This window comes from Trachypithecus francoisi, unplaced genomic scaffold, assembly GCF_009764315.1.
Source record: "Trachypithecus francoisi isolate TF-2019V2 unplaced genomic scaffold, Tfra_2.0 Lachesis_group1, whole genome shotgun sequence".
Lineage (NCBI taxonomy): Eukaryota > Metazoa > Chordata > Mammalia > Primates > Cercopithecidae > Trachypithecus > Trachypithecus francoisi.
Genome location: NW_022681454.1, coordinates 151,685,276 through 151,829,454, shown reverse-complemented (window position 1 = coordinate 151,829,454; position 144,179 = coordinate 151,685,276). Strand labels below are relative to the sequence as shown.

Genomic DNA, 144,179 nt, shown 5'->3' with positions numbered 1-144,179 from the left:
AATATATATCCATATATACTTACACTATTTATGCTAAAGTACTTTAAAATAAGCTGCAGACAGTATGAGTCAAGAATCATTAAGCCTTGTATTCTAAGTGTGTTATACACTTAGATTAGAAATTTCTTTCTATCAAAAAGCTACATGCCAGTTCTCGATCTGGGAGTCAACACATGTAACCTTAACTTAGGCCCACAGGTAAGTGCTCCTCACTGTGACAGAAACAAGGCTGCCAGAGGTACTTGGCCATGCCAGGTGCAGGTGCTGCTTGGGTTGGGTCTCCTGCATTGGCCCTTCCCCTGTGTCTTCCTCCATCCCACAAGTGGGCTAACCCAAGCTTTATAGAACCTGGTTGTCAAATTAGCCTTTGAGATGAAGGTACGGCAAGGGGCATGACCCCTGGACAGATTCAGGAGGAAACTGGACAAAGTTGAAGCCAAGCAAGCCACAGCAAGGGTAGGGAGCAGTGTAAGAATTAGGGCCAACTAAGCCCCCAGTCAGCAGGTAGTCCAGGTCAGGTACCCAGATACTTAAAACGAGGAGAGCAAGATGATTGATCATAGAAACAGGGAGCTTTTACCTGCTTCTCACCACAGTTCCCTAAGATCATTGGTCAGAAAACAACCTGATGAGGTCTGATGAGGTTCTGATGAGGTTTACTTCTACAGAAAGAGACTGTCACATAATGGACTTTTGGGTCAGAGAGAACTGAATTCCAGTCTACCATTGTCATTTACCAATTGAGTAGCCAGGAGGTTTACTTTATATATCAGTGCCTCGGTTTCGTCACAGAAATGGTAATACAATACAACTTTGCAAAGTTATTGTACAGATAAATAAAATAGGCATGTAAATTGCTACAAGGTAGTAAGCATTCAGTAGGTATTAGTTGTCCTTGTTAATGTAGTTGCTCTCTCCTCCCTAATTGTTTTCATTCTCATCCTCTCCTTAACACTCTATAAGATAAAAAGAACCCTCACGTGTTTTGTCAATTAAACTTTACTTTCTTCATGCCCCTAGAGCACTCAATCCCAGCTTTGAATGGGACATTTGTGACTTAAAGACATACTGAGGAATGCTTGAGGGTTAACTGAGGATAGATCAGTTAAACTTAAAAATAAAGACCAGGCACGGTTGGCTCACTCCTGTAATCCTAGCACTTTGGGAGGCTGAGGCAGGAGAATGGCTTGAGCCCAGGAGTTCAAGACCAGACTAGGCAACATGTCAAAACTCTGCCTCTACGAAAAATTTAAAAATTAGCCAGGCACAGCGTCACACACTTGTAGACCTACCTACTCAAGAGGCTGAAGTGGGAAGATCACTTGAGCCCTGGGAGGTCAAGGCTGCACTAAGCCATGATTGCACCACTACCCTCCAGCCTGGACAGTAGAGTGAGACCCTGTCTCAAAAAATATCTTTTTAACAAAATATTTTTTTAACTTTAATCACCTGTGATTTTCATACACTGTTGTTCGCAAATTTGCAGACTCCAATGACAAATTTACCAATGGATCTCAGGCAAAAAACATTATATTATTCATAAAAACTTTAACATACAGAAAAGTATATCAATCAATGCATTTTTTCAAAATAAAATTCTGCTGCTTTTTGTGTCAAGTAAGTCAGGGATGATTAAGTCATTCAGGTTTTCTAGTTGGCACACCAAGGGCCTTTAGAAATTAGCAAGTACGTAAAATAATGGGCCTTAACTTTCTCAGTGATAAACATTTAAGTGCAAAGATTTCATTCTTTCAAATTAGAACATGCTTACATTTTATGAATAATGCATCCTGAGTAATCAATCCAAATCCGAACTAGGTATATAAACTCCCTCACGAAGGGAGATTTATTGACTTAAAGATGCAAATACTTGAAGCAAAAATATGGAAAGTGACCATCAGATAACTAGAGCACCCAACTCTGTTCACTTCTGGCAGCTGTCTGTCAGGTTTACATTCAGAATTAGAATGGAACATAACAGGAGTAAAAGAAAAAGGGCTACAGGGAAAATTTACTACAAACAACAACACCAAAATATTGTGATAGGTGTCCTGAGTAGAACTCATGGAGAGACTACTAATGGTTGAAGATGCAATATCTGGAGGACTTGGACATCCTGGCTTCGTGAGGAAATCCTGGGCTCATGCAACATGAATAAGCATTAAAATACGTAAGATGCAACAAGACATAATGACAACATAGTGGGCTGCTTATCCCGAGATTACTAAACTCAAAAGGCAACTAGAACTGAGTTTTTATAGCAGAAGAACCTGAACAATCTGTTTTAATCACTTCAGCAAAATGGATTAAAACAATAAGAGGACGAGGAGTTCTGCAATCAGTCTTTCATTCAATCACCCTTTCAATAAATCTGCATTTTAAGAGCACATACAATGTTTAGAGCATGCAAATACTGTCTAATGTTCACTTGACCTTTTTGTCATTAGTTTTATCACCCACATCCCATTTTCAGAAAGCAATTCAGTTCCATTTTGGTAAATTACCTCTCCTATCCAAAGCCTAAGCAGCACAATAAATCTCATATCATGACTCTTTCTCTGGAAAGAAAAGTTTTATATGTAAAGAGATACATATAAGAAAAATGGATTGCAGCCTAAACAAGGCAAAAGCTAAAACAAACAAACAAAGTCATCAATAGGAGAATGAATGAGTAGGTTATGGCATATCTATGTCATAAAGTGGTATGCAGCCTTTGAAAAGAATCAGTTCAATCCATACCAACTAATTTGAAAGAATTCCCACAACATATTGTTGACTTACGAAAGCAATGTACAGAGATATGTATATAATGAATTCTACTTTTGTAAACAATGAGTTTTTAAATGCCCTAAAATGTGTATTTATATGTAATTATATACATTGAGAAAGATATAGAGATATGCACACCTGGAAGGTAATAATGGTAGGGCAAAGAGGACCTAAAAACAAAGATCTCAGATGTCATGCAAAAAAAAAAAAAAAAAAAGGTGTTATTTAATATACTATTTAAGTAAAATTTATGGCATGAGGTATGTAGTCATAAAATATTGATAGTTATCTCAGGTGGTAGAAATTTAAATGGCTTTCATTTATTTCCTTATATATTAAATATTTTTAATTTTTTGCAATCTTTTTAAAGTTTTAATATTACAAAATTGTTAATGCTGCAATATTTTAAAGGTTTTTACACTAAAGAGTCAGCAGGCCACAAATAATGCTTGCCTCGCTTACATTAAGGTCATAAGAAAAAAGTCCTAAATATGTGAGTGCTTTCCATATTTCCTTCCCATGAGAAGATGTGGGCTGATGATACTAATGCTGATGCTGCTTTATTTCATTGTTTATTTTTCATACAGTCTTGCTTTGTTTCCCAGGCTGGAGTGCAGTGGCTTGATCATAGCTCACTGCAACCTCAAACTACTGGACTCAAGGGATCCTCCTGCCTCAGACTCCCGAATAGCTGGGACTACAGGTGCCTATCACCACACCCAGCTAATTTTTTTTTTTTTAATTTTTTTTAGAGATGGGGGGGTCTCGCTTTGTTGCTCAGGCTGGTCTTGAACTCCTGGCATCAAGTAATCCTCCCATCTCGGCCCTCACTCACTGCTGTGCCCAGCCCGACGCTGCTTTTGATGTTGGATTTATGACTGCAATATTACACTACCTTCTACATACTCTATTCAAGCTTCACCGCATCCTTTGTTTGGACTTGATTTCACTATAGAAGCCAACATATTCATTAGATTTTATATGACTATTATTCACAAATATGAGAAATTATCATGCATAGGGACACTGTTTCCCCAGACCTTGCAGCCCCAAAGCAATAATTCTAGCAAGAAAGGCAGGATATCCAACTCCCCCGGCCTGCACCCAGAACATAATAGGACAATGTGCAAGGGAGAAAACCAACCTAATGATTTATCTTTTATTGTTGTATAGCTCCTGGAGTCCTCATCGATATATGCCCTCTCCAGCAGGGCCTGATAAACTTAGCAGAGCAAGATAGCAGAAAACTTCCATTTATTTTTGTTCTAGCAGAAAGGGTTAAACATAATAGTAACAAATCTTTTTGTAAATGTTCAGAAGGAATTTTAGCTTTTCATAAACATTATATAGGGTAGAGTCAAGAGTTTTAAAATTCACTCAGACCCTTTATACACAGCAAGTCAAATCAATGCCCAGTGAGCAAGCTGCAGGTGATAGGCTTCCAGGAACTTGCAATGACTGGTGAATCCCCAGCAGGGGAACTAGAAATAAAGAGGAGTTTATCAGTCAGACACAATTAACCTCCTCCAGCCATTGCCAAGTGCAGACAGTCTAGAAGTCATAGGCCAAATGACCCTCTAAGGTGGCCCAACCCATAGTAAGTAATAAATTAAATTACTGATGCTGCTTTATAGTTTTCAGGTCACCATTGCATACGTTAGCCTCTGACTTTAACACATTTGTTGAGTATTTAACTGTGCTCTAATTTTTTATCTTCACAACAATCCTATTTCACAGATGAGGAAACAGAGGCAGTTTTAAAAACTTACCTAAGTAAAACAGCTGATATGGTAAATCAGAATTTGTTGTCTGTGTCACCTTTGCAGAAGATCCAGAATGCAAGTTCAATGAACATTTTTGTTATGTTCAGCTTGTATCTCCAGTGTCTAGGACAGTCACTAGCACATGAAATGAATTCAGTAAATATATTTTGGGTACATAAGTGACTGCATCTAGATAGATCTAGATAATCTCTTTCAAATTCTATTCATAAATTGAAGAAAGCTTATCATTATGTCTAGAGCCTGCAAGGGAAAAAAAATGCAACATTGCTTAAACTAATTGTTTTTTATTCTAAGTGCTTTAAGTGCAAACACTTCCCACAAGTAAAAAGACAGCATTACAAAAACTATGTATGTAGTTACACATTCATTTTAAAGAGGCCTTTTATCTGTTCTTCTTGCTCACATATCTTTATAAGAATTCTCATAATGGAAAACCACAGAAGTCCCATGGCAACAGGGCCTATGCTTTGTCAAGATGAGACACGCAGGTCTCATCATTTTGTGATTTGATTTACCCAGGAAGCAAGGAAGAGGAACTGAAGGAAGAGGTAAAAAATAAAACAAAGGAAAACAAGGACAATCATTATCTCAGTGAATCATCAATATTTTCTAGGTGGATGCATCCATGGAGTTAATAAGTTGGTAGGCAGTCTAATATATCTCCTATTCTCCCACTGCCTACCGTGGTTAATTTACTGTCCTCCTTAGTATTTCCACAAACACACCTAGATAGATACTGCCTTCATCCCTGACAACTTCCAATGCCACCCACAAAGAGTGCCAGGATTTACGCCATTTAACACATGAATGAACACCCACAGTGTCCTATGACTTCTCTCTCTGAGCTCCCCTTACTCCCTTCCGGTCTCTGATCACTCCTCCATTCCCCCTAAATGCCTCCATCCTCCAAGGTTCCATCTCAGTTCTCTGCATCTGGGCACTCAGCACCTGCCCAGTGATATTATGCCTTGTCACAGCATCCGTACTCTCCCGTTGCAAATCTTGATCTCCAGGACTAGCTCTATTAAGGGCCATAACATCTTCCAAAAGGAACAGTAGATGAGAGCTCAAATGCCACAGAAAGTGGGACGGGGAAGAACTGAGATAAGGCCACTTGCTGTGGGATTTAGGAGGTCATAGTTGATGTGCAGAAGAGCAGGTTTATGAGATGTCATGATAAGCCATATTAGGAAGCCATGCATTGTCTATCCAGCCAAAAAAGAAAATAAAAACTGGTCTACTCTCTAATCTTTCCCCATTTTGACACTACCCTTCTTAGCCAACATTTCTTCTTCAACTACTTATCAACACAGGATCTCAGTCAATCTCATACTTTGTTTCTTACCTTCCCTACTACTGTTAAGTACATTTCATCCGTTCCCTGAGGCTTAGGTCACATTTCACTATCTCTGCTGGCAATCCTTTGGATCCCTCTGAATTACTGAATTCAGTGGATCATACTGAACTACTCCTCCTTAGTATATCCTAGGCTATTTCCCTTTTGTTGTGAACTGAACCTAATTCAATTTGAACATACACTATTCTTAAAATAGGTAATTTTTATAGGTAACCCTAATCTCTAAAAATGTGATGTGTGTGAGAGTTACCTTCTCCCCTACAATCTCTCTACTGGACTATAATAAAAGCAAGTCTCTGACCAAATTCTGTTACATGCTTTTTTTTTTTTTTTTTTTTTTTGAGATGGAGTCTCCCTCTGCCTCCCAGGCTGGAGTGAGGTAATGAAATCTCGGCTCACTGCAACCTCCACCTGCCAGGCTCAAGCAATTCTCATGCCTCAGCCTCCCGAGTAGCTCGGACTAGAGGAGTGCACTACCATGCCCAGCTGATTTTTGTATTTTTAGTAGAGAGGTATTTTAGTTGTCCAGGCTAGTCTTGAGCTCCTGAGCACAGGTGATCCACTTGCTGAGGCCTCCAAAAGTGCTATAATTACAGGCGTGAGCCACTGCACCAACCACGGATATGCTTACTAAACAAGTATTTATTAGTAAGCAGGCATACAAGTGTTCATACAGTCTGCTTGCAAACTCCATGAACTCCCATCCACTGTGCTTTTAGTGTTCTAATTACCACCATACATAAAATGTTTAATTGAGAAAAAATGAGAGTATTCTAGAGGATGGATTCTGTTTCCTTCAATTCACACCAGGAACCAGAATCTTCTGACCCAATTGCTGGACCCAGGGGAGGATTAAATCTTGGATGCCATCCCTACTGGCCTCATCAGATTCTTAAATTTTGTTGATGTAAAGGTAGAAGAGTGAGGAGTATTGCAAAGTTATGTTAACCAATTCATACATTTGAATACCTTGAATTTCACCAGTAAGAACTCATTTCTTATATTTGGTGTGTTTTTAAGCAAAGTATCACATGTAAATTGACACTGTTTGCTTAACAAACACTTGTATAACATCTACTATGTTGTAGATACTAATCTAAACACTGCGCATATATTAATACATTTAAACCTCATAGAAGCCTATAAAGTACGCACTAATATTATCCCCACTCTACAGATTCAGGAACTGGCATGCAGATAAGTTAAGTTACTGAGATGTTTTAACTAGTAAATAGCCTAGCCAGAATTTGAACTGAGGCAGTCTGATTCCAGGGTTCATGGTCTTCACAAGTTCCCTGATCACAGAAGTGTCTATAAAAGTTGCCTCTACAATATAGGCTTCCTTATTAGAATGCTAGCTGGCCCAATTGGAAAACTAGGACCATCTGGATTGTGGCTTAACCTGACTAATAAAGATAGCCATAATTTGCCACTCTTTATATTAAAGTATTTAAAGTGGATAACCAATACAACACTAATTAGCTCTGTCCTTTGTTAGTATTTCAGCAGAGAAGGCTAATTTTTACAACAGCATACTCATTAACTATTTAGACTTGTAGATCTTTAATTTTAACTTTTTTAATTTTTATTTTTCTCAAAACAGATTATTGTTCTGTTGCCAAGGCTAGAGTACAGTAGTGTGATCATAGCTCACTGTGGCCTCAAAGTCTTGGGCTCACGTGATCCTCCCACCTCAGTCTCCGGAGTAGCTGGGACCACAGGCATGCACCACTGCACTCAACTAGGCTTGTAGATCTTGAGTCTTGAGCCCTTCTGAACTTTTCAATTTTCCATTTACATCACCACTGTCAGATGATTATGTAGCTTTTGCTTAAACGTACCCATTTGAGGGTACTCACTCTCTTGGGGCTGCCATCATGTTGGTACTCGTTTCTGACTGTTGGAAAGTTCCTTCTTGCATGAAGCAAGAATTTTTTTTTTATAAGCATCCACTGTATTGATCATACTTCCATATGACCAGTAAGAGGTCAGCCCACTGTCACACCCACATAAGGGCCACTTGAGGGCTCCTTGGTCAAGTGGTAATGCCAGTGTCTGGGAAGATACCTATTCCTTAGCAGACCACGAAAGGGAGTCTCCTTTCCCTGGAGGAGTCAGGGAACACTCTGCTCCACCAGCTTCTTGTGGAAGGCTGGATATTATCCAGGCCTGTCTGCAGTCATCTGGAGGCCTAAACCCCTCCTTGTGGTGCAGTGCTTCAATGGTCACACTCCTTGTCCGCTTTCATGTTCCTCCCGTACCCCTGGTTCCTCTTTGAATTTCGTAGTAGATAGTGGTAGAAGAAATAGTGAAAACCTTGAAGTCTTTGATCTTTCTTATAAGTGCATAGAAGGAAACGCTGACGTATGCTGCCTTCTCTCTCTGCTTCAGCTACTTAAAAGGGAAGGGCCCCCTCTCTCCACGTCTTGATGGTAGTGGTCCCCTGGGCCCAGCTGCTTTCTCCTTATCTCTTTGTCTTATGTCTTTATTTATTACAATCTCTTGTCTCCGCACATGGGGAGAACACCCGCTAAGCCCCGTAGGGCTGGACCCTACAATCCTCTCTCTGCATTAAATATTATCTTTTCCATTTTACAGATAGGGAAATCAAATCTTAGGAAGTCTAAGAGACATGCCTAAGATCTCAGCTAGTACAGAGGCAGGAAGAAAACTCAGGTCTATATGACTCCAAGCCCTTGCTCCTAATTACACAGTTTACTCTTTTGGAATTTGAACCCTAGCCCTACCATGTATCCATTGTGCAACTTTGGGTTAAATAACATCTCTGGGTCTCAGTTTCCTCTTTTATAAAATAGGAATAATATTACCCAACCATGTGAGAGCCTGGCACTTGAGTGATTGAAAAGGGCCCCTAGCATGTGTATTATTGCTGATCATGCTATTTGTTTACATTCTATGCCAGCCCTGGCAATGCAAAAGGAGACCGGCAAGAAAGGTAGCTAGGTATTCAACCAGGAAAGGTTTGATAAAGAAATGGTATCCAGTAAATGATATTTTAGTCATTCCTGACTTGTTGACCTAATCAGATATTTTTCCTCAGCCTCTTTGCTCATAGGAAACAACACACTTGAGTAATTTTCACATATTGTGAGACCTACCTTTGTGTCTATTATAAAACTTACCTTGATTTGATACAGAAGAACTAAACTTCATGGCAATAATTTTCAAGCAAATGGATCTCACTCATAAGAAAATGAAAGGACATATGTCCATTTTAGAACCAACTTTTGGTTACAGTGAGAGCCATTTGTACCAAAAATGACTAGTACCATTAAAAAGCAATCCGCTCCTAGGTATATACTCAAAATAATTGAAAAAATACATCAACACAAAAACTTGGACATAAGTATTTGTAGCAGTGTTATTATAATAGTCAAAAGGTAGAAGCAACCCAAATGTCCACTAACTGATGAATGAATGGATAAACAAAATGTGACATATCCATTATTCAGCTATTAAAAGTTTAGAACGAAGTTCTGATACATGCTGCAACACGGATGAACCTTGAAAACGCTAAGCCAGAAACAAAAGAGCATTACTACTTGATTCCAGTTATATGAAATGTTCAGAATAGGCAAATATATGAAGACAGAAAGTGGATTTGTGGTTACCAGGGGCTGGAGAGAGGAAGGAATTGGGAGTGACTGGTAATGAACATGAGATTTGTTTATGGAGTGATGAAAGTGTTGTGAAATTAGATGATGATGATGAATGCATAACTCTGTGAATACTCTGAAAACCCTGAATTGCACACCTAAAAGCAGGAATTTTTACTATAATACACCTATTACTTTTTTTGAGACAGGTTCTCACTCTGTTACCCAGGCTGGAGTGCAGTGGCATGGTCACAGCTCACTGCAGCCTCAAATTCCCAGACTCAAGCAATTTTCCGGCTTCAGTCTCCCTAGCAGCACAGCCTACAGGCACACACCACCACACTTGGCTAATTTTTTTTTAATTGTTTTAGAGATGGAGTTCCACTATGTTGCCCAGGTTGGTCTCCAGCTCCCGGGTTCAAGTGATCCCCTCCCCTCAGTCTCCCAAAGTGCTGGAATTATAGGCATGAGCCACAGCACCCAGACTAAACCTGTCACTTTGTAAAACATTATTGTCTATTGTACTTGCCCTCTTTAAGGATGGTATGCATTTGAAAATATTTAAATATAGAAATGATTTGGGAAGGATAAAAAAGACTCAGAACATGAATCACTCACCTAAACTCCAACAAAATATTTCTAAGGCTCTTAATAAATACAACGAGGAAATGATATGGAGATGTTAAGATATCCGTTTTGTTTAATGCTGTCTTCTTAAAGGGGACCAAAAGTTGAATAATACTCAAAGATTTCAGGGTCATACTGACATGAATTCAATTTTTTAAAAAACGCAAAATTCAATCTTGAGTCACTGAAGACAAAATAGCAGATTTGCCATAGAAAATGTTGCTTACAGGGCTAAAGAGCCCTAAGGCTCTTGAGCCACTTTCACCAGCAGTCAGGAAGGAGGTGGAAAAGTTATCCACCACTCCAAGGGCTATGACTGTGGCTCATGCTTCCTAGCAGAAGTAAACAGCACTGGGCACTTTAATAGAAAGCTTGTCCTTTCCAAAAGTTTGATGCACTTTCTCAAATCGAACTATCAAACTACTTTTTAAAAAACCCTCAATTTGAACTGAAATACCCAGTCTTCGGAGAATTTCCCATTTTCCTCAGTTCTGGCCAGAACAATGAAGGAGCCTGCAGAAACAGCAACCCATATCTGATCAAGTACATGAGGTGTCAGTCCATCTTTAGAAGCAAAAGGAATATATATCTTCTTAAGGCTCTTTTCACTGTTACTGCTTGGAAAATCCCATTTTACTCTGAAATAACAAAATCCATAAGCTTTTGCTAAAACCTTGGGGCCTTCGTTTCTCTCCCTGATAGAGATAATTCTGTAAATGGCTTATACGACTGCCCACCTATGCCGAATTTTTACATTGGTTTTCATTTTAATAATATAATTAATGCCTTAAAACTAAGTGTAAGTGTTTTGCATATGATTTCCTAATTCATGAGTATATACCCACTTTTTTTTTTGTTACAAAATAACAGAAAGCCCAGTGTAACTGGTACCACTGTCCTGAGAGAAACCTACTCAGTATTGTAGTCCTGTGTATGCATTGACTAGCTCTGTGACCTTAAGCAAGTTATTTACCCTCTCTAGGTCTCAGTTCATTTTGGCATAAAATAATGGGCATTAGCAAGATGCTGTCTAGGTCCCTTTGATGTTCTTGATACTATGATTTTAATTCTGTATTTTGTCTCTTTGTGTGCACTTATTGGTTCAAGTCAAGTGGTCTGTTTGCTGCAAAAAAAGATGTGCTTTTGTGCTCGTTCCAGGTGTTTGTGCTTTTGCTTTGCTCTGACCCCTTCAGAGAGTGTTGCAATGATGGCAGTCAGAAGAAGTAGCACATCGAAATGAAAAAGTTTTGCATGTCTACTCATTTGAAGAGCTTTCTCTTTCATTGATTACTTAGCAGCTTAGAGCCTTGTATGCACTTCAAAATGAAGGCCTCAGAATTGGCCTTTACAAGGAGCAAAAGAGGATGGATATGCGATGGGCTTCCATCGAAGGAGGTGAGTAGAATTTCAATGGAGCAACTTGGAAAATTGTTATGAGTGAATCTGAAACCCTAGCAACCCATATCTGACATCTCAATTACTCTGAAATCACCCCTAAGTCTCTCTTTCCATGTGAATTTTTCTTAATTTTGTTCTGTTATTTATTTATTTATTTATTTATTTTTGAAACAAGGCCTCACTCTGTCACCTAGGCTGGAGTTCAGTGACATGATCACAGGTCACTGCAGCCTCAAATTCCCAGGCTTTAAGCTATTCTTCCACCTCAGCTTCTTGAGTAGCTGGGACGACAGGTACAAGCCACCATGCTCAACTAACTTTTTTTTTTATTTTGTATAGAGATGAGTTCTCTCTATGTTGCCAAGGCTGGTGTTGAACTCCTGGACTCAAGTGATCCTCCCACCTCAGCCACCCAAAGTGCTGGGTGTCACGCATCCAGGCTTAAGCCACCATACCCAGCCTCAGGACTTGGTGCCCTTTTAGGTGAATGAGAATCAAGCAGATTCTCCTGGAGCACATTCACAAGCTGAAGGCAGAGAAGGCCTGCAAGAAGCCGTTGGCTGACCAGATAGGGCCCCAGGGTTAAGACCAAGGAAGTACAGGAGTGCCCTAAGGAGCCGCTGCAGGCCAAGAAGGAAGTAACCAAGGCTTTGTCCATGCAAGAGATCAAGACATACAGGTCCCCATCTCTTATGTACGCATGGTGCTTGATATGGTTTGGCTCTGTCTCTACACCCAAATCTCGTTTCTAATCGTAATACCCATGTGGCAAGGGAGAGACCTGGTGGGAGGTAATTGGATCATGGAGGTGGTTCCCCCATGCTGTTCTTGTGATAGTGAGGGAGTTATCATGGGACCTGATGATTCTCCCTCACAGGTTCCCCTGCACTCTCTGTCTTTCCTGCGACCTTGTGACAAAGGTACTTGCTTCTCCTTCACCTTCCGCCGTGATTGTAAGTTTTCTTAGGCCTCCTCAGCCATGCAGAACTGTGAATCAATTAAACCTCTTTCCTTTATAAATTATCCAGCCTCTGGTATTTCTTTATAGCAGTGTTAAAACAGACTAACACAGGTATGTACTGTTTACCTTAAATTATGGTCATCGTTCATATTTTGTCCTCAAGGAAAGATGACAGCTAATTTGGGTTGTTTGTTTGTTTTTCTCCCCAGTGCCTCTCAACTTCCTTATGGAAAAAATCACTGCCATAAAAGAACTCAACATCACAAAGACAGGAATAATTGGAGTCCTGATTTTCTTTGGTATATCACCTGAATCCCAAATATGAGGTCATTTAATAGTATTACACATTTATAAAATCATGACGTGTGGAGCAAAATATCACTTGCTAAAATTAAAGACTTGCCAGTTCTTAAAATTGTTGATAGATGTCTAACCACTGAATTATATACCTTCTTTGATGTTGAGATGGTCTATTTGGTAAACATAACACTGGTCTACATAATCTACAGCACAACTGAATATCAAAGGTTTATTTGATATTTGTGCTTCCTTCCACCTCCTTCAATAAACCAGAATATTCTTTGGTTTTTTTTTTTTTTTTTTTGAAACGGAGTCTTGCTCTGTCGCCCGGGCTGGAGTGCAGTGGCCAGACCTCAGCTCACTGCAAGCTCCGCCTCCCGGGTTTACGCCATTCTTCTGCCTCAGCCTCCCGAGTAGCTGGGACTACAGGCGCCCGCCACCTCGCCCGGCTAGTTTTTTTGTATTTCTTTAGTAGAGACGGGGTTTCACCGGGTTAGCCAGGATGGTCTTGATCTCCTGACTTCGTGATCCGCCCGTCTCGGCCTCCCAAAGTGCTGGGATTACAGGCTTGAGCCACCGTGCCTGGCCCAGAATATTCTTAATATTCAATCAATGCTTCCAATATTATTAGATTTCTTTAGGAGTTTTGATTTGATGATTTATAGCCCTCTGAAGAAACAGAAAGGTATATAATAATGGATCAGTAAATTACTGCTTTGCCAGAAAAAAATCCATGGGGTATTTTTCTACATTAATCACCTATTTTATAGATGAGTGATCCAGAAAATGATTAAGTTTAAATTTAATTATTAAAAATGTAGAAAGGGAAAATATGCATTAAAAATTTTTTTCTTTATACATTTTCTCTCATCATACTTTTAAAAGTATTTCTCATGTATGCTAAGGCTATGTAAAAGTAAAATTAAACTACATAATTTGGTTTACTATTACAATTCAATAATAGGGAAGCCCTTTTTTTAATGCATGATTTTTTTATACATGATTTTATGCATTACCCCAAAACCAATACATTTTTTGTCTTATTAATATGCTGAGATTCAGTCAGTAAATATGTATTGAGAACCCACTTCATACCCTTTTTAGGATATGGTAGAGAACAACACAGAGAAAATCACAACTCTGATGAAGCCCACATTCTATTTGCAGAAGACAGAAAATAAACAAGCAAATGAATGGAAAGAATAATTTCAAAGAGGGACAAACACTAAAGGGAAAATTGAGAGGGGTGATGGGAAGGGAAGTGACTGGCTGATCGCTATTACAGAGAGGGCAACTGAGGAGAAAGTCAGTCTAAATGACAAGAAGAGCCAGCCAGTAAAGATCTGGGAGGAGGGCATTCCAGGCTAGGAGAAAAGCAAATACAGCAGCCTTTGATCCAGAATAAGCTTGGAGGCCAATGTAGCTGGTGCAGACTGGGTGAGAGGGAGAATCATAAGGAGTGGAGTGTGAGGGGTGAGGAGTAATGAGGTTATGCACTGCCCCATGATGGCCGTGGGAATAAATTTCCATTGTACAGCATTTTAATTATAACCAGAAATCACTAAAAGTTTTAAATAGAGTGTATATAATCTATATACTGTTTTAAAGGAGAACTTTGAATATTGTATGGAAAGAGAATAGAGTGAAGGAAAAACAGGAATAGAAGTAATTAGGAGGTTGTATTTCAGCAAGATGTGATGGTGACTTGGATATGGGTAGAAGCAATGGACATGGTGAGGAGTGATCAGATCTGGGAGATTGCTAATCATGTGTAAGGGATAGATGTAAGGGGCCCTGGCCTAACAACTGGGTAAATGGTGATGTCATTCACTGAGAAGAAGACTATGAAAGGAGCATATTTGGAGAGGGAGGAGATCAAGAATTCCACTTTTAGCGTTCTAAGTGTTAGTGAGCTATTAAACAGGTAAAGATATGGAGTAAACAGTTAGACAAATGAGTGTAGCACCCTGAAGCATATATGATTTGCAGTTCATTTCCAAAAATGTACACTACTTCTACAGATATTTGGCAAATACTCTGATTGTTTTCTGTTAATCTTCTCCCCAAACCCATTAATGAAATTTCTTTAGAAATGATGCACAATTGATGTTTCCCTTGTACTCACTTGCCCACGTAGATGTCCTTGGATATGAGAAGAAGAATGCAAATTGTGTTGGATGCCTGAAACTAAAGGGTCTCTTAATTTTCACTGGTGCATTAGTATTAGTACCTTCTTGAGTCTATTAATTTGCCTGAATTTACTGCTTCTTTTTTTTATAGTACTTCTCCTTTTTCCCAGAAAAGTGTAAAAAAAGTCTTAATATAACTTACATACTAAGAATCAGAATAAAGTTAGTCTTGTATCACCAACACTTACTATAGAACTTAGATTAGATCAAGATAAAAGAAATGTTGGTTGAATTAATGCATCAATTACAATAACTATATTTAATATGTATTTTTAATTTTATTATCATCAAATTTAATAATTTATCAAGAATTTTGAGGCTTTCCAAATATTATGTGAAGCCAATCTACAACAAGCTACACAAATGAGATTACATAATTTGGTCAATACAGACAGAGATGGTGAGTTAATTATCCCAAGGTCACTGGGTAAAATCCTACTTCCCATGACGTACATAGTCTATAGCTTAAGTGAATAAACACTGTTTTCCTCCACAAATGTGGTACAGTAGGCAGTTCAAAGTAGGAAATTAAACCTAACTGAAAGGTCAAGGATGGAGCGAGAGACTTGGAGATGACTGGAGACTGATGGAACAACAGCTCTGGGCCTCTGTTGCACTTCCTTTGTGATGCACTTGCCTGATGTTGTAGACAAACGTGATCAAATTTCACCCACTTCATAGTGATGAAAAGAAAAAGCAGTGCTAGTCAGTGCAACACTGGTGGCCAACAGGATTCACGTAGAGTTTTTCCAAATAACAGAGCAAGTGAAAATTCATCTTCCCATCTCCATGCAATGAGTGAGAGAAAACATGAGAAAATAACTAAAGTTTCTATAAGGTTCATTTGTGAGGAGAGAACACAGATTATCCCTGGAGATCAATTGATGAGAAGAATGGCAGTGACTCACTTAGATGGAGACATGAAATAGAAAGGTCAGGGCCAGTGTATTTTCTTGGCAAATGGAGGTTTTTCATTCTTTTGGGGTGTATTTTCAGTTTGGATAAGTTGTATTTTTCCAACTTAGAGCTCCAAAGTGATAAGGCAACAGCCTTTGAACTTACTGAAACAAACATTTCATTATTAAAGAAAGACTATTAGCCCCTTTAAGTAAAAGTTTTGCATAAAATAAGATCCATTTTATGACACCATATACTATAGAATAAGTATATATGTGTGTGTGTGTGTACATATACATATATATATATATATATATATATATATATTTTTTTTTTTTTTTTTTGAGACAGAGTCTCACTCTGTCACCCAGGCTGGAGTGCAGTGGCATGATCTCGGCTCACTGCAAGCTCTGCCTCCCAGGTTCATGCCATTCTCCTGCCTCAGGCCTCCCGCGTAGCTGGGACTACAGGCACCTGCCACCACGCCCGGCTAATCTGTATGTGTGTGTGTGTATTTTTAGTAGAGACAGGGTTTCACCGTGTTAGCCAGGATGGTCTCAATCTGCTGATCTTGTGATCTGCCTGCCTTGGTCTCCCAAAGTGCTGGGATTACAGGGGTGAGCCACTGCGCTTGGCCCAGAATAAGTATACTTTTATGGTAATAGGAATGTAAGAAATCACTCATATTTTCCACATCCGTCTAACAAGATAATGGCTATCTGTTGTTTTGCTTTCTAAAGAACCAGTGTCAAGAATGTTCACATTCCCTTCAAGCTTTCCGATTAACTTGCTCATTAAGACTAGCCTCAATTACATTTTATAGCCAAAACTGAAGTAAAAAATATAGGACTTAAAATGCTGTTTTCCCATATTTAATTAAAATGCAGATACTGGGACCGCAAACAAGGAGACTGAATCATTAAATCCAGGATGAGATCTAGGAAGGAATCTCATCTGCATTTTTAACAAGTTCTCCAGATAATTCTAATGAAGCTGACTTTCCTCTACACCATACTTTAGGAAACATTTGTTTTGACTCATGAACTTGAAGTTTTAAGGACCCTGGAGATCATCCTGTAAAATCAAACTGGCGTGTTCTACAAATGATGAAAGCAAAGTCGAGAGAATTTGGTGCTTGCCAGTTTGGTTGGTGATTACTAGCAAAGGTCTCCTAACTCCAAGGCCAGAGTTCCCACAGGAGGTCATTCCTACCCAAAGCCTGGAACACACAGTGTGAACATGAAATAGGAACCAGTGTTTGATCAATAGAGCCTCCCAGGCTGCAGGGTAGTATGTGGATGTGCTCTGAGAATTTCATCATTATCCACAGATAGCAGCAACTTAAGCCATACCCCACAACAATCTATTCAGTCTTTTAAAAATTATAAAAAATAAACCGTAACTTTTATATAGAACTTTGTATTTCACTAAAGACGTTCACATTTTTTCTTATCTGAGTCTCCCAAAACCTTACCCACGAGATGAATACAAATTATTATTTTCGTTATTCAGACAAGGAAAATGGAACTCAGATAAATTGAGTATGGCTAAATTACAGCCTAGACATATGCTGAAGTTCAACAGGTAAAATTTAGCCAAATGAGAAAGAGAATAATCTTCTGAAATAGCATGGGCTGCTAGCTTGCCAATACACTCAATGAGCATGTGCACCAGCATGAACAGGAAATGGAGTCCTCGATCTGCCCTCACTGTCTCAGGCCCCCATCTCTCTTGTGGAATAAGAAATAAGCAGCTCCTCTCACTTGTAAATGAAGCTAAAGTCTAAATGTGTGTATGTTTTTACCCCATTTTCACTACACACAAGCACAATTACTGTCTTTGGTGTCTTTCCTATGAAGCAACAATCTGGTCCAAGAGGAACCTGAGTGTGTTGGACTCACTGAGAGATGGTGAGTTGATGCCCAATTAGGTAGATGGAGCCCAGAGAGGAGGCCTTCTGGTGGAGTTACACATGCACTGCCCCTGTCACCTGCTCACCCAACCACTCCTCATCATGGCATAGAACATGGCCACATTCAACCTAGCATCAAGATCTGAAAGAGGATTTTCCTTTTTTTTTTAATTAAACTTTAAGTTCTGTGATACATGTACAGAACTTGCAGGTTTGTTACATAGATATACATGTGTCATGGTATTTTGCTGCACCCATCAACCTGTCATCTAGGTTTTAAGCCCTCATGCAATAGGTATTTGTCCTAATGCTCTCTCTCCCCTTCCCCCCTATTCCCCCACAGGCCCCAGTATGTGATGTTCCCATCCCTGTGTCCACGTGTTCTCATTATTCAACCCCCACTTATGAGTGAGAATATGCAGTGTTTGGTTTTCTGTTCCCATGTTAGTTTGCTGAGAATGATGCTTTCCAGCTTCATCCATGTCCTTGCAAAGGACACAAACTCATTCTTTTTTATGGTTGCATAGTATGCCATGGTACATATGTGCCAGATTTTCTTTATCCAGTCTATAATTGATGGGCATTTGGGTTGGTTCCAAGTCTTTGCTATTGTGAATAGTGCTGCAATAAACATATGTGTTCATGTGTCTTTATAGTAGAATGATTTATAATCCTTGGGGTATATATCCAGTAATGGGATTGCTGGGTCAAATAGTATTTCTGGTTCTAAATCCTTGAGTAATTGCCACACTGTCTTCCACTATGGTTGAACTAATTTACACTCCCACCAACAGTGTAAAAGTGTTCCTATTTCTCTACATTCTTGCCAGCATCTGTTGCTTCCTGACTTTTTAATGGTCACCATTCTAACTGGTGTGAGATGGTATCTCATTGTGGTTTTGATTTGCATTTCTCTAACGACCAGAGATGATGAGCTTTTTTTCATATGTCTGTTGGCCACATAGATGTCTTCTTTTGAGAAATGTCTGTTCATATCCTTCACCCACACTATGATAGGGTTATTTGTTTTTGTTTTTTTTTTCTTGTAAATTTGTTTAGTTCCTTGTAGATTCTGGATATTAGACCTTTGTCAGACAGATAGATTGCAAATATTTTCTCCCGTTCTATAGGTTGCCTGTTCGCTTTGATGATAGTTTCTTTTGCTATGCAGAAGCTCTTCAGTTTAATTAGATCTCATTTGTCAATTTTGGCTTTTGCTGCAATTGCTTTTGCTGTTTTAATCATGAAGTCTTGCCCATGCCTATGTCCTGAATGGTATTGCCTATGTTTTCTTCTAGGGTTTTTATGGTCTTAGGTTTTGCATTTAAGTCTTTAATCCATCTTGAGTTAATTTTTGTATAAGGTGTAAGGAAGGGGTCCAGTTTCAGTTTCTTGCATATGGCTAGCCAGTTTTCCCAGCACCATTTATTAAATAGGGAATCCTTTCCCCACTGCTTGTTTTTGCCAGGTTTGTCAAAGATCAGATTATTGTAGATGTGTGGTGTTATTTCTGCAGCCTCTATTTTGTTCCATTGCTCTATATATCTGTTTTGGTACCAGTATCATGCTGTTTTGTTTACTGTAGCCTTGTAGTATAGTTTGAAGTCAGGTAGTGTAATGCCTCTAGCTTTGTTCTTTTTGCTTAGGATTGTCTTGCCTATACGGGCTCTTTTTGGGTTCCACATGAAATTTAAAGTAGTTTTTTCTAGTTCTGTGAAGAAAGTCAATGGTAGCTGGATGGGAATAGCATTGAATCTATAAATTACTTTAGGCAGTATGGCCATTTGCACAATATTGATTCTTCCCATCCATGAGCATGGAATGTTTTTCCGTTTGTTTGTGTGTCCTGTCTTATTTCCTTAAGCAGTGGTTTGTAGTTCCTCTTGAAGACATCCTTCACATCCCTTGTAATTTGTAGTCCTAGGTATTTTATTCTCTATGTAGCAATTGTGAATGCAAGCTCACTCATAATTTGGCTCTCTGTTTGTCCATTCGTGTATAGGAATGCTTGTGATTTTTGCACATTGATTTTGTATCCTAGGACTTTGCTGAAGTTTCTGATCAGCTTAAGGAGTTTTTGGGCTGAGATGATGGGGTTTTCTAAATATACACTCATGTCATCAGCAAACAGAGACAATTTGACTCCTCTTTTCCTAATTGAATATCCTTTACTTCTTTCTCTTGCCTGATTGCCCTGGCCAGAACTTTCAATACTATGTTGAGTAGGAGTGATAAAAGAGGGCATCCTTGTCTTGTGCTGGTTTTCTAAGGGAATGCTTCTAGCTCTTGCCCATTCAGTATGATATTGGCTATGGCTTTGACATAAATAGCTCACATTACTTTGAGATATGTTCCATCAGTACCTAGTTTATTGAGTGTTTTTACCACAAAGGGGTGTTGAATTTTATCAAAGGCCTTTTCTGCATCTATTGAGATAGTCATGTGTTTTTTGTCATTGGTTCTGTTTATGTGATGGATTATGTTTCTTGATTGGCATATATTGAACCAGCCTTGCATCCCAGGGATGAAGCTGGCTTGATGGTGATGGATAAGCTTTTTGATGTGCTGCTGGATTCAGTTTGCAATATTTTATTGAGGATTTTCACATCCATGTTCATCAGGGATATTGGCCTGAATTTTTTTTTTTTTCTGTATCTCTGTCAGGTTTTGGTGTCAGGATAATTCTGGCCTCATAAAATGAGTTAGGGAGGATTCCTTCTCTTTCTATTGTTTGGAATAGTTTCAGAAGGAATGGTACCAGCTACTCTTTGTACCTTTGGTAGAATTCGGTTGTGAATCCATTTGGTCCTGTGCTTTGTTTTGGTTGGTAGGCTATTAATTACTGCCTCAATTTCAGAACTTGTTATTGGTTTATTCAGGGATTCAACTTCTTCCTGGTTTAGTCTTGGGAGGGTGTATGTGTTCAGGAATTTATCCATTTCTTCTAGATTTTCTAGTTTATTTGAGTAGAGGTGTTTATAGTATTCTGTGATGGTAGTTTGTATTTCTGTGGGATCGGTGGTGATATCCCCTTTATCATTTCTTATTGTGTCTATTTGAATCTTCTCTCTTTTCTTCTTTATTAGTCTGGCTAGCAGTTTATCTATTTTGTTAATCTTTTCAAAAAAATAGCTCCTGGATTCATTGATTCTTTGAAGGATTTTTCATTTCTCTATCTCCTTCAATTCTGCTCTGATCTTAATTATTTTTTGTCTTCTGCTAGCTTTTGAATATGTTTGCTCTTGCTTCTCTAGTTCTTTCAACTGTTATGTTAGGGTGCCAATTTTAGGTCTTTCCCACTTTGTGATGTGGGCATTTAGTGCTATAAATTTCCCTCTACACACTGCTTTAGCTGTGTCCCAGAGATTCTGGTACATTGTGTCTTTGTTCTCATTGTTTTCAAAGAACTTCTTGATTTCTGCCTCAATTTCATTATTTACCCAGAAGTCATTCAGGAGGAGGTTGTTCAGTTTCTGTGCAGTTGTGGAGTTTTGAGTGAGCTTCTTAATCCTGAGTTGTAATTTGACTGCAATGTGGTCTGAGATACTGTTTGTTTTGATTTCCATTCTTTTGCATTTGCTGAAGAGTGTTTTACTTCCAACTATATGGTCGATTTTAGAGTAAGTGCTATGTGGTACTGAGAAGAATGTATATTGGGTTGATTTGGGGTGGAGAGTCCTATAGACATCTATGAGGTCCACTTGGTTCAGAACTGAGTTCAAGTCCTGAATGTCCTTGTTAATTTTCTGTCTCATTGTTCTGTCTAATATTGACAGTGGGGTGTTAAAGTCTCCCACTATTATTGTGTGAGAGTCCAAGTCTCTCTTTTTTTTTTTTTTTTTTTTGAGGCGGAGTCTCGCTCTGTCGCCTGGACTGGAGTGCAGTGGCCAGATCTCAGCTCACTGCAAGCTCCGCCTCCCGGGTTTACGCCATTCTTCTGCCTCAGCCTCCAGAGTAGCTGGGACTACAGGCGCCCGCCACCTCGCCCGGCTCGTTTTTGTATTTTTAGTAGAGATGGGGTTTCACCGTGTTAGCCAGGATGGTCTCGATCTCCTGACCTCGTGATCCGCCCATCTCGGCCTCCCAAAGTGCTGGGATTACAGGCTTGAGCCACCGCGCCTGGCTTGAGTCCAAGTCTCTTTGTTGGTCTCTAAGAATTTGCTTTATGAATGTGTGCTCCTGTATTGGGTGCATATATATTTAGGATAGTTAGCTCTTCGTGTTGCATTGATCCCTTTACCATTATGTAATGCCCTTCTTTGTCTTTTTTGATCTTTGTTGGTTTAAAGTCTGTTTTATCAGAGACTAGCATTGCAACCCCTGCTTTTTTTTTTCTTTCCATTTGCTTGGAAAATATTCCTCCATCCCTTTATTTTGAAACTATGTGTGTCTTTGCACATGATATGGGTCTCCTGAATACAGCACACTGATGGGTCTTGACTCTTTAACCAATTTGCCAGTCTGTGTCTTTTAATTGGGGCATTTAGCCCATTTACATTTAAGGTTAATATTGTTATGTGTGAATTTGATTCTGTCATAATAATGCTAGCTGGTTATTTTGCACATCAGTTGATGCAGTTTCCTCACAGTGTCATTGGTCTTCATATTTTGGTATGTTTTTGCAGTGGCTGGTACCAGTTTTTCCTTTCCATATTTAGTGGTTCCTTCAGGAGCTCTTGTAAGGCAGGCCTGGTGGTGACAAAATATCTCAGCATTTGCTTGTCTGTAAATGATTTTATTTCTCCTTCACTTTATGAAGCTTAGTTTGGCTGGATATGAAATTCTGGGTTGAAAATTCTTTTCTTTAAGAATATTGCAAATCGGCCCCCACTCTCTACTGGCTTGTGGGGTTTCTGTCAAGTAATCTGCTGTGAGTCTGATGCCTTTGTAGGCAACCTGACCTTTTTCTCTGGCTGCCCTTAACATTTTGACCTTTGTTTCAACCTTAGAGAATCTGAAGATTATGTGTCTTGGGATTGCTCTTCTTGAGGAGTATCTTAGTGGTGTTCTCTGTATTTCCTGAATTTGAATGTTCGCCTGTCTTGCTGGGTTAGGGAAGTTCTCCTTGATAATATCCTGGAGTGTGTTTTCCAACTTGGTTCCATTCTCCCTGTCACTTTCACGTACACCAATCAAAGGTAGGTTTGGTCTATTTAAATATTCCCATATTTCTTGGAGGCTTTGTTCATTCCTTTTCATTATTTTTTTTTCTCTAATCTTGTCTTCATGCTTTATTTCATTAAATTGATCTTCAATCTCTGATATCCTTTCTTGCACTTGTTGATTTGACTATTGATAGTTGCGTATGCTTCATGAAGTTCTCATCCTGTGTTTTTCAGCTCCATCAGGTCATTTGTATTTTTCTCTAAACTGGTTATTCTAGTTAGCAATTCCTGTAACCTTTTATCAAGGTTCTTAGCTTCCTTGCATTGAGTTGGAACATGCTCCTTTAGCTCAGAGGAGTTTGTTATTACCTACCTTCTGAAGCCTACTTCTGTCAATTTGTCAAACTCATTCTCTGTCCATTTTTGTGCCCTCGCTGGAGAGGAGCTGCAATCATTTGGAGGAGAAGAGGTATTCTGGCTTTTGGAATTTTCAGCATTTTTGCACTGGTTTTTCCTCATCTTCATGGAATTATCTACCCTTGATCTTTGATTCTGATGACCTTTGGATGGGGTTTTTCTGTGGGAGTCCTTTTTGTTGATGTTGATGTTATTGCTTTCTGTTTGTTAGTTTTACTTCTAACAGTCAGGCCCCTCTTCTGCAGATCTACTGGAGTTTGCTGGAGGTCCACTCCAGACCCTGTTTTCCTGGGTATCACCAGCGGAGGCTGCAGAACAGCAAAGATTGCTGCCTGTTCCTTCCTCTGGAAGCTTCGTCCCAGAGGGGCACCCGCCTAATGCCAGTCAGAACTCTCCTATATGAGGTGTCTATTGACCCCTGCAGGGAGCTGTCTCCTAATCAGGAGGCATGGGGATCAGGGACACACTTGGGGAGGCAGTCTGTTCCTTAGCAGAGCTCAAGCCCTGTGCAGGAGATCCACGGGAGGCAGGAAAGTTTAAGTCTGCTGAAGCTGTTCCCACAGCCACCCCTTCCCCCAGATGCTCTGTCCCAGGGAGGTGGGAGTTTTATCTATAAGCCCCTGACTGGGGCTGCTGCCTTTCTTCCAGAGATGCCCTGCCCAGAGAGGAGGAATCTAGAGAGGCAGTCTGGCCCCAGGTGCCTTGCTGCACTGTAGTGAGATCTGCACAGTCAGAGTTAACACCGTGAGGGGAAAGCCGCCTACTCAAGCCTCAGTAATGGTGGATGCCTCTCCCCTAACAAGCTCAAGCATCCCAGGTCAACTTCAAACTGCTGTGCTGGCAGCAGCGAGAATTTCAAGCCAGTTGTTCTTTGCTTGCCGGGCTCCATGGTAGTCGGACCCACTGAGCAAGACCACTTGGCTCCCTCACTTCAGCCCCCTTACCAGGGGAGTGAACTTCAGCTCCCTTACCAAGGGGTGCTGTCTAACTGGGGTTCCAGGTGCCACTGAGGTATCAAAAACAAAACAAAACTCCTGCAGTTAGCTCAATGTCTGCCCAAACAGCTGCCCAGTTTTGTGCTTGAAACAAAGGGCCCTGGTAGTGAGGCACTCAAGGGAATCTCCTAGTCTGTGAGTTGCAAAAACCATGAGAAAAGTGTAATACCTGGGCCAGATAGCACAATCCCTCATGGCACAGTCCCTCACAGCTTCACTTGGCTAGGAGACAGAATACCCTAGTCCCTTGCATTCCCCAGGTGAGGCAACACCCCACCCTGCTTCTGCTTGCCCAACATGGGCTGCACCCGCTGTCTAACCAGTCTCAATGAGATGAACTGGGTACCTCAGTTGGGAATGCAGAACTCACCTGCCTTCTGCACTGGTCTCACTAGGGGCTACAGATCAGAGCTATTCTTATTCCGCCATCTTGCCAGCTCTCCAAGAGGATTTTTCTTAAGCTGAAAAACATAGAACTGAAATCCTGAAGTAATTCTTAAGGATAATTTTGACTATGTGGAGTTTTACTTTGTACAGTGATTTTAGAACTACTCTAGTGACACCTAAATGGAAACTGATAGGGCTGCCTAGATGTCAGAGCAATCAAATAAAAAATACCAATGTTAGGCTGGGCATGGTGGCTCACACCTGTAATCCCAGCACTTTGGGAGGCCAGGGTGGGTGGATCCCTTGAGCCTGGGAGTTCAAGACCAGCCTGGACAACATAGTGAAACCCCATTTCTTCCAAAAATGTAAAAATTAGCAGGGTGTGGTGGTGCAAACTGTAGTCCCGGGGGGCTGAGGCAAGAGGATCACCTGATTCTGGGAGGCAGAGGTTGCAGTCAGCTGAGATCACACCACTGCACTCTAGCCTGGGCAACAAAGCAAGATCCTGTCTCAAAAAATTAATTAATTAATTAATTTAAAAATATATGAATGTTAAGGAAAATAAGCTATAATTGCAAGGGCCTGCTTAAATACCATCTTAGTTTGGATTTCCCTAGAAGAGAAAGTAGTTTATATGAGGGTGATCTCATGAACCATTAGGAGGTGAGATCAAGAAAGGTAGAAGCCAATACAAGAAGCATTCTTGAACAGGTTACTGCTGTGAGACCTCTGAGAAAATGTTTAGAACCTACCTCAGGGTTGTTGCACCAGAGGGTCAGGGAAGCTGGAGTACTTATCTGTCAAATTCTATTTGGTCACTCATTGAAATTTGTTCCCAAGGCTTTACTTTTCCTGCCTGTCCTGAAGGGCTAAGCACACACCTGTCAACAGAGAAAGCAGGAAGTAGGAGTTTCTTGCAGAAAAGGGCCATTGGCCTATATGGAACAGTGGATGAAATAGAATGCAGCTACTAAAAGTGATTTATAGTAGACAGTTGATATAAAAGATAACAATAAGGTATACAATGGAAAAAATAGGTTACTGAAACATATGACATTTTTGTTAAAAAAAAAAAAATAGAAAGAAAGGAGTATATTACATGCACCTGTATGCTTAGAGAAAATTTTGAAAAAATATACAACAAAATAGTAGTAATTGTTATGTCTGGGAGGCAGGACTACCATTCATTTTTATTGCCTCCTTTGTGCATATTAGTACTTTCTTAGTTTTCCATAGTGATTTTGCATTATATTTGTTAACAGAGAAACACTTTTAAAAATAAAAGAAATGAAAGCATGCCTGCAGTGTGAGGGCTGTCTAATCACAAAGGATTCTGTGGATCCTAATAGCAGCACAGTCACTATAGTATCAAAGATTGGGATGGAAATGAAACCGGGAGAGCAGGATGCTATGAGTGCACATTTAATTTGGGATGTCCTTGCTTGCTCTTCTAGATAAACATAATCGGCATTCACTCACATAATGGTACACAGGAAAAAGTAGATTAGTCAATAGTTGTTCCAATTAACAAAGCAAATGAAAATTTATGTGCCTGACTCCCTGATTTTTGCTCAAATGGGTGGAAGTGAAAGATAAAGAAAAATATTTATGAGACTGATATGTGGTAAAGAAAAAAAAAAAAAGTTTTTCTGGCCAATGGAGAGATACTATACCCCAAGGCATGTTGGGGAAGTGTGAGAACCTAAACTGGCCAAATGCATCCAGAGAGCAACTAGCAAGGAGAAAGGCTGAGTGACTCAGGTCCAGTAAGAGATAAGGACTGCGAAAGAGTCCGTACCAACCCCTGAGGCCACCTAAAGTTAGATCTTCTCTCTCTGCTATGTCTTTTAATCTCTATTTCATGTTTTCACTCTACCTTTTCCCTTCTACTGTTCTCTGAAAGTATATTTGCTGGGTCTAATTTGCTATTAAGTTTATCCATTGAGTTCTTCATTTTGATTATATTGTTGTTCTTTCTAGAATTTCTATTTGTTTCTTTTTCACATTCGCTTGTCATTTGGGTCATCTCTTGCTCCTTGTTCATATAGTGGACCCTTGAACAATACAGATTTGAACTACATGGGTCTACTTATACGCAGATTTTCTTCTGTTTCTGCCACCCCTGAGACAGCAAGACAAACCCCTCATCTTGTTCCTCCTTTTCAACTTTCTCAACGTGAAGATAAGGATGAAGACCTTTATGATTCACTTCCACTTAATGAATAGTAAATATATTTTCTCCTCCTTATGGTTTTCTTAATAACATTTCCCTTTCTCTAGCATACTTTACTGTAAGAATACAGTATATAATACATATAACATACAAAATATGTGTTAACCAACTGTTTATTGGTAAGACTTCCAGTCAACAGGAGGCTATTAGTAGCTACATATTGGAGAGTCAAAAGTTATACGCAGATTTTTGGCTGTGTGAGAGTTGGTACTCCAAACTCCCACATTGTTCAAGGGTCAACTATGTTTTCAATCCTTTCTTTCATTTCTCTGAATATATTAATCATACTTTTATTCTAGGTTTAAGTGTACTTTTTGAAGGTTTTTTGTGATTCTGTTTTACTACCTAATTTTTTTCCTGGATGTCACTAATGTTGCCATACTTTGGGGGGAATTCTGTGTTTGGTTTTCTTTATTTCTTTAAGAGGATGACATGGGTTCACGCTTCTTGTAACTTTATCTATAGGATTTTTTTGCAGCCAGTACTATAGATAATTTCTTTATCTATAGAATTTTTTTAGGGCCAGTATTTCAGAGAGGATTTGTGTTTTCTTCTCCTATGTACCTAGAGCCATGGCAACCTAGGACCATTTTAATATCTATCTTGAAGATTTTGTACTACCGAGATAGTATAAATTTGGATTGTAAATCCATGGAAAAGCCAATGTGTGTTTACAAAATCTCATGGAATATTGTTTTACTTCCATCCAGCACCCATGTTTGAGACATGCAAGTCTTTCCCAACTTCACATGGAGAGGGTTGAACACGCAAATTTATTTCTACTTCATCTTTGCACTTATGGGCTGCTTTTCAACATTCTGGCTTTATGTATGAGGTCTCTGTGATAAAAGAAAGAAAAAGACCAACACAGCTACCCACAAAATGAGTTCTGAGTTTATTATACCACACAAGTAGACAATGACAAGAGAAAACCTTCAGTGAATGGCTCCATAAAAGATGAAAGTCTGAAGTTTTTATATTCTAGAAGGTCAATTGTACTTATGCCAATTGTGGGTGAAGTTGTGTCCTAGATTAGGCAGGATGAGTCCATAAATTATAGCCAGTTGATTTCCTGTGTGCATTCAGGAATGAGTTTTTACTTTGGCTTATTGGGGTTGCTAATATTCCCAAGCATTTGTTAGCTTTGGCGGGTGGGTTGCTCTAAGTGTTATCAGCATCAACTGCTTAAAACTATTGTGGTAAAAACAAACAAAGATATATATATATATATATATCAGCGTTCAGTTTTGATTTCTCCTGGGTAGGGGTTTTGCAAATAGAAACTTCTTAAACATTGTACTCAATTCTCACTTTAAGCAAACGTTGAGCCCTTCAGGAAAAGTAAAACAAATTTTAAGTTAATGGGGTTTCAATGCTTACTTCTCTACACTCCTAACCAGCTAACCAGCTGGTTGATGTACTTGAAAAGATTACTTTAAATTATTTAATCCAGCATTTTAGTCCTTGTCAGTGGAGCAGACAATTGGGATGTCCTGTCTGATGAAACTGAAAGTCACATAAATTGTAGATTCCTTCTGCTTTGTAGTGGAATTCAAATGTGTACCTCACTGGGATAATTCCAGTCTGGATTTACCCAAATCAATCATCCTACATAAGTAGTGAGTGTTGTTTGCCCAGTGGCAAACCAGTGGGCTTGAGTCCTTTAATTCCACAGTAAAAGACTCCTTTTATAAAACAAAATGGTTAACAGTTAAATTAACTTTGAAATACAGGAACTAATTATGAAACATTTCAAGAGCAAGGGACTCTGTCTTATTCATCTCTTATATTCCCAGTTCTGAATGAAGAGATCAATAAATGAATGCATGATTTACACTGACATTAGATACCTATGTGTTAAGATATGAAAATCATTCTAAAAAATATAGAAATGAGAGAAAATATGATTTTTTGTTTGTTTTTGCCATTTAAACTACAGCATACATTGAGTGACTGAAACTTGCTTAAAATGGAAATGTCTTCATCTGGCAGATACAGTAAAAAAATTACTTAGAAAAGGCCTCATATGAATCACTTTTCATCAGTTTTCAGACTATTCACCTAAATTACTGCAGCAAAGTAAAGACCTGTAAATAGTATGGCCAAGCAGATACATACTGTTACTGGAATTGAACAACCTTCTATTTCTGGAATTGTCAAAACTTGATGGGGTATTAGATTAAAACAATGGCAACGTAAAGAATTCCATCACTGAAGAAAAAAATAAGAATTTATATAAAACTCAATATCAGAACTAGAAAAAGCCAGGCACATCACCTTTCTTTAACGTGGCTTTTCAAAAACTAGCAAAAGAAGGCAATAGTTACTACCCACAAGTTCACTGAAAACCTCTATGCCTGAAGTTTCTATAGTCTTGCCTGTTCATTTTCATTCAATAAATATTTATTTAGCACTTACTATTTGCCACACACTATGGAAGAAGACTTTGAGCATATCAGAAAACTCACAGACAAATAAGGCAAACAGATACATAAATATAATACAATGCAAAATAAATACATGCATTGTTCTTTCTCCCCATCACCTAAACTTTAATATTGTATTCAATTAAATACTAGTTAATTATGACCAATGTTCATAAACATAGATTTTATTTCCCAGCTGGCAACTAATGCTTCATTCAAAATTGTCTACTATGAAATTCAGAGTGAAAATTTGGACCTTGAGGATTCCTGCCTTCACAGGATGTATTGGTCAATTTGAATGACTACAAGTTGCTTTTGGACACTTGCAACATAAAAAGAACATTACACATTCCATTATGCTGCCAATCTGAGGCCTGAGGAGGAAAGAAAGAAGAGAAAAATAAGACTAGGCATTGTAAGTGAAATGAAAGCACAGAGTCCCATTTTCAGAAGCTAATGGTCCTTATCAAAGCAGAAAAATGCCAAATCAAATTTCAATGAGCTTGAAAATCCCTTGCCTCAAAAACATGACATTATTGAAAGAGTAAACAGTAAAAGTAAACAAAACTGGGGAGATAAAGAGAATGAAGATAAATTTACGCATTTAGATCAAACGTAATTCAAATGTTACCTTGAGTCCTTTGCAGAATGATTGCTAATCCTTGGTACTGCAAAATAAATGCATTCATTAGAAGTAATGGAAGGATCAAGGAAACCAGACAAATGATTGTTGGAATGTGGTTTAAATGTCTCCAAGGGGAAGGAAGAAATCCCCAGGGAGTCTTGCTTCCCCACCCTATCAAGCCCCCTCTCTCCCTCATAATTTAAACAAGTCTTAAATTTACAGCACACACAAAGCCAGTAAGTACATGTGGATCAATACAGAGAAACAAAAACATGGTAATAGGAAGTTAAATGCAGGAACAAGATTTCCAGTCATAAAAATTAGGCAGAAAAATGGGGAAAAGGAGACAGTGCAACAATAGAGAGAGCCATCTGATATGGTTTGGCTGTGTTCCCACCCAAATTTTATCTTGAATTCCCACATGTTCTGGGAGGGACCCAGTGGGAGGTAATTGAATCATGGGGGCAAGCCTTTCCTATGCTGTTCTCATGGTAGTGAATAAGTCTCATGAGATCTGATGGTTTTAAAAAGAGAAGTTCCCCTGCAAAGTTCTCTTCTCTTGTCTGCTGCCACGTGAGACTTGCCTTTCACCTTCTGCCATGATTGTGAGTGGAAATGTAAGTCCAATAAAACTCTTTCTTTTGTAAATTGCCCAATCTCAAGTACGTCTTTATCAGCAGCATGAAAATGAACTAATACAGTAAACTGGTACCTGTAGAATGCGGGTGTTGTTGAAAAGATACTCAAAAATGTGGAAGTGACTTTGGAACTGGGTAACAGGCAGGTTGGAACAGTTTGGAGGGCTCAGAAGAAGAAAGAAAAATGTTGGAAAATTTGGAACTTCCTAGAGACTTGTTGAGTAGCTTTACCCAAAATGGGTAATGAAATCCAGGCTGAGGTGGTCTGAGATGGAGACGAAGAACTTGTTGGGAACTGGAGTAAAGATGACTCTTGTTATGTTTTAGCAAAGAGACTGGCAGCATTTTGCCCCTGCCCTAGAGATTTGTGGAACTTTGAACTTGAGAGAGATGATTTAGGGTATCTGGCAGAAGAAATTTCTGAGCAGCAAAGCATTTAAGAGGTGACTTGGGTGCTGTTAAAGGCACTCAGTTTTTTTTTCTTTTTTTTACATATCATATAATATTTTATTTTATATAAATATGCATTACTAATTATGTATTTATAAAGACATTTATAGCTCAATAATTGTAAACATAGTATCATATATTATAATGTTTTCATCAATGAGTACTTATATCTCATCAAAGCATAAAAGTTTAGAAAACTTACAGCCTATGTGATAGAAAAGAAAAACTCATTTTCTGAGGAGAAATTCAAGTTGGCTGCATAAATTTGCATACGTAATGAGGAGCCAAATGATGCTAATCCCTAAGACAATGGGGAAAATGTCTTCAGGGCATGTCAGAGGTCTTCACAGCAGTGGACACCTAAGACAAAAAAGTGGTTTCATGGGCTGGGCCCAGGATCCCCATGCTGTGTGCAGCCTAAGGACTTGGTGACCTGTGTCCCAGCCACTCCAGTTGTGGCTGAAAAGGGTCAACGTAGAGCTCAGGCCATGGCTTCAGAGGGTGCAAGACTCAAGCCTGGGCAGCTTGCATTTGGTGTTGAGCCTGCCTGTACACAAAAGTCAAGAACTGGGGTTTAGGAACCTCTGCCTAGATTTTAGAAAACGTATGGAAACACCTAAAATGTATAGGGAGATGTTTGCTGCAGAGGCAAGACTTGCGTGGAGAGCCTCTGCTAGGGCAATGCAGAAGGGAAATGTGGGGTTGGAGCCCCCATACAAAGTCCCTACTGGGGCACTGCTTAGTGGAGCTGTGAGAAGAGGACCACTGTCCTTCAGACCCCAGAATGGTACATCCACTGACAGCTTACACCATGCACCTGGAAAAGCCACAGACAAGCAAAGCCAATCCATGAAAGCAACAGGGAGGGAGGCTGTACCTTGCAAAGCCACAGGGGCTGAGCTGTCCAAGACCATGGGAAACTACCTCTGGCATCAGCATGACCTGGATGTAAGACATGGAGTCAAAGGAGATCATTTTGGAGCTTTAAGATTTGACTGCCCTGCTGGATTTTGGACTTGCATGAGGCCTGTATCCCCTTTGTTTTGACCGATTTTTCCCATTTGGAACAGCTTTATTTACCCAATGTCTGTATCCCCATTTTATTTAGGAAGTAACTAACCTGGTTTTTATTTTATAGGCTCATAGATAGAAGAGGCTTGCCTTGTCTTGGATGAGACTTTGGAACTCTGGAGTTTTGAGTTAATACTGAAATGAGTTGAGACTTTGGGGGACTGTTGGGAAGGCATAATTGGTTCTGAAATGTGAGTACATGAGATTTAGGATAGGCCAGGGGCAGAATGATAAGGTTTGGATGTGTCCCTACCCAAATCTCATTTTGAATTCCCATGTGTTGTGGGAGGGACCCAGTGGGAGGTAATTGAATCATGGGGGCAAGTCTTTCCCATGCTGTTCTCGTGATAGTGAATAAGACTGATGAGATGTATGAGATATGATGGTTTCAAAAGAGGAGTTTCCCTGCAAAAGTTCTCTTCTTTTTTCTGCTGCCACGTGAGACATTCCTTTCACCTTCCACCATGATTATGAGCCTCCCAACCAGATGGAACTGTAAGTCGAATAAATCTCTTTCTTTTGTAAATTGACAAGCAAACCAAGGGCCTAGTGGAGAATGAATATAATTTTTGTTGTTGTTGTTCACCCTTTTTTACTATAAATGTTTTCCCAAAACCATATAAATTTTTTCAACTTTATTGGGACATAGTTCATATATTGTACAATTTACCCATTTAAAATTGCAATCCAGTAGCTTGTAGTACATTCACAGAACTGTACAACCATCACCACAATCAAGTTTAGAAACATTTTTGTCATCCAATAAAGAAACTTCATAATCATTACTAGTTATTTCTCATTTTCTCCCTCTCACTCTCACCATTCTATCCCTCCATCTTCCAGCCCTAAGTAATCACTTGTATAGTTTGTTTCTATGTATTTGCCTATTCTGAACAATTTTTTAAAGTTTTTGATCCTAGAAACATTTCTAACCAAAAAATAGGAATATACTTGCTGGCACATACACACACACACACACACACACACACACACACATACATATACACTTTTTTGAGATAGGGTCTCATTCTGTCACCCAGGCTGGAGTATTGTGACATAATCTTGGCTCACTGCAACCTCTGCCTCCTAGGCTCAAGCAGTTCTCTCATGTCAGCCTCTAAGATAGCTGGAATTACAAGTGCACACCACCATGCACAGCTAATTTTTGTATTTTTTTTGTAGAGATAGGGTTTCACCTTGTTGCCCAGGCTGCTCTTAAACTGCTGGGCTCAAGTGATCACCTGCCTAAGCCTCACTATCTTCTTAAATAGAGACTGGAATTTGCCTTTGGAGCATACTCTCCTTTTGTTTGGAGAAGCACTACAACAGTAGGCTCTTTTCATTATGCAAAATAAAAATTAAGTAACCACTCAATTAAGTTCTGGGGGATAATTCATATGGCAGCACTTTCAGGTTGGATGTTGTTGTTAAGTGAATATCAAAGTTGATACACCCGAGTACCTATTTGCATATGCTAATTGACAGAGGGTCTATGAAACAGGGAGTTATGAGAAAGAGAAAGGCTAAAGGAGGGGATTTTAAACTTCATTTGGTTTTGTTTTTGCAGATATTTTTCTTGGTTATAGAATTCTAAGTTGACAGATGTTTTCTTTCAGTATTATAAAGATACTTCTTCAATGTCATTATATACATTAGGACAATTGAATTTTTCCAATGCTTGGTTCTTTTTCTTTTTTTTTATTCTTTTCTTCTCTGTGTACTTTTGAATAATCTCTCGTGCTGTGTTTTCTAGTTTACTAATCTTTTCACATGCCTTATGACACCATAGAACATTAGAACTGATTGAGGAACATATACAAGACCAGATTTTAGGCTCACAAGAAGTCTATTTTCATACTCATGCCCCCAAGAAATTGATAAGATTGGCTATCTATCAGAGACATCTAAAAGCAGTTTAACATGATAATGTCTGCTTTGAAATTCTGATAACACTGAGAAAAAGTTAGATGTATCTCCATTTTTATGCTTTATAAAGAACCCTATACAAAATGGGATAACCTAATAAAACTCTGCTGCAACCTGGGTACTAGCCAATCACAGACCTGACATGTGATGATGGGAAAACTTGCCTCCTTCCCTGTCTCCTTAAAGTTAATGGACTTGTCCAGTAAGAAAGGAAGGAAGAGAATGGCATTGGCAGTATTGGTAATAGGATTATGATATAAGATACAGGTCGTGATATTTTTAATTTTTAGCCAAAGAAGTTATGAGAGGCAGTACCAGCTTTTTGAAATGTTTGCCCAAGTGGTGTATGGAGAGGATGGTCTCACCCTGTAACTGGTCTACTGATAGATTTGTGACAGTAAAAACCTTAAAAAACTGGGCCCCCTGAATTAGGACCTAGCCTACAGTACCATTCAATGCCTCTAAACCCCCAAGGGGATTCCATGCTAGGAAGTTTTGGAGGATAAAATACAAAGTGATAACTCAGAAGAATTTCTTAAAAGCTATTTGTTCTACTTCTCCAATTTGTCCAGGGCTTAATGAAATGGCTATGGAGTTATCAGATATCACTCTATATGACCGACTAGTGTAATCACAGAGTTAGGGTTCTCTACTTACAATGCCATTGTGGCCACCACTGACACCACCAAGATTTTTACCAGGCATGCCTTTGGGTTTCTATGCTGCTTGTTACAAAGGTAGATTTCATGCCATAGCATTTCAATTTCAGACAATTGGGGGAAACACAATTATTTTCATTTCCAACTTAGCTGGTGAGGAGCTGTATTCCAATATGGCATCAAATTTAACTTCTCCACTGAAGAGCTAGAATATAACCAACACAGTCCTGTGTACCTTATTTTAGGAAAGCTTCAGAGATGCTCTATATAATTATTAACTATTTACATTCTTCCCATTCCACCTCTTGCAAAACATGCAGTGCTGCTCCATGAATATATATTTTAAGTTTTCATAAATACTCTTAAGGTACAGGTTGTATCCTGATTCTTACATAATTTTTCAAATAATTCTGTTATTACCATCAATTCATGTTGCTATATGAAAACCTAGCTTCAAACTGTAGCACAGTAGTTCCTAGTGGGAAGCTCCCAGCTTTTGATTACTCATCTACCCACTCCATCCCCTGAATGGATACTAGATTACCTTCAGCTCCCTGTTATCATAAATGCTCCTATGGTGACCATCTGTAAACATGTTCCTTTGTGGATCTGTGTGAGAATTTCTCTTTTGGGTTTCATCTTCTCTTAAGTGCCCATTAACATTCTTTTTTTTTTCTCTCCTTCTCAGTAATTTGGAAGTATTCCTTGTTTATTATAAATATTATTCCATCACTCATTTTAGATTTTTCAAGTAACTTCACCCAAGTTGTCATTTCTCTGTTACTCTGATCATGGTGTCAAGATTCAGAACCAAATGCAGGATGTAAGGAAAATCTAGGAAACCTTGCACAGCTTATCTGTAGGACTTCAAAGGAATTGTGATCATCTGTCCTAAACTCTTTCCCAGGAAGTCTAGTTCCATCAAAGTATTGGGTTGAATGACTTCAACTGGTTCTACAAATACAACCTGAAATGAACAAAGGAGACTTAACAATGTTCACAGAAATTTAAATGCCTGGGCTTCGCAAGGGTGCCTTCACTATAAATGCATCTTGGTTTCAGTGTCCTTTCAAAAGTCATCCAAATATCACCCCCTTGATAATACGCTTATTTAGGCCTATCACCAAACTATGTGTAATGAGTCATTAAACATCAGAAGGAGGCCAAAGTGAAGAAGCAAGAAACCTAGAGAGACTTAGTACATTGATTAGGGTGGGTGTTCAGGGAATCATTAAAGTGAGTATCTAGGGAGAAAATACACAGCTCTTGCTTTCAAAACTGAAAAAGAAATGCTTCAAGATATTTAAAAAATTAAAAAAATTAGTGACCTTCCTAATGGTAAATGAATCCTAAATCCTTTGAATATTTATTTGAGTTCAACTTAGCAGAAAATTTTCACATGGAAATGTTGAAAAATAGATTTGTGCCAGATATTTCTTTTGTTTTAAACTAAAGTAGTCCATTTAAATCTCCTTTTCAAGTGGGCATATTCCTAATGCAACGAAAACAACTGAATTGATCATGACCTTGGTCTTTGCCTGTATGTCTTTGATGAAATTAAATTTTAGTGATGTGGTCATTTCTCTTGTTTTGTTTTATTTCTCACCAAAAAATACATATCATTCTGAAAAGGTTAATGTTAGCTCATTTTTGTTTTAAATACAATTCTCTGCTAACATTTCCCTTTTCTGAAAGTTGCGAGGTCACATCTCTTATATTAATGCCACAGATACATGTGAGATCTATAATAGGAAGATCTACATGTAAAGATAGAGATGAAGATGGAGATGGAGATAGATATGTATCTAACTGCAAAGATTAAAAGGCATTTTGAAAATTTGTATCTAATCTTTACATTAAGACTCAATCATGTGAAAACCTATTGATCCCATGAACAGACATTCTATCATTTTGTAAGATTGAAATCTAGCATTGTGAAACTAAATTGGTTAAATTTGGTTATCATAATAAATAGCTATCAGATAGCTATCAAAGTTAGGCTATTACTGTTTTTTAAAAAAAAAAAACAGACAATTATATGTGAAATTATTGATAGTTCATTGTTCCCCTATCATGACTTCTAAAGGTGCTGATTCACTGAAGTATTAAGACTATTCTTACAACGTGGGATTTATTTTAAGCATATCTTCAGACCAGAAGTTAGAGATACTAGTACATTTACTTCAATGACCAACCATTTTTCAAAGGACATTAGGATTAAAAAGCAATAGTTGATATGCAAAACACTGGAAAATATTTTTTAATCATGGACTTAGAAAACTAGAATTTAAAATTATGAGAAAGTCTATTAATATCTACAACTTAATGCCTATTGATCCCCCTACAATGTGCTCTGCTATTAAGAAGTTTCACATACAATGTTTGTTATCTCACATGATTTTTCACTCCTAATCCTCACAGAGACCTACATCTCATTTTCCCCCCATTTTTACAGAAATAGATAATTCAAGATAGGCCTGATTGACCCCAAGCCACTGCATGCTAATTTTCTCTTCAACAGTGGGTGTTACACTTGAAATAATAGAGTTGAAATCTTCAGAAGTTCTCTCTCTCTCTCTTTCTCTCTCTCTCTCTCTCGCTGCTCTTTCTGCCATCACTCTCTCCTGCTCTCCTTCTCTTTCCAATAGACAGTAGATGTTACAGTCATTCTTCCTCTGACCTTGGAACAATAAAAAAGCAGACAAAGGCCGGGCGCGGTGGCTCAAGCCTGTAATCCCAGCACTTTGGGAGGCCGAGGCGGGCGGATCACAAGGTCAGGAGATGGAGACCATCCTGGCTAACACGGTGAAACCCCGTCTCTACTAAAAAAATACAAAAAACTAGCCAGGCGAGGTGGGGGGCGCCTGTAGTCCCAGCTACTTGGGAGGCTGAGGCAGGAGAATGGCGTGAACCCGGGAGGCAGAGCTTGCAGTGAGCTGAGATCTGGCCACTGCACTCCAGCTTGGGCAACAGAGTGAGACTCCGCCTCAAAAAAAAAAAAAAAAGCAGATAAAGTTCTAAAAATCTGGACATAGAGGAACAAGTTATACTACTCATATTTTGAAACATATAAAGTGAAGCTCCAGATTTAAATACACAGTCTTCTAAATCCAGACTTAGTCAAAGTAATTTATAAGCCTCAAATAAGATAAAACAAGAAATAATGGTAGTTAGTAAGAAATATATCTACAAAATATTTTTTGGCTCATAGCAACCCGTTATTTGCTTAGAAAAAGAAGCAAGGAAAGATTCATCTGTTCGAATTTGAATGAGTTAGAAAAACATTAAAGGATGATAAGTAGGATGAAATTTACCTTTCTGCAAATGTGAAAGCGGAGAGGCTCCAAATTCAGTAAGGAAGTATTCACTAGAAATTGTGCAGGCAATTCTGTCTCCTCAAGAATCTGTTTTTCTCTGTGAATCCTTTTCTCCCTCCAAATTTCAATCCCCTGTCCCCACCAATAATTCCTTCTTCCTGATAAATAAACATGCCCAAGTATTCTCTGCTGTAACAAACAAGAAAAAACAAACAAATCCTTGGCAGTCGTTTTTCCTCAAGGTGCTGCTCCCTATGTATCATTTCTTCCATTGCCAAGCTTCTCAGAGCAAGGGCTTCACCCACAGATTCATTTCTCTGCAAATTCATCCTCATCCTCCTGGGAACTGACGTATTATTCACCTCTCACCTGAATCTCTTTCCCTCCTTGTCTCCTAAAGTGCTTTAATTGGTTAGGCTTTTTTCTCATCTCTCTGATTCTCCTCAGTCTCTCTGGTTGGGTCTCCCTACTTTTCTAACTCCTTAAAAGTAGACATTCTTTAAGTTTGTGTCCTTCTCATTTTGTTCTCGCTGGAGATCCTGATCTGAATTCCCAGCTGACATTAAAAATATTGAACCAATATACTTCTCCCCCCCAAAAAAATTTGTCCCTTTTCCCCCTGTGTTATCTGGTGACATTCCTATTTTATCAGGATTATGCCAACTGCTGTAATAAATGACCACTGAAAATCTTAGTGGCTTGACCCAACGAAAGTTATTGCTTGCACATGTACAGTCCAAAATAATGGTCCTAATCCATGGACTGCTCTCTGCCAGTAGTGACTCAGAGACTCAAGTACCTTTTGTATTATGACTTTGCCATCTTTAACACTTGGCCTTTAAGGTAATTGGGTATGTCTTCATGGAACCATTAGAAGAAAAAGAGCATGGAAAATAAGACAAAATTTTAATTTTGATTTATTTTTGATTCTTTGGTTCAATGCTGAAAATGATGCACAGGACTTCTGTTCATAGACCATTAACTAGAACTCATTCATACGACCACATCTAAGGAAGGTGTGTGTTAGGTTCCAGCCCCAACTGAGGCCTGACAGGAGTGGGTGGATGAGTGGTAAATAGCTGAAAGAACACTTGGGGGGCCGTAGGCAGGTGAAATATGTTTTTATTCAGCAGCTGTCTCTTCAGCAGCTCTCTCACATTATCCACCTTTATCTCAACTGTCTGTTCCAGCTCTGTGGCTCCTCTCAGCAGCTGGCTCTGCAGTCCCTGCTGCTCCCATGCACAGCTGCGTCGTCAGCTCTCCCTTCAGATTCCATGGCTTCACTGTCTCTAGCCACAGCCCCGCTCAGCAGCTTAGCTTTTTCCCTCTGGGTGCACTTGCTGGTTTCTGTCTCCTGCCCACCATGTCCATCTGCAAGATGAATAGCTCTGCCTCAAAGGGGTCAGCAGCTTCACACTGTCTCTCTGGGCACCAGCAGCACCTGTACAGCATCAGCAAGGCAATTATATGTTTTACGGACAATAGTGGCATAGAGCCAAGTATGAGCTTACACAAAGAGGTTATACAGCAAGTGGAGGTATGTGCCTGTGCTCCAATCCTGCTGAGTCATGCAGGCCTGGATATCTGCCTCAGCCTAATTCTTCACCAAAGCACATCCTTGTACCTTACAGTTTGTTAGTCAGCTTGGGCTTCCATAACAAAATACTATAGTCTGGGTGGCTAAAACAACAGAAGTTTATTTATCAGAGTTCTGGTGCTAGAAAGTCCAAGGTCAAAGTGCCAGTAAATTTGGTTCCAGGTGAGGGCTCTTTTCTTGGCTTGAAGATGACCTCCTTTTCAGTATGTCCTCACATGAGAAAGAAAAAAAGAGGAGCAAGATCTCTCTCTCTTCCTCTCCTTGCAAGACCACAGCCTTATCAGATTAGGGCCCCACCTTATATCCTCATTTAACATTAATTGTCTCTTGAAGAACCTATCTCCAGATGCAGTCACATTGGGGGTTTCAACTTCAATACAGGAATTTGGAGGGAATATAATTCAGTCCATAGCAGAAGACCAGGAAATATAATCTATCTGTAGTCTCAGGAGAAAAAGAGGAAATGGGTGTAGTAAATGGCTACTCAGGCTCTAGCACAGCCCAACCTTCTGCTCATTAAATATCCATTCCCACTCTTCTTTCCACACAAGAAATGCAGCCCCTCCTAGAGGGATAGAAGCCAAAGTCCCATTCAGTTACTACATCTAGCTCCAAGACCAGGGTCTTTTGGTGATGCATGTTCCCCTCCATCATGTATAGGGATGTCTTCTTATGGTCCAGTAACTTATAACCTAAAAATATAGGTTGTCTGTCCCCCTCAACACACAGTAACTACAATATAGATTTCCATTTAAAAAATGATAAATAGTCACTGGTCCATAACAATGTTGCAATTCTTCGAGACAGGAATTGTGAGGAAGCTCTATCCTGGAAGCTGGGGGATTTCCTCAATCAGGTACTGATTCTTCTCTCTGGAGGAAGTTCCGTTGCCCATTGTTCTCTATATCCCTGGCTTGACCTTGTAAACCAAAAAGTATTCGAGACAGGTCTCAATCAATTGAGAGGTTTATTTAGCCAAGGTTAACAACATGCTTAGAAAAAAGGAACACAAAACCACAGGAACAATCTGTGTGGTCCATGTCTTTTTCCAAAGACTATTTTGAGAACTGTAATATTTAAAGAGGAAAAGCAGGCTGAAGAAGAAAGAGGGAAGGTATGCTCACGTTACTGAATTCACATGTTGCAAGAGAACAGGAGCAGGTAGAACAATAGTACAATTATGTATGTGTCTTGTACTCAGTAAATCAGCACTTTGCATAAGATAATGTGAACATAAGTACTACCTGTGGAGATTTTTTAACCTTTTATCTGTAGCTATCTGCTTAGGAATGAAAGGAAAGGCAGTTTCTTACATAAGTCAGCTTTCAGTTTAATTTTTTCCTTTTAGGAGCATGAATTGTGGTCCTAAGATTTTATTTTTCTTTCACAACATTTTGGATGATTCTCCTCTGTACATTGTCCTCAATGGCCACATCTGAAGCAGGTGTCGAGAAGTATGTCTTCTTTGGGGTCATACGGCTTTTGTGACTGCTTCCTACTCATTTAAGTTTGGGAGACTGAGAGTTGTTAAAAGGCTCCTGACATTTGCAATATCATTTCTTCCAATGCCTTCTGGACTACTTATTTCCAGTCATATCCATGTGCCAAAAACCACACTCAATGATCTTTCTTAGACAGAATTCTCAGAGTGTGTTGTATTTTCTTACTTTCTCTTGCCAACAAGACTCTCTTTTTCAATTTAATGTAGGCTAACATGAGGCTCGCTGCTCCTAATCTCATCTTTGCCACAACGCTGAGTCTCAACAGACTCTTTTAGTATTATCTTTTACACTTTTCATTCTAGAAGTTGTTGGCTTCATCATCTTTATAATCCTGGAGTATGTGAGACATTTCAAGGAGTACTGGAACTGGCTTGATACCATGAGATCAGTGTCAGGGTGTTTTATTTCTTTATGTAGCTTTTTTCCTAATACATACTGCCTTAAGACACGCCTGAATTTCAGACCTAATTCTGATTTTTCTCTCCCATCACCATTCCTTTCTTCAGAATATCTCTTCCACCCCCAAAAGAAGGGGAAACACACACACATACACACACACACATTTCTCTATTCATCAGAATTTGTAATGGTACCCAGCCTTGGGGTGTGAAAAACCTTTGCATACCAAACAAAGGGACAGTTAGAAATATCAGTTCTCAGTTGAGAAAGTGAATGGTTCTACCGACTGCATTACAAATCTTTTTTGTTGTTGTATTTAGATAACTATGTTTTTCACTTTCAATAGAATTAAAGGAGGATCAAATGTCAACTGACAGATCATAAAAATACATTTGTGATATTAGAGCAATAATCCAAAAGGATTTCAAAAAACATGAGACACTATTGAAACAAAACTTCTTTCATTCCCTTTTACTTATTTAGGTAAAAAAGTTTCTCAGCATCTAAATCTTGTTGTGGAAGTCAGGGATCCCAAATGGAGGGACCAGCTGAAGCCATGGCAGAAGAATATAAATTGTGAAGATTTCATGGACATTTATTAGTTCCCCAAATTAATACTTTTATAATTTCTTATGCCTATCTTTACTGCAGTCTCTGAACATAAATTGTGAAGAGTTCATGGACATTTATCACTTCACCAAATAATACTCTTATAATTTCCTATGCCTGACTTTAATCTATTAATCCCATCATCTTCGTAAGCTAAGGATGTATGTCGTCTCAGGATACTGTGATGATTGTGTTATCTGCACAAATTGTTTGTAGAGCATGTGTGTTTGAACAATATGAAATCTGGGCATCCAAAAGGAACAGGACGGCTGCAATTTTCAGGGAACAAGGGAGATATCCATTGGGTCTGACTGCCTGTGGGGCTGGACAGAAGAGAGTCCTATTTCTCTTTTTACAAAAACGAATAGGAGAAATATCACTGAATTATTTTTCTCAGCAAGAACAGCCCAGAGAAAGAGAATGCATTCCCAGGGGGAGGTCTCTAAAATGGCCACTCTGGGAGTGTCTGTTTTATACAGTTGTAAATAAGGGATGAAATAAGCCCTGTCCCCTGCAGCATCCCCAGGCTTATTAGGATTAGGAAATTCCTGCCTAGTAAATTTTAATCAGACCAGTTGTCTGCTCTCAAACCCTGTCTTCTAATAAGATGTTATCAATGACAATGCATGCCCAGTGGGACATGAAACTTCATCAGCAATTCTAATTTTGCCCTGGTCCTGTGATCTCACTCTGCCCCTATTTGCCTTCTGATATTTTATTGCCCTTGAAGCATGTGATCTCTGTGACCCACACCCTTTTCGTACACCCCTCCCCTTTTGAAATCCATAATAAAAATTTGCTGCTTTTGCAGCTTAGGGGGCACCATGGAACCTGCCAACATGTGATTTCACCCCTGGACACCCAGCTTTAAAATTTCTCTCTTTTGTACTCTTTCCCTTTATTTATCAGACTGGCTGACACTTAGGGAAAATAGAGAAGAACTTACATTGAAATATTGGGGGCTGGTTCCCCTGACAAAATCTGTAAGAGTGAATAATATAAATAGAATTGTTGACGAGCTCTGTCTCATTCTGGCTATAAGTAATATTCACACGCAGATACATCAATCAGCACCTCAGCTTGTTATCCTTGCTGACTCCCCTCATGATCACAGGATGGTTGATATTCCAGGAACCACATATGGATAACAACCTCAAAACATAAAGGAGGCACTTCCTCAAATGAATCTTTTTCTCTGGGCTAGGAAACAATTTCCAGGAGTCCTACCCAGCAAACCTCTCCTATGCCTCCTTGGCCATAAGTAGGTTGTAGGACTATTCCCTAAACCAATCACAAGCCAACATTTCCTTATTCACCTCAGACTACCAACTATCTGAACAAACTCAGAGTCCTATTAGCAAAAACAAAGTGTGGGTAGGCAACTAACAATGTCTACCCACTGAGACAACTAGGATGGGTTCTAACTGCTCCTCTTTCCCCCAGCCTCTCATATCCTCTTGGCACAGAGATTTGCTTTGCTCCTTAAGCACAAAATGGACTGTATTATTTTCCTGCTCACAGATAACTTTTAAAGGTTTTTTATTGCAAATTACTAGGAGTTGTGGAGGATAATTCTGAAAGATGTATGTGATTCTGTTCTTATTTTCAAGGAATGTAGGAGGCATTGGAAAATGTAGGAGTAGAAGAGAATGGGAAGGTATTTTGGAATCAGGCAAGGGTGGTTTTGCATGCAATGCTAATTCATTAACATAGAATGAGGTCTCCCACCATATGCAATATATTATAGTCTTTGAAAAAAGAATTGAATCACATTCATCTTTGAGAGTTATTATTCTCTACAACTCCTAGCACAACCTTTATATGTAATTTAATACTCACTGAGATTTATTGAGTGTTTGCCATTGACAAGAACTGTTACAAATGCTTCTCATATAACAAATGATTTAATCCTCGCTGCAAGGGAGGACTTTTCATCTTCAGTTTTCAAGCCATAAAACTAAGGTACATGAAGTTTAAGTAGTAGTCACAGGTGTTATGAAGTACAAGTGATTGAATTTGCTCTCCTCATCTTATAGTGCTGCCTCTAATTAGCACTCAGTAATTGGTTATCTGATACAACTTATGGAAAGCTCTCTGAATTAATTATTTCAGCTTATTTCCCAGCAATCTAGTGTTGTTGATAACTAGTTATATGCCAGTGCTGAGTGCTTTCACATGCATTAACTTATGGAATACTAGTTTTCCCATTTTACCAAGGTGGAAAGTTAAATCAGAGAAATTAAGTAATTTAGCTTACATCACCCTGCTGGTAAGCACAAACCAAAAATAAAATTTGAAGCTCACTCCTCCCCCAACCATTTGAATAGACTCCCTCTTCTGGGCTGGAGCACTCCAAAGTTAACCTGAAAGGCTAGTTCAGGCCATGACTGGAAGGGAGAGTGTTGTACATATTTCATTATGCCCTCCTCCCTTTTGGAATTCAGGAAAATCTGACCAGCATTTAACATCAACACAGATCCTAAGTCTGATAAGAAATATTTACAATCTGTTCTCTCTGAAGCCTACCAGCTGGAAGCATCATCTACATCACAAAAACTTGGTCTTCACAACCTCTTAAAACCCAGACATTCCTTTCTATTGGTAATAACTCTTTCAACCAATTGCCATCAGAAAATTTTTAAATCTACTTATAATCTGAAAGCCCATTTGCTTCAAATTGTCCCATTTTTCTGGACCAAACCAACATATATCTTAAATGTATTTGATTGATGTCTCATGTCTCCCTATAATGTATAAAACAAAAAACAAACAAACAAAAACGAGCTGCATGCCAACCACCTTGGGCACATGTTCTCAGGGTCTTCTGAGGGCTGTGTCCTGGACCATGGTCACTCATATTTGGCTCAGAATAAATCTCTTCAAATATTTTACAGAGTTTGACTGTTTTTGTTGACATAAGAATTAGAGCTATGCTTTCTTTTCCCATTACATCAAGCTACAAGTAAGAACAATATGATTATTTATAAAATCAGGTAAAAAAAGTCAAATTAGCTTTTTCCAATAAAGTGGTTGAGCCCAGAGTAACTCTGACATCTAGGAAAGCCTTCCCTTCATTTGTGTTTTTTAGAAATTCTATTATCTGAATCCCTTGTTTGACCTGGGTCTGTCTTATAGGAAGTTTTCTATGCATTATCAAGTTCTGTATGTCCACATGAGTTGCTGTGAAGTCCGTTACTATGAATTCTTGGGTCTACAAAATGTTTAGAAGAACAATTACAAAGTCGATTTCCTCTGCCAGTGAATTTACTTAAAATGCTAATCCAAGGAAGCTAAGAATCACAATAAAACAATACAGAAGCTGACAGACAAAATAGCCAGGATAGAAAAGAACATAACCGACCTGATAGAGCTGAAAAACATACAACAATAATTTTATAATGCCAACATAAGTATTAATAGCAGAATAGACCAAGCTGAGAAAAGAATCTCAGAGCTTTTTAACTAAAGCCCATTAAAACTGGACTTTAATCAATCAACACTTGATATTGGATCTCTTCCCCCTCCTTTGTCCTCCTGCCTCCTCTTATCGTGTGCCTAGGATTGTGTTAAGCATTAGGAAAATCCAAATAAGTATTCAACAGGTTACCGTCCTTTGAGGACTTTTAAATCCCACTGAGTAAATAATATTTCAACCATTAAACAATTACATACTTTATCACAGTGGTGTGTGGCATACGCTCTTATAATTACACACATAAGGTCCTAAGAAACCTTAAGATATCAAAACAATGTGTAAAAACTATTAATCTAAAGAGAAGCAGGTTCAGCTAGACAACTTCAGACTCACTATGCAAAATCATTAACCCTGCAGGAATTTCACTAAAAAACATCATTTTTAAAGCAAAATATCCTATAAGTACGTGCTGTTATTGCAAGTTAAAAACAATAAGTTAGTGGATTAAAATTGATAAAAGAAGCTGTAAAGTCTCCCTCTTTTGATCGCTAATCCACATATTCAATAACTGTTTTTCCTTTCTCTGTCACCCGTGACCTTTATTTTTGCAATTTTGCTTCCAGCAAAGTTCAAAAGTTACATAAGAAAACAAAGGAATGCAATGATAAACAAAGCACCACAGAATGAAAAATCAGGAATGCTAGAGAGCAAAAAGCAACACTGCTCTCCCATTTGCAAAGGAATAGTTCCCAGTTGTGACCAGCATTATAATCAACTGGGATCCAGTTAATGCAAATCTTGTTAAGTTGTGTCTAAATCACATAATGAAAACTGTCAAGGAAATGCATGCATAACCAAAGCTTTTGTTTTTGTTTTTGTTTTTGAGATGGACTCTTGCTCTGTCACCCAGGCTGGAGTGCAGTGGCGCAATCTCAGCTCACTGCAACCTCTGCCTCCTGGGTTTAAGTGATTCTTGTGTCTCAGCCTCCCGAGTCACTGGGAATACAGGGGTGTGTCACCATGTCCAGCTAATTTTTGTATTTTTAGCAAAGATGGAGTTTCACCATATTGACCAGGCCAGTCTTGAACTCCTGGCCTCAAGTGATCTGCCCACCTTGACATCCCAAAGTGCTGGGATCACAGGTGTGAACCACTGTGCCACCAAAAGTTTTTTCAATGCATGCCATACACAAGTACCTTAAGAGTTCATAACAATAATCAAAAAATACTGGAAGAGTCAGCAAAGGTTTTATGAGGTGTGGAATTTTAAGCTGTGCAATGAAATGATATGTGAGATGTATATAGATGAAATGAACAGTATCTCAGCAGGAAAAATACCAACGAGAGAGTTTAAAGAAGACAAATGAACTTGGAATGGGCGTGGTAGCAAACTGATTAAGCCAGCCTGGTCATTTGCAATTATCGAAAGTTTAGAATAGATATCAGTAGCCACCCATAGGTAACAGCTATCAGGTATAACAGCTCTGTGGAGCCTCCCCACCATCTCACTGCCAATTTCCAATGAAAATAACTCTTAAACTAAATGTTTTTATACCTATAAACATTTATTAGCAAGGAGACAAATAAACAAACAGAAACCTGTTTCATGAAGTCAAGTCCCAGCTCTTTGTCTTTTTAGTTGTCCTGACCATAACTGGCAAGACAGGGTCAATAGAGATAAAAGTGATCATATTCCAGAGGCAGGGTCAACTGACCTTGTGTTCAGCATTAGGCAAAAAGACATTTCTGAACATGAGGCGGCCCATAGGCAACATTCTGGAATCAAGCCAGGGGCACCATTCCAAAGGGCACAGACTCTTGGGCCTGCTAGATTCTTATGTGCTGTCCAGATTTCTGGCCAATCCACGTATCTTGAACACAATTCATTTCACTAATAAAAATTTAATTTCTAACATTCCTTTTGCTAATTAACAAAGCATCTAGTGTTGATTACAGCTGACGAGAGTTGAAGAGTTCATAGGTGCTCTCTCCTCTGAGAGAGCTTTGATTAGACGCCACATCACCACCCCCAAACTGTGTATTCCCTCTTCAGGCAACTAAACATTGCCCAGGTGGATTAAAACTGATGAACACGTCCCTATATCACACCATTTCTGATGAAGGATTTTAAAAAGTAAATCACCACTGACAAATAGTTAAGAACCAGCAATGAGTCTTCTAGTGAACCAGTCTGAAGCAGGGTGAATGTTGGCAGATATGAGGAGGGGAAAGTTGCTACTAGATTATGGAAAGAGCTCACTGCAGGGAAAGAGATGAACAGGCATCAGGGAGCCGCCTTGCGGGGAATGGAGCAGCATTCTTATCACAGGGCAGGCTGCAGGAGCTCAGCTCTAGAGGAGGGAGGGCCGCTGGGTGTGAACATTAACTCTACCAGTTACTAGCTGTGTGGACTTGGGCAAATTACCTGTATGCCTCAGTATCTTAATTCACAAAATGGAGATAATTAAAACACCTCATTCATATAGTTGGGAAGAGTTAATTATAAAATAATGTAAAGCTCTTATACCAGTATCAAAATTGATGATATAGCTGCAGACGGAATCTGAAGGCCTGAGAACCAGGAGAGCTGATGGTGTAAGTTCCGGTTCCAGTCTGAGTCAAAAACAGAATACTGATGTCCTAGCACAAAGACAGCCAGGCAAAGAGAGCAAATTCTCATTTACTCAGCCTTTTGTTCTATTCAGGGTTTCAGCAGATTAGCTGAGGAGGCCCACCCACGGTGGGGAGGGCAGTCTGCTTCACTCTGTCCACCAGTTCAAATGTTAATCTCATCCAAAGACATCCACACAGACACCCCAGAATAATGTCTAACCAACTATCTGAGTGCCTGTAATTCAGTTAAGTTTACACATAAATATACTCTTCACTGTGAATAGCTTTGAATAATCGCAGATTAAGCTTGTAACTTCTCTGTCTTTATAATTCCTTCAAAAGCTTGATAGGCTTCTCATCTGATTGCCTCCAACCAGTTTTATGTACCAGGAAACTTCAGTCACATTCTTTTTCTGGACATAGATCTTCAGTGTTCTTTGTGTACTGCTATACTGCTAGGTTCATAGTTTTTTCCCTTATTTAATGGATGCCACATGAGGCACCTGAAACAAACTTGTGTGAGAAGGAAATGCTCTTATTCTGACCTTTGATGACAGGGCTCTGTTCCTTTGTTTGGCTGAGAAGTCTTAATGGGAGGTCCCAGGGAAAGGCTCATTGTGAAGTCTTACACCTGCTATTTGAGGTACAGAAGACATTAGCTTTTCTAACCTGTAAAGCCCAAAATTTCTGAATTTTTAATCTCTTCCTCTGGATGAAAGCCACTAATTCTAACCTGATCATATCTTTCTTACAATAGCTTGCTAACAGCATCAGAGGGGCATAGGAATGCACATTTCAGATTAGCTTTTTCACTTCTAGGTGCCCAGGTCTAGCCTAGGTCATTGGTGGAAGCTTTCTGAGAATCACTCTGTCTCTGATGCTGCAGACTGAGAGAGTTGTCAGTAGCTTCCTGAAGGTTTCTAAAGCTTCTAGCAACTTACAGATGAGCTCTCAAGCACTTCTTGGTAAGATCAGCAGTGACAAATCCCTTACTCTTCACTCCCTTTGTCCTTGCATTGACTGTGGGAGCCTATATAGATTGACTTTTATTTTCCTGACCAAACTCAAACTTTGGCACCATATTTCATAAAACTTAAGTCATCTCAAATGTAACACCCACCATTATTTTATTTGAAACAAGAAAAGAAGAAATGTTTGCTAAGTAAACTATGACATGTTGTACACTGTAAAAAATCCTGATTTCAGAGATATGTGACTGTTTCAAACGTGCTTGTATATGGTATGAAGTAGAGTCAAGTTTTATTTTTTTCCCCACAGGGATATCCAATTGTTTTGGCTCTGTTGATTAAAAACGATATCCCTTCTCCATGGACCTGCAGTCCAGCTCTTCATATATCCAGTATCTTTAGTGTGTGGTCTGATTCTGGACTCTCTAGCTCGTTCCGCTGGTTTGTCTATCCCCACACCAATACCATGCTACCTTAGTTACTATATTGTAAAAAAAAAAAATTGATAGCTAGTAAGAAAATCTTCCTAACTTGCTCTTCTTCATGGCAATCCTGACCTTTTGTATTTCTATATAAATTTAGAATTAGCTTACCAAGGTACACACAGAACACTGTGGGGATTTTGGTTAAGATGGTGTTGACTCTAAATGCAACTAGGGAGAAACAACATATATAGTATTTAGTCTTTTCTTTTTTTCATTAACATATATATCCATTTTATAATATTTTTCCATAGTCTTTTAATATAATCTGAATAAGTCTGGTCCATATTTTGTTGGATTCATTCCAAAATGCTTCATATTTTTCAGCTTTTGTGAATGGTGTCTTTATACAATGCAATTTATGCTTGCATATCGTTTTTGTAAACTCTTGTATAACTCTCTGTGAATAATGACAGGTATGTTCCCTCCTTCTAATCTTTGCACCTTTTATTTCTTTTTCTAGCTTTGTTGGTCTCACTAGAACCTCGAGTAAAGTGTTGCATGGACATAGTGATGGAAGATGTACTTGTCCGATTCCTAATCTCAAAGAGGAAAGAATTCAGCATTTCACCATTAATTGTGATGCTTGCTATAGTTGTTTTGGATAATAAGAAAGTTCTCTTTTCTTTCCAGTTTGCTAAAAGATTTTATCAGGATAATGTTTTCCAAATGTCTTATTATATGGTGATAAATGGACATCAGCATCCTAGACTGCAGTGTCTGGTTTTTTGTTTGTTTGTTTGTTATTTTGTTCACCTACCTTTTGATCGCTAATATGTAACATATCATAATGTGTTGTTTTGATGAAACACCACACCCAGATACCTATTTCTGAATTTGTAGGGTAAAAGTTAAACTGTTCTAACAAAAAAAATTCTCACCACACAGCATTTTATGTCTTATTTTATGTCTTCTTCTTCTTCTTTTTTTTTTTTTTTTTAGATACAGGTCTCACTCTGTCACCCATGCTAGAATGTAGTGGTTTGAAGAAGTCTGGCCCACCAGCATAGCTCACCAGCAGTTTAAATGAAATGCTTTGTTTCCCACACAGCAGTCTGACTGTCCTGTCAGCAGTGCTTTATTTCATGTTGCCATCCACTTGAGATTCTTTAGAATACACCAAAGACTTTACTACCTAAAGAAAGGAAAATGTGTACTACTGCTTTGATGTATTTCAATACAAAAATCATGGATGCTGCTTAAAATGATCATATCAAATATGGCAGATTGCAAATTGAACCCACCAAGTCTGTCCTTCCCTCTTCCCATGCACATGGCTGCCCAGTTAGGGGGTACAATTCCAAGCCCTTCCTTGCAGCCAGTTGTGGCCATGTGACTTAGTTTGAGAAGATGGGAAGTGAAAGAAAGGAAAGGTCACAACTTCCAGATCATCTCTGTTTCATAGACAAGCTTCCTTTCCAGGAGTCTGGCTCTTTTCTCTTTCATGAAACTGAAAGACAGACCTGCCAGCAACCCAGTTGTGAGTATGCAGATGAAGATCATGACCTAGGAGGTGGCAGAGCAGCTGTCAGACATTTTCTCTTTTTTTTTTTTTTTTTTGAGAGAGAGGGCCACACTCTGTCACCCATATGAAATCATAGTTCACTGCAGCCTCAAATTCTTGGGTTCAAGTGATCCTCCCACCTTGGCCTGCCAAAGTGGTGATATTACAGGCATGAGCCACCACAGTCAGACTACTTTACATATTTTTAATTTGCTTCCTCCGTTCCATTAGCATAGTCACATTTTAGGAAATATGTTTTACCATCAGTCAACAAATTAAGAGTTAAGGAATTAATTGTAAAATTTCTTATTGCAATATTTCCATTAAAAGCTATTAACATATTCGATTCTCTAGGGAAAGAATACTGGAAGTAGGTTTTAGTAAATCTAACTGATTGTTCCAACATTTTCTAGTTTTACATTTCCACTAAATTCAATCCTAACAGCAGTTTTCAAGTGCCTGTATTTTGTAGTAGACATTGATGAGATTGTGGAAAATAATCAGGAATAAGACAGACACTGACTCCATGCACATACCCACTGCTTTTTCTCTGTATCTCTCTTTACTTTTTCCCTAGTCTCTGAAATTTGGCTTACAGATACAGGTGTGATGGTTAATACTGAGTGTCAACTTGATTGGATTGAAGGATGCAAAGTATTGATCCTGGATGTGTCTGTGAGGGTGTTGTCAAAGGGGATTAACATTTATTCAGTGGGCTGGGAAAGGCAAACTCATCCTTAATCTGGGTAGGCATAACCTAATCACCTGCCACCACAGCTAGGATATAAAGCAGGCAGAAGAATGTGAAAAAACAAGACTGGCTTAGCCTCCCAGCCTACATCTTTCCCCTGTGCTAGGTGCTTCCTGCCCTCAAACATTGGACTTCAATTTCTTCAGCTTTGGGACTCAGATTGGCTTCCTTCCTCCTCAGCTTGCAGATGGCCTATTGTGGGTCCATGTGACTGTGTGAGTTTAATACTCCTTAATAAACCCCCCTTTATATATGTATCTATCCTATTAGTTCTGTCTCTCTAGAGAACCCTGACTAATATAGCAGGTAACCACCAAAGAGTATACTTGAAATTGTTTGGTGGCTATTGGACAGATCCCACCTTCGAACTAAATCAAATCTTCAAACTCATTTCAAACAGACCTCAAGTAATTGTTGTTGCAGCACAAAGAAAAATTATCACTGTTTTTGGTTTCCCTGGTTATACCATTTTGAAGAAACTCAAATGTTAGAGCAGGGTACAATCTAACCTGTAAAAAATGCATTATCTGCTGGTCATTACTTAAAGGAATAACTAATAAAAAACTATAATAATACTTGAAGCTCACAAACTAAGTAATATATTACCTCAAATTTATGTAGTGTTAATTATGTGCTAAGTCGCTTCCATGTATTAAGTCATTTAATCCTCACACAAAATCTCTATGAGGCAGATATTATTTGATATGGTTTGGATATTTGTCCCCCAAAATGTCACACTGAAATGTAACCCTCAGTGTTAGAGATGGGGTCTGATGGGAGGTGGTTAGATCCTGGGGGTGGATTTCTCATGAATGGTTTAGCACCATTCTCTTGGTGTTGTCCTCATGAGAGTGAATGATTTCTTTTGATGTCTAGTTGTTTAAAAGCCTGTGGTAGCCTGCCCTTCCCCCTCACCTCCCTAACCACTTGCTCTCACCATGTGATGCACCTACTTCCCCTTCACCTTTTGCCATGATTCTCAGTTTCCTAGGTCCCCACTAGAAGCTGAGCAGATGCTGGTGCCGTGTTCATACAGCCTGCAGAAACATGAACCAATTAAACATCTTTTCTTTTTAGATTACCAAATCTCAGGTATTTCTTAATGCAAGAATGTCCTAACTCAGAAAATTGGTACCAAGAAGTGGGACATTGCTTTGAAAATACCTGAGAATGTGGAAATGACTTTGAAACTGGGTAACGGGCAGAGGTTGGAAGGGAAGGGCTCATAAGATGATAGAAAGATGAGGAAAAGTTTCGAATGAGTCTCTGAGAGACTGGTTAAATGGTTGTGATCAAAATGCTGATAGTGATACTGTCAGTGAAGTTCAGGCTGACAAGGCCTCAGATGTAAATGAAGAACATATTGGGAACAGGAGCAAATGTCACTCATGTGATGCCTTAGCAAAGAGCTTGGCGGCATTCTATTAATGCCCTAGGGAACTTAAGTTCAAACTGTGAAAGTCTGAACTTAAGAATGATGACTTAAGGTATCTGGTGGAAGAAATTTCTAAGCAGCAATGTGATCAAGATGTGGCCTGGCTGCTTCTAGCAAGCTATGCTCAAGTGCGGAAGCAAAAACATGACTTAAAGTTGTAAGTTATATTTAAAAGGGAAGAAGAATGTAAAAGTTTGAAAATTTTGCACCCTAGCCATGTAGCAAAGAAAGAAAAGGCTCTTTTGGGAGAGAAATCCAAGCAGTCTGCAGAGCAACCATTGCTAGATAGAATTGGATGACTACAAGAGAGCCAACTGCTAATAGCCAAGACAATGGGAAAAGGGGCCTTGAAGGCATTTCAGAGATTGAGGCAGCCCTGTACATCACAGGCCCAGAGGCCTAGGAGGAAAGAATGATTTCATGGGCCAGGCTCAGAGTGCCAAAGCCGTGCACCACCTTGGGAGGCTGGTCCCAGCATCCCCACCGCTGCAGCTCCAGTTGTGACTCAAAGGGTCACTGGTACAGCTTGGACTACTGCTTCACAGGGTGCAAGCTGTAAGCCTTGGAGACTTCCACATGCTGTTGAGCCTGCAGGTGTGCAGAGTGCAAGAGTAAAGGAGACTTGGCAATGTCACCTAGATTTCACAGAATGTATGAAAAAGGCTGGTATTCAGGCAGAAATCTGCTGAAGGGGTTGAGCCCTCACAAAGAGCCTCTAATAGGGCAGTGCAAGGGAAATAGAGGGTTGGAGACCCCACACAGAATGTGCACTGTCTAGTGAAGCTGTGGAAGGAGGTCACTGTCCTCCAGAACCCCAGAATGGTGGTAGATCCACTGGCAGCTTGCACCCTTCACATGGAAAGACACAGGTGCTGAACTCCAACTTGTGAGAGCAGCCACAGAGGCTGAACCCTGCAAAGCCACAGGGGTGGAACTGCCCAAGGTGTTGGGAGTCCATCCCTTGCATCAGTGTGTCTTGAATGTGGAAGTCAGAAAAGATTATTTTGGAACTTTAAAATGTAATGACTACCCTGCTGGATTTCTAAGTTTTGTGGGGCTTGTACCCAATTCTGTTGGCCAATTCCTTCCTTTTGGAATGAGAATGTCTACCTAATGTCTATACCCCATTGTGTCTTAAAAGTAAATAACTTGTTTTTTATTTTACAGGGTAATAGGTGGGAGGAACTCATCTCCAGATGAGACTTTGGACTTGATACTTTTGATTTAATGCTGGAATTAATTAAGAGTTTGGGGAACTATCGGGAAGTTGGGAAGGCATTATTGTATTTTTCAATGTGAGAAGAACATGAGGTCTGAGGAGCCAGGGAGGAATGATACAGTTTGTATATTTGTCCCCCCAGATTTCACACTGAAATGTAACCCTTAGTGTTGAAGGTGGGGCCTGGTAGGAGGTCATTGGATTATGAGGGCAGATTTCTCATTAATAGTTTAGCACCATCCCCTTGGTACTGTCCTCGTGATAGTGAACGATTTCTCTTGAGATCTGGTTGTTTAAAAGTGTGTGCAATAAAGAGAGACTTTGTCTCAAATAAAAATATGTGTGGCACCTCCCCACCCACTTGTTCTTGCTCTTGACATGTGACACACTTACTTCCCCTTCTCCATGGTTGTAAGGTTACTAAGGCTCCCACCAAGAGCTGAGCAGATATTGGTGCCATGCTTGTACAGCCTGCAGAATCATGAGCCAATTAAATCTCTTTTCTTTATAAATTACCCAGTCTCAGGTATTTCTTTATAGCAATGCAAGAACAGCCTAACACATTACTAATGTTCATATTTTACAGATAAGAAAACAGGCTCTAAACAGTTAAGTAATTTGCTCAACTAATATAATAGTCAAGTGTACTCGGCTTAGTTCATTCGTATAATATCCTTGTCTGAAGTCACTGCCTTGCTCTCATATTGCTTCCATACGGCCTTATTTTTCCTCTGCCTCATTGTATCATCTGCTTAAAATGTATGTCACAGAACTGCATTGTATATATCAATAGGTCTATGTTAAACTTTTTTAGAAAGAAGCAAAACGTAAAAAAGTCAATCTCTTAAATTTTATATCTCTTTATGTGATGTAAAGTCTTTAATGTTTAATTTATGCATAATTTTCAGAATAGTTTTACTTAAATGGTTTTAATTACTATAAAAATATTGTAATAATTCTTAACTTTTTGGAGGACACTGATCAAGCCCAAATGGAAATTTTCTCCTGTTAGGAATTTATTTTGTAATCTAATATACACAATTATCGACGAGCCATAAATATTTCCTTTATATTAAGAATCATGCAACATAGAATTTGCCAAAAGGGCACAAATTTGTAGCAGCCTACAAACCACAAATCCAATTATGTATGAAGTCACATATTTTATGCATCTCAACTACCAATAATGAAAACTATAAAAGCCAAGCTAAAAGAAAGACTAAATTATCTTTCTGACTTTGCCATAAAAATTATATTAATTATTGTCATATGAATAGTCAATAAAAAATTATGTTGCCAAAGATATAGGGAAACTGTCCTACAAATATGTGTCAGGTGGCTCACACTTATAATCCCAGTATTTTGGGAAGTTGAGGCAGAAGGAACACTTGAAGCCCGGGGTTTGAGAGCCGCTTGGCATGCAAGACCCCATCTCTACAGAAAATGTAAAAATTAGCTGGGTGTGGTGGTGTGCACCTGTAGTCCCACTCAGGAGGCTAAGGTGGGAAGATTGCTTGAGCCTAGATTTCAAGGCTGATATGAACTGTGATAGCACCACTGAACTCCGTCCCAGGCAGCTGAGCAAGACCCTGTCTCTAAAAATATATACACATATTTATAAATATTTATGTATATATGTATTAAGTATACATATATGTTATTTTTCTGGATTTTTGTAATGATTATGGTATTATCATTTCAAATTTTAAATTTGTTGTGATTTCTTTTCTCATTCTAAATAAATATATTTTCTTACTTAATTTTATATTATTTTTCTTCTAGAGCACCTCCAAAGTTAAACTTTAGCCTCCACTATAAAACCTCCTTTGCCTGTACTTTATACTCATATTATGTGATTGTTATGAGGGCAAATTTTAAAATGCATTTTAAACAACTTGAAAAAGTAAAAAGAAATACAGGACTGAAAAGTGTTGGTATTATATATTACTTTTACTATGACTCATTTTTACCTAAAACTTCCACACATGGTACAGACTTCCATCAATAAGTTTCCATTTCCATCTCAAAGTTGTGGGTCATAACTGCTGAGTGATCTGACATCTCAGGAATTGAAGTAGGAGATATGTCCTCTGCACTGAAAAGGTTTAGGAATTCCTGAGGAATTTCCTTAGTTGCACAGGTATTCACTTGTTGAGCATCTACCATGAGCCAGACAATATGTTATGTGATAAAATGATTCAAAAACAGATCCTGTATTCAAGGTAGTCTTAGTGAGAGCATTCATTCACTAAGAATAGATTGATTTTTGAAAAATCCAAAAGTCATTTGGAAGTAATGGGGTAAATGAGTTGAATAAACTTTAATAATCTTGTTTGAGGCTTTAAGAAGATACTAAGATAATGAGATTAATTTTTCTTATATGGCCCATATAGTAGATCTGAATACAGATTTGAAATATTTATTTATACTATTCATTCATGACTTTATAGTCATATTTTGTATACATTGTGGTTTGGAGATCTTCTTATACACTCTTTACTGCCTTCAATAAAGAGAAAACCAATGCATCTATATTTTTACACATTACATTTTTCAGTGAGAAATTCACCAACACGGATTTTACTTTAAAAAACATAAAATTTATTTTTGAAATTACGTATGCACAGACATGAGTGAAAAAGAGCACTATTTTCACTGAAGCAGAGCATCTGCTTGTGGTGACATAATTACTAATTATCGTTAGATAATTAAATCTTCACTCACATCTACGAAAAATGGCTATTGGTTTGCAATTAGCCCAACTTTCAGGATTTCTCCTTTCTTGATGAAAATACTCTATTTATGAAGATGTAAGAAGAAACTCATAATAAGCAAATATCAAATGAGTGAAATTTTTTGTTTACTATCTACTGCAGCCCAATAATATCACTAAATTAAAATGCAAACTTGAACCTCTTTAAATGTCTATCACTTTTGCTTATATTGACTTTGGTTTTACTTATTATGGAAATCTGTGTGGTTTAATTCTTTCACTGCACATTCTGTCCCATTCATGAACTTCTTTCCCATCCATAGCTCTAACAAAAATAAAACTAAGGATGATATGTTAGGAAATTTATCCAATATAGAGGAGTTGAATCCTTCAACCCCCTGTGCGACCTCTAGGTCATTACACCTGTTACTGCTTTTGTTTTGTTAGCAAAAAATGTAGGCGGTATGCTCAGCTTTAGCACTGGCCTCACTGGAGCCAGGAAGCATCCTAACGTGGAAGGCAGGGACCTGCTCTGCTATTGACATCCCCATCTTCAATGCCTTAACATATGTTTTATATTTAAAAGGGACTTAATAAATATTATTTATTTTCACTTATAAAATAAAATTTATGATTATTAAACATGCATTTTTAATTTCATAAATATTTTACTTTTATAAATATTGTATGTATGTTTATTTCAATAAATATTTAAAGTTACCAAGTAAAATGTACTCAGTAAAATCCCCCCCTTTCAAAGTTATTCTTCAGACTAGAAAAAGGTGTAACTTGACGATGATGCAGCTCCGAATAAAGCCCTCCTTTTGCTCATCACTACCCTAGGTTATGACTTTTTGGCCTGATTTATAAAACCTAGCATTATCTGCCTCTGCTTAGCTCTCCTGCTTCATACCTTGCCTTTACAATCATCGCACGCTATGCTCCAGCCACAGAGCTCTTCGAGCTGTATCTTTTATTTCTAGGCCCCCTTTTTTATTTCAAAGACTATTCATATTGAAATCTCCAATCAAATGAATATCTAGCCTAAAACCTTCTGTTCTCTCACATATAATATATTTAAGGAGATATGGTAAGAGATTAAGTTTTAGAATATTCATTTGAAGGTGAGCGGATAGAGGACAATGAGGCAATAGACCACGATTTTTAAGATAAGCTTTGGATGCTCAGGTCTGAATTGCTACCAGGACATCTGCCGCTTAGAGAAAACCACTGGGGTATTCTTAAGTTTCTTATTTAGAAACAAACTTAAAGCAGATTTATATTTACTTCCACCACATGCATATAAGGCAAGGATGAGATTTTCTGGAGGTAGAAAGTTCTTAGAAGCTTAAATGCTGTGCCTTGGGGAGCAGGAGTTTGAGAAGTGGACTCTTTGAAGAGCACAGGACCATCTGTAACAGTGACTGAGCAGCATCAACAGCAGTGAGCCCTGGCCAACAACCCAGGAGGAGCCTCCTAACACTGCCCTGTCCCAATGCCAGCCACCCACAACCTCCCTTGACTTGGCTACTTGCCACTGCTTTTTCACATTTCAGCTTGTGCATCACCACCCTGGCATCCATCCTGGTAGCAACCATCCTGGTAATGAGTTCACACCATCTTCTGGGATCCTTTCTGGTTTAGCAAATCTTGTATCGTAGAAGAATGCTCACAAATCAATAAATTCTACATTCATCAATTTTATATGCTAGCCTCCTTGACTGACCAAGCACCCTTAGAATACTTTCCCATTTATAGGATCTTGTCTTTTGCTGGTACCAGTGACTCAGTCTTGCAACGCCTTTGAGGTATATTCCCTTTCCTCCCTCATCAGGCCCAGACCTTCCCAGCTGGGTTCTGCTGAGACTTAACTCTAGGTCTGTCTAGGCCTCAAGGCCAGGAGGAGACATAGGGGGAGATCCTGGGTGGGTCGAGGGGTGGGGGTAGGGAACACACTGACTTTGAGGAGAGGGGCCTTTGCATTATCTCCAGGCATGGAGAGGGGTTAATTCAGGGGAATCTGGGTGTTCAAGATTTGGAGATGGAGGGAATCCCCTGAGATGTCACCAGTCTATATGTCAGGGTTCCATTCTGTCTCAACCAGGGGGCTCTTAACTTTGTATAGCCCACCTGCCTAGGTTAGAAGTTTAACCCTTTCTGGAGCTGAGCTACTCTGACAATTAAGTCCTGGGCGGGTCCACAGCTTTATCTGATCTCCCTCTCCAAAAGATGAGAGCCCCTTTGTAAGACATTTAGGCCCTCTGGCTTTCACATTTGATTTTCAATTGCCTGTTAAATGCTTTCAGCTTTTCATAATTTTTAGAGCATCCATCAAATTCACCTGCAGCCATCAAATTCCATTGTTCTTAAAGTTTACATTTCCCCCCTACTTTCAAATAGTTGATACATTGCACCAGTGACCATATTCCATTTCACCAGCATACCATCCCAATTCACCTACAGTGTTAGTTTTTAACAGTTGCAGCATATGCTGGTACCAGGAGCTATTCACACCCTACCTACCAGAGATGGAGCCTTTGTTGCCAGCTCAGCAGGGAGTAGTCTAACTCCAGAACTCAATCTTATCACTTACTTTCTCTGCAGACTCTTGGTACTAACCAAGAGTAGGTAGTAGGCTCTAGAAAGCAGACTCTGGGGTAGAGGTTAGTGCTTAGAATGTTCAGTAAGGAGTGACGTTGGGATCAATACCTATGCAAGGAAGGGAAGTGGGGAAAGGAATGGAGGGAGATGTCTGTGCAAGCCTGACATCTTATGCCAACACTACAGGAAGCTCTGGCACTGAATGGCACCTCATTATTATCTTTCACTGGGCTAAAATGGTTGTGCCTTTAGACTCCCACCTTGATCCGTCACTGGAGCTCAGTACTTCCTTATTCAATTATCTTCCCAAATGTCACCCTTCCTCCTATATAAGATGACTCTTCACTCACTTTTCCTTATCCCTGTTTTCTTCAAAGCACCTACCTGACAGTATATTTCTATGGTTATTAATTAGGTTTCTCTCCAACTAGATCATAAGCTCCATGAGGGCAGGGATTTGTGCTGTTTACCTATCTCTAGAACAGTGTAGAACAGTACCCAGCACATAGTATTACTCTATAAGAATTTATTGAATTAGTGAATGAATGAAAGCCAGTCCACAGAAAAGGTGAAGAAAGAAGCAGACACCAAAAGAAAAGAACAGATAAGAGACTAGGTGAAGGAGAGATGGAACCTTGACTTTGAATGAGTTCTTTACAGCTGCTTATAATCCCTCACGAGACTAGCCTGCATTATATGCTCTTACATACCATGTTCTGTGAGATACATACATCTGCAACTTTCCAAAATAGATGCCTGTTTTTATTTAAACTAGTTTTCATTAATTTAAGTGTCTTATAAACAAAGATCCCTGTCAAAAACAACTGGAAAAATAGGTATAGGGCAGACAGTGACAATGGAGTTGAGACCTGGGTGGGCTGTGGAAGCTTTGGGGCAAGGTTGATATAATCAGAACTAGGCTTTGGGAAGATTTTTTTTTTTTTAAGACAGTGTCTCACTCTGTCACCCAAGCTGGAGTATAGTGGTGCAATTTTGGCTCACTGCAGCCACAACCACCCAAGCTCAGGTGATCCTACCACCTCAGACTCCCAGGTAGCTGAGACCACAGGCATGTGTCACCATGCTCAGCTAATTTTGTTTGTTTGTTTGTTTGTTTGTTTGTAGAGATGGAGTTTTGCCATTTTGCCCAGGCTGGTCTCAAACTCCTGAGCATAAACAATCCACCTGCCTCAGCCTCCCAAAGTGTTGGAATTACAGGCATGAGCCACTGCTCCCATCCAGGAAGATTACAGCAGCATTCATCAGTCCAACTTTCATTCAACTAACAGTTATTGAGAAACTTTTATGTATTATCCTAAGTGCTGTATATACACGGGGCCTTCCTTGCCTTCAAGGAAATAGGCAATAAAAAATACACTCACCAACAATATGTATAAGTTTTGTTTATTAAAGAAAAAAAGACTTTAATATCAAGCTCAATTTGAAAGCTACTACAATTGTCCAGGCAAGAACTAACCTGAACCATTGTTTCAGGTTCTGGAGAGTGTCAGCAGAAGGTAAACTAAATGGAAATAAAGTAAAATACATTTGGAAGTGAAAAGGGAAGATTTTGTGACTGATGAAAGTAAGGGGATCGGGATTTTAAACCTCAGAGACCTGAAGAATGAAGGTACTTTAGTGCTTATACACATTTGGAAAAAGAATAATTGACTTAAGAGATAAGAGTCATGCTTAGTCAAGTTATAGATATGTTGAGTTTTAGATAACCATCAGATAGTTAGAGGTCCCATGAAGATCTATATAGTAATAATAATATCTTTGGTAACATGCTTAGGTGTGGGAGAAGTGATACTTGTCATTTCATATAATTTCACTGTAACTCAGCTTCACTGAACTGTTAACATCAGAGAACTTGAAAGAAGGATTAAAAAATAGCACTTGTGTAACCACTTTGCAAATTGCATACAAGTAAAGCCTTCTAAGAAATGGCACTAAATGATGCAGAAAAGTTAAAGAAAGTGAAGATCTGGCAAAGGCCTCTGGGTACTGCCATTAAGTGGTTGAGGACCAGGTAAAATACCATAAAGAAAGTAAAAGTGACCTCTCCTTTCTAGGCTCAAAGGCAAAGTCAGATGACAACAATATGACCCATTTACTTTTCTGAAAAATAAAATTGTAAAAATCAAATTGAATAGAAATGTTTACAATGCTTATTGACAAACATTAATTTTTTTCACTTTGAGTTCAAAGTCAAAAACATTATTCACTTTCATATCTCTAGCACGTAGCACAGTGTCTTACACATGAGACGCAGTCAATAAATTTGAGTAAATGCATGAAGGAAGAGCAATTCTTACCCTATTCCTTTCTGAATATCTCACTCATTCCTTTAGCCTTTACCTGTGATTCTAGTCGCTCTTTCTAGCTCTGCAATTATAATAACAAATTATAGTAGGTGGCCAGTGATGCTCACAGATGATGCAGGCCATCCAAGAACTGTGCATGCGATAAATATTACACAAGAGTCAACTAGGAGTTATCTAAGATAACACATATCCTTTTAAAGTTCCTCCTTTTTGTTTAAAAAAAAGGCACAGAATTATCCTTCACTAAATAAAAATAGTATAGGAATCAAGCACATGCAACTTTTATTTTTGAAAAGCACATACAATCTTTCCTAAGCCAGATTGCTGATGCTGTAGGGTTTGATATATATTTTATTCCTCATAAACTGGAGGATGTTTCCCCCTGCAGGAAAACTCAGGTAACTTCATAACCTTTAACAGCTTCTGGAACATTCATTATTCTTGCCAGGGGAAGGAAAAAGCATTGATCCCATCTCTTTTCAGGGCTTCTGAGAGAAGGCAGCTTGGAAAAAGTAGCCACTGAGGTGCATTCTTTTGCATAAATTTTGGCAAATCTAGGTGCAGAGGACATACCCGTTGTTTTCTCTTCCCCATAAACCTCAAATAAAAAGAAGCCTGATGCACGAAATCTCCTCCTTCTGGTCTGCCCTTAGAATAGCTATGGGTTCTGTGATTATATAGAGTTATAGGGCAGGAATATCTAAGGAGGTGGTTGAGAAGGTAGGCTGGCTTGTGACTGTTTCCTAAAATGGATTGACAATTTGAGATTCATTTTATGTCTGGGATTATTCTCTTATTGTGGAGTGCACATGATTATGTGTTTAATTTTTAACATTTTATTTGTTCATCCACCAGGGTTTTTGTTTTGGTGGATCATACATAATATGGTTTGTCTGTGTCCCCACCCAAATCTCATCTTGAATTGTAGCTCCTGTAATTTCCAAGTGTCATGGGAGAAACTTGGTGGGAGGTAATTGAATCATGGGGGCAGGTCTTTCCTGTACTGTTCTTATGACAGTGAGTAAGTCTCACAAGATCTGATGTTTTTGTAAAGGGAAGATCCCTTGCACACACACTCTTGCCTGCTGCAATGTAAGACATGTCTTTGCTTTTCCTTCATCTTCCACCACCATTGTGAGCGTCCCCCGCCCCCTGCCCCAGCCACATGGAACTGTGAGTCAATTAAACTCCTTTCCTTTATAAATTATCCAGTCTCGGACATGTCTTTATTAGCAGCATGAGAACAGACTAATACAGTAAAGTAGTACTGGGTAGTGGGGCACTGCTGTAAAGATACCCAAAAATGTGGAAGCAACTTTGGAACTCCGTAACAGGCAGAGGTTGAAACAGTTTGGCGGGTTCAGAAGAAGACAGGAAAATGTGGGAAAGTTTGGAACTTCCTAGAGACCTACTGAATGGCTTTGACCCAAATGCTGATAGTGAAGTGGACAATAAAGTCTAGGCTGAGGTGGTCTCAGATGGAGATGAGGAACTTCTTGGGAACTGGAGCAAAGGTGACGCTTGCTACGTTTTAGCAAAGAGACTGGTGGCATTTTGCCCCTATCCTAGAGATTTGTGGAACTTTGAACTTTAGAGAGATGATTTAGGGTATCTAGTAGAAGAAATTTATAAGCAGCAAAGTGTTCAAGAGGTGAGTTGGGTACTGTTAAAAAGCACTCATTTTTATGTATTCACAAAGATATGATTTGGAATTAGAACTTAAAAAGGAAGCAGAGCACAAAAGTTCACAAAATTTGCAGCCTGACTATGCAATAGAAGAGAAAAACCCACTTTCTGAGGAGAAATTCAAACCAGCTGCATAAATTTTCAAGAGTAATGAGTAACCAAATGTTAATTGCCAAGACAATGAGGAAAATGTCTCCAGGGCATTTCAAAGGTCTTCATGGTAGCCCCTTCCATTACAAGTCAGGAGGCTTAGAAGGAAAAACTGGTTTCCTGGGCCAGCCCCAGGGCCTTCCTCTTCGTGCAGTCTAGGGACTTGGTGCTCTGTGTCCCAGCCGTGGCTAAAAGGGGCCTATGTATACCTCAGGTCACTGCTTCACAGAGTGCAAGCCCCAAGCCTTGGAAGCTTACACATGGTGTTGGGCCTGTGGGTGCACTGAAGTCAAGAACTGAGGTTTGGGAACCTCCACCTAGACTTCAGAGGATGTATGGCAACGCATGAATATCCAGGTAGAGGTGAGATGCAGGGGTGGAACCCTCATGGAGAACCTCTGCTAGGGCAGTACATAAGGGAAATGTGGGGTTGCAGCCTCCTCACAGAGTCCCCCTTAGGGCACTGCCTACTGGAGCTATGAGAAGAGGGCCACCATCCTCCAGACCCCAGAATGCAAGATCCACCAACAGCTTGCACTGTGCAACTGGAAAAGCTGCAGACACTCAACACCAGCCTGTGAAAGCAGCCAGAAGGGAGGGGGGGTATAACCTGCAAAGCCACAGGGTTGGAGCTGTCCAAGACCATGGGAACCCACCTCTTACATCAGTGTGACCTAGATGTGAGACATGAAGTCAAAGGAGATCACTTTGGAGCTTTAAGATTTAACTGCCCCCCCTGGATTTTGGACTTGCATGGGACCTATAGCCCCTTCGTTTTGGCCAATTTCTCCCATTGTGAACAGCTATTTACCCAATGCCTGTACCCCCCTTGTATCTAGAAAGTACCTAACTTGCTTGTGATTTTACAGGCTCATAGATGGAATGGACTTCCTTGACTCAGATAAGACTTTGGACTATGGACTTTTGAGTTAAGGCTGAAATGAGTTAAGACTTTGGGGAACTGTTGGGAAATAATGATTGGTTTTGAAATGTGAGGACATGAGATTTGGGAGAGACCAGGGGTGGAATTACATGGTTTGGCTGTGTCCCCACCCAAATCTTATCTTGAACTGTAGTTCCCATAATTTCCACATGTCATGGGAGGGACCTGGTGGAATGTAATTGAATCATGGTGGTGGGTCATTGTCATGCTGTTCTCATGATAGCAAACCAGTCTCATGAGATCTGATGGTTTGATAAAGGGGAGTTTCCCTGCACACACTCTCTCACCTGCTACTATGTAAGATGCTTCTCATTTGCCTTCCTCCATGACTGCGGCCTCCATAGCCATGTGGAACTGTGAGTAAATTAAACCTTTTCCTTTATAAATTATCCAGTCTTGGGTATATCTTTATTAGCAGTGTGTAATACATTGTAAGACAAGTATCTCATGGTATTTTCTAAATTTTTAAGTATTTTTTCTGATTTAATTTACATTTCACCTATATTGACCTACATAGGTTTCAATGTCTCAGCTTACTTCTCTGCAAAGATTAAAATTTCAGATACTCAGTGACTGATGAACATAACCAGCAACTTAGTAGAGATGGTTGCCACATACCAAATATAGCAAGAGATTGACTCCCAACCATGCCAGTCAAGCTTCAGCACAAGAAACAGAAACCATTCTAGATATTTCACACAGAAGGGGACTTAGCACAGGAAATTGGCTGATTAAAAAATTGCTAGACAGAATTTTAAGTAAGGAGCCCACCCCTGGACAATTTGGATTTCAAGATCACACCCCCTTACCCCCAGCAGCAATTTAGTCAGGTAGTTGCTGGTGTTGCTGCCACCACAACTACTGCCACCACAACTGCCTCACACCCACAAAGCTCATGGCTAGACACTAGAAATTGCCATCTGCTACTGAAAACATATATATCTAACTATTGTCACCAGCCAGCACAGCAATCGAAAGAGGGCCTCTGTCTCACCTTCAAATTCCAGGGGTCCTGTGAGTGCATGTTATTCGTACTACCTGAATCAAACCCAGAACTACCACTGCAAAGGAATCTGGAAAATGTAGTTTTTAGCCTTTCTGCCCTTACAATACAGGAGGGAATAAAGAAGAGCGTAAATAAAACTCACTGCCAGTATATCATACCCTGCATACCACCTAATTCTACTAGTAGGAAAACTAAAGCTTCCCCTGATTTCTTTTCTCATCCCCAGTGTCTATAGCTAATCCCTTTCCAAACCTTTCAAACCCATCCTTTCCTTTCTACCTCATTTGCCATGTCCTAGTTCAGGCTAACCATCTATCACCTGGATTACTAAAACAAGCTTTCTAACTGGATCTCTTCCTCAAGACCTCACTCATTACCAACTTGCCTTCTGCAAGTCTTCCAGAACTTGTCTTGGCAACTGAAGTGACTTGCAGAAATTCAAGTATTACTTCTTTTCTCTATTTAAGGCTGTTATCTAGTTTCCCATGAACTACAGAACAAAGCACAAGCTCACAAATTTCCTCCTGACTTGATCTCTGCCTTCCTCTCCAGGTTTATGTTTGATTATCTCATTCTCATCTTCTTCTAATTCTGCAAGTGAGGCTTCCTTCATTCCAAACTTCTTCTAATTCTCTGTAAGTGCTATGCTGTCTCACAATGCCATGTTTGCATATATTATTTTTTCTAACTGAAAAACCATGCCTCCTTCTCAGCTTAGAAAACTACTTTCCCTACTTTACAGAGCATATTATCCAGAATTTCTTACTGACACCCCAGATAGTTAATCATTTGTACTATTTCAGTGGCATGTTGAGGAATTTAAAAGGCCAGGAAACTGGTTCGCAAGTAGAATTGACATAAGACAGACTAAGCATCCAGTTCAAGGGTCAAAGATCCTTCAGCGGATGACAATTTGGTTTGCATTCCTCTCTTAAATGTTCTCTGAATATAATTTTTAAGCATTACCTATTGTTGGAAAAGATTCTACAGAGCCCTTTTGGAACAGGTACATAGGTACATAATCAGAGCAGAGATAATTTACCTGAACGTTTGTGCTCTATAGGATTTCATGCAATCCTGATGTTCACCTTATTTATTGAGGACTGGATATTGATGCAGACACTTGTTCTCAGGAATATCCCTGTCATCAAGAAATACAGAAGCTTTGACTCAAGGGGGCTTTTATATATTGATTAGTCAGTGCTGTCCCTATGAGAAGAGGGACAGTGCACTCTCCCCATTGTATATCCAACACTAATTACCACAGGCATGTAGTAGGCATAAATTAAATATCTGCTGAGTATCTGAATATAAGAGGTTTACAAAATGAACATATAAGATGTCAAGGATGAAACCTTTCAAATTAGGGATAAGAGGTAACCTACAACCTGCTGCTCCTATCTTTCTTGAGAATTGCTCCTATTGCTTATTTTAGAACGTCACTATCATAGTATAATAGGGGACAGTGAGGAATGTTTAAATGTGAAGCGAGGCTTAGCTTATATAGTTTTTAAAATTTTTATGTTAGTCTAAAATATATTATCACCTACACTTGATGGCACACTGGGCAACAGAAGAATCATGAAATTTTCTATGATTCAGGACACAGACTAATCTACATGACCCTGGAATTCTGGTTCCAGTAATTTCTATCCAGATGCCTTTGACAATTTTCTGGCCTCACTATGTGTATTAGTCTGTTTTCACACTGTTGATAAAGACATATCCAAGACTGGACAATTTACAGAAAAAAGAGGTTTACTGGGCTTACTGTTCCACATGACTGGGGAGGCATCACAATCATGTTAGAAGGGAAATGGTACATCTCATGTGGCAGCAGACAAGAAAAGAGAGCCTGCGCAGGGAAACTCCTCTTTTTAAAACCATCACATCTCATAAGTCTTAACAGTCTTATTCACTATCACGAGAACAGCATGGGAAAGACTTGCCCCCATGATTCAACTACCTCCCACTGTGTCCCTCCCACAACACGTGGGAATTTGAGATGAGATTTGGGTAGGGACATAGTCAAACCATATCATTCCACCCCAGCTGCTCCCAAATCTCATGTACTGACATTTCAAAACAAAGCATGGCCTTCCCAACAGTCCCACCAAGTCTTAACTCATTTTAGCCTTAACTCAAAAGTCCACAGTCCAAAGTTTCATCTAAGAAAAGACAAGTCCCTTTGGCTTATGAGCCTGTAAAATCAAAAACAAGTTAGTTACTTCCTGGATACAATGGGGATACAGACATTGGGTAAACAGAGCTGTTCCATATGGGAGAAATTGGTCAAAACTATAGGCCCCATGCAAGTCCAAAATCCATGGGGGGCAGTCAAATTTTAAAGCTTCAAAATGATCTCCTTTGACTCCATGTCTCACATCCAGGCTTGCTGATGCAAGAGGTGGGTTTCCATGGTCTTGTGCAGCTCCACCCCTGTGGCTTTGCAGGGTACAGCCTCCCTCCTGGCAGCCATCACAGGCTGGGGTTGAGTGTCTGTGGCTTTTCCAGGTGCACAATGACAGAGCAGGAGCACCGTCATCTCGGACAAACACCGCCACTTTAAGTTCCAGCCCCCTTTCTAGCCTTACGCATTTCAAGAAAATCACTTCTCTTCTAACTACAAGCAGTCAGAAAGAGCAGACAGTAAAACACAAATAAGACAGCTCAAGCTCAGAGTGAGGTGGGGGGGAATCTTTTGGGTAGCTGCCAAACTTCACCCTCATACAATGGGTCCCAGTAAAACAGTGGGCCTTAATAAGCACATTCCTTTCCCTTCAGGTGCACTAAGATAAGGAAGCTAAAAGCAGACTCAGGGGTATGCCAGCAGCTGCAGAAAGATGTATGGGAACAGACACACAACTCTTTCTCCCAGAGAAGCATAACAAAGAGACACAGAAGCAGTCCAAGACTCTGATAAAGTCTCCCACCCTGAATCCTTAAAAACTCTTAGTCTGTAAGAGGGTGTGCCTCTGACCTAACTCGGCCAGAAGCTCCTCTCAGGTTTGTTTTCTCTAAAATAAAAATGTCTTGACTGATGAACCACCTTTTGTGTTTCTTTCCACTTTCTTTAATTCTTACACACTGCAAAACTGTCAGTGGATCCACCATTCTGGGGTCTGGAGGATAGTGGTCCTCTTCTCAAAGCTCCACTAGGTGGTGCTCCAGTAGCGACTCTGTGTGGGGGCTCCTACCTCACTTTTCCCTTCTGCACTGCCCTAGCAGAGGTTCTCCATCAGGGCCCCACACATGCAGCAAACTTCTGGCTGGGCAACCAGATGTTTCCACACATTTGAAATCTAGGCAGAGGTACACAAACCCCAATTATTGACTTCTGTGCACTCGCAGGCTCAATACTATATGGAAGCTGCCAAAGCTTGGGGCTTGCACCCTCTGAAGCCATATCCTGAGCTCTATGTTGGCCCCATTCAGCCACAACTGGAGTGGCTGGGATGCAGGCACTAAGTCCCTAGGCTGCATACAGCATGGGGACCGTAGGCCTGACCCAAGAAACCACTTATTCCTCCTAGGCCTTGGGCCTATGATGGTAGGGACTGCTGTGAAGACCTCTAACATGACCTGGAGACATTTCCTCATTGTCTTGGGGATTAACATTCGACTCCTCATTACTTATGTAAATTGCTGCAACCAGCTTGAATTTCTTCTCAGAAAATGGGTTTTTCTTTTCTATCACGTAGTTGGGCTGCAAATTTTCCACATTTTTATGCTTTGCTTCTCTTATAAAACTGAATGCCTTTAACAGCACCCAAGTTACCTCTTGAATGCTTTGCTGCTTAGAAATTTTTTCTGGCAGATACCCTAAATCATCTCTCTCAAGTTCAAAGTTCCACAAATGTCTAGGATAGGGGCAAAATGCCACCAAACTCTTTGCTAAAACATAGCAAGAGTCACTTTTGCTCCAGTTCCCAACAAGTTCTTCATCTCCATCAGAGACCACCTCAGTCTGGATTTCATTGTCTATATCATTATCAGCATTTTGGTCAAAGCCATTCAACAAATCTCTAGGAAGTTCCAAACTTTCCCACATTTTCCTCTCTTCTTCTGAGCCCGCCAAACTGTTCCAATCTCTGCCTGTTACCCAGTTCCAAAGTCACATCCACATTTTTGGGTATCTTTTCAGCAGCACCCCACTCACACTGCTGATAAAGATATAACCAAGAAAGAGTTTTATTTGACTTACACTTCCACTTGACTGGGGAGGCCTCACAATCATGACAGAAGGTGAAAGACACATCATCTCACAGGGTGACAGGCAAGAGAAGAGAGATTGTGCAGGGAGACTCCCATTTTTAAAACCATCTGATCCCAACAGACTTTTTCATTATCATGAGGACAGCATAGGAAGACCTGCCTCCCTGATTCAATTGCCTCCCATCGGTTTCCTCCCATAACACATGGGATTTCGACATGAGATTTTGGTGGGGACACAGCCAAACCATATCACCATGTTATATTTTATTTGTTTGTATGTTTATCTGCTCTCCAGTACTATGATTTCTTTGAGGTTGGGAACCATATTTAAAAGTATCTTTCTAGAACCCAGCACATAGGATGTGTTCAATCAATGCTTGTTGAATTGAATGTAAACAGCTTTCATCTTGGGTCATTAGCCCTCATGATACTCTTTCCAATCATCAAAAGCCCTCTGTAATGTTGAAATAATGAAGCAACTGTGACTTTCATGTGTGTTTTATCTATTAGAACTATTTTTTGGTCTAACAGCAAGCTTTGTAAACTTAGTCCTTAGTATAATTCTCTCTAACCTAATGTAACACCATGTCTTAGCTAAGCAGGAGCTGGGGCTAGATGCTTGTAGAACATAAATTCAGGAGTAGATATGAATCACTGGTTCACAAAGAAACTGAGAAATCACATATGAAGTTAATCTATGAACACTGTCATCATCAAGGTTCTGTTATATTCAAAAAGTAGACGCGGCCAGACATGGTAGCTAACATTTGTAATCTCAGCACTTTGGGAGGCTGAGGCAGGTGGATCACTTGAGGCTGGGAGTTTGAGACCAGCCTGGGAAACATCGTGAGTAGCCACCGCCCCGCAACAAAAAAACACAAAAATTAGCCAGGTGTGATGGTACACGACTGTAATACCAACTATTCGGGTGGCTGAGGCAAAAGAATTGCTTGAACCCAGGAGGTGGAGTTTGTAGTGAGCCAAGATTACACCACTGCACTCTAGCTTGGGCGACAGAGCGAGACCGTTTCAGAAAAAAAAAAAAAAAAGAAAGAAAAACAAATAAAAAGGTAAGACAAACCAAGTTTGTCCCAACAGAGACTAGATTTCAGGAAAGAAAAGGGTGAAGCTCGATAGACACTTCATCATTAAAAAAAAAAAAAAAAGAAAGAAAAGAAAACACAAATCTGGCGATACAATCTTCTCTTTGTAATTAATAATAATTTGTGGTGAAATACTTCGACAATATGAAAATATCCTGTTACTCATTGAAAATCCACTCACTAGTTTTAGTAAATGCTGGTGATTCTTGTCTTGAGCAATTCTGCTATTTAGCTTGCAAAATGGTGATTTTTCCAAATCCACCATTTCTTTCACATTATGTGGCATTTTATTGTAATGAAGAGTTTTTCTTTCACCCTTGCTTATTTTTTTTATTTACATTAATATGGATATACAGACCCTTATTTTATGCAAGAAATTATACTTTATTGTTATTATATTTTATGCTTAAAATGCCCCAGAATTGGCCAAAGGGAGTCCTTCAAGCTAGCTCTAGTGTACTTCACCATTTGTTGAAAAGGCTGTTCTTTCCCATTGTGTAGTCTTCACATTTTTTGTGGAAAGTAGTTTGACCATACATGTGACCATTTTTGAACACTGTCTTACTCTCTAGCATAAAAGATACCCCAGTCTCACCTTGTATTTTTCCCCCGCCTAGACTGAGAATCATACAGGAGTCCTGGCCTGTTTTATTTAGAAATGGCAATTAGAAGCCACTATATGGGTGCGAGGTAAGCTTATATCTACTTGAGTGTCATTGTCTCAGAGTCCTTTTAGCAGACACAGCTGGGAAATCTCATGGTTTTTTTTTTTTTTTAAAAAAAAAACATATTTACACAACCATAGCTAGATTTCTATTAAAAACACAAGTTCATACTGATACTTCTAACTTCATACTGTTTTTCATAATGGCTGCACCATTTTACATTCCCACCCATAGTGCACCATGGTTCCAACTTCTGCATCCTCATCAACACACTTGTTATTTTCTGTTCTTTTGATAGTAGCCAGTCTGATGGCTGTGCAGTGATATCTCATTTTGTTTTGATTTGCATTTCCTTAATTATTAGTGTTGAGCATCTTTTCATGTGCTCATTGGCTGTTTGCATATCATCTTTGGAGAAATGTATATTCAAGTCCTTTTCCCATTTTATAACTGTGTTTTGTGTGGTGTGTAGAGTTGTAAAAGTTCCTTATATATCCTGGATATTAACCGTTTATCAGATATATGACTTGCAATGGCTAATGGGTACAAAAAAACAGAAAGAATAAATAAGACCTACTATTTGATAGCACAACAGTGTGACTATAGTCAATAATAACTTAATTGTACATTTTAAAATAAAAGTGTTATTGGACGGTTTGTAACACAATGGATAAATGCTTGAGGGGATGGATATCCCATTCTTCATGAAGTGATTATTATACATTGCATGCCTGCATCAAAACATCTCATGTATCCCATAAATATATACACCTACTACGTACCCACAAAATTTTTTAAAAACATATCTGATTACAGTTATTCTTCCATTTCATGGGTTGCCTTTTCCCTCTGTTGTTTCCTTTGACATGCAAACATTTTACAATTTGATGTAGCCTCCTTTGTCTATTTTTATTTTGTTGCCTGTATTTTTGGTATCATATCCAAGAAGTTATTGCCAAATCCAGTGTCCTGAAGCTTTTCTCCTAGGTTTTCTTCTAGGAGTTTTATAGCTATAATGTTTACATTTAGGTCTTTAATCCATTTTAATTTTGTATATGGTGTAAAGATTCAAATTCATCACTCTTTTGCATGCAGATATCCAGTTTTCTCAACACCATTTGTTGAAAAGGCTGTTCTATCCCATTGTGTAGTCTTCACATTTTTTGTGGAAAGTAGTTTGACATACATGTGAAAGTTTATTTCTGGGTTCTATATTCTTTTCTATTGGACTAAACAGCTATCTTTATGCCACTACCTCACCATCTTAATTGCTGTTGCGTTGTAATATGTTTTGAAATTAGGACATGTGAAGCCTCCAATTTGTTCTTTTTTAAGATTGTTTGGCTATTTGGAGTCCCTTTGGATTCTTTATTAATTTGGGAATGTTTTTTCTATTCATGTAAAAAATGTCATTGGGATTCTGATAGAGATTGCAATGAATCTGTAGATCACTTTGGGTGGAATGACCATTTTAACAGTATTAACATTATTAACAATATTTAATAATATGTCCAGGCACGGTGGCGTATGCCCATAATCCCAGCACTTTGGAAGGCTGAGGTGAGTGCATCACAAGGTCAGGAGTTCGAGACCAGCCGGGCCAACATGGTCAAACCCTCCATCACTACTAGGGGACATGGTAGCAGATGCCTGTAATCCCAGCTACTCTGAAGGCTGAGGCAGGAGAATCACTTGAACCCAGAAGGCGGAGGTTGCAGTGAGCCAAAATCAAGCCACTGCACTCCAGCCTGGGCAAAAGAGTGAGACTCTGTCTCAAAAACAACAGCAACAACAACAACAACAAAAACAATATTAAGCCTTTCAATCCACAAGCATGGATTGTTTTTCCAGTTGTACTTTCTTTGATTTCTTTTAGCGATGTTTTGTAGTTTTCAGTGCACAAGTCTTTCACCTCCTTGATTGTTTAATCCTAAGCATTGTATTCTATTTGACGCTTTAGCAGATGAAATTATTTTCTTAATTTCTTTTTCATATTGGTCATTGTTAGTTTATGAAAACCTACTGATTTTGTGTTGATTTTGTATTCTGCAACTTTACTATACTTGTTTATTGTCAGTTTTTTTGTGTGTGGAATCTTTAGGGTTTTAGACGTATAAAATCATGTCAGTGGCCAAAAGAGTTAATTATACTTTGTATTTCTAACCTGGATGCCTTTTAATTTTTTTTCTTGCTTAATTGTTCTGACTAGAACTTCCAGTACTATGTTAAATAGTTGCTGTGAGAGTGGACATCCTTGCTTTGTTCCTGAACTTAGAGAAAAAGCTTTCAGACTTTCATTATTGAGTGTGATATTAATTGTGGACTTTTCATATATGGTTTTTATTATGTTGAGATAGTTTCCTACTTTGTTGATGTTTTCCTTTCTCATGAAAAGATGATGAATTTTGTCAAATAAACTCATCCTTGCATGCCAGATATAATTCCTTCTTTGTCATATGTAGGAGTTCAGTCAGGCTGGTGGGAAAAAATTTAAGATGAAGTTATAGGATATAGACATAAACCTTCATGGAAGGCCGGAAGATTTTGCAAAAGTCTCAGGATACGGTTATGGCTGAAAGCAGCCTAATCCTTAACTTGAGTTAATAGCCTGGGGCTCAGATACAAAGGAATGTAGAGTAGTTTATCTAAATAGCTTGTTTACTCATGTGGTCCTAAAATCAATCTTTGACCATTCACTGGCAGGATGGCCCTCTCCGGTGTGGGGGTGACCAGGTTAATTACCCACAGGTGTGTTGACTCAAAGCCTTTGTCAATTAAATCTGTACCAAATAAATGCAAGCGTTGCCAACTTGGAGGGGCTGCAAACTCTCTTCGGCCCCTAGCGCTGGCAGCTCCCTGGCCCACTCTTTCACAGAATATCAGTGTCTGAGTATGTGTCTCATCTGTCGTGCAGCTGGGGTGTGCAGGACAGACCCCCACAAGTGGGGGCTACAATAGGATTGCAACATACCCCTTGAAAATGAAGGTGAGAAGGACTGCATAGTCAGTAAGTCAATAAGCCATTGGTGCTCGCTCAGGATTTCCAAGTTCAGAGGGCTTGGGTTTAATTATCAGTTAAACAGAAGCAGTATATAAAAGTGTTGAAACATCTGCTTAAAGCTAGTGGAGCCTCAATTTCGCAGGCTCAGTTAAGGGACCTAATGCAAACTGTTGAATCCCATAACCTGTGGTTCCTCACAGAAGGCACACTAGACATAGAGCTCTGCGAACAAGTGGGGAGAAATCTTATACAACATTGTGTGCACGAGCAATGGGTCCCAGTGTCATCTTTAATGCTATGGGCTTTAGTTAGGGTAGCCTTGACTCCATTATACACAGAAGAGCCTAAAATAAGGAAGGAGGAGGAACCATCACCTCTCTTACCACCTCCTTTTCCCTCAGCCCCAGTATCACCAGATCAAAATAACAAAAAGGAAACAGAGGTCTTGCCTGAACCCCTTCCTCCAATGAATTGGAAAAGAGACAACGGATACACTATAGCTATAAGACACTGTCTTAAGCAAGCAGCATTGGAAGGGGAGCTCTTAGCCTGCCCAATAATGCAAGATTGACAAGGCAATCAGGTATATAAACCCATATCTTTTAACATCTATAAAAAGATAAGAAAAGACATTAGAGGCCAGAACTGCATGGCCAAGCAAGCGGTAGGTAGAGGGAAAGGCTCGGCGGTGGTTAAGTTCACAAGCCCAAAGCTGGCAAGTGCTCCCAAGAACTCAGCCTGCACGGCGGTGATGGCAACCAGAAGCCAGGCCCAGCATGCTGGAGCTAGCCTGCTAGGGAGGGGCAGAAGGCATGAGCAGGAAGGTCTGCCCAGCCAGCAGCAGCCTATCGGTGGCAGGGGGATGGAGCAGCAAAGAAAAAAATACCAGCACAAACAAAAAGCAGCAACTAGGCGGGCACAACACGGCCACCACTCCAGGACCCACCTGCTCGGCTCTCCAACTCCGCAGGCAGCCCAGGGCAAAATTTCATGTGTTCCTTGTATACAAATGACATCCCAGATTATAATCCTCTGCTAAGATCTAAATAAAATTTAAGAATTTAAAATACCTAATAATGGCCACTATTGTTACTTCTCTTCTATCCTTAACTCTCTCCAAATCCAATTTAAATAAAATAGTAACCTCTAAAGGGACAGAAATTACAAAGGGCCCATAAATTAGTTGAGGAGCAATTAAAAGCTAACCATATAGAATGATACAGTCAGTTGCTAGGTTATGATCCTGATATCATCAGAATTCCTTTAAGTAAAAAGCAATTCAAAGCATTATTGCCCTTATCGATGGAGATGGATCTGCAAATAGCAGTCTCCGATTATGCAGGACAAATAGAGCATGTCCTTCCTACTGATAAAGGAAGGACATTTCTTATCTTGTACTCCTGTGATCTTGCCTACAAAAATAGTTCACTCCCCCATACCTAATGCTTTAACACTGTTTACTGATGGTTCTGGTAAACATGGAAAGGCAGCAGTCTGGTGGAGACCACATAATTCACTCACTTGATCTAGGTTTACTAGCACTCAAAAAGCTGAAATTGGGGCCTTAATATTGGCTTTGGAAACTTTTTCTACTTAGCCCCTCAATATTGTTAGTGATTTTGCCTACTCTATTTATTGCAGAACTTTGGGACAGCCCTAATTAAATCCACCCTGGAGCCCACCCTGTGTGCTCTTTTTCTCTGTCTTCAGCAATTGCTAGATCAATGTACACATCCTTTTTTTATTACACACATTCAAGCCCACAGCTCACTGCCTGGCCCATTGGCTTATGGCAATGAGCAAGCAGACCTTCAGGTTATGACATCACTGCTTGACCAAGCCACCCAATTGCATCAATTTTCCCAGCAAAATTGAAGAAACTTATCTAAACAATTTCAACTTACCCAGAGACTGGCTAAACAAATTATCCTAGAACGCCTAATTGCCAGCTCACAGGCATGTCCCCTACTTCAACAGGTGTTAATCCTAGAGGATTAGAACCTAATCAGTTATGGAAAATAGATGTTATACACATCCCTGAATTTGGAAAACTAAGATATGTACATGTATCCATTAATACCAACACTGATCTAATTAGTACCCATGCCTTTCCTGGAGAGTCCACTCGATATGTCATTAAACATCTTCTATTAACTTTTGCACTTATGGGACTGCCCACAAAAATTAAAACTGATAATGGTCCAGCTTATGCCAGCTCACAATTTCGCCAATTTTGTCACACATGGAACATCCAACATTCCACAGCCATCCCGTATAACCCCCAAGGATAGGCCATAGTAGAACGTACACATTCAACCCTTAAAAATACGCTCAAAAAATTAAAAAAAGGGGGGGATTATGGGTAAAGACCCTGCAACACTATTGGCACAAGTCTTATTTACCCTTAATTTTCTAAATTTAGATGATAAATTTCAATCAGCTGTAGAAAAGCACTTTACTGAAACCTCTCAAGACATAAAACCTGCAGTTCTATGGAAAGATGTAAACAGCAATGTACAATGTGGTCCAAATGAACTGGTAACTTGGGGAAGAGGGTATGCTTGTGTCCACACCCCCTCAGGTCCTCTTTGGATTCCAGTATGACGCATCAAACCATACCATGGCATGGCTAGGAGCCAAGCCAGTACCAGAAATGAAGGAACTGACCCTATAGGACCTGCAGCCCCAGAGGATGCTGCTTCCTCAAACAACACAGGCCCCAGATATTATGCTGAAGAAGGCAAGTCAGAAGACTGAGCAAATCCTGCTGGGGAAAGACACCATTCACTCCAGATAATGTATTTTTTTTTATTCTCTTCCTGTGCCTGCTACCTATACCTGCTACACTCAATTAAGCTCATTTTCTAAATCTGCCTTTTTTCAGCCCCGTTATCTGGGAAGACACTTCCTTCCCAGCTTCTAACAATGAGACTGTTTGGCTGGAAGGGGTTAACATACCCCCAGTGAGGTTCCTTAGTAACAGCACACATCAAACTGAAGCCAAGCAATGCTGCAGGTCATTCCTTGATTGGAAAAGAATGTTGCTAATTATATTCATAACTGTCTTATGTTATTTGCTAATTGTAGGATGCAAAGCCAGAATAAGAGCAATGACTGCCTCACCCGACAGACTTGTTGCACATATCTGCATGCTTCGGTCAACAGAACCCAATGAAAAAAAAAAACAGAGAAGAGGGAGATGTGGGAGTTCAGTCAAGTTGGTGGGAAAAATTTTAAGATGAAGTTATAGGATGTAGACACAAACATTCTTGGAAGGCCAGAAGGTTTTGCAAAAGTCTCGGGATAGGATTATGGCTGAAGGCAACCTAATTCTTACCTAGAGTTAATAGCTTGGGGTGCAGATACAAAGGAACATACAGTAGTTCATCTAAATAGCTTGTTTACTCACGTGGCCTAAAACCAACCTTTGATCATTCACAAGCAGGATGGCCCTCTCCGGAGTGGGGGCGACCAGGTTAATTACCCACACATGTGTTGACTCAAAGCCTTTGTCAATTAAATCTGTACTAAATAAATGGTTGCCAGCTTGGAGGGGCTGCAAACTCTCTTTGGACGCCACTGTGGCAGCCCCCTGGCCCATTCTTTCAGTGAGTATCAGTGTCTGAGTACATGTCTTATCTATCGTGCAGCTGGGGTCTACAGGACAGATCCCTGCAGTCATGGTGTGTCATCCTTTTAATGTGCTGTTGAATTCAGTTTACTAGTATTTTGTTTAGAAATTTTGCATCAGTATTCATCAAGGATATTGTACTGTAGTTTTCTTCATGTCTTTTGATGGTTTTGGTACAAGGGTAAATTTGGCCTCGTAAAATTAGTTTGGGATTCCCTCCTCTTTAATTCCTCCAAATAATCTGAGGATTGATGTTAACTTTTCTTAACAACATTTTTTTTTTTCTTTTTGAAGACAGAGTCTCACTCTGTCACCCAGGCTGGAGTGCAGTGATGCGATCTTGGCTCACTGCAAGCTCTGCCTCCCGGGTTCACCCCATTCTCCATTCTCCTGCCTAAACCTCCCAAGTAGCTAGGACTACAGGTGCCCACCACCATGCCCGGCTAATTTTTTGTATTTTTAGTAGAGATGTGGTTTCACCATGTTAACCAGGATGGTCTCGATCTCCTGACCTCGTGATCCGCCCACCTTGTCCTCCCAAAGTGCTGGGATTATGGGCATGAGCCACCACGCCTGGCCTCTTTACAACTTTTTTAAGGCAGAGTATCACTCTGTCACCCAGGTTCAGTGACATGATCACAACTCACTGTAGCCTCAACCTATCAAGCTCAAGCTATCCTCCCATCTCAACCTCCCAAGTAGCTAGGACCACAGGGACAGGTGCCACCACACCTGGCTAATTTTTAAATTATTTTTTTGTAGAGATGGAGGTCTCACCATATAGCTCAGGCTGCTCTCAGATTCCTCTGCTCAAGTGATCCTCCCACCTCAGACTCCCAAAGTTCTTGGATTATAGACATGAGCCACCAGGCCCAGCCCTAATTTTTCTTTAAATGTTTAATAGAATCCTTCAGTAAAGCCATCTGGTCCTGGGCTTTTCTTTTCTTTTCTTTTTTTTGGATGGAGTCTTGCTTGTCACCCAGGCTGGAGTGCAGTGGCATGATCTCGGATCACTGCAGCCTCTACCTCCTGGGTTCAAGCCATTCTCCTGCCTCAGTCTCCCTAGTAGCAGGGATTGTTTTTTGATTACTGCCTCATTGTCCTTACTAGTTTTATGTCTGTTCAGATTTTTAATTTATTCATGACTCACTCTTGGTAGGTTTTGTTTCTATAAATTATCCATTTCCTCTAGTTTGGCCATTTGTTAGTGTATAATTATTCATAGTAGTTAGTCTTTCATAATTATTATTATTTATGTGACATCTGTTGTAGTTTTCCCTCTTTTATTTCTAATTTTAGCTAATTGAGTCCTCTTTTTTTCTTAGTCTAGCTACATGTTTATCAATTTTCTTGATCTTTCCAAAAACTAACTCTTGGTTTAACTAATTTGTTTTCTCTTTATCTCTTTATCTATCCTCTATTTATTTCTACTTCAGTCTTTATTTTCTTCCTTTTGTTAACCTTAGGTTTTATTTATTTTTCTTGTTCTAGTTCCTGAGGTGTAAGGTTAAGTTGTTGATTTCAGATCTTTTTTTAATATAAGCATTTACTACTATAAAGTTCCCTTTTAGTGCTGATTTTGCTGCATCCCATAACTTCTGGTATGATTTGTTTTTGTTTGGCTCCAGATACTTTCTACATCTTGTGATTTCTTCTATGGCCCATTGGTTGCTTAAGAGTATATTGTTTAATATCCACATATTTGTGAATTTTCATGTTTTCCTTCTGCTATTGATTGCTAGTTTCATTCCACTGTGGTATGAGAAGATACTTTGTATGATTTCAATATTCTTAAATCTGTTGACTTGTTTTATGGCCAAACATGTAGTCTATATTGGAGAATGCTCCATCTGCATTTAAAAATATGCATTCTACTGTTGTTGGGCAAAGTGTTCTATGTGTATCTTTTAGTTCCAATTGGTCTACAGTGTTCAAGTTTTCTGTTTCCTTGTTGCTTTTCTATCTGTTTTGTCTACAACTGAAAGTGGGGTATTGAAGTATCCTAAAACCATTGTGTTGCTATCTATTTCTCTGTTCAGTTCTGTATTTTCCTCATATATTTGACAGCTTTAATGTCAGATGCATATGTGTTATTTTTATGGTGAATTGATCCTTTTAGTCATATATATATTTATATATATATGGTTATATATATGTATATGTAAAATCCATCTTTGCCTCTTGTGACAGTTTTTTCTTAAAGTCTACATTTTCTGATATAAGTATGGCAATTCCTACTCTTTTTATATTCCTAATTACATTAAATTATATTTCTAACCATTTCACTTTTATCATGTCATTTTTTTTCTTTTTGCTTCTTTACTTTGGTAATCTCAAAAGTCCTGTCTTGAGAATTTGCTGATGCTGTCTTGTGATTGGTTAAGTCTGCTGTTGATTCCTTCTAGTGAATTTTTCAATTCAGCTGCTGTATTTTTCAGTACAAAAATTTGTTTGGTTCTTCTTCACAGTTTCTCTTTGTTGATATTTTCATTTTTTTATAGTTTTCCTGATTTCATTTAGTTGTCTATTTGTGCTTTTAATTCACTGAACATCCTTATAATGGTAATTTTTACTTCTTTGGTAATTAATATTTCTACATTTATTGAGGGTTGGTTTCTGGATATTTATTCATTTGAATGTGTCATGTTTCTTTGTATGTCTTATTTTTCATTGGGATTTTGCCACTTGAAGAATCAGCCACCTCTCCCAAATTTTATGATCTAGTTTCATAAAACAAGAACTTTCTTCTCTCAGTCCAGCTAGAAATTCTGAAGATATCTCAAGCCCTTTCTGAAAATGTGCCCTCTCTGGTCTTGTATGTGTAATCTCCTAATTGAAGAGGTTTGCCAGTTTCTACCCTGATGTCTCTCTGCCACACTGTGGCAACTCCGGTGCTATAATAAGCCTTAGTGCTGAAGCTCCACATAGTTTCTGTGGTAGTGCAGACTTTGGTGTACTTTGTTTTCAGACAGCCCCCCGCCACCCCTTGTCCACATGATATATTCCTGTGTTTGGATTCAAGCATGATAAATACTGGCTCCTCTGGTAATCTCTCTGAAAGTCAAAACGCTGGACCTACATTCTACTCTTTTCCCTCTCCAGGAAGAAAGCAAGAGTTGTGAATTTCCTCCCAATTCAGCCTCACCATGCTGGGGCTAGGGGCTCTGGTGATAATGCCACAAATCTTCCTATTGGGCTTCAGTTTGGTCCACGTATTACTAAATCCACATTTCCATCAGGGAAGAAAGGTCTAGGGATTCCTATTCTGCCATCTTGCTGATGTCACCTATGCTCTTTTCGTTCTCTTTGTCTTGCAGAATTCTGAATTTCCCCTTTGCTTTTTTCCCTTTCATCATCCACAACAAAAGGGTACCTCCCAGTTCTTTTTAACTCTTTTCTCCCAGAAGTCATGCCTTTCCAAAACTGGCATCTCAAGTCTACATGATTTTAAGTCATTCTCCGTTAGTCATTACTTGTATATACCAGGGTACTCTTATAGTATTTTTACACCTGGGATGGACGATGTTAGCTCACCCTCAGGCCCTGTGCACTCGTTCTCTCTTGCGTAGTTTTCCAGCCCCTTAAGACACCCCTTCTTCTCCAAAAGCTTGTGGCAAGAGTTAAAAACATAATTGCTGGAACTTGATGTTCATATACGTATTTATTTTTATTAACAGGTAATTTGAAAAGTTGTAGTGTTCTCTGGTTATGCTGAAGGTGTGGATCATGTGTGGCTTCATTTGCTTTTTATTATTTTTCTATATAGTTTGTATAGGATGTGTAAAGAGATTTGTTTTTGGTGACTTCCATTATCCTCAGGATACTAGGTTCCAAAGTTTTCTCCCTCAGCCAACTGATCTTAGGTACATTCCATGATGTAACAGGCCAAGGGATGGTAGTATGGCAGAAAGAAGCCTCTAGACTGTCACCATATTCCACTTTGTAGCAGTGCTGTTGAACATACTCAACTTTATGGATTTGGTGATCAAGTAACACCCAATTCATGATGGGCAACTCAATGCATTTGGTATCCCGTAGTCAGTATCTAGTAGAGCTTAATAACTGGCTAAGAGTTATTTCTCAAAAGCAGACTAATTCTTTGCCTAAGAGAACACAGCTTTGCATCATATCCTGCAGGCCCTCACTGTGATTTTCCCACCAGATTGAACGTGCTTCATATCCACAGACATAATTTGTGAAAGACACTTCAAGTATATTGGGACCCACTGAGTCAAAAGCAGTGAAGTTCACAGCTGTTTGCAGTGCTGTTTACCATCTGCAGAGCTTTTGCCCTGGGTTTCTACTCAAAATCCACTAACTTCTGGTCCCTCAGTAAAGAGATCCAGTGCAACTTTTCCTAATGTGTTTTTGTTCAGATTACTGTTCACTAGAGCTCTTCATTTTGTTTCTGAGAACAATTATGTCTTTTTACTTAAAATTATCATTCATTCCACTGTCTGAAAGTGAAAGAGATGTCACAGTGTGATCTTATCCACTTCTCTCATAATTTTTTTTTTTTTGGGATATCCTTCCAGAGTTCTGTATGCAAATATAAGTACATACAAATGTTCTTTTCCTCTTTACCAAAACATAGAACACTGCATTATACATACATTCCTAAATAAGCCTTGCTCTTTTTCACTTAACATTCTCTCTTCCTGTATCAAGAATAGTCATTCTCTTTTGTATAGCTTCTTAGTATGTACTGATAAATTTGTTAACCAGTCCTCTAATGATGGATACCTTTACACATATATCATTTCACATACACACATCCAAGTATATCCCAGAAGTAGAATTGCTGGGTCAAAATGTTATGTAATTTTGGACAATAGCTTCCAAATTGCTTCTTATATAAATACCAATTTTTAACACCAATGACAACGTATGAGAATACTTACTTCTTTACAGGCTTGCCAAAAGTTTATCAAACTATGAATTTCCACCAATGTGAACTTTTAATCTGCCTTTCCTATCATGACATAAGCCATCTTTTTAATAGGTTTGGGAGTCATTTGTCATCTGCTTATTCAGACATTTCATCCATTATTTTCATGAGTGGACTTTTTCTTACTGGTATCTAGAAATATTAGATTAGCCCTTTGTAAAACAACATGTTCATTTATCGTCTTTTGACATACCTGTTACTTCCTTGTCATGCGTACTTTTCTTTTTAAATTGAATTTAGCAATCTTTTCTATTATGGTTTCTACATTTTAAGTCATAAAGAAGTCTTTCCCTCCCTAACATTATAAAACAAACTAGGGAAGAATGATAGGGTTAAACTTTCTGCGTACCTTCTGATCTTTCCGCTTACAAGGAATTTTAAGCAAGACAGGTCCTAGCTCCATCATAATAGGTCATAAACTTCCACATTTCCGCCATGGTTCTTTGCATAATGTTGCACACAAAATTTGAAGTCTGTCTTTAGAACTGTTTCCCTGACTAATGAGATACATCATATGGCTAAGACTTATCAATAGTTTGTGATCACCTAAGGAAACCCTCATTTGAAGCAAATGCCTTATACAGCTTATTCTGTAAGAATCACAGTAGCAAATAATTAGTAGCTATGTTCACAATTCAAAATTTTATTCAGTATAAACAAGATTAACTGCTCATTCGAACATCACAGAAAGGGACAGTGTTTGACGTGAATGTACTAATTTCTATACTTCCAGTTAAAGGGAGTAGGGATGAAAAACTACTATGCTCTTCATACAACTATACCCATATAATACCACCCACCATCTGAATGTCATCCATTTGCCAGGTGTTTTACTTATGTGTACCACCACTTTATAGAAGTGAAAAGTATGGCTGAGATTTAAAAATGTGTCCAAGTTCAAAGAGCTGTTACTTAATGGAGTGGGATCTAACACAGCTTATATGCTTCTCATCCAATCACCATGGATCTCCAAATACAATGTGTGGTTGGTAAGCTCAATTGTTTTTTTTTGGAAGTGAAAAAGCTATATGGAAACTTGCAATTGTTATGATGGGCTATTTCAAGCATTTCTATGGAAAACTAAGTGTCACTTTTTCTTCTGGCTTGGAGTCTGAATAACCTCTGTATTCCAAGGGTATTACCACAGTCACCAACAAAACACTCACTGTATGCTTGCTGAGTGATACGCACCTGTGAGCCACATATACCTGGCAATTAAAGAGCAAAATCTATGCAATTCCAACAGTTAAGAGAAATATAGGATTTGTTAAGCACAGTGTCTATGCTCATTTAAATTAGAAAATCTAAGGCAGTAAACTGGAAGTATTGCATATGATTTATATGGAATGAACATTTAAAGGTTGAAAAAACTGAGATTAATTTCCACATAACTTCTGCTTGAAACTTGGGCAGAAAAAGATATTTGCAACTATTTCAAATTCTGTTTACAAATCCTATGTCCCATACAGCTGCACAATTTGATAAAAAAAGGTAGTTTGTTATCTGATTTCTCAGACACCAATTATAAAAACCATCATTAGAAATCATAAATGTATACTAAAATATTTAAGTCAAAATGACTTGAATTCATTAATTACTCATAACTGAAAGGCAGAAACTTCAGTGGGTCTATTAACAAAGTATCTCTATTAGCCCCTGAAAATAATTTACTGTTTTGCAAAACTATTTTTATTTCTTCCAAAAAACAATGGGATACATGTGCAAAACGTGCAGGTTACAGATACATATGTGCGATGGTTTGCTGCACCTTTTGACCTGTCTGCTAAATGCCCTCCCCTCACCCCCAGCACCCAAAAGGCCCTGGTGTGGTTGTTTCCCTTTGTCCATGTGTTCTCAATGTTCAGCTCCCACTTATGAACAAGAACATGTGGTGGTTTCGTGTTCCTGTGTCAGTTTGCTGAGGATGATGGCCTCCAGCTTCATCCATGTCCCTGCAAAGGACACGATCTCAATCTTTTCTATGGCTGCACAGTATTCCATGGTGTATATGCACCATATTTTCTTTATCCAGTCTATCATTCATGGGCATTTGGATTGATTTCATGTATTTGCTATTGTAAAGACTGCTGCAATAAACATACATGTGTGTGTCTTTATAGAATGATTTACATTCCTTTGAGTATATAAAAACAATTTTCTTTCTTCAACATCCTTCACTTGAGTCTCATGAAAGCACTGAGCCTATAACTGTGTAACAAGTGAAAATGTTCTCAAGAAAAGCTCAAAGTGATTGTGAGAGCTAAAGGTTTTGTCATTCTAGTAAAAAGAAAACACACATATTAGAAGCATCACATATTTAATGTCAAAAAATTTGAATTCAAGTACAAAAATTAACACATGATTTCAACATTAAAAACCCATAACACTTGTTATTAAAACAATACAAAGAATATCAAAAACACAAATGAAGCATAACTATAAACTCCTTAAATACATTAACAGCAAAATTATAATTTGTGTATAACAAATAACAAAAATATCTATATTTATTTTCAAGGACCACAATGGTAGACTGCTTTTTCTTTAGTACTGCAGAAAATTTGTATCTTAATCTTTTTGTCTCTTCATTTCTTTCTACACAATGGTTAGATGCTTCTGGTCATATAATTGTTCTAATCTCCAGTACAGATAGTGATCCTTGGTAATCAAATCTACTATAACCATTGTCTTCAAGTGCTTTTTATGAAATGCTATTTAGTAAAATTATGCAAAAAATTAACATAAATGACTAGGTTCTATTGCCCACGCAGGAATTAGAAGAAAATCCCAAAAGTTTAAAAAGAATAGTAGTTTGCTGTACTTTTATCAAGAGAAACCACTGAATAACTTTTTAAACTTTGCATTTTTATAAATTCTGCAACTCCATGTTATTCTGAATTATAGCTGATGTTTAGTACTTTCGAGTATCTTTCTAAAACCAAATGTGCAAACCCGATTCTAAAATAAAACAGTATTTTAATTTGCAAGTTTACTACTACAAATTTACACAAATTTTCATACTAATGTTAGTATTTTCTTCAGTAGAATGAGGCCTGATTGGAGATATATAGTCGCTGTCCAACATGGCTGCCATTAGCAAGTGATATTGTTGGTGACAAGGGATAGCCTGGATAAGAATAAGGCCTTGAAGTATAAGGAAGCACGCTGGGAGTCCCAGAAGAGAGGGTAGCACTAACAGGGGAAAGACTATTTATTGAGCTGCGACGGAAATTGTAGTCTGTAAATAAATACATGAACAATTATGCTGCACATCTTTATGGACACAAATTTAATTTAAAGAGACAAAGCATTAAAACAATAATCACATTTTAACATAATGTTCTAACATTGGAAATCTTGATGATACTATATTGCTGGTTAAAGATTATTTCAGCATTCACTGCACTGTAAATCCTCAGAGTTTTGTCAGTATTACCTTTCCTTTAGTCACACAATGTTTCAGAGATCTTACCAGAATGAATTCTTGGATATCTACTATTTCTTGGGGTTTTGATTATAGAAAAAGAGACATCTCATTTCTCTTGCTCTACAAAGAAGCTTCTTTTAAATTTGGTTATAAGGGGTAGTCCATGAAGAAAAGATAAAAAACAGTGAATTCATATTTTTTTTTTTCTTTGAAGTTGTATTAGGCATCAAACCAGCAGAAATATTCACCCCTGGACTGCAAAAACATTTGGTATAAACTAGCTGGCCAATATTTCATTATTTAAACACTAATATAAACATTTACCTAACTCAACATACTAACATTAAAAGTCCTACTGGTACGATAAAACAGTAAAATGAATCATCTTTATTAAATAAACTTCAAAAAACCATTATCAACTTATAGTTACTTCAAAAAACCATTATCAACTTATAGTATAGAAAAATATCCAAAATTAAACCAAATTATTAAAATAATTGTATTTGAAATACTGCTGTTTCACAATAAACATTCATCTTATGCATCAATAATTTCCTGTTTCATTAACTGCAACATTTATGTGTGTATATATGTTACAGACCAAATTTTTAAATTCTGCACCTTCCAAAAACTCAACTATGTTCTTTAAAATAAGCCAAGGGTGTGACAATGACTATAAAATCATTATTTAGAAACATTATGGTGTTTCTAGGAATGGAAGAAAAGAAATTAGGTCATCTAATGTACAGGTAAGGTTTTTTTCTATAATACTGTCCTGGTACTATAAATGATGCCTACACCATAGGTGCATTAACTTAATGTTGTCATGGGACTTAATGTTTAGCCAACAGGAATGAGATCAACTGCAGGAGAGTAAGCTCAAGCAACATCAGAAAGGACCTAGTTCAGGAAAAAAAAAAAAAAAAAAGGAAAAATGAAAATCGGTTAAATATACGTTTAATTTCCAGCATTATAAAATTCTAATTAGACAAATTTTATGACCTTTTTATGAATGGTACCATAAGATCAACAAAGTGATCTGTTCCAGGAACACATAAATACATTTAGAGTAACCAGTTCCAAATATTTTCAGTATTTTGAAAATGAATGAGAAATTACTTTGATACCATTTACTTTTCTAACATCCAAAGTAGGATGACTATGTACCATACAATCTTTTTCTTTATTTTTATTTATTTATTTGAGACAGAGTTTCACTTGTTGCCGAGGCTGGAGTGCAATGGTGCGGTCTTAGTTCACTGCAACCTGTCTCCTGGGTTCAAGAGATTCTCTTGCCTCAGCCTCCCAAGTAGCTGGGATTACAGGCGCCCACCACTACACCCAGTTAATTTTTGTATTTTTAGTAGACACAGGGTTTCACCATGTTGGCCAGGCTGGTCTTGAACTACTGACTTCAGGTGATCCACCTGCCTCAGCCTCCCAAAGTGCTGGGATTACAGGTGTGAGCCACCGTGCCTGGTGCTTTTTTTTTTTTCTTTTAAAGGATCCACTTCACCTGAAGGGTTTGGTAGAGTGTAAACAGGACCATTACTGGCTCCATGTATTCCCAAATAATTGCTTTATTTAAAAAAGTCTGATTCTTTTCTCCTGAAAATTATTATGCAAATACAGTCAATTCCTTATTAGCCATTTATCTGTAATACACCTAGCTCTTCAAATTTTAACAATGTGGTCATCAACAATTCAATTTAGAAGAGCAGGCTACTGCAAACAGAGAAATGTAGTTTTCGAAGAGAAATCACTTCTGTTTTGCGTTTACATCCACTCAAGAGGTAATGCAGCATATTCATGAAATGTGGATACTGAAGGTATCTTCAGGGAAAAATTTCAGAAAGTGGATAGCCAAGCAGTTGGCTATTAGCAAAATGCTTAGCTTCTCCGCATTCCTGATAGTCCCCACTGTAAACCTTGAACTTAAGCCCTTAAATATATACAATGACCAATTGTTGTATTGTGTATTTTCAAGGAGACAAAATTAAATACAAAATTAAAAGTTGATTATGACTTTATTCATGTAGCATAAATCCAAAGAAAAAAAATCCCTCACAAATAACAAAGATTAGGAAACAAAAGGTTTCAGAAGTCAGTAAGATTTTACAAGCATTTCAAAAATAAATTTTATTACTAAAATCACTAAGAATCTAAATATATTCAGGAAGACATCTAGCTGTTTAGAAAATACAATACAAACCAAACTTCAATGAATGAAATGTGAGCTGAAAATGCTTAGTGGAATGAACCTAAAAGTACACTCATGTTTTCCTCAGATCTATTATAACATATAATTTTCACATCATAGGAAACAAAAAGGAATTCTGATTTTAAGAAAATAATACATAAATAAATTAGTTATAATTCCTAGCATATACTTATTTGCCCACCCCTAGTTTTTCTTCCTAATGAACATCCTTAGCTCTTCAATCCCACTGTTTCTGCCTCAGACTGGGATCTGTACTTCCGATCCCTTCTTAAGGAACGACACAGAGCCAATTTCAGAATGTAAGTTATACACTAAGTGTTATTAAATTGCCTTAACACTTTGAACACTGATATACAATTCACATAAAATGCATATATCCTATGTTTATTTCTATGAGTTTTGATAATTGTATAAATCTATGTAATGAACACTCAAAACAAGATATAAAACATATCCCCAATCCAGAAATCTCCTGTGCCCTTTTCCAGCCAACAGACCTTCACTTGTAGGCAACCACCTTCTGATTTCTACTCCAATAGATTAGTTTTGCCTGTTCTTAGACTTCATATAGTAAGTATTAAGTATTTTTATGTCTACCTTTTCTCTCAACATAATTTTAAGTACATATGAATTAATTTTTACCAATAAAAAATTAGTTACAAAAAGAGGAGGCCTCTATACAAAGTAAGAATGCGTTTTTTTCCATTCACAAAGAGAATCCACTGACATATCTTGCCTTGCTAAGTCAAAATTCAAATACCTTGCTTCGGTAAAATTATTCCAGAAAGCTAATCCAGACAATCTCCTAATATAATTTCTAACATTCATTCATGTTGTGTATTTCAGTAGTTTCTTCCTTTTTATGGTTATTATTTCATTGTATGAATATATTTCAATTTCATTATCTATTTGCCTACTGAAGAATATCTGGGTTGTTTCTAAGTTTTATTATGAATAAAGCTGCTAGGAACACTTTTATACAAATCTTTTGGTGGCTGTATGTTTTAATGTCTTTTGGGTCAATATCTGGGAATGGGATTGCTAGGTCATAGGACAGATGAACCATACTGCTTAAGAGTTATCCAGTATGACTGTTTTATATTCACACCAGTAAAATATGAGACTTCCAGTTGCTCCACATCTTAACATTTGGCACTGCCAGCGATTTTAATCATACCTATTCTAGTGAATTATTGTATCTCACAGTGGTTTTAATTCTGATTTCCCTTATGACTAACAACATGTTTATTGCCCATTTAAATATCTTTGGTAAAGTATCTGTTTAAGCCTCTTGTTTATTTTTATTGGCTTTGTCTTTTTCTTGTTGATACTGATAGTTTTTGATGAGTCAAATTCACTCATTCAAAATCACAAATCAGGAATAGGTTGAGACCTTATTAAACTCTAAATCAAATGACCTCTTTCACTGATGAATGACGGAGACAAAAGCTGAACAGACAAAGAACAAGTTAAATTCACACCTCCTGATTCCTAGGAAAGTATTATTTCCACTTGCTTAAGCTTTTTGTACTCTGGCAATCTTCTCAAATATGGTTGAGAGAAACTGTCTGAAGAGGTTATTATGGGGAGGGTGACAGAACTAAAGCAGACAGTGCTGGTCTCTAAGCTATCTGGTTTTCACTTGCACTGCCCATTCCCATACTTCTTATTTCAACTCCCTTGTTTTATATGCTAAACTTTCACTTGAAGAAAAGGTTGTTTTGTGGAAAAAAAAAAAGAGAGAACAACTGCTCTGACACAGTGGATTATTACAGAAAACCCGATCAAATGTTATCTTTAATTTCATATTTATATATGGAATACAAATATTTTCATAGAACAAATTTGATATATACAAAGAATAGCAAATAAGCTTAACCTTAAGTGGCAATTCCAATTAAGCAGTAATGGCTAATAGGAATTTTAGATTCAGAAAGATTCTGGTGGTGTGTCTGGAATAAACAGGAAAGCAAGTGATGACTTATGCCACATCTGACACAGGAGCAAGAGTAGAGACTGGCAGTACATATACCACACACTTGTCAGGCCTGTTTATGTAGCTACTGTAATTTGGTCTACCACCTTTCTGTATTCAACACAAAGACAGTCTGGTAGCAAATAACACCAGTATGTTTCTCAGTGAAAATGTAACCAGTGGATATATTGCTTCAATGTATTTCTTGTTTCGTTTCTAATTCGTCTTACACATCTTGACCAAACATCACTAATTCTTAGCTGTTTTTCTGTCTTAAAGATGAAGAAAACCCTTAATAGAGACTTTAAAGTGAGATAAAAGTGTCTTCTCATATTAATTTTGACTCCGTTTTTCTTTTGTTTCTGACTATTCTTTAGACTAATTTTTCATTAAAAAAAAATTCCTCATAATTGGTTTTTCTTCTCTGTTAGCTATGTGAGTTCTACCACCACACCCACCCACTTTCTGATATATCTTTAAGTGTGCAACTTAGTGGTTTTTATCACATGTACACCACCACTATAAAATTCCAGAACATTTTCATCATCCTAAAAAGAAACCCTGTATCTATTAGCAGTCACGCCCATTCTCTCTTCCCTCAGCCCCAGCAACTACTAGCCTTTCTATTTCTATAGACTTGCCTATTCTGGACTTTTTGTATAAATTTATGTGGTCTTTTGGAATTGACTTCATAACATAATGCTTTCAAGGCTCATACATGTTGTAGCATGTATCAGAACTTCATCCCTTTTAATGGCTGAATAATATATCATCATACAGCTAGATTATACATTATTTATTCATTCATCAGTTGATAGGTATTTGGGTTGTTTCAATCTTTTGGCTATTATTAATGCTGCTGCTAAGGAATAATCTGCACAAGTGTCTGTGTGAACATATGTTTTCAATTCTCTTTAGTAAGTATCTAGGAATGAAACTGCTGAGTCATACAGTAATTCCCAGTGTAACTTTTTGAGAAATTGCTCAACTGTTTTCCAAGGTAGTTAAGACTATACCACTTTACATTCCTACCATTGTTAAGGATGAAACACCTGATCTTTTATCTATGAAGTATGTTTATCAGACCTTTAACACATATTTTAAGCATTTCTTTTGATTACTATGGGATTTGTATTAAAATTTTTTTTAAAAAATCCTTATTGTACCATTTTATTATTATTTCAATTTCTAATGTTCAATAACCACAACTGAAATAACTATCTCAATAACTTACTTTCACTGAAACACTAAATTTTATCTGCAAAAAAAATCTTTTTTTTTTTTAGCTGTACTACTATCCATTCCCAGAACATAAAATATGGCTGGGTTCAAACACAGAGATTAAAATATCATATAAGTATAAATAATATCTATCATTTATTTTGTACTTTCTATTCTAATATAGAAAATCAAGAGCTAAATAAGCAGAGAAAATATTTAAAGAAATGAAATTTCTTTAAAATGAAATTCTAAATTATCTAAAGATTACAATTTAAATCTTCAAAAGCAAGGGTTTGAAATTCTAGAAAACACAAACTAATCTAGAGTGGTTGCCTGAGAGAGAATGGAAGGAAGAATGGATTACAATGGGGCATAGAGCATCTTTTAGGAGTGAAGGAAATGTCTGTTTTCTTAATTGTGGTGTCATTTCACAGATGCATACATAAATCAAAATGAAAAATTGTACAGTTTAAATATGGGCATTTTGTTGTATTTTATTTATACCTCAATAAAGTCAGAAACATATTAAACAAAAACCAACAAAACTCAAGTGTGTCTTTTGGTTAGCTTCAGCGTTTTCCAAACTACATCCCATACAATTAAAGTGCAAGAATTTCTCAAAACAAGCATCCTATAGCCAAATAATCTCAAGAAAAATTCAGAACAGACAGGCTTATACATTAAACAGGTTGCTACCTCAATTACCTAGGATGCTAGTATGCACTATGATTTTCCAAAGGAAGTATTTAGTATAGTTTTTCCCAAACCTGTTTGACCTTAGAAGCAGTTATTTCACTGAATTTTGAATATCAGGGAAGAAATCTTAATAGAGTTAATATATAACGGGAAAACATTAAAAACAAAAACAGAACAAAATCTTCAAATATATTAAATGCAGCAATTAAAGCTCAAATGCCTTCAGAGGCAAGGCAACACACAAAAAGAACACAAAGAGCGTCAAGAATAAAACAAAAGATACTTATTTGTACTGAAAATAAGCCTAGTTGCTTTTCATTTAAAAAAAAAAAAAAACCACATCTACAGCTTCTAGTTTGCTACCTTTGTATTAAGAAATAATTACGTCCAACTCCTTTTAATGCTACTTTCTAAGCCATTTGGAAAGTGAATAATAGAACAGTAGCCTTATGAGAGAAAAAAATTACAATCAGAGCTGCAGCAATCCAGGTAGGATTCAGTAAAAAAAAAAAAAAATTCTTTTCAAGTTTTATTTCTATGAGAAAAATCAGTCCTTGTAATTCAAATTTTGAACTATAAAAAGTTGTAAGGATCTCTAAGACTGGCATCACTTATTTGAATTTTTATGCTAAGATTAAGATCTTTAAAAAATAAAATTTTAAGTCTCCAGTATAGCAAGCATTACTCTGAGTCTGAGAACAGATTATATTAATTGTAACGGCCACTATCACATATTAAGTGATAAAAATAATCACACAAAATTAGTACAACTGAATCCACATAACAGACTTGTAAGTACTATTATTATCCCCTTTGTCAATGAGGAAGTGAAGCACAAAAAGGTCAAGTTAACTTAACTCAAGGACACAGATGTAGTAGTACATGAATTACATCCTAGAACACACCACATTCTTTTCCCTCTACGTGTAAAAAAAAAGACTTGGTAAAGTAATAATCCTGACTCAAATAACAAGCTATCTTTTAACTTCTTACTAAAACTTATGTTCCTCAAGAAGTACCTTGTTGAATAAACTAAACACTAAGTCTTAGTAAAACAACTTTTATTCCAAATTGTTGCAATAAGATTTGGGTTTAAGGTTGAAAAACAAGAGAGTCCTATTTTCAGATACTTTTGAGAAATATTTGGATAATCTATAAATAACACACTAACTCCAAATATATCTAATTTATAATACTGTTTGCCATCTTAGTGGTTCAAGGTATACTAGCATATTAAATGTTTTGAGAAGACCCGAAATACAGAAACCACTTTAGCTTTTTAAAACATATGCTTAATGAGTCTATAATTAACAAGGCTATTAGACAAAATACTTCATAAACTTTCATTAGTTTCATTATAAAGAACAATTTACAACTGGTTTTTTGACAACTAACTATATTACATAATATTCCTAAGAGACTTTTACCTAATAAACTCTTACCTGTTTATTTTCTCCAAATTCTTCTACACAGGTCCAGGCTGAAGAGATTGTGTTCCCTGTCTGTAAGCAGTGAAGACAGAAAATAATTGAGTCTTTAGATTGATGTTATCCCTCATCTTGGAAGTGCATGGAATCCTTGATAACTTTAGTTAAAAACCTTTTGATCAGTAAATAAAAAAACAAGTTCACAGAAAAAGAAGTAAGGGGCAAATAGTTATTTCTGGAGCTCTACAAAGATGAATAAAGAGAAGAATATTTTGATATTTGAATGAAAATTGTGAGTAATAATCAGAAAAAAATTTATCTTTCTAAACAAATTATCGTTTATCTTTCTAAATATTACTACCCTGCTAAGATAAAGAAGAGACTTTAAAAATTAATGAGATCACCCAATTTCTGATAAGTAGAAAGCCAAAGAATCTAAGCAAGTTTGGGAAATAGAACTATGTTGTATAAGGTGTAGTTATTTTACATATGAAACAGCATTTCCTTGCTGTCTTAAAAAAGATAGATGGCCAAAATAATACTAAACTTAAATCTTTCTTCCTAACAGCTAAATTGTATCTACTTGAAATCTAATTTGGTCATATACAGTACAACTGTAGGCATCCATCTATTTTAGTAGTTATCTCTTCATATGCCTTAAAACTTTCTGTTATGGATGTATATCCAAATCTATGCTAAGAAATTGTGTATAAAAGTATAAACAAATGAAAAATGTCTGATAATCTATACAAAACTAGATTTGAAAATAACCATCTAAAGATTATAATTCAGTATAAAAACAGTCACAATTTCATCTGCTTTTACATGATGAACTAGGTAACATTAATCAAACCTCTTGGTAAGAACTAGAAAATGTAAGAAACGATTAAAATCAAAAACATTTGTTTGAAGTCACTGAGAACCAAGACAGTGACGAATTACGGGGCTGTGATCTCAGACAAGAAAACCCAAAGGTATGTGCACCTCTTTGGGAGGTGCATTACCCCTGGAAGGGTTGGCCAATCCCCAAAAGCTTCCTTGTGGGGATTAACAGAAGATGCCAAGAGACAAATGAAGCTAGGAAGACTAAAATTAGAACTAAAGAGCTACTAACAAGGAATGACTGGAACTGAGGAAAAATGAACCAGAAACAGACAAACTTTAACAGAGACAAAATTTAACTTTAATCCCTGCCTAGATTAAAGCAATCTGGGTTTGTCAGTCCTTTGGCCACCTTTCTGAAGCCAAAATAAATCTTCTATGAATAAATATAACATCATGCTAGCCTTCAAATTGTTTCTACAATTTTCATACACAATATCTGGTATTGAATAAAAAATAACTAGTCATACAAGGAGGTAAACCAGTATCACCTAAAACCAACAGAAACAGCAGACAACAGTAACAGATCCACAGGGTATTTAGATCAGAACTGAGTATTGAAATAACAATGTCTAATACACTCAAGAAAATAAAAGACTAACATTTTTGGAAGAAAGTAGAAATCATAAAAGAGACTCAAGTGAAATTCTAGAACTGAGAAATGAATCTACTGAATGGTTCTTATGATAAACCTTTTAAATTCTTTACAGATGAAAAAATTACAAACCAGAAAACAGGTAAGAAAATACACAGACTGAACATACAAAAGGATGGACAATACAGAAGAAATATAATCTATATACAGGTTACAATAAAAAGGTTTAACATAAGTAGAGTTGGATTACTATAAAGAGAGAAAATGAACAAATGCAGTATTTGAAAACACAGTAACACAGAACTTACTAATACATTAACCTAGACTCCAGAAGTACCAAGCAAGATGAAAACTAAGAAGACTATACAAAAGTCACATCCATAATATAAAACTTCTGAAAATCACAGATAAAGAGAAAATACTAAAAGTAGCTGGGTACAGGGAACGATGGCACAATTTATGTTCAAAGGAGCAACAAGCTGATCAACAACAGATTTCCCAAGAGAAATAATAGAAGCTAAAGGACAGTGGAATCATACCTGCAAAGGGCTGAAGTAAAATAACTGCAAAGGGCTGAAGTAAAATAACTGCTGGCCTAGCAAAAATACCCTTTCAAATGGCAGGTGAACTAAGAATACATTCAGACAAACAAAAATTGAGATAATCTGTCATAAGCATATCCACACAAAAGAAAATATGAATAAGTATTCTTTAGGTAGAATAAACAAACAATTCCAGTGGAAGCTTAGAGATGGAAGAAATAGAGGGCAAAGGAAATGATAAATGTGTAAATCAATATCAATGTATACTAAGTCTAAAAACGATTATAGCTAGGTATTTTTATGATATTGGGTACTGTGGGGTTTTAAATGTATAAGGTTCAAAATATATATAAGTACCAATGACACTACATAAATTGTAAAAGAATTGAAAAAAGTCAAAGTGTACTAAGTTCTTTGTATTGTCTGGGATGTGATAAAATACTAATTAGTATTAGACTTCAGTAAGTTAGGAATGCATGTTGGCATCTATAGAGTAATGACTAAGAGATTAAAGACTCTATAATTAATACAGCTAAAGGAAAGAAAGTCAAAATAAACACTATGTTAAAAAAAAGGCAAGATATGAGAAAATATAGAACAAGCAAAGAAAACAGAATGCAAATGGCACAATGAGAGACCTAATCCCTAACATGTTGATAAGGACATTAAATGTATATTTAGAAGTTAATACTGAAGGTTCAAGAAGAAATCAAAACATAAAAGAGAAAGTATTTTTAAACAAATGATAATGCAAATAAAACATATCAAAATGTATGGAACGCAAGGCCAGGCACGGTGGCTCACACCTGTAATCCCAGCACTTTGGGGGGCCAAGGTGGGCAGATCACCGGAGGTCTGGAGTTGGAGATGAGCCTGGGCAACATGGTAAAACCTGTCTCTACTAAAAATACAAAAATCAGCTGGGTGTGGTGGTGCACACCTGTAATCACAGCTACTTGGGAGGCTGAGGCAGGAGAACTGCTTGAACCCAGGAGGCGGAGGTTGCAGTTAGCCATGATCACGCCACTGTACTCTAGCCTGGGTGACAGTGAGACCCAGTGCCAAAAAAAGAAAAAGAAAAAGAAAATGTATGGGATGCAGCTCTAACCATACTTAGGATATTGGTAGCCTTAATAAAAGAGAGGCTAAAAACTCTAAACTAAGATGGTCTTTTAAATAATATTCCACATATTCAAAAAAAGATGTAACACCAATCTTACATAAATTCTTACAGAGAACAGTGAAATTTAAAACATTTCCCTACTATTTTTATGAGGAAAAGAACGAGCCAATCTCACATCACAGATGTAAAAATCCTAAGGAAATACCAAATAAATTTTAGCAATATATAAAAAGTATAATGTACCACGACCAAATTGAGTTTACTTCAGAAATAAGATTGATGTAACATTTAAATATCAATCAATGCAACTTGTTGCATTAAAAGAATAAAAGACAAAAATGATGTAATTAACTAGATGCAAGAAAGTATTTGACAAAATTCATTACCTATTCATGATAAAAACACATACAAAGCAGGAATAAAAGAGAATATCTTAAGTGATAAAGGGCTTCTACAATAAAAGCTACAACACACACCATATCTTAATGGAGAAATATTGAAAGTTTATAAGGATGGTTCCTATCATCATTTGTATTCAATGTTGAAAAAGTAGTTCTAGCCAGTGCAGTAAGGCAAGAGAAAAAAGGAAATGTATAAAGGATGGAAAGGAAGAAAAAGATCTTTACATTTAGTTGATAAAAGTGTATGCAGATAAATAACTGTAGAGTCAAACTGTTTGACACAAATAAGTAGTTTTATCCAATATACTAAAAAATAAATTTTCACATAAAGCAGGAACAATTAGAAACTGAAATTAAGTTATTTTTTATGATGACATTATGAAAAACTAAAACTAGGTATAAGTCTGGAGAAAGATGTAGAAGACATTTAAACAGTAAACTACTGAAAGAGCAAATTTTTTAAAAGCCTAGGTAAATGAAGACAGGTATCATGTTCATGCATCAGAAGACCCAATACTATAAAAATGTTATTGTTCCCAAATTTATCTACAGATTCAATTCTGTTCCAATCAAAATCCCATTAGGATTTTGATTTGGGGTATAAAGTTACAAGCTGATTCTAAAATTCATATGGAAATTCAAGGGCTGAGAAAAGTCAAGGTAATTGTGAAGAAGAAAAAATAAGTGAGAAAATATTATTTACAAAATATAAAGTTACAGAATTAAGACAATATGGTATTAGTGCAAAAACAAACAGCTCAATGAAACAGAATGTTAATATCCAGAATAAGTCATATATGTATGTGTGTATTAGAAGGCAGTGTATATACACATACTTGATTTATGTTAAGGTGGCACTGCAGAGTCATGGGAAAATGGCAAGTCTTCAAAAAATGGTGTTAAGTGAATATTCATATGCGGGGGGGGGAACTCTGATACTTCGTATTGTCACTAAATTTAGATGATAGAAAGTTTCTAAAAGATAATACAGAAAATATTTCATGACCCTGTGGTGAGTAAAAGTTTTCTAAGAAGGATGCAAATGGCACTAGTAAGATTGATCAATTGAATCATACTAAATTAAGAACTTCTAAGTTTCAAAACATACCTGAATAAACAGGTAAGTCATAGAGTAGAACAAGATATTTTAAAAATATATTCAATAAAGGACTTGTATATTAAGTAATTAAGTAAAAAACAAACCAATAGAATGAGGAAGACTTGAACAAGAAAGATACTTCACCAATACAATTGTGCAATGCCCTATAATCCTAAGATGATCAATATCGTGTTATCATTATATAAAAATTACAATCTCAGTAAGAAATATACACTAATCAGAATATCCAAAATGTAAAAGAGTGATACCATAAGTGCTGGCAAGACTGTGAAACAAATGGAACTCCCATTTACTGCTAGTAAAGTGTAAATCAGTGTCCTTACTTTGGAAAACTATTTGGCCCTATTTACTACAGTTTAAAAAACATGACCCACACCACTTTCACTCCTATATATTCAACAGGAATGTGTGCAGCAAATGAGCACCAAAAACACTATGTCCAAGAATCTTTAGAGTGTCATTATTCAAACAGCCCCAAACTGATAGTTCTTTATATTTTCACCAACAAAGACAGCATGTTATATATAACATTCCGATGAAACACTGGCATCAATGAGAGCAAATGAACAGTACTGCTACATGAAACAGTATGAATCGATCTCACAAACGTGTTAAAATAAGCCAGACAAGATGATATAAAATGTCATATAAGTTTCAAAAATACATAGAATAAGTCAGAGGAGTGGCCTCCTTTGAGCAAGAAGGAAAGTAATGTCTGGAGAATATACAAGAGTCTTTTGGGGCCGGGTGCAGTGGCTTAAGTCTGTAATCCTAGCTCTTTCGGAGGCTGAGGCAGGCGGATCACGAGGTCTGGAGATCGAGACCATCCTGGCTAACACGGTGAAACCCCGTCTCTACCAAAAATACATAATAAATAAACAAACAAGCCAGGCGTGGTGGCAGGCACCTGTAGTCACAGCTACTCAGGATGCTGAGGCAGGAAATGGCAAGAACCCAGGAGGTGGAGCTTGCAGTGAGCTGAGATAGCGCCACTACACTCCAGTCTGGACGACAGACCAAGACACCGTCTCAAAAAAAAAAGTCTTTTGGAGTGTTGATATTTTATGTCTTTACTTCGGTGGTGAGTTATACAGACATAGTCCCTCATGGTAATTTACTGAATTTACACTCATTATCTGTGCACTTTTCTGTTTGTATGTAATGTTACAGCTTAAGGAGTTTTCTTTTTAAAAACGGGGTGGGGGGGGAGGGATAAAAACCTGCCAGTGATACACATAAAGGAGAAGTTGATAATGTATAATTATGATAAAATATAAAATCACTTTATAGTTACTACCAAACTAGAGCACATGTGATTGAGACAAATTTAAAAACTATAATGATTCTCAGTACAGATGCTACATAGAAATATTATTAAATACAGAATAATTCTTTTCTTCATAATGCCTTCACTATCTACCACCTGGAGTTTTAGAATTAGCTTTGTTAATCTTTGGTTTGAATGAAATCAAATTTAACAGGAAAGATGCTGGGATTTAAATTACCAGTGTATAAGAATTAAATTTCTGTCAGCATATAGAAGAGATGGTGATAATTCCCACAACAAAAGCAAAAACTATCAGCAGAGTCTCCATTTAGTGTAAAATGCAAGGTTGCTACTTACTGGTACTTTCACCCAATTTAATTTACCATCTTATTTGTGTCATCCCTTTTTAAAAAGCAACAACTGTTAATGAATATATTCTGAGAAATTATTTCAGAAGTGATTATTTAGTAAGTAAGACAATAAGAAAGAGACTAGGGGAAGAAAAGGCATGTCAAAAAGTGGAGAATAAGAATAGGATACATTAAACTTCAAAGATCAGAGTCAACATCTTTACCACCTCTCTGTAAAATGCGAATCATTAAATGTTTTATATTTAGTTTTCTAGAAGTTATGTAGGAATAAGGGCCAAAATAAGGGAAAACTAAGTAAAAATCTAAGTAGACTCTTAATTTTCATTATTTTCAAGAAAACAACATTGTAGACAGATGACTTGTTCTACAAAGATGTGACGAAGTTTTAAAAGTCATTGAAAACTAATTACAAAAGCATATTCTATATCTTTGAAGAAGACTTTACTGGTCTTTAGTTTGACAGAAAATTCCACATAAATTTTAAAGTAAATGATATGAAAGATAAAAATTATTTTCAGACTCTCAGATATGTCATACTATTTCTTCTTTGAAGACAGAAAATAACTGAGTGCACAGGATTCCGATGTATTCCAAATAAGCCTGCTATATTAGCACCCTGAATTTTCAAGGTTTTTTCCTGTCTTCAGGAAACTAAACTGAAAGGAACACCACCATCTTCTCAGTCTACACCTGTGTAGAAGAATATAAAAGTATAATGCTAGTAATAAAAAATTAGAAATAACATACAATAAGTGATTGACATTTCCTATTTGTGAAGCCTTGATCAAACGTAATAGATTATGCTAGATATAACTGTGGATTATATAATGAATTCTAAAAGAAATTTAAAAATTGCACCTAACATAAATCATTATATTCTATACTGTATTTGGTTGATATAAAGACAAAGATTTTCTCAGAGGGTTTAAAAATAACAATTACAACCTAAATCTCCTATTCCACTATACAAATTTATATACATATATATTATATATATATATAATATACACATATCCAATATAAAATCATCCAAACCCAGTCTATATTTCAAGGGTTTACTGAAAAGGGAATATTCTGGGCCTTTTACAATTTTAACTCATTTAATACATGTAATTACCCTATGAGATAAATACTGTTATCATCATTTCTATTTTACAAATGATAGAACTGAAGGACAGAGAAGTTAAGTAACACTGGAGTGCAGTGGCGTGATCTCAGCTCACTGCAACCTCCACCTCCTGGGTTCAAGCAGTTCTCCTGCCTCAGCCTCCCAAGTAGCTGGGATTACAGGTGTGCACCACCACACTCAGCTGATTTTTGTATTTTTAGTAGAGACAGGGTTTCACCATGTTGCCCAGGCTCATCTCCAACTCCAGACCTCCGGTGATCTGCCCACCTTGGCCCCCCAAAATGCTGGGATTACAGGTGTGAGCCACCGTGCCTGGCCTTGCGTTCCATACATTTTGATATGTTTCATTTGTATTATCATTTGTTTAAGGGTTTCTACTATTTTGAAACCTCCAACATGAACATGTTAAAAATTATATACTGATAATTTTTACTTTGGTGACGTATATACAGATATTTCAGCCCATCAACCACCATTCATAATTTAACCGTGCCTGTGTTTATACCTGTCAACTTCCTATCTCATATATTTCTTTACCAATCTTTTCTTCCTTCTGCTCAAAGCACAGCCCAAATGTATCTTTCCTTGGAAACTTTATATTTTATGTAGATTGCTTAAACTTATTTGAAAAGCACCATATGCTGAGTACTAAAGGAGACAGTACTCCCCCATATAATGCAGGGAATAACAACAAATCATACATGTACAAAGTCCACTGGCTTTATACATACTGATGGATGAACAATGTTAAGAGTAAATAAAAATATAAAAATTATTGAGTAATAGCATAAAGAAAAAGTCATTTTGGGTTACTGTGTCCAATAAAAGCTTAATATAAAAGTAGATGAAGATAAGCAGAATATTTTAAGCAGAGTGCACAGCAATAGGAAGGGCCTAGACCTACCAATGAGCATGGCAAATTCAGATGATCACAGCAGGAAATGTAAGCTATGGTTAGGTTGGGTGGGGCTAAACAGTAGAGCATTCTGAACAGGAGAATGTGGAGTTCAGAGTATTTGATAATACTTCAATAAGAGCCACGATAAGTTCCTGACCAAGGAAGTAACAACGAAAAAGTATAAACATATTGGACTGATAAATTATATGGCTAAACTACGTATTGGGATAACTCAGAATAACTCAGAGTTCAACCAGATGTCTCAGGTCAACATTACAATGGAGTAGGGTCTGGTACATGGGCCTGCAGGTTTCCTAAAGCCAAAATAGTCTCTGGAAAAAAGGTAAGGCAGGACCGAAAGCCCATCTCATTGTATTTTAACTTACAGAAACATAATTTGCCAATAATATTTCACAAGTCCGCTGTCTGTTATCCAATGTTTAATATTAGGCAAAAACCAGTTTTTCATTGGAATCACGTGAATTTACAAAGGATAGCAGTTAAGAGCACAGCCTCTTAAGCTAACTAGGATCTTGGGCAAATTATTTAACATACTGAAGCCTGTTTGTTAAAAAAAATAAGAATTGTCAACATTAAAATCCTATCTACCACAGGCCAGACATGTTGGCTCACGCCTGTAATCCTAGCACTTTGGGAGGCTGAGGCAGGTGGATCACTTGAGGTCAGGAATTCGTAACCAGCCTGGCCAACACAGGGAAACTCCATCTCTACTAAAAATACAAAAATTAGCCAGGCATCGTGGTACGTGCCGGTAATCCCAAATTCGGGAGGCTGAAGCAGGAGAATTGCTTGAACCCAGGAGGCGGAGGTTGCAATGAGCCAAGATCGCACCACTGCACTCCAGCCAGGGTGACAGAGTGAGACTCCGTCACACACACACACACACACCCTATGTACCACAAAGAACTGTGAGAATACATCATGTAAAGGTATTTAGCACAAAATCTCACATATAATAAGTGTTCAAAGAATCTTAACTATTATTTTTCTAATATTTATATTATATATGATTGGAAAGGGGTGTCTTGGATTTGTTTTCTGAATAATTATTCTTCATCATTTACGTGGTACTTAATATATATAAAAGGGAATGTTCTGGGCCCTTTACAATTTTAACTCATTTAATACATGTAATTACCATATGAGATACATACTGTTATCATCATTCCTATTTTACAATGATGGAACTGAAGGACAGAGAAGTAACTTTTCCAAGTAAGTAGTGAAGCTAGAATGTGAACCCAGGAAATCTGGCTCCAAATGCCATAATCTTTTTTCCTATGTTGCCTATATGCTATGCCATAGTACTTAATTTCCTTTTCCCGAAATTCTTTCTGAAGTGCAATGTACCATTTCCTGACCCCCCATACCAGTTTAGGTCAGGTCACCCAATTGTATGTTCTCATAACACCCTGTACTACTTCAGCGCATTTATCAGAACTCTAACTGAATATTGGTCTCAATAGAATGTAAGGTCTATGAAAGCAGCAACTGTGTCTAATTCACTAGAGTGATCCTTATAACTTTACACAAAAGAGTATTAGGTAAGTATTTGTTGAAGGAACACATTTTAACAAGATTTAACAATCAGCCATCTGCCAGTTAATAAACTAAACACGAGTATAGAAGCCTAAAGGAATGAATAAGCAAAAGGGATATTCTTATGAGAATAAAATTTCCCAAATTCCAAGTGGTATTAGGGAACATAATTCTGAGCTAATATAGTCTAGTAAAGACTCCTTCCTTCTGCCATATATTTCACAGATTTAAAATAAATGTTTAAAAAATTATTTTTGTTATTTTGTACTGAGAGGAATACAGAATTTTTAGTAGCTGAAAGGCTCAGATAGTTCTGACTTACATTAAGCCATAATCTACCTCCTTAAAACTTTGCTCTTTTAGACTTAATACCACTTCCTAGAGCTCCAAAGATAAAGACTAAAGTCTTTTTTCCATGTGTGAGCACTTCAAACATTTGAAAACTGCAATCACATTTCCTCTGTATTAGTATTTACACACTAAACAGCTCCAAATATTTCAGTTGTTCACTGTCCTATTACATATTAGGGAGTTTCCAAGCTCACCCTAGTTGTCAAGGTTAAATTGTGGTGCCCATAAGCAAACAAAATATTCCAAACAGTCTGAGTAAAATAAAATTATTCACCCAGGTTTAGAAAAAGGAAATTATCAATACCTCAGAAGTCCCTTTGAATCCTTTCCAATTTCTCCCTCCAAGTAGTAACTTTTAAATGTTAGTAATTCCCTGGCATTTTTATGGTTTTACCTCATAATCGTCTATCCCTAAACAACCTATTGTTTGGTTTTGCCTGGCTTTATTTTCCTAATCATAATTTCCAATTGTCTCAATGTCTTCAATTTAAAATCTGAATCCTTTTGTATTTTACATATTTTTTTTTTTTTTTTTTTTTTTTTTAGACGGAGTCTCGCTCTGTCGCCCAGGCTGGAGTGCAGTGGCCGGATCTCAGCTCACTGCAGGCTCCGCCTCCCAGGTTCACGCCATTCTCCTGCCTCAGCCTCCCGAGCAGCTGGGACTACAGGCGCCCGCCACCTCGCCCGGCTAATTTTTTTGCATTTTTTAGTAGAAACGGGGTTTCACCGTGTTAGCCAGGATGGGTCTCGATCTCCTGACCTCGTGATCCGCCCGTCTCGGCCTCCCAAAGTGCTGGGATTACAGGCTTGAGCCACCGCGCCCGGCCTGTATTTTACATATTTTTAAGGAGCCACCTCAAATCTTTTGTGGAATAAGGCAGGAATGAAAGTGAATAACCTACCCTTACCAGTAAAAAGGATGAATAAAAGACAGAGGGTGACTAGTATAATACTTAGGTAAATGCACTGCATCAGTATGAAACAATGTCATCTCTGCAGGATAAGAAATTGAGTGGAGGAGACACTGAACATCTTTCCAACTTTTCCTAAGCTGGGTTTTGTACTGAATTTGTGTAAATTTCTAGAATCAATATATCATATATTTAAAGAGCATTCTAGGGTAAACAATTAAATAAGCTAACTATATTCAGATTATTTCATTTCCATTTATTCATGCCTGCTATCTAAATATTTGGGAGTTGATTATAGAAGTTTTTGTCATAGAAAATTCATTATAAAGAATTTCAGAATAAAAAATAAAATTAAGAATCATTACAGAAAAATACTGATTAAATCTAAAGGCAATGAAATAATTTTCCAATGTATTAATTCAAATGAGAGCATGTGACAGCATGAAGCTGCTTTCCAAGGCCTCAGAGGATTGATGAAAACCCTGTCCATCCTTCTCCCAAGCCACATTAGCTAATGTAGCAACTCCCTGCTTGGAGCATAAATCACAGTAAAAATAATACATAAATAAGAAAATAAAATGTAAAGATTTTAAAAAATCAATAAAAGTGAGTTTTAAAACACCAGTGTATTAGTGAGAAATAGCAGAGTCACACATACATATAGGTATTTCAATAACTTAATCTTAAGTCTATTTACTAAGTAAAATAGGGAAAATATTAAGCAATAAAGAGAAAATCATTACTATCTCATTTGTAAATCCCTCTCTGAAACTAAGTGAGTGCCTTTACAGTGAAAGCAATCATATTTTGCTTAGTATCGTCTCTTTCCCTTTAATTCTTAAGTGAAAAGAAATAATCTTTCAATGTTCTGGTATTATCACTGTTTCTATACTTGATACACATACCTAAGTTCACACCAAGGAATCCTTTAAGCGATTCTTATTCTCTCAAGGAAACACACGTACACACATACATGCAGATGAAAAGCCTTTAAATTAACCAGCATTTCAATGCTTGAATTATTTATAGCTCTGAATACAACCTTAACCTGTCTTGCAAAGATTGATAATGGCTCACCTGGAACCTTATAAATTCTGTGCCCCAAATTATCCAATACTTTCATAAATTCATAACTACAGATTTGGCCACCCTTGGACCAAAAATTAACTGGGCAGCAGCAGGGGAAAAAAAAAAAGCCATCCACATATATGGCACATATGCTTCAAATTTTGTGAATATTCATTTACCCCATAATCTGGTCAGTAAACAAGCTGACTGGAACTATATATTGCTGAAACAAAGTTAACAAGAAAAAAATTAGGTAAATGGGCTTCAGTCTTACAAAAATCCACATACAAAACAGGATTAAAGAAAAGTACAAAAAAGAAAAGTAACTAATAAAAACATACTTAGACCACATAATGAATGGAAGGACAATTAAACAGCACAAAAGAAAAAGAAAAGCATAGGTCAACAAAGATTTAACTACTCTACTAAAAGAAGCTGGAGTTTTACGTCATGGTTTACATTTTTATTTAAATAAGTGCCAATCCCTTGAATTTGTGTACAGAAATCAAGGTATACTGTTTAAACACGGAAGAACAGTAACAAAGTACACACACCAAATTACCAAGCAATACAACTGTAAGAGATTGATGTTTTCTGATGATTGTGCTCCTATATACTTTTTAATCCAAAGTTATAAACAGAATTATAGTAGAGCTGATAACACTATTAGTGTAGTATAACGATTATATTTACTGAATCAAAACAATACATAGGCAAACTAAACTTATTTAGTTACCCATATTATTTTCTTAAAATATGAACTACTGTGTACATAAAATCTCATATGCAATCCATTCTTAGAGCTCAAATGTTACTTGCTAAATATAAGACAAATAAGGACCCACATGTCATTAACACATCATTGACCAAATACTATCACTTTAAGGAGCATGAAAATCCAAGGAGTTATTAATATTCTGGTGATTTAAAGCTTCTAATTATTTGGGGATACTAAGATTTTTAATTTTTGTCCTACTATTTTCAAGTTTCACGGGAAAGTGAACCATTCTTGGAGGTAATGTACTACCAAGTCTTGGAAAGAGGATGAAATGCTCTGAGATTGATGAACTATCAGATACTAACTAGTAAGGGCAGATACTATTTTTGATTTTACCTAAAAGGCCTGGAAGAAACTGAATTTTAAAGTAGTTTAAAGCACAAAATAAATTCGTCACAGTGAAATCATCATTCTACATTTTCTGTCTCCTTATTGACCAGTCCATTCACTTAATTACACTGCTATAGCATAAAAAATTATTGTCTACTAAATATTAAACAAGAAGCAGAGATAAGGGCATGATAGGCTGAAGAAGACTAAGTAGAGCGTTTCAGAGAGATTTTTCTGATTCTAAAAAAACAGGTAAGAAAAAGAAGAGCTAAAAATCAATGTAACATTAAAATTTATTTCAAAGCCACATTAAAAAATCTGTATTTAGGGACATCATGTGGCAAAATTATGAACTGCTACTAACATTTAAGAATGGAACATATACACACAATTTCTAATGTCATCTGATATAAAGGGAAATTTTTTAAACCATTTTTTAAAATATAAATTAAATAAGATCAGACAGATTAATACAGCAGTAGCTGCTATTAAAACTAGTTTATTAGAAGGAGTATTTTAGGACTGTATTAACCAAAGACATTAGGAAGTTATAGGGTAAAGAATCAAGCATGATTATATAGATTTATGAAGTAAATAAAATACAAAGGATCACTTTCAACAGTTAATAAACCTAACTATGGGACAGATACTCCCCACATGGCATGTTTCGATACACATCATTATTTTCCTAGATCCTCTGTTACAAAAAGAAAACTATTTCCAAACTTTTAAGTAGTTGCCTTGTTTTATAAAAATCTTGCTTTTGGCTGTAGTAATTGGTTAGCAAATTCAGAGAAGAAAATAACCGGAAAACAATTACATGTCATCATGCAAATAAAACAGTTGATTGACTGAATCTTTTTTTTTTTTTGTCCAGCTATTCTGCTGCGAAATAGGCAGGCATAAGCTTTGAATTCTATAAAGGAAGGGATATTAAACTGATGGATTATTTCTTGCAAAAGCAGCTCTTGGTTTTAAACTATTTGAACTCAAATATGTATCTCTGCAGACATAAAATATTTTAAAGTATTACTTTTGGTTCTACATAGGATTTTTGACCATATTTTAAATGAAACCATAATCTTCTTAGAAAAAAGATTCCTTAAAACTTACTAAATAAAATGCTGATATTTTAGATCTGAGGACACTGAAGTCCAATGACGAAACAATTCATTTGCCATTCTAAGGTCACACAGTTTCTCGATGGCTGAGAAAGGATTCTTAATTCTTATACTTTTATTCTAGTAATCATTATTCTAGTAAGCTGCTTCTCTCACTGTACTAACTCCATAATATTTATGATGCATTAATACAAGTGTAAGATGAGAATTATAATACTAGATGTTCATTCAAATGGTCTTTCAGGAAAAAAAAGTAAATTTCAAGAGCAATACAAATACATTTTCATGAGGACTAAGCCCTCACAGAGGGTCAAAGACACATAGTTGAGTTAATGGAATTTTGGTCTCACCACTTGGTCTTATGAAAACGAATGTGTAAAATGTTGATCCTGATACCTATTTCTCATTTAAGTAGGTGAATTTTAAAAGAAATTTTGCAAATTACCTTTGTTCTTTAAAATACCAGTTTGAATAGTATCATCAAAGTTAGAGCTGTAGTTAAAACTGGAAAAAAATACTCTTCTGAAAAGTATTATTTTTCTTCTAAGTATAATTTATAACTCCATTATAATATCATAGAATCATTATTTCATGTTTGGCTTAAGTGCCTCCTAGAACTATTTCTTAAGTTAAAAAAAAACCTGGAGAAAGTTTCTCTTTATTTCAAAGAAATGGTTTGGAATATTTTTATCGGAAATTCTTTTATTTTTGCATTTCTGCTCATCAATCTGGAAATAATAATAGCTCATAAGAAAAAAAGCACCAAATATTTTTCAGATTAAAACTTCTCACAATAGTATACTTTCACAAAAGTGTAACTTTCAACAAATTTACAAGTGATAACAGAAATAAAAGATTCATTTGAATAAAAGGATAAGCTAACAGTGACTATCATGTTTAGTATATACTAAATACTATTCAACTACTAGAAAAAAATGCAAGACTCTACTGATGTACACCATTTCAAAGTCAAATATAAGAAGTAATATACAAGTCCATTACAAAATGAATATTGAAAAAAGTACAAAAGATATTGTAAGAATGAATATTCACACACAAAATGGTCCACGCACATCAAGATGGATTCATTTAGGAAAAAAATATTTGCTCAGAGGAAAAGCAGACATATCCAACATAGTTGCACTAAAAAAAAAAATGCAGAGTTTTAAGAAACAGGACTAATGAAATTTTAATTAACTAATGTTTACATCTTTTCAACTCCTTTAATTCCTCCTAAAATCTCACTGAAATCATCAAAGCAAACAATATACAGAACTACTTGCCATTAAACCACCACCATGCTATTTTTCTAAGAGTAGTTTGCTCACGTTGTGTCCCTCTCTGACCACAAACTCTACAACTGAGGTAAGGGAAGCATACCTTTTTCCTCTTGTACTCCCAAAATAACCTATGCAAATACTTTGTGTATGTGCCCTTCATCACTAGACTGTGACTCCTTAAACAACAACAACAACAAAAAAATGTTTTATTTATCTTTAGCTCCAGAATGCTTAGGAAAGAACACTTAGCATGTAAGAGGCTTTCAAAAAAGACCTGTAAAAAACAAAAAACAACCTTAATCATTTATGGTCAGAACGACAGTACACAAACCAGATGAAATTAAATCAGTGGCACAAGTTAGTTTGTGACAGGTTCTTCATCCCTGTTTTAAAAAGTTTCAGATAGCCATACAAGTAAGAAAAAAATACCACTTGTATCAGTATTACACAAACATAGAAGAGATGCCCTGCTTAAAATTATAATATCGAGACCATCCTGGCTAACACGGTGAAACCTCGTCTCTACTAAAAATACAAAAAACTAGCCAGGCGAGGTGGCAGCGCCTGTAGTCCCAGCTACTCAGGAAGCTGAGGCAGGAGAATGGCGTGAACCCGGGAGGCGGAGCTTGCAGTGAGCTGAGATCTGGCCACTGCACTCCAGCCTGGGTGACAGAGTGAGACTCCGTCTCAAAAAAAAAAAAAAAATTATTTGCTAACAAATTATATAACAAGGTGAATTATCAATACAGGTAAGACTACCTTCCTCTTTCCACTAAGTATTCTCTAGGACTTTCTTCTTCAAAACTCTAACTCTCCAGGACGTTCCTTGATCTCCTTGATTTTGTTTATTCCACTTCTACAATGCAAAGAATCCTCCAAAGAAAAGCAGTGGCAATACTGAAAGACCCAGATTCAAAACAGAGTTGACTCCTAGAAAGAGCAGTACTATTCGCCTTGACAGTTTGCTTTATTAGTAACAGATAACGAGATTGTGAAAATAGAAAAGGCTTATTTAAAAGTAAGTGATACTGAATGACCCAAGATATCTCCATATAGCAAATATTTAATATAGAACTTATCTATCCTAACCTTCAAGTCTATATTTGGTTTAGATCATTCTTGCATTGCTATAAAGAAATACTTGAGACTGGGTAATTTATAAAGAAAATAGGTTTAATTGGCTCACAGTACTGTAAGCTTTACAAGCATGGTGCCAGAATCTGCTAGGCTACTGGGAAGGCTTCAGGGAACTTTTACTCATGGCTGAGGGCGAAGCAGAGGCAGGCACATCCCATGGCAAGAGCAGGAGCAAGAAACAGAAAGGAAGAAGTTGCTACACACTTTTAAACAACCAGATGTGGCGAGGAATCATTCACTATTGTGAAGACAGAACCAAGGGAATGGTACTAAACTGTTCATGAAATATCCACCCCCATGATCCAATCACCTCCCACCAGACTGCACCTCCAACACTGGGGATTACACATTTCAACATGAGATTTGGCAGGGACAAATGTCCAACCTATATCAGGATTCTACCCATTAAACTCATTTACTATCCTACAGATACAGATCCCTAAAAATAACCCAGTAAATACATAATTTCTTATCCTGCTGGTTAGGTAATGAGTTTTCAGTGAGATAAGAGAGGTCATTCTTTGCCATTATGAAGATGAAGATAGTCTCTAATTTTGAAGTAAGTGAAAAGGATAAGGAAGGTTCTATTTTGGCATTAACCCCAACTTCCAGCTTTTCTTTTATTAAGGGTATTATGCTTAAAATAGAGCATGCTTTAGATAGGACCAAATATTTTAAAAATTGATTTCAAAGACCTGTAAACCCAGAACTTTTGAGATGCTAATAAGATCACTAAATGCTCACCAGAAGTAAACTCCATGACTTCTAGTTCCCATGTAGATGCCTGTTCTCCCTAAAAAGACATACTTTTTTTTTTTTTTTTTCATAACAGCAATGATGGCCATTTAAGCAAATGAAGCCTAATTCTTTTCTTTTATTTTTCAAACTTGGGAAACAGAAGTGGTAACACCAAAACTGTGTGGATACTAAAAGTACACTCTTAAAGCGATCTGAAATATTAATTTTTAAAAATGACTGTTTATATCACATATAATAGTAAAAGATCATCAAAGTTAAGATTGGATAATTCTCAAAATAGCATCAAACTGAAAGGGTTAAAATAAGGATACTGAGGCAAATTCTTTAAAAAAATTACTATCCCCAAAGAAAATACCTTAAAAACAGTAGTTAAATGCATTCTCTAGAAAATTTGACTTCTCAAATTATTTAAGAAAATAGAGCCAAAAAATTACTTAAAAGGTAAGGAACTTCATTTGAGAGACTCTAGGAACTAATAACAACCTCTCAAGACTTCAAAACAATTCAATCCTTGTACTACGCAAGTATTTACCATGATGTCAAGAATACACCACTACCACCAATTGATCTCAACTCTGAGCTATTCGATGAAACCCTATGACCTTTAACTAAAAGAAGATGTAACTAGAAAGGCATTAACCTTTTAAAACCCAGAGGCTCCAACATTAACAGAAGGGAAGAAGTGATCCAGAAAACTGCTTAGCAACACTCAATCTACTCTTAACCTGCCATGTGGCAACATGGAAACTTCTCGCTGTCTACAGCTCCTGGCCCTACTTTAATGATCTCTGAAGGGTTGATATTTGTTTTCTGATCAAAGTTTCCTAGACCCCAGATCTCTAGCTCTTTTGCTTCCCTGAATTCTCTTTCTCCTTCTCAGCTGCCTAAATGTATTTTCCTGCCTCTAACTCAACAATCTTCACTTACATAGGTAGTCAAGCACCATAAGGATTTCTGTGTTACTGTCCATAGACAAGACCTCAGGCTTTGTGTACTCCACTGAAATAGAACCTAGGGTTTTGTTTAATCTTTTTTTTATATGTGAATTTTGCTTACATTATATTAGCTGTTCTGATACTGAATACAGATTGAGGAAATACATAAAATACAAATTGTTCAACTTTTTATTAAAATTAGCTTTGATACAAGGTTGATAAAATCTGGAATAGACCACTAAAGCAATCTGCATGTGCCCACTAAGGACTTCATTTATTGATGCTACCTTGATCACTAATTAACTATAATTAAGTTGAAAATATTGTACCTGATTAGGTGTTTTCTTAGGGAACTATAGGTTTGTTTATGTTATCTAGTTAACTATGGTAATAAGGGAGTTAAAAGCTCTGTTTCCATATAGAATCTGAATCTTCATTATAAAATGGGCAAACAATGTCTACATACAAATTTGCCATAAATTAAACTAACATGGCTATGTTGTAAGAATTTTAGAAGTTTAAGTTAAACGTGTAAGGGAATGAGGGGGGCTAGAAATTTTTAAAATCTTTCAGTATTAGCATGGTAGATCAGACACAAGTACCCTTGGAAGAAACTTGATCAGCAACTAATTAACTACGTCCCACTCCAAAATAATATTTTGACCCATTTTTCTCTAAGAAACTTAATTTGAATTATTTGCTATCTACCTAATAATTTTATCTTTAACTTAAATGGTCTTTATTAAAAGTAAAATTGAATGCTTCTATTTTGTACATCAATAGAAGTAAGAACTAAGAATTTATTAGCTTCAATGATGCTAAATCCCCAAATATCTCCAAACTAATAATTGAGGACACTACTTAAATGTGTCTTCAAGCGGAACCCTACCTTTAGTCCCACAAGTTTTGTTGTTTGTTGATATCTCCAAAACAGAATCTCCTAAAAATATTCGTAATATACTTCGGGAGGCCAAGGAGGGCGGATCGCCTGAGTTCAGGAGTTCGAGACCAGCCTGGTCAACATGGTGAAACCATGTCTCTACTAAAAATACAAAAATTGTCCGGGTGTGGTGGCAGGCACCTGTAATCCTAGCTACTTGGCAGGCTGAGGCAGGAGAATTGCTTGAATCCAGGAGGCAGAGGTTGTAGTGAGCAGAGATCATGCCACTGCACTCAAGCCTGAGTGACAAAGCAAGACTCCATCCCCCAAAAAAACAAATCATAAAACTATGGCAGTGGTACATAAGCAAGCTTAAACAATATATAAAAATTATTCTCCCTTCTGATAATGTTTTTCTTTTTTGACTGTTTTCTCTTAAACTTGAGAATATGAATTTTAAATACATATAAGCTTCTGTACTGTGGTTCTGCAACCATATAAAAAATAATTTTCAGGCAAGAGTTTCACAATTATAATCAAGAAACAATGAGAACTCTCAAAAGATTTTTCTCTTTTATTTCTGATTCTCAGGAAATCACTACTCTTCCAATAAATATTATTTGGGACACAAAGTAATCATCAACTAAAATCTATAGCTGCATTAAAAAAAAACAGGTTGTGGGGGCAGGGGAGGCTAAACTAACAGTAAAAAACAGCAAGCAGGAAAACACCATAGTGATATTATGTCTCTTCCTTTACAATGTCAAATATTTAGTTAGCATATCTTTTTATGCTTTTGCAAAACCTTTCATAATTACCCTTCAAACGTTTTAAAGAAAATTTACTGTTTGAAAAACATGAAGCTAAAAAAGAGAATGGTCACAAACATCTCTTACTGATGCTTTTTGTCTTTCATGAGTGATAATATAAATTTCCAGATTGGTGAGCATAAAGCTGTGTCTGCACACTACCCATCTGAAATCCCACTGATTTTACTAACTCCCTACCCCTGCCCCTCAAAAAGATCATTACGTAGACTTCACCAAAGATACAGGGACACTCTATTATAAATTGGCTTAATTAACATATCCTGTAACTTATACAAAAAACTCTTTATTTCAACTGAGAATTAGTCATTAAAAAAACAATAAATTAATAAAACAGGATTATGAACACTGTAGTAAGTCAAAACCAAATTTTCCCGCAGGTTAGGTAATGCTTAAAAAACTAAACGTAGGTCATGCGCAGTGGCTCACACCTGTAATCCCAGCACTTTTGGAGGCTGAGGCAGGCAGATCACAAGGTCAGGAGATTGAGACCATCCCGGCTAACACAGTGAAACCCCGTCTCTACTAAAAATACAAAAAATTAGCTGGGCCTGGTGGCACGCGCCTGTAGTCCCAGCTACGCGGGAGGCTGAAGCAGGAGAATCACTTGAACCTAGGAGGCAGAGGTTGCAGTGAGCCAAGATCGTGCCACTGCACTCCAGCCTAGGTGACAGAACGAGACTCCATCTCTCAAAAAAAACAAAAAAAAGCTAAATGTAGGAAGATTTTACAGGGCACGAATTTCAAGAAAGTTATGACTTTATAAAACTGAGATAAAATTTATGTTACTTACCACTAATGTTGAGTTCAAATTAAATGAATTAAAAAATAATCTACATATTTCCTAATTTCATATTTTACACTGCTTAAAGTATTTTAAAACTTACCCAAATGAAGTAACGTAAACTGGGCTGCCAGTTCTTTTGCATCTTCTAATGTAGTACAGAGTTTGTCTGGCATGAAGTAACTCTGGGATCCATTTGCAATAGCAGGAATAACTATCTTATAGACCAAGAGTACTTTCCCATCTTGACTTGTTGTTGAATATAAATAATATTCTGGTGGTGCCCAATTATTTTTGTTGCAGTAATAATCCAAATGCATTACTGCAGAATTAAAATGATTGGATTTTAAAGAATACATACTAATCGGAGTAAGCTTTGTTCCAGGATAAAAAGGGTAAGTGCATCTTTCAACTTCAGGCGGACTTGGGCTATGCTGACCATTGAGACGAGCAGGAAGAGTTGGCAGCTTGCCTAGAGTTTTTGGGTGGCTCTCTTCTTTGTTAGTAAACACAATCAGATTTTCAGAATTTGGACTAATCTGACCATTAAGATGCTGTCTCCAAGTGTTTTCTTTATTTACTGGTTTAGCTAGTGTTACCTCAATACTTGCTCCATCAATGTATTTTCCATTCATAACAGACATGGCAGCCACTGCATCTTCTCGGTTGAAAAAGTGAACAAAAGCATAATCTCTAAGTTTCTTTACTCGTTCAACTGCACCAGGCTTAAATTTATTGAATTCTGCTTTAATTGTTTCCTCTGTAGTTGAGATCATTAAATTTCTTACATAAAGAACTTTAACTCTCTGCATGGTTTCCTCATCCACTTCTTTCTCTGGGTCAGCCCAATCTACCTGAATGGTGTGGCCCCATAGTTGGAATGTTCCTGTAAAAAAAAATAATAATTTGAAGAGAATTAAAATAAAGAATAAAAGTTAAAGATGTTCAATAAAACTGTTTCCCCAGAGAAGCAGAAACTCAACTACACATCAATAAATTAGGTTAGCATTTGTTTCCTATTCACACAAAAATTTTTACTAAACAACTAAAACTTACTATGTAATTTAAGAGTCAACAGAACAAATACACTTCAAAGATAGACTTTATCAGAAGAATTAAATGTTGCCCTTTGGATTTTTATTAAACAACAATTAATAGCTCAAAGTGTATACAACCAGCAAAAATATCATAAATCGGACTCATTTTACAGGAACAATTTCTTGTCTTTTAGAATTATGTGATTTATTTTACTTCATTACTCCAACAATTCTTTACTCCTCTTTAAGTGGCATTATTTATTTCAATATTGATCCCTGATGTACTATCATTTCTCCATATTTGTAAAAAGGTTAATACTGAAAAACAACCTTTAAAAGAATCAGTTTACCTGGAATTAGCTTCCTTCTTGCCATAGCAGCAGCTCTGTGAGATTCATATTCCACAAATGCAAAACCACGATTTTTGGTCTTATCAGTTGCACTTGGATAAACAATGACGTCTACAACTCCTTCTGTAACTTTCTTCATTTCATCTAAAATGTCTTCTTTCTTCTTTTCCTTGGGAATAGCTCCAATAAACAATCTACAATTATCCAAGCTTACACACACACCAATAAACTTCCCTGGTCGAATTTCATAATTATTAAGAATTCTGATGGCTAACTGGGCTTCTTCTTTTGTAGTGTACATCACAAAAGCATAACCTCGATTTTCACCACTAAATTCCATCATAAGTCGAAATTCATATATCTTCCCAGCTCTTTCAAATACAGGAACTAACTCATCTTCATACATATCACGAGGTATTTTTCCTACAAAAACTTCACAGCCTCTAGGTGGAGGTGGACCTTCCCAACCTGAACAACAAAAATGAATAGGAATAGACACATAAATTCGAATCAGATATTTGTACTCACTATTCAATCATATATTCATTCAACAAATTTGCTGTGCTATGTGCCACTCACATTTCTAGGTATTGGTGATACAACAGTGGACAAAATAAAGCCCCTTCCCTTATGAAGCTAATATTCAATACAGAAGGGAGATAACAAGTGAGTGATAAGTGCTATGAAGAAAATCAAGGGAGTGGTCAGGCAAATCTCTGGGTACATGAGATTTAAGCACAGACCTGAATAGAATGAGGGAGTGAGCCATGAGGATTATCTGGGAAAAGGGCATTCGGAAAGAAGAAAAAGCAAGTGCTTTACACGTCAGAGCAACATAGATTATGGAAGCCTGTACAGTTAACATGTACTTGAGAAAGGAAGAAAGTGGTAAGTGCTGCGGCCATTGAGGTAACCAGAAGACAGATTTTTATTTTAAGTGTGATAAACTGAAGGGTTTCGAGCAAAGGAATTGTACTGGCTATTGGTAGAAAAGTCAAACATTCTATTTACCTGTTTTCATTTGGTTTTCTAGTTTAAACACCACTCACCTACTAAGTGCTGTTTCAAATTCCTCCCCAGATGATCTCTTTAACACCTAGAGTAGCACCCTTTTCCCTACTTTCCCAATCCTGACTTCTTTCTCAACCTAGCCCAGCTTCTTTCTCAACTGCTTCTTAGATGAAGAGCAGGGCTGAAAAAATTTAAGGGTAAGACATGAATAACATTTATAATCTAACTCTTTCTCCTCAACAGTAAAAACAAATGTCTTAAAGCAGTTGCAAGGAGAGAGCTATTTTTTGGAATACTTGTGGGGATACACATCTGATCTACATGACGAGGTTAAAGATTAAATTTAAAAGACTGTTAACAAATCCACACCTGGAGGAGGACCACCAAATTTCCTTTGTCCATTTTCCTGAACCATGTTGTAACCAGTCTTTTCCATCAAAGCAAGTAATGCTGCTTCATTCTGAGTACCAGTTCGAACTTTACTGCATCCATTTGTTCCATCTATATTTTCTTCATTCATGGTTGCAGTTCCTAAAATAAAGTTTAATAACACTGGTTAAGTTTACAACAGAATACCAAGAATCTATATGGCATTTCTCTGGGTTGCAGCAAAACAAAGACAGTTGTGGCTGCCATGTTGGATTAGCCTTCACTGTCCTCTGAGGTTCTGCCCCAAAGCTCTTCCCTACAGTGGAAACTTGGAAACTTCTTTCAATGTCACTGACCAATTATGCAGTACCTTAGAAGGCCTAAGCTATAAGAAAGGGACACAAACAATGAAAAAGAGAAAGGAACAAATAATGGAAAAACAAAATTATATGGCATATCTTCTGTCACAACTTTACCTGAGAGTCTCCTAAAGAACAGGAAGTCCCCCCAAGTTGGCTTTTATGAAAATGGGAAAAAAAAAAAAAAAAAAAAAGAAAATGGAATATTCAGAAATGATAAACTCTCACTGCTAAATTAGGTAGTCTTTAAGTCCTTCCTAGTTTTTTTTTTTTTTTTTTTTTTGAGACGGAGTCTCGCTCTGTCGCCCGGGCTGGAGTGCAGTGGCCAGATCTCAGCTCACTGCAAGCTCCGTCCCCGGGGTTTACGCCATTCTCCTGCCTCAGCCTCTGGAGTACCTGGGACTACAGGCGCCCGCCACCTCGCCCGGCTAGGGTTTTTTTTTTTGTATTTTTTAGTAGAGATGGGGTTTCACCGTGTTAGCCAGGATGGTCTCGATCTCCTGACCTCGGGATCCACCCGTCTCGGCTTCCCAAAGTGCTGGGATTACAGGCTTGAGCCACCGCGCCCGGCCTAGTCCTTCCTAGTTTTAAAATATCTGAATTTTTGCTCTAGAGTAGTGATTCTTGGTGACATATCCTTTCCACTCCCACCTTCATGACAGACTCCACTATGGAGACACTAATACTCTCTTCTGAGTGATAATGAATATAGCTACAAAAACATCCTATAATACATACTACAAACATACAGTCTTTTTACAGTGTTTAAAGCTGTTTCCAAGCTATTTTTATATTATATCCAATGTAGTAATCCCGGAAAAAAAAAAAAGGCAAGAAAGTAGCTCATGCACTCACAGAGTTTAGTACTTCCCTAAACCTAGTATCTCTAAGCCCAATTTTCTTTCCTAAGACTCTCATTTATCAAATTGCCCAATGAACGTAAGTGTTGAAAATGAGATATTCATAAAGCACCTCAAATTCAACATATGAAAAACTGAGTATAATTTTATCTTCCAAACCTGTTCCTTTCTGTTTTACCTCATTTCAATGATTCATCCATTCAACCAATAAATGGCACCCCAACAAACATTATTTCCTCTCTTCCAAACTCTCACAACCAGAAATCTGGGTATTATCCAGAGTCCTTTGATGCACAGCTCATCAGTCACTAAGACTTGAAGACTTTATCAAATATTTATTTCATTTTTTGGGACAAAAGTCTCACTTTGTCACCCAGGCTAGAGTGCAGTGGTGTGAAGGTGGCTCCTGCAGCCTTGGCCTCCTGGTCTCAAGTGATTCTCCCACCTCAGTCCCCCAGGTAGCTGGGACTACAGGCACAACATGCTCAGCTAAATTTGTATTTATTGTTGTTGTGTGTAGAGACTGGGTTTCACCACATTGCCCAGGCTGGTCTCAAACTCCTGAGCTCAACCAATCCACCCACCTAGGCCTCCCAAAGTGCTGGGGTTATAGGTGTGAGCCACTGCACCCGGCCCTAAATATTTCTTGAAATCAGTCTATTCCTGTTCATCCCTACAGCCTGTTCTCAATTATTTCTTACTTCAATTACTGCTAGGTTCCTAAATGTTATTCCAACTTTTAATTTTGTTGCCCTCAAACAAAATCTCCATAATGCTGTCAAGGTGATATAAAATATGTATCTGCTTAATTTAAACTTCTATTTCAAATCAAAAATAAGGAAGAAAATGACTAAATTATTAATTTTTAAATCAGGGAGATCCTTCTAAAAAATAAGTTTAAAAGCTTCAAAGGTACCTGGGAGTTTGAGGCTGCAGTGAGCCGTGACTACACATCACTGCACTTTGGCCTGGGCAACAGGGCAAGATCCTGTTTGAAACAAACAAATCTCTCAAAAAAAAAATACATTAATAGATTTTTTTAACTACATAAAAATACTTTAGAAGGCAAAAAAGAAAAGTCCACAAAAACTAAGTCAAAAAAATTACACATAAAAAATGATCTGAAACATATCATAAAGAGCTAATTTCCTTAAAATAAAAAGATTGGCATGGTGTTATAAAGTGCAGACTTGGGTTAAAGACTGGCTAAAAACTCTGAACCCTGGTTCTTCGTTTACTAAGCTCTGACTTTGGACAGATTATTTAGCCTCTCAATGCCTATGTTTACCTGTCTATAATAAGTAGATAATATTAGTTTCTACCTCAGGGTAGAAGGATTCGGGGGATTCAAAATAAAGGGTTTAAAATAGGTCTTAGAATATAAGCATTACACATGTATTTCCTATTATTATTACCTAATAAAACAGTAAGAAAAACAAACTGCAGAGCCTGCAAATTCAAAATCTATTCATTTGTTCAATAAATATTTATTAAGCACCAACTATATTCTATGTACTATTCCTTACATCTGGGATATTATTAGTAAACAAAAGGCCAAAGTTTCTCCCTTGCATAGCTTACACTCTAATGGGGAAAAAAATAGCAGACAATAAAAAAAATAAGCAAATAATAAGAGGTAAGAATACTTAGGGAAAAAAGGAACAGGAATAGGGCACATGGGTCAGTGGAAGGTTGACAAGGGAAGAGAACATGCAAATTTAAACAAGAAAGCTAGTGCAGACTTCACCAAAAAGGTAACCTTCCAGCAGAGAATTAAGAAGCCTACCCATTCAGCTATCTGGGAAGAACATCCCATACAAATGGAGAAACCAAGACAAAGCCCTTTTATAAAGCTGTACCTGGTATTTACAAGGTTAATAACTTGTAGGTAATAAGTTAGGTAACTTCTTATAAACTCCAGCTTTTACTATGAGTTAAATGAGGAGCTACTATAGATTTTGAACATACGAGTAATAGGTTCTTTCACTGTAAAAGGATCATCTGGCTGTTACATGGGGGAAGTCAGTAGAAGGGCAAAGGTGGAAGCAGTGAGACCACTTAGATGATTACTACTAAAATCCAGGCAAGAGATGATGGTGGCACGGGCCAGAGAGGTTGAGGTGGAAAGGATAAGTGGTCTGACTTGAGATATATTTTTAAGTACATCCAATAGAATTTTCTGACATACTGTGAGATAAACAGGCAAGTGAAGGATGATACCACAGTTCTGGCCTAAGCAACAAGGAGATGAAGACTGAGTAGAACTAGTTTTAGGGGTAAGATCAGAGTTCAGTTTTAGGTATTTTAAATTTGAATATCAAACAATCACTCAAATGCTTTTATAAGACTCTGGCAATAAATGTTAAGAGATCAAGAAATGAGGCCATAAGAAATAGAATGGACCGTGCTTCTAGAAAGTACAATGCACCATCCGAAAAGGGCAGCGGCTACTAAACTCCAACAAACTAATACAAGAGAATCCAGCTTGCCTCCAGTTATACCAAATTTTCCAATTTTTCAAAATCTCTCAATATTTAAAAACTGAAAATTAATTTAATTGTAAAACAGTAACGAAAGTGCACAGACCAAACAAAACACCTGCAGGCTTCCTATGGTTCAAACTCTGGGCTGCATGAGGGCAAAGACCACTTCGGCCTTGAACACTTTCTCTAGTACTCTAGTACCCAACATAGCCTTGGCACACAGAAGGTACTCAATAATTATCCGCTGGGAAGTCCACCAGAAGGGAAAACTTAAGACTTCATACACGGCTAGCACGTATGCATTACTGAAATTATCCTTTTAGAGGGAAATTTGGTAACAGTTATCAAAATCTAAAATGCACATATACTTCATAATTACTAAAAATTTAACCTACAGATATAACTGCAAGAGTATACAAAGATGTAAGAGTAAGAATGTTCACTGAAACACTGTATATAGAAATAACAGTCTAGAAAATATCTAGCTGCTCTTCAGTAGAGGATGCATCAAAAATCAGGATACGACTACACAAGGAATGTTATGCAGCTGTTAAAGAATATCATAGATTTGCGTGTACTGATATGGAAAAATATTCAAGAAGTATGTGAGAAAGAGCAAGTAGGAAAATACATTTACTTTCATATTAACTGTGTATGTGTTCTTGTAAAGATACACATGTACACATTCATAGATGGCTGTGCAGGAATATAAAAATGTTGAAACAGGCCAGGCGCGGTGGCTCACGCCTGTAATCCCAGCACTTTGGGAGGCCGAGACGGGCGGATCATGAGGTCAGGAGATGGAGACCATCCTGGCTAACATGGTGAAACCCCGTCTCTACTAAAAAATACAAAAAATTAGCCAGGCGTGGTGGCAGGCGCCTGTAGTCCCAGCTACTCCGGAGGCTGAGGCAGGAGAATGGCATGAACCCAGGAGGCGGAGCTTGCAGTGAGCCAAGATTGCACCACTGCACTCCAGTCTGGGCGACAGAGCCAGACTCCGTCTCAAAAAAAAAAAAAGTTGAAACAATTTACAAGGAACTTTACTGGTAGTTATCATTGGTGAGTAGGAATAAGGAGTCAAGTAACTTTTACTTCTCACTTTTCTGTGATTATCAAGAGCATGTGCTACTTAGTTAAAATTAAAAGGCCCTTTCAGGGGTTTTCCAGTTCCTTAAAAATAAAATCTAAATTATTTAGAAAGCCACAAGGATCTCTTAATCATCTCTCCCTCCAGCTTCATTTCTTATGATATGCCAACAACAATGCTGACCTATTTGCAAATTCTCAAATATGCCAGGTGCTCATATATGTTCCTTTACATAAATTGTTCCTATAGTCCTTCTGTAATTTCTTGGCCTTTCCTACCCCTAATATTCTCCAGGAAAGCCCTCCCTGACCCTCCCTCTCAACTCTAAATCGAGTATTCCCTTATATATACTTATATCCTTATATCCCAGAATCCACTTCAGAGTGCTATGACTGTCAATTTCCTCTACCTCCCTCCTGCTACCAGATATTGAGAAGGGTCTAGCCTTTCATTTCTGAATCCCAAGCACCATGCAGACTTCCTGGCATATGATGAATGTTCATTCAATGAATGAGACAGGGAAGGAGAGACATCATGATTTAACTAAAAATAATGCAACTGTGTGGGAGACGACCTGAATTACCGTTGTTGGTCAGGAGACCTTTGGCAAACACTTTACAACTCTGACCTTTACCTTCCTAATCTATGAAATTCCATTTTATTTCTACATTTAATGATTTGGCATATTAAATACCACATATAATGACAGGCACTTTATGTACATTATCTCATTTATTCTTTTAGTAATCCTGTATTTTTCTTTTTCCATTTTAAAAATACGCAAACCGAGACCAAGAGAGAGTCATACTGCTATTAAATTGATAAGGTAAACATGGGATTCAAATCAGAAATCTGTTTGCCCAAATGCTGGGCGCCTAACCCCTACTTGTATTACCCCAATTTTAGATATTTAAAATTCACATCTCTGAAAAGCTATGTGATTTACTTGAGGTCATAAAACTTACAAAGAGCAACACAAGTACCTGAATCCAGATATTTTTCATAATTTTTTTAGATTATAACATCAAATCAATTATTCATACCTTCTTTGAAAAACTACTGCATGCTTTTAAAACAACCCAAACACTGTATTAACTTAGATGGAAAAGTTCAGCAACAAAACTTTTTGGAAAACCTTTAATAAAAATAATTTCAGATTTATTAAGAGATATTAAAAATCATCTAATTCAACCATCCACCTGATATGTGTATTCTCTTTATAATATTGCCACAAAGAAGATATTCATCTTATTTTTGATTCTTACAAAGAACTCATCCTCTAGAGCAACTAAACTTTGAATAACTATTTAAGAAAGTTACTTCTTATAATGTATCATAATCTCTTTCCTGGTAATTTTCATATATCAATCCTGATTTTAACCTTCTGGCCAAAGAGAACCCGCTTCTTTCATATATTGCATTTGAAAGATGATTCAATGCCAAGTACCCGGGACTACAGTCATGCACCACCACACCCAGCTAATTTTTTATAGAGATGGTGTTTCAACATGTTGCCCAGGCTGGTCTCGAACTCTTGGGCTCAAGTGATCCACCATCTTGGCCTTCCAAAGTGCTGGAACTACAGGCGTGAGTCACGGCACCAGACCTCATTGTCAGCTATTTTAACCAGACACTTCCTAAACTGGCATCCCTTAAAACATTGTTCCAGAGGTGATTAACAGGTCTCCAAAATGTGTTCCATGTCTAAACATATCTGAGAAATCACTACACATCCCTCTTAAAAGGATCATAATGATCATCTGTGTATTTAAGGCCAAGAACAATTTCAGTTAAAAAGAACTTTCCAGCTTTAATTCAAGTGTTTTGGCATGATACCCTAATTGTCCTTGGCCTATCTATTACGTTTCTACAGAACCACAGGAAAATGCTACTTAACTGTTTCTTATATGACATAGTTTATGTTCTCTCATTATCCTGTCTCTTCTTCCTTCAAAAGTGTGGTTGGCCAAAATCGAAAACTCCAGCAGTACAGAGAAACAGCACAATGGTGTTCTACACAGCTGCATGCTGTTGTCAGTTGAAATTCAGCATGCTGTCAACAAAAACCTCAAATCTGCCCTGCCCTATATCAAGTAACCAGATTTTAGAATCAACTTAATCTCATCTTATTAGATTCAACCTGCCAGTTCTTCCTACCTCCCATCTGATCTTTTACTCACTTGTCCCATCAATGAAATGGCTAACTTCTCCCCCTTTTCCAAGATAAAACTTTTTATGTTAGCAAACTTAAGAGCAACCTGTCCAAATATAAATAGAAAACTTCTTAAAACTTCCCTAGTCTGACCAGTAATAGAATTCTGCAGTCTTAGTCAACATTGTGTCATAACTGTAGTATCATAGAATATCTACCCATCAATACAATCTGGACCCTAAGAGTTCATTTTAAGATACATTTACATTTGAAAAATGGGTATATGTGATATTCTGAAGAAACTCATTTTGCTTTTTTTAAAAAATTTATTCCCCTGAGGGGAATGCACCGTTCCTGGAGGTACTGCAATATCAAGCTGATGAGTGGAGTGGATGGAGCAAGCTCCTATTCCCTCTCCTTGCTCGAAAAATCCATTTAAGATTTGTCCTCAGCACAACATACCAGAATCTCTGGGACACATTTAAAGCAGTATGTTGAGGGAAATTTATAGCACTAAAGGCCCACAAGAGAAAGCAGGAAAGATCAAAATTGACTAGCCAACACTGCAATTAAAAGAGCTAGAGAAGAGCAACCACATTCAAAAGCTAGCAGAAGGCAAGAAATAACTAAGATCAGAGCAGAACTGAAGGAGATAGAGACACAAAAAACCCTTCAAAAATTCAATGAATCCAGGAACTGGTTTTTTGAAAAGATCAACAAAATTGACAGACCGCTAGCAAGACTAATAAAGACGAAAAGAGAGAAGAATCAAATAGATGCAATAAAAAATGATAAAGGGGATATCACCACCAATCCCACAGAAATACAAACTACCATCAGAGAATACTATAAACACCTCTACGCAAAAAAAAAAAAAAAAATAGAAAATCTAGAAGAAATGGATAATTTCCTGGACACTTACACTCTCCCAAGACTGAACCAGGAAGAAGTTGAATCCCTGAATAGACCAATAGCAGGCTCTGAAATTGAGGCAACAATTAATAGCCTACCAATCAAAAAGTCCAGGGCCAGACAGATTCACAGCTGAATTCTACCAGAGGTACAAAGAGGAGCTGGTACCATTCCTTCTGAAACTATTCCAATCAACAGAAAAAGAGAGAATCCTCCCTAACTCATTTTATGAGGCCAGCATCATCCTGATACCAAAGCCTGGCAGAGACACAACAACAAAAAAAAGAATTTTAGACCAATATGCCTGACGAACATCAATGCAAAAATCCTCAATAAAATACTGGCAAATCGAATCCAGCAGCACATCAAAAAGCTTATCCACCATGATCAAGTTGGCTTCATCCCTGGGATGGAAGGCTGGTTCAACATACGCAAATCAATAAACGTAATCCAGCATATAAACAGAACCAAAGACAAAAACCACATGATTATCTCCATAGATGCAGAAAAGGCCTTTGACAAAATTCAAGAGCCCTTTATGCTAAAAACTCTCAATAAACTAGGTATTGATGGGACGTATCTCAAAGTAATAAGAGCTATTTATGAGAAACCCACAGCCAATATCATACTGAATGGGCAAAAACTGGAAGCATTCCCTTTGAAAACTGGCATAAGACAGGGATGCCCTCTCTCACCACTCCTATTCAACCTAGTGTTGGAAGTTCTGGCCAGGGCAATCAGGCAGGAGAAAGAAATAAAGGGTATCCTATTAGGAAAAGAGGAAGTCAAATTGTCCCTGTTTGCAGACCACATGACTGTATATTTAGAAAACCCCATCGTCTCAGCCCATAATCTCCTTAAGCTGATACGCAACTTCAGCAGTCTCAGGATACAAAATCAATGTCCAAAAATCACAAGCATTCTTATACACCAATAACAGGGAGTCAAATCATGAGTGAATTCTCATTCACAATTGCTTCAAAGAGAATAAAATACCTAGGAATCCAACTTACAAGGGATGTGAAGGACCTCTTCAACAAGAACTACAAACCACTGCTCAACGAAATAAAAGAGGACACAAACAAATGGAAGAACATTCCATGCTCATGGATAGGAAGAATCAATATCATGAAAACGGCCATACTGCCCAAGGTAATTTATAGATTCAACCATTGTGGAAAACAGTGTGGCGATTCCTCAAGGACCTAGAACTAGATATACCATTTGACCCAGCCATCCCATTACTGGATATATACCCAAAGGATTATAAATCATGCTGCTATAAGGACACATGCACACGTATGTTTATTGCGGCACTATTCAGAATAGCAAAGACTTGGAACCAACCCAAATGTCCATCAATGATAGACTGGATTAAGAAAATGCGGCAGCTGTACGTAGAAAGCTGAAACTGGATCCCTTCCTTACACCTTATACAATAATAAATTCAAGATGGATTAAAACTTAAATGTTAGACCTAAAACCTGAAAAATCCTAGAAGAAAACCTAGGCAATACCATTCAGGACATAGACATGGGCAAGGACTTCATGACTAAAACACCAAAAGCAATGGCAACACAAGCCGAAATTGACAAATGGGATCTAATTAAACTAAAGAGCTTCTGCACAGCAAAAGAAATCACCATCAGAGTGAACAGGCAACCTACAGAATGGGAGAAAATTTTTGCAATCTACCCCTCTGACAAAAGGCTAACATCCAGAATCTCCAAAGAACTTAAATTTACAAGAAAAACTCAAACAACCCCATCAAAAAGTGGGCAAAGGATATGAACAGACATTTCTCAAAAGAAGACATTTATGCAGCCAACAGACACATGAAAAAATGCTCATCATCACTGGCCATCAGAGAAATAAATAATCAAAACCACAATGAGATACCATCTCACACCAGTTAGAATGGCAATCATTAAAAAGTCAGAAAACAACAGGTGCTGGAGAGGATGTGGAGAAATAGGAACACTTTTACACTGCTGGTGGGATGGTAAACTAAACTGGTTCAAACACTGTGGAAGACAGTGTGGCGATTCCTCAAGGATCTAGAACTAGCAATACCATTTGACTCAGCCATCCCATTACTGGGTATATACCCAAAGGATTATAAATCATGCTGCTATAAAGACACATGCCCACGTATGTTTATAGCAGCACTATTCACAATAGCAAAGACTTGGAACCAACCCAAATGTCCATCAACGATAGAGTGGATTAAGAAAATGTGGCACATATACACCATGGAATATTATGCAGCCATAAAAAAGGATGAGTTCATGCCCTTTGCAGGGACATGGATGAAGCTGGACACCATCATTCTGAGCAAACTATCACAAAGACAGAAAACCAAACACACATGTTCTCACTCATAGTTGGAATTGAACAATGAGAACACTTGGACACAGCGTGGGGAACATCACACACCGGGGCCTCTCGTGGGGTGGGGGGAGGGCAGAGGGATAGCATTAGGAGATATGCCTAATGTACATGACCAGTTAATGGGTGCAGCACACCAACATGGCACATGTATACATATGTAACAAACCTGCATGTTGTGCACATGTACCCTACAAGTATAATAATAAAAAAGAAAATATGGCACATATCCACCATGTAATAATACTATGCAGCCATAAAAAAGGATGAGTTCGTGTCTTTTGTAGGCACACAGATGAAGCTAGAAACCATCATTCTGAGCCAACTATCACGAGGACAGAAAAAAACACTGCATGTTCTCACTCACAGGTGGGAATTGAACAATGAGAACACTTGGACACAGGTTGGGGAACATCACACACTGGGGCCTGTCTTGGGGTGGGAGGAGCGGGGAGGGATCGCATTAGGAGATATACCTAATGTACATGAGGAGTTAATGGGTGCAGCACACCAAAATGGCACATGTATACATATGTAACAAACCTGCACATTGTGCACATGTACCCTAGAACTGAAAGTGTAATAAAAAAAAAAAAGATTTGTCCTTAAAAGACGTATCAGATATTAAACTGGTAATAACACATACTATACTTGATCTTGGCCAAAAGGCCAAGAAGCGATAGAAACTCACTTATTAAAAAATAATAAAGCTATATTATAAAGATCTATCTCCGGAGAAGGAAAAATTGCTATTCAGCTTTCCTCCTTTCTTGTTCATTTCAATATGATAAGTACTATCTCATTTATCTTTATATTGCTTTTAGGTTCTCATAATTTACCAACCTCACACATTTATTGTTTTGTTTTTGTTTTTGTCTTCCAAGACGGAGTCTCGCTCTGTCACCCAGGTTGGAGTACAGTGACTCTCCTTCCTCAGCCTCCCAAGTAGCTGGGACTACAGGCACGCACCACCATGCCTGGCTAATTTTTGTATTTTTAGTAGAGATGGGGTTTCACTATACTGGCCAGGCTTGAACTCCTGACCTCGCAATCCACCCGCCTTGACCTCCCAAAGTGCTGGGATTAAAGGTGTGAGCCATCGTGCCTGGCCTACTGTTTTGTTTTGTTTTTCTTTTTTTTTGAGACGGAGTCTCGCTCTGTCGCCCAGGCTGGAGTGCAGTGGCCAGATCTCAGCTCACTGCAAGCTCCGCCTCCTGGGTTTACGCCATTCTCCTGCGTCAGCCTCCCGAGTAGCTGGGACTACAGGCGCCCGCCACCACGCCCGGCTAGTTTTTTGTATTTTTTAGTAGAGACGGGGTTTCACTGTGTTAGCCAGGATAATCTCGATCTCCTGACCTTGTGATTCGCCCATCTCGGCCTCCCAAAGTGCTGGGATTACAGGCTTGAGCCACCGTGCCCAGCCTACTGTTTTTTTTTAAGTGAAGATTTAAGATGAATATCCTCACACATTTATTAAATGGCAGAAATATAAAGTAGAAAATAATTTTTATCAAGGGAAAAGTCTTATGTCTGTATTATCAGCTGTGTATCTTACACTACACTTCATGGAAGATTTATGTGACACCAAATGCAACAAATAAAACAATGTACTATTAATAGATTCAGATAAAAGAAATGTTATTTTTTGTAATCAGAACCATTAAAAAGATAAAGACTAGCCAGGTACGGTAACTCATGCCTGTAATCCCAGCACTTTGGGAGGCCGAGGTGAGCAGATTGCCTGAGGGCAGGAGTTCAAGACCAGTCTGGCCAACGTGGTGAAATCCGTCTCTATTAAAAACACAAAAAATTTAGCCAGGTGTGGTGGCATGTGCCTGTAATCCCAGCTACTCGGGAGGCTGAGGCAGGGGAATGCCTTGAACCAAGGAGGTGGAGATTGCAGTGAGCTGAGATCGTGCCACCGCACTCCAGTCTAGGTGACAGAACAAGACTCGATCTCAAAAAAAAAAGATAAGGACTGACTGAGCAACCAACTTTCAGTCTTTTGTCTTTTAAAAAATTCAATGTTTTCTGTCACCATTCCTTTAAAAGTAAGAGCATTTTAAATGATATAACTACTTTTCTCAACTTAACACTATTTGACTCTAGGTTTTGCCATATACCATTATTGAAGATTTTATAGTAAGAAAATATTAGAACTGTAAGTGGACCTTAGATGACCTCCAATACTGTAGACAAGAAAACCAAAAGCAAATATGAAGAGTCCTGCTTAAAGTCACAAAATTAGTAATCGAAAAGACCAAGGGCCCAAAACAATGGAGCCTCAGAAATTCATAACTCTGAACTCTCTTCCATAATTTAGTTTAGAGTCTTCAATGGCCTCGACATCCCACAGGACATCATACTGGCCCACTACACTAAAGATCATGTTGATACAATGTGAATAGGGAATTGTGAGATTTATATTTTTTAAACAGGCTACAGGAAAAACAGCGAGAGAAAAAACAAGAATCTACTTAAAAGGCTGTTGCAAAAGTAATCGCTGTTTTTGCCATTAGTAATAGCAAAAACAGCGATTACTTTTGCACCAGCCTTAATATGGTTCTTTACATATGCTACTTACTGGTTATAGAAGCAATAAATATGCTCCCATTTTATCCAAAATGTAGAATTTAACTTAATAAACAAGACCTTTTTTTTTTTTTTTTTTTTAACTACAATTCATGGCTAGCTCCAAATGGCTGATTTCTGCAATCCAACCCATCCCTACAATTACCTTACAGGTCTATTTTTTGGGTTAATTCATATCTCTAAAGTTATATTTTTAAAGAGATTATCTAGGTTCTTATGTTGAAATAACAGGCCAATCTATACACATTAAAGGCTTCTTTTACTAGAGAATGACTAGAAACATATGCTACACTTTGTACATCTCAAGAAATCTCAATCAAAATATTATAAAAGCTTGAAATTACAGAAGTAAAAGACACACTCAAGAGTCACCAATCCTATACTCTCTTTAGAATAAAAAAGTGTTATCTCAAAGCCTCCAAAACAAAACATATGCACATGTATAATTCACAAGTTCAAAATTACCTAACTTTATCATATTAATTTAACAAAAGTATATTTCTAAAAGAGGCAAAATTCAAGAATAGCCAGAGAAATATAATCAAATCTAAAACAAGCATACAATACATTCATTCTAAAATACTCCAGAATCAATCTGAGAGTTACCTAAATATCCAACAAAGCACATCTGTCCTATACATTAAAGCAAAACTGACATATCAATTGAGGCTTCCAGACTCAATTTGTCCTCTGCCACTTTCAGGTGTGGAGTCGCACTCCAAAGCATTCTAAAAAACTTGTTTCCTTACCCTGCTGACCCAAGTAATCCAAGTAAGGACGGATCCTGAGTAAGAGAATGACAAAAACGGTTTTGCAGACAAAGTGGGAATGAGAAATTAAAAGTTGTGCCATATTTAACTCCAGCTTTCAGATATGTATTTTTTCCCCTAAACTGTGGACTTTCAAAGATTCCTCTCTAGCTCACTTTCAAAAGAAAAAAATAGAAGAAAGGAAAAAAGACCTCTCTAAGGTATGAAGCAAAATGCCAAGACAGGATAGCAAATCATAAGTTATTGAAGTAACAATCTGAATCAAGCCTTTTTCTTTACGTGCTCACTATATCTCCTTTAATTTAACCTTCTTAATAATTCTCAAAAATATGTATTTTCAAATTTGTACTGCCTTTCAAAAATAGAAAGTATATTAATAAAAAAATGACAAGCACAATTTAGGAAAATATTAATGAAAAATATTTAAAGGAACTGTGTCAGCTGTATTAAAACTACTTCAATTGAAACTTCATCTTCCAAGTTACTGTAAAAATTTAGAAAGCTGTGAAAGTGAACATTATATAATCTTACTGTTGGTTTTGAAAACTCAATGTAATAATGAAAACAAAATAAGAATATCAAAATGTGCCTTTATAGAGGCACATTAAACCTTTATGACATTCCTTGAATTACATGGTACTAAACTCCTCATTTGTTAGTTCAGTTGTCATTGAGTATATATAGTACATGGAAACTACGGTTGCCAGGTCAATGGAGGTTTTCGGTTTGTTTTTAAGCAGCAATTCGTTTTACTGACAGACTGCACTACAGCCAACATGGTTGGAAAATGAGAAGAGTTAATCAAAAGTGTGTGGATATGGAAGTCTAAAGTTATTTTGAAATAAATGTATAGATGGATCAGTTCAATTCCATCAGGTTGTTTTTATTAAAGAAGGAGAGTACATTTTATTGCTAGAAGTTAAATATATAATGGATACGTTTTAATATTAAGTTTAAATTTGGAATGACTTAAAACTTGAGCTACTTTAAAAAACTGTAACTAATACTTTTAAAAAATACTGCTTTGAACACAAAGGCGTATATGCTCTTTGAATTCAGGATAAGGATATCTACATATTCTTGTCCAAAATAAGTGCACCATTCTTCACACAAGGTCTTTCATAATCTGTTATTTTAAATCTGTTACCAATTTGAACACAGAGATCACATTTTCTTGCCTTATCAACCTTCGGGTAGTAAAATGAGAAATGATATTCGGCATTAATATGCAAATCTGGGCAATTTTTACAGCAATTACTTGATTTATATTCACAAACTCTACTTAAACTGACATGTCTTCCTTCTAACAATAAAATAACCACCATTAAACCTGAGGCTTAATTTCAGTCCATAAACTGGCTTTGCTCTCGTTATCAATAAACTCTTATTTCATGATATATCCAGTAATGCACATATTTTAAGTGTTGATATGTATATTTGGCAATAATATTCAAGTCCATTACTCCATCCTAAGTGAAAATTAGCAATCAAAGCAGTGCCTTAAGCAGAAAGCATTAATATTTAGTGACTGCAGCACTAATAGTCATCTTTGTCTATAAAGATGCAAACAAATTTTATTAACAATGCAAACAGATGCAGACAGATGCAAACAAAGTAGAATGTTTTAAATGTGTGCCCTGAAAACAAATCTATCATTAGACCCCCATAAGGAGATCCAAACGGAAGTCTGTCAAACTGTATATACGTTATGGTGATTCTTGAAACGAAAATATCTTCCCATTATTTAAATAAGCAAAATTCTACCGACACTTGAACACGACCTTTACATGTTATTCTTATACATGCAACGTATCCTGCTTCCTGGTTATAACGCCATTCTCAAACACAAAATCAGGCCAATTTTTAGAAGAAGCCAAGACTTAAAAAACTCCGTGGCGATGGCTCACGCCTGTAATCCCAGCACTTTGGGATCTCCAGGCGGGTGGATCATGAGGTCCAGAGAGCGAGACCATCCTGGCCAACACAGTCTCTACTAAGAATACAAAAATTAGCTGGGCGTGGTGGCGCCCGTCTGTAGTCCCAGCTACTGCCGGAGGCTGAGGCAGGAGAATCACTTGAACCCGGGAAGCGGAGGTTACAGTGAGCCGAGATCCTGCCACTGCTCTCCCGCCTGGGCGACAGAGCGAGACTCCGTCTCAAAAAAAAAAAAAAAAAAAAAAACCTAAAAAACTCCTTATGATATTTCCTCTTTGATATCTGCCTATATTACAATTACCATATAACATAAAGGTTACGGGGAATTTATCAAGAATGTAAAGACAGTTAAAGTTAAAGAACTTAAATATTACCTAAGCTAAATTTACACAGGAGAAAATTGCTGCCCAAATAAATCAAGAAGCTTCGCAACATCTCAGAATATTAACGCCAGGATTAAATCCCGCGCCTCCTGACGCCGGGTTCTGCGGTTTTTCCAGTAGCTCAAAAGAAACATTTTTAAACTAGTGGTTTAAAAACTACCAGATGTCAGGAAACAAAGGTGGTGCCACGACTTGTACTGCCGTCCGTATGTCGGGGGAGTGGCGGGCTATCTTCCCTAAACACCCGCGGCCTCCCACTGCCCACAGCCCAGCACACAGGAGGTGCTCGGGGAAGAGACAGAAAAGAGACAACGGCAGAGGAAAGTTCGAGGCTAAGCCCCGTCTAGAACTCCATGAAAACGACGAGGAACCTGCTAAAGCTGACCCAGCCTGTATTCAATTTTGAAACGAGACTGCTTAATCTCACCCAGCCGTCGGGACGCCCCAGACGGCGTCCCAAAGCCTCCAGGGGACGCGCGGGCCCAACAGCCAGGCGGCGGCCCGGGCCTGCAGCGGTCGTTGGTCGTCGGGTGGAGCATGTCAGGAGAAGAACACGGAAGGCAGCATAGGTGGGAAGCGGCCGGAAGGCAGCGGGGGAGAGCGGAAATAAGGCGGAGAGCGCACAGCGCTGCGGAGCGGAAGAAGCCCCCAGACGCCCCAAAGAGACTGGCCGCTGGGCCCTCACCATGCAGCGCCTGGGTGACTGCGAGGGCGCCTTCTGGCAGGATGCTGCCGGGGCCGGAGGCAGCGTCTCGGACACTTGCTCTCCCACTGCTCGACGGGGCGGGGGAAGGACGAGGGGTGAAGCCCGCAGCCACCGCCTCCAGCCCCCCACTGTGTATTCGGCGTGAGAATGAGCCGGGCACTGTCTCCAGCCGTTAGCAGTGGTTTGGTAGTGACCCCGTTTCCCCTTTCCCCTCCTCACCCCTTCGGGTCTCCAAATGTTGGTCCTAAATCTCGGGGACCAACGACCAAAAACTGCCGCCACCGTTTAGGGGACCAGTCGGTCAGAGCGGGGAGTCGCCGCAGGGGGAGGGGAGCCCACCAGGAGTGCTCGCGCTAGTCCTCGTGTCTCCACTGGTTTCCCAGCGCTCACCGCGCGCAGTGGCCTAAGCAGCCCCACGAGGAGTGGTGCCTCGGCCAATCAGGAATTAGCTTCGGGGCGGGGCGAGGAGGGGAGAGTGGGGGTAAAGTTTAAATGAGGCTCTCCAGCTAGTCGAAGTGCTTGGAGTGACAGGCAGTTCGAGCAATTGGGGTGAAGAGAGCGGTTTTTAGGGTGTGGGTGGGCACGGAATAATAAATGAAGGTCCTGCGTGCATTGTTTAGGTGTTTGAAGACAAAGGCTATAATGTGAAATTCTGTAGTTAAGAGAAAACATAGATGCATCGTAATAGTTCTTTTTCTTGTTTGATGTAGTTTTCTTGTCTTAAACTGCTAGTTTGACGCAAAACAACCACGTATATCCGGTGGACCTTTGAAGCTAGGGGCTGGGGGGAGGTGGGTTATAAAGCTAAAAGATGGATTTGCAAATAGGACTAAAAGTATAAAGTATAAGTGATTTAAATGACTAAGAAAATGGGTTAAATTAGGAGACCTAGCAATAGGCCTGACGCTGCCACTCATCAGCTTGCAGACTTATTTGGCAGAGGCAAACTGCCGAACTGGGTTCTATGCTCGCGTAAAACCAACTTTCACAGATAGGGTTGTTTGGCATTCTGTATGCATAACTTCAATTTTGCTTCCTTTGAAGACAGCTCGAGATTGAATGCAGACAAGGAAAGAAAAAAACACCTTCAGGAAACAACTCTTTATAGATAATACTAGATTCATGGAATATTAGACAATAAAGAACCTAGCTCCTGTAGATTCGCTAACAAGGAACTTCATGTGCAGAATAATCATCGAGGAACACAGGTCTCCTTGTTCTCAACCTCAAGGCTATTTCTTCCACATTAACTACTAATGTACTTTCTCCATATGTTCAAGGAGCCAATGAATGTCTACCAATTTAAACTTTGTTGACAAAGTTTATTTTTAATTTTTAAATGTACTACAACAGTGAGGAATTAGCAGGGACTTTGGAGCCAGACAGACCCTGTGTAAAGTGGGGATTGTGAGGATAAAATAATAAATGATATTAACAAATACTGAGCACTTTTAGATGCCAGAAACAATCCTAAGGGCTTTTCGTATTTTCATTTAATTCTCACAGTAACTTTGGTAAAGTTACTAGCCATACTTTGCAGATGGGGAAACAGATGCAAAAACCATAAGTAGTTTGGACAAAGTCGTATAGCAAGTAAGTGGCTCCAGTTTGAAACCTACAGCCATAATTACTATACTATACTGTCTCAAAATATGTCCAGAAACAAGTGGAAAACTTGGCATAATACTAGATGCACACTGGAAGCTCAACAAATATTTTTTGTAAGCTATCTGCCCTTTAGTCAATGAATACAAATGTCGTTTTACATAAGATGTGTGCATTCAAAATAAAGCAACTAGGAAACCTAGATTGATAGACCTGGTTGGCTTTGTTTGACTGTCACCAATTCTCTACCTCGGAAACTGTGATTGTTGTATTGATTACTATTTATTGCTGCTCTTTTATTTCTCCAGAAAAAGATTCTCCTCATTCTTCATTTTCATGTCGGTACCTTCTCAGTTCCCAGTAATTAATTCTAAATATGTGTGTTTAAGGTTAAACTAGCTGTGCTGAAATGAGGTTAGGCATATTACTGTAAATTTAAAACGAGTAATTTCTAGGAATTGCTGTAAGATCCTTAAGGAGTCACTAGGTGGAGATGTTGTGAGGTACAAAGATTGTTCTTGGAAATAGCCTGAAGGATTGTTGAACATTGCTGGTTTTCTTGTTTCCCTTTTTTTCTTTTTTCTTTTTCCTCAAGTGTAAAGAAAACCAAATAGACAAGGGCTTCTCAACAGGCATTATAGTCAGACCATAGAACCTTGACATAGATGAGACAGTGTTGTTTAAAGACCCTTCCCATACTTAACATTGTATGTCATTTTGGTTAAGATTTCTTCTAAGTTTTTATTATCCAAAAATTTATTAATAGGTATTCTTTTCAAATGCTATAAAAACTAAATTCTGCATGTACAATTAAAGAAATGGCCTTTAACTTTATTTCCCAAGGCTGCCAGAGAAAGAGATCCAAAACACTTTTATCAGCTAGAATTCTTCAGTAACAGATTCCAAATTAGGATTTGTTTTAAGATTATTTGAGCTTATGGGAAAAGGCCATGAAGGATGTGTGAGGCAAAGCACTTTCTTAGAGATGACATTTCTCTCTTAGCACTCAATGGATGGCATCTTCCCTAGATGATTCTAGCTGTGACATTCTAACTCTGTCATTCATCACTGCAGAGGAAGCAGAGAGAGACTCCTGCTTGGTGCCCAAGAGGGCACTTTGCTTGCATTTCTCAAATAAGGAGAGTCCATGGAACTCGAAGGGGAAGGAGGAATGCCATTATGACCCATAAGGCGGTCTGGGTTCTAAACTAAGCATCAGATATTTCTAATGAATCACTATATCTCTCTTAAATTGCATTGGTCAGCTTGTATGCACAGTCACTGGGGCATCCCTGAAATCACTGGCTTTTTATGTTTTACCACCTTTTACTTATTCCACTCCAATTCTGATTCTTACTAAATTAGATACATTTCTCTCAACCTATGTCTTAACAACACTGAATTACTAAACCCTTCTGACGGAAAAAAAGAAAAAAGGCCAAAAAGCAACCTTGTTCTGCTGTCAGAATAATTAATTCAAATGTAAACTTTCGAAACATCTACAATCTGTAATTCTGGTTTTCATTAAGACTGCATCCTGTAGCCCTATGTATGTGGGGCAGGCTAACCAGAATGAGTTAGAACTTCTTCTCTGGTGCAGTCCAGTAGCTCTGTGTAGAGCCAATAGAGGTCTTTAGTTCTATTAATAAATGTTATTCTATGAGATAGAATAACTCCGTAGTATGTATTTAGTGGGGTAAAGATTGGGTGAGTAGAGGATTAAGAAGGGGAGTGGTAAGTGGAATGACTATAAGATGTACATTCAGAATGATTGCTTTGTTTAAGAACAGATATCAATGGCATAAAATTACATTAAAATTTTACATAGCTTTTTTTCTTACTACTTATTTACTAAATGTAGCAAATAGTTACATATATTTTATAGTTTATAGGTGTAGAAAAGCCTCATATATATGTTACATGCAGAATAGTGTAATGTAAAAAAACAAACACTGGAATTAGAGTCAGAAAAGCTATATGAAAATTTCAGCTCTTCTCTTGCCTGGTTGTGGATAGCCTTGGTCAACTCCCATAACCTCTCTGAGCTTGTTTCTACAGTTGTAAAGTGAACAGAAACCAGTTCTCTCACAGGTGTGGAGGATAACAGGAAACAGCAGGTGAAAATACTAAGCTCTGTACTAGCCCCTTCATTGTTGGCATGTGAGATTTTTAGTGTCTCTTGAATTGTTTGTTTACAATAATTTTAGAAATTTAAAAAGTAAAGTACCACATACTTTATCACATCCCAAAATTTACTATTGTTAACATATGGCCATATTTGCCTTATTTTTTTCTGTCCAGAAGATAAAACATCTGTTAAACTTCATAAAATACATTATTTTAAACCTATTCTTTTAGGATTTTAATAAATGGGAAAAATAGGATCACTTTTCTGAAAATAAGCCATTTTTAATTACTTTTTTTTATTAAAAGAAAGTGTATAGACCACATACGATAAAGTTAGAGTCTCCCTTTGGCCATCATCCCTAATCCCATTCACTCCCTTTTCCCATTGATTCGTTCATTTATTCAACATGTATTTACAGTGTGCCTACTATGTGCCAGAGGGCCTACTGTGTGCCAGGCACTGTGCTGGTTGCTAGGATGGGATTTATGGTGATCAAGACAGACAAAAATTCTTCTCTTCACTTTACTCCAGCTACACCGACTCCTGAGTGTTTCTCACTATACAAGGCACAGTTCTGTTTGGGAACTAATATTCTTGCTTTTCCAAGATCCTGGAATGTGCTTCTTCCACATAGTCAAGTAGCTAGCTATTTTGCTTTATTCAAATTTCACTTCCTCAGTAAGACCTTCCATGGCCATATTATATTAATTACATCCTTCTTTTACATCACACATACAAGGTCTATCTCTGCATTATTTTTCTATTTCTGCAATATTTTTCTTATATTTTATTAACTCCACCTAGAGAGTTAGATGTGAGATGTGCTTCTCACATCTAACTCTCTATATTTCATTTATCTTATTATTATCTGTCTCCCCTACTAAAAATAGGACCCAAGAGGGCGGAGATTTTTGTCTATTTTATTCATCACTTTATCTCCAGTGCCCAGTACAGTTCCATTGATAATTATTTGTCAGATGAATGAAGGAATGAAAAATCAGAGCAGTTTATTTTCCTCCCAAATTTTAATCCTCGAAGTGACCTAAGGAAAGTTTAATTCCTATGTGATTTCCCAAATTACTAATATATAGACATCATTTCCATTTTTCTGCTTCTACAGAAAAGTTAGAATACTTAACTTTCAAAATAGGAGTGGAATGACATTTGTAATGTCGAGAGTTTAGAGAAGTCTTTGCTAAAGTATGTTGAAATTGTTGGGCATGTGACTCTAAAATTGGTTTTAGACAGTCTGTGCGGCTCTCATTAATTTATCCCTTGATGGAAATTATGGTGAAGCTTAAATTCCTGCAGATCCCAAATGAACATTTTCAGCCAGCCTTCTCTTTAGCCTCTGGAAGTATTCTTAACTGGCACAGAGGACTTCATCTTCTTCATTACTGGAAGAGTGGTTCAAGGGCGTATTCAACATTGCTCAACAAATCTGGAACTTTCTGATTTCTGAACATGATAGCAAGTCTAATGAGTTGTACTTTAAAACAGTTTTTGAAAAGTGATAAGGTGGAAATACAGTGGGCTTTGGAATGAGACAGGTCAAATGCTGGCAGTGTAACTTCAGACATGAATTACTTAGTTTCCTGAGTCTCTACTTTTACATCAGTCACTTTTTTTTTTTTGTAAGCAATATTGTCTACCTTGTGTGATTGTTGTCTGGAATAAGTAAGATACTGTGTCAGTCATGATAGGCAGGTTATGCTGCAATAATAGACAGTTCCACAAAATCCAGCTTAAAACAACAAAGTGTATTTCTCTCTGGAGCTGTGTGTTATCTATAGCTCTGATCCCAAGCAGTTATCCTTCAGCTCTTTACTCAGGAATCAAGACTGATGGAGCATCACTGGTTGTTACATTGCAGGTTGCCATGGCAGAGAGAAAGGAGACTCTGCAGGATCCCACATGGGCAAGTCAGTGCTAGGTTCTAAAATGGCAAGTCTTTTTCAGGTACAGGCTGTGATACAGGTGGTGGTCAATTTCAGATTCATCATATATTCTAAGAAGCTGGTGCAGGGTCCTCCTCCTCCTCATGCAGGTTACCTTCTGGGACATTCCAGCATCTGCAGGGCCCTTAGGATTACATGTACCCATGTACCTGCCCCTTTCTGGCAGGGAACCTGAGAATGGACAATCATAGTCTGGTGGATGATCAGCCCATCTTTGATCAACTTCCAGATCTGCTGGCTGTTTTGGTTGGTTTCACTGGGATCCTATGAGGCTTTTTTGTCATGGCAGAGGATGCTGGAGGCAAGCCTCTTCAGTTGCCTGAGCAATATGCATGGCTGTGGCCACAGTACTCAAAGAAAAATAACATACCTGATTTTTTTCTCTTAAAAATTACATTATCTTTTAGATAAATGAGAATCAAACAGATTCTCCTGGAACACATCCACAGGCTGAAGGCAGAGAAGGCCTACAGAAAGCCACTGGCTAACCAGATAGGCCCCCAAGATTAAGACCAAGGAAGTACAGGAGTTCCCCGAGGAGCCGCTTCAGGCCAAGAAGGAGGTAACCAAGACTCTGTCCAAGCAGGAAGAGATCAAGTCATGAAGGTCCCCCTCTCTTACGTAAGCACAGTAGTTGATATGGTGTGGCTCTGTGTCCCCACCCAAATCTCATTTCAAGTTGTAATCCCTGTGAGTCGAGGGCGGGTCCTGGTGGCAGGTGATTGGGTCATGGTGGCAGTTTCCCCCATGCTGTTCTCATGATAGGGAGTTCTCACAAGATCTGATGGTTTAAAAGTGGCAGGTTCCCCTGGGCTGTCTTTCTCCTGCTGCTTTGTGAAGAAGGTGCTTTCTTCCCCTTCATCTTCTGCCATAATTGTAAGTTTCCTGTTTTATGCCAAAACAACATTTTTAGTATTCTCAGGGTTTCTCACATTTTTAACAATAGGTTTTTAGATCCTTTGAGGTCTGTCTTGAAATTATGACATCTCCAGGGTTTGGTACTGGGAAACTGCTTGCTGCCAATGCAAAGTAGCCATCTAATGAGGAACCAGAAACCCTGGACTCAGTCGTTAAATAAATACAGAAGTGGGAAGATAACTTTTTTGATATAATACAAATAAACAATTCATAACGTAAGTGAAGATTATCCCTCAGAAGTACTCAATTGATAAACTTATTTTGTCATTTCTTGCTAATGGTACATACCAACCTGTAGGGACAGACTCCAAGGCTTCCCATTTTTTATCACTCTATCTCCTTAGAGGAAGTTTAATGGAAGAAGTATAAATAGACTATAAATGGAACTTGGCTTCTATAACCATCTTCTGCTATTCTTTCTTTCTCTTTTCCCATGATGTAATTAGGGTGACCTGGAATACCGGAAAGTGGGCATGGTGGGGTCCAGGGGGGATGAAAGGCTGATTATGAATTTGGTTTTATAACCCTGGCCCTAACAAACTGACCTGGTAAACATTGGACAAACGTGGCAGCACTGGGTTTTCATTCTGTTATTAATTTTGATGATGTTTGAAGAAGTAATTAAAAATGGCTTATTTTCAGAAAAGTGATCCTATTTTTCCCATTTATTAAAATCCTAAAAGAATAGGTTTAAAATAATGTATTTTATGAAGTTTAACAGATGTTTTATCTCCTGGACAGAAACACACAAGGAAGATGAAACATTTAATAAAAGGAGAAAATACAGGCCAGGCGGGGTGGCTCACACCTGTAATCCTAGCACTTTGGTAGGCCAAGGTAGGTGGATCACCTGAGGTCAGGAGTTCAAGACTGACCAAGATGGTGAAACCCCATCTCTACTAAAAAAAAAAAAAAAAAATACAATATGAGCCAAGCGTGGTAGTGCATGCCTGTAATCCCAGCTACTTGGGAGGCTGAGGCAGGAGAATCACCTGAACCTGGGAGGTGGAGGTTGCAGTGAGTCAAGATCACACCATTGTACTCCAGCCTGGGCAACAAGAGTGAAACTCCATCTTAAAAAAGCAAAAAGGAGAAAATACAAATCATAACTATCATTTATTGAGCACTTACTTTGTTAGACACTGTACTAGAACTTTAAATACCTTATCTCATTTATTCTTCACTGCAATTCTATGAAAAGTGCTATTATTATCTCCATTTTACCTAGAAGAAAACTAAAACTTAGAGAGGTTAGGTTTCTTTGTTTTGTATTGTTTCAGCAATCAGTTCATTGACTTATAGAGTCTGTCAACTTGGGTAAGCTGACAGACTGTATAGGGAATCTGGAAACTCAGGCAAACAGCCAAATTGACTAACCCTATTTTAGAAATGTTGGATAATGAATGTGCTGAAGGATGCAGGTGACTGTTTCCAAAATTTATAGTGAGAATCCCATGGATCACAAACAGGTATCATCCTTTATTTCTGAGCACCACAAACAACTTCTCATTCAAGTAACTGGTATTTCATTAGCATAATTATCACAGTCATGAATTGCCATAATGTTGGAAAACATACCTGAGAAGTTGGAAGTTTATTTGTAAAGTGATGTCTTGTGTGTGCAGGTATACACATACATTCATATATGTTTGTCCATAGGTATATACGTGTGTGTGTATATATATATATAAAATAAGATACCATAGAAACAATACAGTGAACACTTAATTGCTTGGTGTGTAGGACTGGTTTTTGTTTTCCTTCCCCTGAGACTAGTAGTACTGAAGGACTTGGTACACCTACTGGACTCACGCTGTCCTGGTAGCAAGCTCTGGAGGAGACACCAGAGGCAAAATAGCCACCATATTTGAGAAACCGTATTGTCGCTGCAAAGCTGCTGCTCATTGTTTTGTGGTTGAGTCATATACCTAGACCTTTCAAAGTAATAGAAAAATTATCTGCCAAGTGTTCCACAAGGCTGTAAACAACTAAGAAACATTTTCTTGGTAGCTTACAGAAAAAAATTAGGGGTGGAAAAGAAGACTTCTCTTAACAATTTATTTATTCTGCAGACTTTGATGGACCATCCTCCATTATTTGTTATGGTACTGAATCCTGCAGAATACAAGTAAAGGTATAATGTATACAATCCCTGTCTCTGATCTGTCTCTAAGATATAATTATAAAATTATATATCGATCTTGTATCTCATGGCAGTTTTTTCACAATTTGATTGTGTCCAAGAATTGTCCTAGGTGATTATCAAAAATGCAGATTTCACAACCCTCATATATTTTAAATCAGGAGAATTAGCAAGTGGCATTAGGTCAGCTGCATATAAGATAACAATCTAAAATAACTTCAACTGCTTGAATAAGTTAGCAGCTTATTTCCTCTAGAGGAAGACAGTCCAAACCTGACCTACTGGCACCACAGGGACCCCAGGTTCTTTCTGTTTTACTACCATATGTGCCTGGCTTCCGTCCACAGAGGCACCTCATGATCTGGAATGGCTTCTTGTCTCTAGCCATGGTGTCTACTTCCAGGCTAGCAGCAAGAGAAATGGGAGAAGAAAACTTCATATTCTTTCCCTTTGAAGGAGGCTTCCTGGAAT

At 37.8% G+C, this 144,179-nt stretch overlaps 1 protein-coding gene and 2 non-coding genes across 4 annotated transcripts; all 3 read right to left on the bottom strand.

Annotated features, from left to right (window-relative positions):
• Positions 1-85,844: 85,844 nt before the first annotated feature.
• Positions 85,845-135,396, bottom strand: RBM46 (RNA binding motif protein 46). 2 transcript variants are annotated; one of them, XM_033215544.1, is made up of 6 exons: positions 135,176-135,396; positions 118,327-118,488; positions 116,947-117,414; positions 115,663-116,445; positions 94,526-94,585; positions 85,845-87,870 (listed from the first exon to the last, which is right to left on the bottom strand). In XM_033215544.1, exons 2-5 carry the CDS (start codon positions 118,475-118,477, stop codon positions 94,530-94,532), a joined length of 1,458 nt encoding a protein of 485 aa, XP_033071435.1. In that variant the 5' UTR covers positions 118,478-118,488; positions 135,176-135,396; the 3' UTR covers positions 85,845-87,870; positions 94,526-94,529. The 2 variants fall into 2 exon arrangements, with proteins under 2 accessions (XP_033071435.1, XP_033071434.1); XM_033215543.1 differs by lacking the exon at positions 135,176-135,396 and adding an exon at positions 134,678-134,794 and having other exon boundaries at positions 85,850-87,870.
• LOC117086573 lies at positions 125,609-125,802 on the bottom strand. The gene has a single exon (XR_004438460.1). It is a non-coding gene; the product is annotated as a U2 spliceosomal RNA (small nuclear RNA).
• LOC117086564 lies at positions 129,066-129,251 on the bottom strand. The gene has a single exon (XR_004438455.1). It is a non-coding gene; the product is annotated as a U2 spliceosomal RNA (small nuclear RNA).
• Positions 135,397-144,179: the final 8,783 nt, after the last annotated feature.

Coding starts and splice junctions, on each gene's coding strand:
- RBM46 (XM_033215543.1), bottom strand. CDS start 134,789: ATGCTCCACCCGACGACCAACGACCGCTGCAGGCCCGGGCCGCCGCCT. Junction 118,489..134,677: donor TGGGGCGTCCCGACGGCTGG/GTGAGATTAAGC, acceptor ACTTTATTTTAG/GAACTGCAACCATGAATGAA. Junction 116,446..116,946: donor AAGAAGGAAGCTAATTCCAG/GTAAACTGATTC, acceptor TTTTTTTTACAG/GAACATTCCAACTATGGGGC.